Source organism: Sarcophilus harrisii, chromosome 2 (assembly GCF_902635505.1).
Source record: "Sarcophilus harrisii chromosome 2, mSarHar1.11, whole genome shotgun sequence".
NCBI classification, from domain to species: Eukaryota; Metazoa; Chordata; class Mammalia; order Dasyuromorphia; family Dasyuridae; genus Sarcophilus; species Sarcophilus harrisii.
In genome coordinates, this window is record NC_045427.1 from 493,449,762 (window position 1) to 493,593,940 (window position 144,179).

The 144,179-nt window shown below is 36.3% G+C and overlaps 3 protein-coding genes and 2 long non-coding RNA genes across 6 annotated transcripts; 2 read left to right on the plus strand and 3 right to left on the minus strand.

The window, feature by feature from the left end:
• Positions 1-342: 342 nt before the first annotated feature.
• DAD1 (defender against cell death 1) lies at positions 343-31,277 on the minus strand. Its single transcript, XM_031955021.1, has 3 exons — positions 30,868-31,277; positions 14,252-14,420; positions 343-604 (listed from the first exon to the last, which is right to left on the minus strand). Exons 1-2 carry the CDS (start codon positions 31,160-31,162, stop codon positions 14,290-14,292), a joined length of 426 nt encoding a protein of 141 aa, XP_031810881.1. The 5' UTR covers positions 31,163-31,277; the 3' UTR covers positions 343-604; positions 14,252-14,289.
• A 96-nt stretch (positions 31,278-31,373) lies between these two features.
• LOC116421810 lies at positions 31,374-33,226 on the plus strand. Its single transcript, XR_004232345.1, has 2 exons — positions 31,374-31,896; positions 32,738-33,226. It is a non-coding gene; the product is annotated as an uncharacterized LOC116421810 (long non-coding RNA).
• Positions 33,227-40,162: 6,936 nt separating this feature from the next.
• Positions 40,163-55,322, plus strand: ABHD4 (abhydrolase domain containing 4). Of its 2 annotated transcripts, none has more exons than XM_012544943.3 (7): positions 40,163-40,279; positions 44,821-44,909; positions 46,433-46,805; positions 47,314-47,468; positions 51,376-51,487; positions 52,744-52,930; positions 53,815-55,322. In XM_012544943.3, the coding sequence occupies exons 1-7, from the start codon at positions 40,257-40,259 to the stop codon at positions 53,902-53,904; spliced, it is 1,029 nt and encodes a 342-aa protein (XP_012400397.1). In that variant the 5' UTR covers positions 40,163-40,256; the 3' UTR covers positions 53,905-55,322. The 2 variants fall into 2 exon arrangements, with proteins under 2 accessions (XP_012400397.1, XP_031810880.1); XM_031955020.1 differs by lacking the exon at positions 40,163-40,279 and adding an exon at positions 44,420-44,565.
• LOC116421811 lies at positions 47,478-65,910 on the minus strand. Its single transcript, XR_004232346.1, has 3 exons — positions 65,812-65,910; positions 65,501-65,639; positions 47,478-47,666 (listed from the first exon to the last, which is right to left on the minus strand). It is a non-coding gene; the product is annotated as an uncharacterized LOC116421811 (long non-coding RNA).
• Positions 65,911-97,121: 31,211 nt separating this feature from the next.
• On the minus strand, positions 97,122-98,393 carry LOC100929776 (olfactory receptor 6J1-like). Its single transcript, XM_003755856.3, has one exon. The coding sequence runs from the start codon at positions 98,383-98,385 to the stop codon at positions 97,390-97,392; it is 996 nt and encodes a 331-aa protein (XP_003755904.2). The 5' UTR covers positions 98,386-98,393; the 3' UTR covers positions 97,122-97,389.
• Positions 98,394-144,179: the final 45,786 nt, after the last annotated feature.

A 144,179-nucleotide genomic window follows, 5' to 3' on the forward strand; every position in this document is an offset into this window, starting at 1 on the left:
TTGCCCCCTCCCTTGGGTGATGAACACTATAACATTTAGCCAATTCAATGTATGTCACTGCTTTACGATCAGATTTCCTAGGATGCATTTTTCTCATAATATCAAAGACTGCCTGTAGAAATTCTAATTATTAAGGGACTGTCTTCTAAAGATGACAAAATATTTCAGTTTTCCAAAAACACTTAGTACAGTTTTTTACCAATTTCTACTGCATTTAATGAAAACCGGGAAGTTATGGTGGGCTTATTATTTACTGCATGTTGTCATCCATAAACTTTGCTATGAGGATCATCTAAAGCAAAGAATTTCAATACCAGATAAAAATGAAATTAAAACACAAAGTCCATTGGGAAGACTAACAAGAAGCACTTTATTTGGAAGGCAAACAGGTTATTACATTGAGGGGATGGCAGAGGTCATGGTATTAAAATGCTCATTATAAAGTACTTCAGAGGAAGGGTATCAGAGAAGTGTATCTCTGTATTTCCCCCCTCAAATTTCAAAATAAAATGATATTTGCATTAAGTTTGAAGTCTGAAGCATGAAAATCTGCTTGTCCTCAATCTTCTGTCATTTCTATCCGAAGCAACCTTGAAGTGAAAATCTGAAAAACAGTAACAGAATATGTGTAAATAAACACCCAATATCTTTAAAAGTCTTTTAGAGGACACTGATACATTGCTGGTGGAATTGTGAATACATCCAGCCATTCTGGAGAGCAATTTGGAACTATGTTCAAAAAGTTATCAAACTGTGCATACCCTTTGATCCAGCAGTGTTACTACTGGGCTTATATCCCAAAGAGATTTTAAAGAAGGTAAAGAGACCTGTATGTGCAAGAATGTTTGTGGCAGCCCTCTTTGTAGTGGCCAGAAACTGGAAACTGAGTGGATGCCCATCAATTGGAGAATTGCTGAATAAATCATTGTATATGAATATTATGGAATATTATTGTTCTATAAGAAATGACCAGCAGGATGATTTCCGAAAGGCCTGGAGAAACTTACATGAACTGATGCTGAGTGAAATGAACAGGATCAGGAGATCATTATATACTTCAAAAACAATACTATATGATGATCATTGGACGTGGCCCTCTTCAACAATGAGATGAACCAAATCAGTTCCAATAGAGTAATGAATTGAACCAGCTACACCCAGCGAAAGAACTCTGGGAGATGACTATGAACCACTACATAATACAATTCTCAATCCCTCTATTCTTGTCTGCCTGCATTTTTGATTTCCTTCACAGGCTAATTGTACACTATATCAAAGGCCGATTCTTTTTATACAGCAAAATAACGGTATGGACATGTGTATATATATATATATATATATATATATATATATATATATATATATATATATATATATATAGTATTTAACTTTTACTTTAACATATTTAACATGTATTGGTCAACCTGCCATCTTGGGGAGTAGGTGGAGGGAAGAAGGAGAAAAGTTGGAACAAAAGGTTTTGCAATTGTCAATGCTGAAAAATTACCCATGCATATATCTTGTAAATAGAAAGTTATAATAAAAAAAAAAGTCTTTTAGAGGCTATAGATGATCTACCACATGCCCTACTCTAAACTCAAAATCCCCAAAAGACTGAAGACATGCTCTGTCACCTCAAAAATGCACAACTGATGTAATTCAGCTCTGCAAAGTGTTTCCATCAGCGCATGGAAGTGATTTGCAGGAATGGAAGATGGCAAAAAGAATCTACAAAGACATGAATCCCAAACACAAGGAAATCTTATTCACAGCAGGGGAAGCCACTGAATACAAATCAGGAGACAGAGGTTCCACCAGTAACTATGTAACCCTGCCTAATGTGATTTACTTTAAATATATTATCTAATTTGATCCTCACAATAAATAACCCTGTGAGTCACTGAAGCTAAGAGACTAGGTGATTTGATCAGGGTCACAAAGGCTAATAGGTTGTTGGGGTCTCACACATAGTTCAGGCCTCTGCTGTCCTGGGTAAAAAGCTAAAAGAGGGAAGGGAAAAGACCATCTGATCTTATGATGTTAGTGGACCTACAGAGTTAGAGCTTAGAGATAAGATTTTATCATTTTCTTGATTTGTGTGCTTCCTTTCTAGCAAATCACTAATAATGGCTTTTGTTAAAAATACACAAGTGTGGAACACTCCACATTTGATATAAGAGGGGAGATAATCAGGAAAAGGGGAATAGCATGAAGGTATTGTTCATACAACCTTTGTACCAGATGATGTTATCAATATCCTAAATTAAACACAATAATCTCAACAAGCCCCATTCAACTTTTCAAAGTTATGCCCTAGCCAATGCAAACTGAAACCAAATAATGTTTGTTAAATGTAATTTCACCAAGATTAGCCATTTCCCTGTTCCCCAAGAAGTACTAACTAAGAAGACTAGACTGATTGATGAGGGTATTTCAGTCAAAGGAAAAGTCCTCAACAAATTTAGAGAAATAGAATAAAAATGCAGTTTAGAACATATGGTGAGTTTCTCATTCATCAAAATGAAGTTCTATAAAATATTCTACATTCAGTGATAGAAGGAGTTGAGAAATGTCCCTTTCTGAATAACTTGCTTCATTGTGGCCCACAAAGGCAAAACTGACTCGGGGAACAAAGAATCTCCTTGATGACAATTTTATGAGAACTGAATAAAGCTCCTGTTCTTTCCTTTTTTTAGGGATGTTTCCAGGATGTTGCCATGAAAGCAAAAGTGGTGACAATCCTTGAAAAGTTAAAGCAATAAAACTGAATTCAGCTTAATAGCACAAGAGAAGAATGACAAGCTGGGAGCCTGACATACAATTTCCCTCCCCTAATGCTGGGAAATATAAAATAGGAGAGGTATCTCTAGAGGAAAAAAAATCAAGTGATTAGAGCAGCCTTCTAATAAGCTTAGAGCATTCCATGACAATGTATAAGGAATTAATTTCTACATTCATATAACATAAAACTTCACAAACTCATATCTATTTGGAATTTTCTTTTGAATAGTGAGTTCTGGATGGACAGCATTACCAAACAAATTCTCACAAAACCGGATCTCCTTTAAAATCTGTCAAAATGTGAAGGTTTTCACCTGGATTCAATCAATAGAAATAAACTGCAAAAATAAAAGCAAAAGTGGTCATTAAGACCTCTCTGAACCTTAATTTACTCAAATATAAAATGAAGGAGTTGGGTAGCAGGATCTTAGGTTCCTTCCAGTCCTAATTTATGTGTTTCTATAACCTCAGTTTTGCCACTTATAAAAGAGAAAGAAGCTCAACATTTGCCATCTTAGAGCAATAAAATGATTAGTTTTTTCATTAGTCTTTGATGAAAGGAATACTCAAAATTAATATGAAACAGGTGTTTGTCAAAAAGATTCATACATGCATCATGTTACATAACTATGCATTATATATAGAATACTCATTTATTAGGATTCCCTTTGTTGCAAAACTGATCCCTTATTTTTGTCCAGTCTCAATGAGCGTCACTGGATCATGGGAATATAAGTAAAAATGATAAATGAGACTAAATGGCTATTAAAAAGCCCATATCCTTCAAACAATGCGCAAACCAAACATCAAACACAAGGAAAACTTACATGAGAACAAGATTTTTATAGCTAAAGCTAACTAACTTGGAGACCACCTGTCCAATTCCCTTCATTTTGGAGATGAAACAGAGATCCAGAGAGATTAAGTGAATCTGTTTAGTCACCAGTCAATAACTACCAACTAGTCTTTACATTAGATCACACTGCCTCTCATCAGTGGGTTTTCCATTATGTAATTCTTTTCACCCAAAATATTTTGCACTTGACCCCAATGACCCGGAAAACAATCACAAAAAATCACCAACTCTACAGATAGGGAAATGAACACAGGAAGCCTAAGTAGCAATCACAGAAGCACAAAGAAGAAACCTCAAGACCATCTAATTCAATCTTTTCATTTCAAAGATGAAAAAAAGAGGCCAGAGAAGTACGTACACACACACACACACACACGCACACACACACAAAATATATGACAAATTCTTTTCACAAATTTCTAATAGAAAAGCCTTATGTTAAACTATAATCAAGAAGATAAGGTTTTCAGCAGGAAAGAGAAAATGTTTTCCTAGTAATTATTCTAAATTATATCAAGAATATTTAGCAGTGAAGACAAAGAATAACTTAACCTCTTAAAAAGGTAGAAATCACATCAGGGAAAAGAATACTATGGTGTACTCCTAAATGGCAGTCTACAAAATATAGGAAATATTGTAGGGAAAAATGCTGGGCTTGTAATCCAGAAGGTCTGGATTCAAATCCCACCAGTGCTATTTACTAGTTTACCCCTGAGCCTCAATTTCTTCATCATCTAAAAAAAAAGGAATAAAATCTATAGTACCTATTTCTTCACAGCATTGCTATGAAATTCAAATGTGATTAATATAAAGTGCTCTGCCAACTGCATACATTGGGGGAATTATTTGGTACCGTATAGATTAAACATGAATATAAGCTCCTTTAGAGCACAGGTTATTTCATTCTAATACTATATTACCAATGCCCAGTACATAATTAACATTTAATATTTCTTCGTCATTATCATGGGTGGTGGTGGTGGTAAATGGTTATCATCAATGGCAATTTAAGACCAGAACACAAAAGGTGCCCTAGGATCTCATCATTGAAATAAAGGAAAGAGCTACACTCTAAGAGGCTGAACCACTCAGCTTTTCTAAAAGAATCTATGAGCCTTGGATCCAGGAATTTAAATGCCTTTTTTTCCTACTTGGCTATTCTATATACTTTATTTTTGCATTTAAAAACAGTCTAATAATGGATCCATGACACACAAAAAAAGGTTAAATAACTTGCTCTATGGCCTAGATGTGCTATAATTCTACTTCTAATAAAACAAGAAAGCTGAAATGTTATTTTTGTGAGAGAGAGTGAGGAAAACAAATCCTTTCTTGAGCCTTACTCTACACTGCCCACGTGTGGACAAGGCAACTTTGATTTCATTCAAAGCCTCTACTCTAGCATCTCTGCTGCCCTCCTACGACTAGAAGGAAAAATGTTTTGTTGACCAAATAAATGCCTAGGCTTCCTGCCCCACACTTCAGGTTCTTGCACTTCACAGCAATATGAAATGAAAATGCCACTAGATGGCAGTAAAGTATTAAAAAATAGCAGCCCATTTCCACTCACTGATGAAATCCAAAAAAGCTGACAGCAGTGGGTGTTCAGCTCATTCTCTGCAACCAGCCCTTCTCCTGGGCAGTAGTTAAGCACTATAAATTTAAAAATATATTTTAAAAATATGCACTTATACATATGAGAATGTGCAATCATTGAAATCTGGAAGAAGTAAAGAGTAAATTACTGACAAGTTGGTATTGATAACTGTACATTATTTTTATTGTTAAAGTGAACACCAGTTAAAAGGGAAAACATAGACATATATTAGAAGGTTGTTCCTAATAAAATAAAATCATAGAATCCTAATAACACAGACTGAGAATTCTAAGGGACCTTAGAGGTCAAATAATACAACACCTTTATGGACCTTAAAGGTTAGATAATACAATATCCTCAATGAAAAGATGAGGAAACTGAGGTCCAATTAAGTTAAATGCTTTGTCAAGTTGACAAAGTCTTGAACCTACAATCCTAAAGTTTTTTCCACTTCAAGTCCTTTGTAGAAGAAGGGGGGAAAAGAACTAAAACAATTAAGTATCAGAAAATCTAGATTTGAATTCAGGTTCTGCCATCCATTACTACTTATATGAATATGGTAAATAATGAAGATGATGATGATGATGGCTAACATGTGAATGTGACAATTAGGATCAAAAAATATTTCAGTGGGTTAGAATGATGAGACAAATCTAAGAAGATGAAATATAATAGGAATAAGTAACAAGTCATATACTGGGTTCAAAATATTAAGTACCATTAGATTTTGAATTATTATAGTCTTCCCTTGCCTCCTTCCCCCCCACCTCTTTCACAAAGGGCAAAAAGCTTACACCTCGGCTTACTCTATTCTATAAAATTACTTGACTAATTTGTTTACTTAGAATTTCTTTGCCAGCTAAATAAATATCAATCTAATAGTTACTGATTTTTCTATGTCATAAACTTGTGAGATTCTTGAGGGGAAGGATATTTGGCTTTTCTTTCTATCCCTAACATTTAGTACAATACCTAGCATATAGAAGCTACCTAATAAATTTCTGTTCCTTTCACTTGAAGTTACAACAAAGAGGAACAATATTTGGGCATTGGTATACAGAGATAAAAGAATGAATCATAATCTTATTAAACCCTGTATTTACCCAGCTTTCTTCCAGCTGAAAGCTGAATCAAAATGAAAGAAAGAATACTATTGTTTTGCTTTATTAGCAATTTTTAAATAAAACTTTCCAAAATGAAAAAATATATATATCAAGTATCAGATGGAGGAAATCTGCCTAGAAAATATTCTCATAAGATCTTAAGATTTGACTTTCAGGCACAACAGCCAAAAAAGCCAATGTTCTCTTAGGCTATATTAAGAAAGGCAGAGGAGAGTCAGTCCCAACACTGGGTCAGACCATCCTATGTTTAGTTTTAGTTGCCACCTCTTAGGACACCAACAAAAAGAAAACTATCTAGGAAGGTGAAACCTCCCCCTCCTCCAATCCCAAGGTAGCTTATACATTTCCCAAGGTCAAAAACTTCCTTTTGCTTTGGTATCCCCCAGCATCCCTCAGCACCAAGCATTATTAAATATTTACTGAACTAAAATTAATTTGAGACCTCTCTATTTGACGATCAGTTTAAGAACTAGGGATAGTAAACTGAAGAAAAGAACAGGTAGGACATGAAACATGTCTTAAAAAGTATTTGAAAAACTACTATGTTTAAGAAGGACTAGATTTCTTTCTCTGAGCCAGGAGAGCAAATCTAGGGATAACAGAATGCATAGGCAAATTTTGGTCTGATTTAAGAAAGTTGTCCAGAAATGAACAGCTACCCCTCAAAAACTTGTGGATTCTACATCCCTAGAGTTCTGCAAGTGAAAGATGGATTATTATGTGTTAGGAATGTTGTAGAGAGGATTCTTATTCAGGTATAGGTGGGACTAAATGAACTTAGAAAACTTTCCAACTCAAGATTTTTGATTTTTCTAAATGTTTTCTCTTCAGTAAATGGAAATAATATCTATGTTCCTCTTTCCTTCTCTCCTCTCACTACCACATAGTGGGTACATAAATTAAATCAATATAGGTAAGAGGTTTTTTAAAATCCTAAATAACTATAAAAATGTAAACATTGTTATTCTTTCCAATTCTCTCTTTTTAAAATTTTTTTATTTTTTTATTTAATAGCTTTTTATTTACAGGTTATATGCATGGGTAACTTTACAGCATTAACATCCAATTCTCTTTTAACTGAAAAAAAAAAAATGCTTTTTACTATCTACCTCACAGAATCATTAATGTGTGTGTAGTAAATTGTAAAGTTCTATGTAAATATAAACTATTATTATTATTAGAATTACTATTAATTTTTCAATCCCCTTAATGAAAAAGAATCACTGTATTCATAGTACCTAAACCTAGGTACCTATTATACATACCTGTAGTAATTCACAGGGTTGTCACCCACTACTCTCTCTGTGGCTAGCAAACTTCCACCACCCTCCCTCTATCACTTTTTCTTCTATCAGTATTACCCAATCACTAGCTCTTTAGAAATCAACTATACCCAACTCCTACCTCTAGTTATTATTCCCATCTTCCTCCTCAACAATATGCTATCCATATCTCACTCCAATTCTTCTAACCATTTCTACTGTGCCTTTTGAAATACTTTTTTCCTTAATGGGAAAAAAAAAAAACACTCCCTTTCATTCTGGATGTCATTTTCTCATAAGTCTCCCATCTATTTGCTTTGAATCCTGCCTTTCCCAGATGACAATGTATTCTTAGTCATGCTCTCCAGTCCCAAATGTACCTTCATTCATACTTCTTAACACATTATTGATCTTGGAGAGAAAATCAAAATATTTCTTGCTTACCACAATCACATTTCTCCCTTTGCCAATATCACCTAGCAACTTCACTTCCTTTTTATTTCTAGTTGACGCTATAATATTCTCACCAAAAACAGCTCATGGTGGCTATTTTCTATTAATTTCCAGATCATTCTCCCTCTTTTCTAAAAGAGTTCAGCATTCAGCTCCCTATTTTCCTCTTCTACCATCTCTTACCCTTATTTCAAAACAGTTCAATATTCATAATGATGCTCTTCAAACACACTACTCCCCTAATTCCTCAAATTCCTTAATTGCCATGACTACTCCATTCTATCATTAAAATAGGAATGGTAAAAATCTAGATTTCACCATTAGCCAGAAGTATTCTACTTATTTAACCAAATCTTCTAATGTACTTCTGACCATAATCTATCATTTCATCTCATCTTATGCTTCATCTCTCCTAAATCTATTTATTGCTTATAATCCCTCCACATCACAGTGTTTTGACATTGCTTTTCTATCTTCCCAATGCAGAAGTTATACTTCTAAACAATTCAACTCTATATTCCCAAATCCCTTACCCAACTATCCTACCACCACTCCCCTCTGCCAAATCCTAGCCCTAGATTACTCTCACATCTCCATCTTCTACTTCCACCCATATACTATTGAATGAAGCTAGAAAAAGTTTCGCTGTTTCAATAGGGCTCTCCCTACAGCAAGGCAATCTTATTTCTGTAAGAGATTTCCTTTCTCACTCTCTACAGAAACTATTTCCAAACCTCCTCTTCTCTTCATAAGTTATCCACTTCCCCTTTCACCTGAAGACCCCCCCATCTCTTACTTGACTGAGAAACTTGAGGCCAGTCACTCCCTCTTTTCCCTTCATCTTCAAATCCCTTGACATTATCTCCCACTCAATTCTCTTTCAATTTCTAATAATGAGATACCTTTTCTTCGTGCCAAGACCTAGATATGTGTTCTTGATCAGTACCACTCCAATCTTCTCTGGTAGATTGAAACTTTAATCACTCCTTCCCTCTAAATCTTCAACCTTTCCCTGTTTGTTTTGTTTTTCCCTATTACCTTTAATTATACCCAGGGCTCCATCATCCTTACCAAAAATATATCACTAGCCTACTTCCTCATAACTTTCCCTCAAGCTATTGTCTTATATCTCACCTTCTTTTGTTAGCCAAAACTAGAAGCTGGCTATATCCACTGCCTTCACCCTCTCAAATTATTTGTGAATATATTCATTTTTCCACTTTTACCAACCGATTGAAATTGCTCTCTTCAAAGCTATCAATCCTCTGAATCTGATGGTTATTCCTCAGTAATCATCTTTCTTGACCTAGCTATTGCATTGATACTGACTACTTTCTACTCCTGAATATTCTTCTCTCCATTACTCTCTCAAAATGTGCATTTGACAGGTCTAATTGCTCCATTTTGGTCTTCTTTACTGTTTGATCATCCATATAAAGCCCTAACAGTAAATGTTCCCCAAGATTTTTCCCTCCCCCCCATCTTACTTCTCATTTAATGATCCTATCAGCTCCCATGGATTGAACTAAAATGTCTACACATTAACTATACATACAGTTTCATTCTCTCCCATGAATTTTAGGCCCATATTATCAAATTACCTATAGGGCATCTCAAACTAGATGTCCCAGAGGTTTATCAAACTCAACAAAACTAAAAATAAATTCTTTATCTTTCCTTCCAAACTCACCCCCCCCCTTCAAAACTTCCCATTCCTTCCAAAAGTACCATGATTTTTCTAATATCTCAAGTTTATATTTTGACATAAACCTCACCTTATTACCTGCTATATATATAATCATCTGCTATCTCTGCTAAATCCTCTGTTTCTATCTCAACATCTCCTCTCACATCTGATTTTTTTTCTCTATTCATTTTAACTCAGGCTCTCATCACTTCTCACCTAGCCTTCCTGTTTAGACTCCCTACTAAGTCTCTTCCCATACAATCCATCTTTCATACAACTGCCAAAACAATTCTTCTTGAGTCTGTAGTCTGTACCAGATTAGTTCATTCCACTATTTAATAAATTCTAGTTGTTCCATATTACACCAAGATAAAATATAAGCTATTGGCTTTTATAACCCTTCCCAATTTTACCCCAAATTTTTCTTTCTTTCCAGACTCATTATATTATATTCCTCTTTACAAACTCTATAATGCAGCATTCTCTTTATTCCTCACACACAAAATTTTATCTCCCACCTCCACTACTTATGCCTAGGATAAATGCTCCCATACATCCCTCTCTCACAGAAGGGATTCTATTCCCGCCAGGGATGGCTCAGTACTTCTATATGAAGCTCTTGCTGAAACCATCAACTGCAAGTGCTCTTCTTTCCAATCTTATATTAATATAGGCAACATGCTATCTCATTCAAAAGAATATAAACTTCCTAAAGGTAGGGATTGAGCCATTCTTTGCATTTATATCTTCCTCTGTATTTACACACTACCTGGTATATAGTACTAAATGCTTAGAAATAAATTGTTATATGAAATAACAGGAAAAGTACAAGCTTTTAGTATAACTGTTACATAATTCCAATTGTCTTGATTTTTCCCATTCAAATTAGGTTCTGGTTTACCAGATAACCTCAAGTTTGGACAAAGTCAGAATGTCATAGGTATACACGTTTTTTAAGTACTTCTTTCACACAATTACAAAACTTAATTTTTATCTGTGAAAAAAAGTCCAAACTTTTTTTTTCCTATTTACTAGTCTGGTATAAATTACTTACTTGGAAATCATGTGATGGATGTATCTGCACATGAACATGAATTATTGTATTAGAAAGGTAAAAGTAAATGTGGATGAAATGAAAGTAAAGCAGTATAGAATGTGAATTAACAGCCCTTGTGAAAAAATCCCTTTGGTAATTTCTAAAAAGTTTTCTATATTTTACCTACTTATGTAATGATTTTATAGACCAATTAAAGAGTTGATGGACTCTGCCACATCATGGACAAATAATTTTGAAGAAAACTGTTACCCTTGAGAGTTGTTGATTTGGTCTACAGTACTCAGTTCCTGCTGAGTCTGCTTTTTTTATCTCCTATTGTCCTAATTTTGAAATATTAAGTTCTCTGTAGCAGATGCCTCCTCCAATAAAGACAGTCCTAAAAAATAATTTCCCATGAATTTGTATCTCCTTGTGCTTTGAGAATATTTTTGTCATGTTCTCTGCTCTTGTCTTGATCAAACACTGTAACAGCTACAAAAAGAGGTTCTGATTCCAATTATATATCCCAAACACTCTAACAGCTACAAAAAGTAGTTCTGATTCAGATCTGATATCTTCAAATAACACGTACCATTCAACAGAGCTTAAGTCAGGATTCCCAACAACTGTATAAGTTGTTTGCTAGTATAAAGAGATTAATATTATTCTGTCCCTTTTTAAATGTATTCAAAGTGTCTTCCACAGTTGATAATACTCAAGGACATGCTGCCCAGAGTCCAAAACTATGGGTTAAATATAATAAGTGAATAACACAAATTTTCATAGGTTTGGGGAGAGCAATACTAGTTAAAGAGTTCAGAACTGTGCTAGAGAGCAATAAATCTCAAAACAGTCTTAAGGCCACTAGCAGATTAAAAGGGGGGAAAAAGCTTTCCTCAAAATTAGATGGACAAAGTAACAAGTATTTATTAAATACCTACTATGAGTTATACATGTCATTATTTTTATGAGTCCATTAATGTCCTATTTTTGTTAATATAAGTTTATCTATACAAAAAAAATCAAAGTATAAACCACAGCCAGAAACTGGAAACTGAATGGATGCCCATCAATTGGAGAATGGCTAAATAAATTGTGGTATATGAATATTATGGAATATTATTATTAAGTAAGAAATGACCAGCAGGAAGATTTCAGAAAGGCCTGGAGAGACTTACATGAACTGATGCTGAGTAAAATGAGCAGGATCAGAAGATCATTATATACTTCAACAACAATTGATGATCAATTCTGATGGACATGGCCCTCTTCAGCAATGAGATGAACCAAATCAGTTCCAATAGAGCAGTAATGAACCAAACCAGCTACACCCAGCAAAAGAACTCTGGGAGATGACTATGAACCATTACATAGACTTCCCAATCCCTCTATTTTTGTCCACCTGCATTTTTTATTTCCTTCACAGGCTAATAGTACACTATTTCAAACTCCAATTCTTTTTGTACAGCAAAATAACTGTTAGGACATGTACGCTTATATTGTATTTAATTTATACTTTAACATACTTATCATGTATTGATCAACCTGCCATCAGGGGGAGAGGATAGGGGAAAGGAGGGAAAAAATTGGAACAAAAGGTTTGGCAATTGTCAATGCTGTAAAATTACCCATGCATATAACTTGTAAATAAAAAGCTATTTAAAAAAAAAAGAAAGAAAGAAACTGAAAAAAAAAAAGTATAAGCCACAGCATGGCTAATAATATGCATATTAAGACATATTATCTATACTTGCACACAATAGGTACTCAATAAGTTAGCTGACTGAATTAATGATGATTTAGAAAGCTACCAAGGCTGTTGAGCATCTGGAAAACCCTCAGAACAGAAATTCAGCATTAAAATCACCATACTAAATTGAAAGAAATACCATTTTTAAGCTAAATCAAAATGATTAAAAAAAAAAACTTGATACTGTTCATCTATATGAATTCTAAGAATCAAGCTTTATGATTCTAAACTTCACATTAAATAGAACAAAACATTTAATTTTCAATTTAGAGTAGTAAACCAATTTTATTTTTTAGGCAAAGTCAAAAAGGAAAATCTATTAAAGCAGCTATATTTTAAGACAGTTTGGTTTTTAAGACAAAAGTAAGAAAAGCAAAAGAGCCAATCATTCACATAACAAAAAAGTATGTTTCCTTCATGCTTCATGCTTCAATTTCTTAAAATATAATAAATAATTTCAAAGAAAAAAGTTATCTACCTAAAGAATTAATTTAATACTCCATTTTGCTCTCAGTTCATTCATTATAAATATTTCCAGAAGCCTATCTTAAAAACTTATAGACTTAGAAACAAAAAAGTTCTATCTTTCTCGATATTGTCACTTACGAATCACATACTCCAAAGAGTTTTCAGAAAAATTCTTGGTTCACCAATTTACTTCAGATCTGTTTCTTTTCTCCTTTCATTAAATGAATTTCAGCTAAAATACCAGCTTCTACAGTGGCTTAAAAGTTTTAGCATCATTTAAATTTATTAAAAGTAAAACTATTAAAGTTTCAAGCTGCACTAAGACTTTAGGGGCATCCTATATTTTAAGCTATATTAATACATAATATTCTTAACTAAGACAACTACATGCTTGAAGAGGGTATTCTTTTTCCAAAAAATAAAAATTGTAACAACAACAATAATAGCAACTTATATTAAAACTAAGATTATGCAGTTATTCTTTTTCTGGTATGGCCCTATGACAACTTTTAGGAAAGAACAGTATCTACACATATTAAAGAAATTCAATCAGCTTTCTAATATAATTTTGCAAAATATCTTCCTAAACCCCAACTTGGCCCAATGCTTTCCTAATTTCCAGGGTATAAATAGTCTTCATTTTATTTATTTCATGATTTTCCTACTATGAATAAGATTTTAGGTCCGTTTCTGCCAGATAAATAGGTATGGACAAATTATCTGATCCACAGTAAACTAAATGTTTCCTAGCTATAAAATGAAAGGGATTTGGCTAGTGATCTCTAAAGCTTTATGGCTTTAAAAATGTCTCTCTATGATTTGTCAAATACCTCCCATCTAAATTCTAAAGCATTCATAAATATTGTATCACATGGTCACATGCCAAGAACTTACAAGGAATCAGATCAAAATCATAGAAACTTGGGCAATAAACTTAAAGGAACAGGTTTGGATTATATTTGCAGAGAAAATATATATTTTATAGGCAAATAACTTGATTTTTTTAATAGTATAGAAAGCACAGAAAAGAATGGAGGTTAACAGTAGGATCATAGGATTTATAGCTAGAAGTGATTTCTAGTCTATAACGAAGGTAAAGTAAACTTCCTAAAGTTTCACAAATATATCAAAAAAAGATGGGCCCAACAAGGAATTTTATAAACCAGTGATAACATCTGCAGAAAAAGACTTTATCAACTAGTATCAGGACTTGAAAAACCTAACAATATTTACTTACGTTGTTCTTTATTTCTCCTTGTTTCTGTGAAGGGGAATTCAACCAACAAAGTTCATAACAACAAGGTGCAGGATGGTGCTAGCAAAGAGGAAGTCTGCAAAAGCTCGTTCTGGAGAGATGCCCTGGAAATCTCCCTTGTTCTGTGGGTTGATCTGTATCCTTAGACAAACTGTAAAGACAACAAAAATAAGGAATTATTGTCAAAAATACACAAAGACAATTGGACTATAAATAGAGGAATATTAAGAACAGTAGTGTAGAACTCTCATATGTACTAATATAAGTTTCCAATAACTAAAAGATAAGGAAAAGAAAACAACAAAAAAAAAGTTTATGTCAGACAAAACCAAATCACATAAAATTAGATGAGAAACAGTAAAGAAAAAAATTGAAGCAAGTTTCTTTGATCAAGGTATTATTTCCAAGACACATAAGGAACTGAATCAAATATATAAGAATAAGGGCTATTTTCCTGTTGATAAACGGTCAAGATATATAGGCATTCGGGTGCAACTAGGTGGTGCAGTGAATAGAGCACCAGCCCTGAAGTCAGGAGGACGCGAGTTCAAATCTGATCTTGGACACTTAACACTTCCTAGCTGTGTGACCTGGACTAGTCACTTAACCCCAACTGCCTCAGGAGGAAAAAAAAAAAAAAAAAAGCAGATATATAGGTCTTTTTACAGAGAGAAATTTAAGTATCAACAATGATACGAAAAAATGATCCAAATCATTAATATCAGAGAAACGCAAATTAAAACAACTTTTCTGGTTCTACCTCACTCCTCTCAGGTTGTCAAAGAGACAAAAAGAAAATGATCAAATGTTAGCAGGGTTTAGGGTGAAATAGGCATATTAATGAATGGTTAATATAGTTATAAAATGTTCCAATCATTCTGGAAAACAATATGGAACCATGCCCAAAGTCATAAAACAGTGCAAACTTGGGAATACTACTGCTAGGCCCATACCCTAAAGAAATCAAAGAAAGAGGAAATAGCACTTTTAAGTATAAAAATATTTATAGCAGTTTTTCACAGTACAACAAACTGGAAACTAAGGGAGTAGCCAACAAGTAGGGAACAGCTGCACAAATCAAGTTATCTGTATGGCCTGATGCAGAGTGAAGTGAAGAACCAAAATAATTTATACAAGAACAACAATGATGGATGGTGAGAAAAAAAAACCTCAAAAGATTAAGAACTTTGTTCTATAAAATGAGCAATAACAATTTCAGAGAACTGATGATAAAGTAAGCTACCCAAACCTATTGAAAGAAAGGTGATGTACATTAGAGTGCAACCTCAGACATACACATTTTTGGACATTGCCAATGATGGAACCGACTATTTTAAAAATTTGCTACAAGGTTTTTGTTTTCTTTTAAAGGAGTAGGAAGATAAAATAAAATTTTTTTCCCTTGAAAAAAATTAATTAAAATTTTAACTAAAAATTTAATTTAAAAACATTTTTAAGAAGACCATTTAGAGGACCTGTTGAAGGAGGATACACCTTCTAGATGAAGGGGCTAGAACAAAGCAGGATCAATCATGCAGCTCTTCCTGCAAAGGTTTGGAAATAATCTTGAGGCTCTTTGTTATCCTCACTTTTAAAGGGACTATAGATGAGGGATGAGGTATACATTTTCAGAAATGGACAAAGCATTGATTTCTTTTTGCTTAACTGCTTATATTAATTTGTTACAAGGAAGACTTCTAAAGGGGATGGGGTGAGAGAGGGAAAATGCCAGTGAAGGAAAAAGCGACTTTTTAAAAACTACAGTTCGACAGAGACAGTGTAGCTTAATAGACAGACTGCTGGATTTGGTATCAGAAAGGCCTGAGTTAAAGTCCTTAAGACTAGCTGTATAACTGTGGGAAAGCCATTTATCAAGTCATACCTCTGACTAGCTATGTGACCATGAACAAGTTACTTAACCTTGACATGCTTCAGGCAGTTTACTTTCCTTGGAACTCTGATCCTATGATCTAAGTCTCTCACAAAGACAGACAGACAGTCAGAGACACACAGACCAAAACCATCACTTTGATTAAGGGCCATCTATGTACTCTACACTATTGCAATGAAATGTTATTTTGTTGGTTTGTGACATTCCTACCATCACCACCGTAACTCCTTTGGACATCCTGCTGAACCCTTTCAAATTTTCCTGGGCTGTTTCTTGCCCAACAGATACAACTGTTTATCAGAATTCATTCAATAAACAAAGCCAAAAAAAAAAAAAAAAAATGTAACTAGAAAGAATAACAATTAAAAATAATTGCAATAATGTTGCAAAATTACAAAAAATAAGCAAGACCCCCTAAGAAGACAAAATACATTTCACTTAGTTCTATTCAAATGAATCTAATGCTTGGGTAAATAAGGAGAAATGAAAAAGGCATTTTCCTTAATTGCGACTATTTCCTGCAAAGTTTAACCAGTGTTAATCAATTACCAGCAGCAGAAAGTAAATGAGTACACAAACCACCTGAACAGCCAACACTTGAACTACTTGCCAAAGGAAAAGATGGCAGTCAGAGGCAACTGCAGCTTAGAATATTAATTTATTTGTAGTGCTTTCACTACTAAGAATGACAAAAAATAACCATATTGCCTCATAAAATAGCAGGATAAAAGTGAAAGTGAAAACAAATATACAAAAAGACTGGCATGAGATCCAAACAAATCATCACAAGAATATTCAAGGAAGAAACTGGCAAGAAGACAACAAATGGAAAATGAAAAATGAAATCATCAGTATTTCTATAACCATCTATTTTCATTGTCAAAGATGATGGGAACTGCACTACATTTGGATCCTAACACTTCAGTCCCTGATGTGCTATACAAAGAAATTAAAATAATTTTTTAAATATGAATACAGTATGATCGTATGTTATAGAATATGATTGTGCAGTAAAAACAGATGAATATCATTTTTAATTCTTTGTTTAAAGGGATAGCTCTCTGAAGAAGGGAGAAAGGATACGCTTGAAAATAAATGCAATATAAAAACAGCACAATAATAAAAACCATATAAAAACAAAAGATTATCAGTAATTTTTTAAAAATAATTTTAATAATTATTTTTTAATAATTTTATTAAAGGAATTCAGAGAAACAAGGGAAGATTTGTATGAATGTGAATGAAGTAAGCAGAATTGGGAATATATTATATACAATGATTATAGTAAAATAAATGAAAAGGATACTAACTGAAAGTTGAGCCTAGTAATTATAATGACCAACTTTGATCCTAGAGAACAGATTATGAAATGTTCTTCTGTCCTATCAGTAGAATGGGGCCAATAGGACCAATATTACATATATATTATCAGAAACAGCTGCTGTATTGGTAGCCTTTGCTCAACTTTTTCTTTGTTGTAAGGAAGGGTTTTGGGGGGTGGAAGAAGAGCATAAAGGGTTATATTCAAAAATACCTGTGATATAAAATCAGAATTTATCTATTAAAGCTAGGGAAAATAATTAGATCAAATATCAAATACATACTGAAGGTACACAATGTTGAAAATACTGAGTTGATCATTTTTCATAAAGTAACTGAGGGGATTATCAAGGTATTTGTTGTCTCCCCTCACAGATTGTAAGCTCTTTAGGAGCAGCAAGAACTATCTTTTGCCTTTCTTTGTAGGCATTCATAACTGCATATGTACAACTTATATCAAACTGCTTTCATCTTGGGGAGAGAAAAAAATTTGGACCTCAAACTCTTATAAAAAACGAGAGCTGAAAACTATCTTTATATATAATTAGAAAAAATACCACCTATTCAAAATAAACAAATGCTTACTGCCTGAACTGGAAAAAGGAACAATGTTAACAATGAAAGAAGTTAAGATCTGTTGTAAGGCAATAATATATAGTTTGAACAAGAGATGAAAACAATCTGAATTAGAGTAGTGGCAGTATAAGTGAAGAACCTTAAGTGCAAGAGATTATTAGAGGCCAGAGACTTAGCTATTAGCTGAATGTGGTGAGCTGAAGAAGAAATAGGAATCAAGGATGACTTAACTTTAGGTACCCTTGAAAGGCAGTGGTATCAACAATAAAAATTAAGAAGTGGAAGAAGGGGCAGAGAGTATATGTGGGAAGGAATTGTTATGTTCAGTTTTGAGCAGGAACTATTTCATTCTTTGTACTTGTATCCCAGGATCTGGTACTCAGTAGGTCCTTAATAAATACCTACTTGATGATATGTTGAGTTTGAAGTCTTCCAGGGACATCTCAGTGGAGATATGTCCAGGATACATTTGCAAATAAGCTCAAAGGAGAAGTGCTGTTCTCACAAGTGTGGGAATCATTTGCAGAAGACTGAAACTATGGGAATAAAAGAGATTATAAGACAAGTATAGGGGAAAAAAAAAAAAAACAGAAGGCCTTTAACAGGAAAATGATGAACTAGGGAGAACAAAGAGTAGGAGGAGAACCAGGAGAGCTAAGTGTCATAGGAACCACAAAATCCCCACAAACTAGTATGGTAATAATCTGAAATGTTAAAGAAAGATTAAATGTTATAGAAAGATCATGAATAGGAGGGGGAAAAAACAACGGGAGCAGAAATTTAGGCCTTACTCAAGCAATCTGATTAGTTATCTACATCTATTGTTACAGGTAAGGAGACAAAAGGAATTAAAACTATCCCTTCCTTCTTCCTCCCACTCTAGAAGCACAGGCAAACTGTTCAGCATTAAAGTTTCTAGCAAAGGGTTAGGTCAAAAGAAAAAGACAGAGCAGATGCAGCCTGTCATAAGAAAGGCTAGAGCAAAAAAGTCATAGAAACTTTTGAGGTAATGCTCTAGGCCTCTGAAGAATACAAAGACAAAAATGAAAATCTTTTTCAAACTTACATTAATAGTTTAATAATTTTTCAAACATCTGTTTATTGAACAAAGCTGAAAATTCACCTGCAAAGATGATCTATATATACAGTAATTTTTCTTGATCCTTAAAAAAACCAAAAATAAAAACTGTTTTTCTTCCTCAATTTAATGAAAAGGCTGGGTTTGTCATAGTCTACACCAGTTCCTGCTGCACCTTATAGTCTGTTGAGGGAGACAACAAATACCCTGATAATCCCTTAGTTATCTTGTGAAAAATGATTACCTAAAGTATCTTCAAGATTGGGCACCTTCAGTATTTACTTGATATTTGATATAATTACTTTGATGCTATCCAAAGAGTAGGGAAAGTATCAAATGCCATCAGCAATTATGAAAGGCACCAGGATGGATCAGTTCAATGGATCTGTTAATTCAATGAAGAAGGTATTCTCCTTTCACAGTATAGACAGGAATATCCAAGCCTACTCATTTCATGCAACTGTTATCCAAATCATCACATGGTCTCTAGGAAGGACCAACACATCTGGTTCTTCTAATAGCACAAGAGAGCCAGTATGACATTTAGCTGTCCATGTCTTTCCTTACTTTTGCTATGTGACTCAATCACTGCCTCTTTTATTATTGTCTGAAATGATATCTTATTATTTCTTGTACAACACTGATAATACAACTACAACTATATCTCCATTGCCCTTTGGGTCACTCACAATTTTGTTCCTTGGGAAATCATATTTCATGATTCAGTCATATAGAGTGATAAACACGAATGAGTTTTTTGAAGAAAATAATCTATGATTGCTGAAAAGTGTTGTACAATTTCTCAAATGCAATTCAGTCCTCTTTCTTCAATTCTGCACCCAGCTTAACATTCATTAACAATGCTTGTCAGATACATATAAACATACTCTACTGATAAGACTAATTAGAAATGCTATCTATCTAACTACATATCACAATCTCAGCAATATGTCTTTTTTCAACTATTTGATACTCCAAGTGGGAACTGTTACACAAATCATTTGAGTGGCTATGGATCTTATTGAGAAGGACTTCTAATTTTCTTAGGTTCAAAATAATCATCACAATGTCACCTACAAATTGAAGCTGCTGGAGGGCTTCACTATGTAAAAAGAATTTTCTATTTAGATTCTGTGCAGGCTTTCATGACAAGGATAAATAATTTTACTAAATGTATGTATGTTTACAGGTGTGTATATACATAGAAAGATACATATGTACACACACATACATATATACCTTATTTGATATTTAATAAGCAGAGTAGTATTAAATAAATCAAAATTATGCACAAAGCACTGTCCCAGATGCTAAGGATACAAACAGAAAAGACTCCCTACTTTCAAGGAATTCATGGTGGTGGTTATCCTTCATTCTCAAAGAGAACCGAAATGATATCGGTATGTTAGACAGTCAAGTTACAGTATATTTGGCTGTGGCTGATCAGATCAATATGAGTTTGGAGTACTCTGTCACAGGTCAGACACAAGGAGCTCATATTCCAACAGGAAAGACAAAAAGATCTAGAAAGTTTCAATTGCTAATCAGATGAAAACTCGTATGGTTCTTAAGACACAACAGCAAAGCAGAATGCAATAGATCTTTAATGTAATTTCCACCAACAAAATCCTATCTGTTTTTGATGCTGTATCTGACATAATAACTTTCATGGCAAGAACCCTTTTTCTGGGTCTATGGTACCTATAATTGCCATACCTGCAGAAGTGCTCTAGGGATAGGATGGGATAGGAAAAGGACCAGTGATGTAGAACTTCTGAAACTCTTGAGAGCTCTTGAGCTCACTAGCTCAAGTGTTGGTCAGGGTAAAAAAGGTGGGGCTTTTCTCTACAGTAACTGTTTCCCTCATTGATGACTGGAGACTGAGCATTGTTATTCTGAAGGCTTTGGGGTTCAGGCTTCTGAGTTATCTCTAATAAAGGCTGAGGGAAAGGGATGATTGAGGTTTTGTGATGGTTTGACCTACTCCAAAAAATGCTATCTCCAATTTCTCCTCCAATGTCCTGCTATTTCAGTGTAGAGAGCCACAGACTTATATATGGGAAAATTCTGGGTGAGGTATAAAGACCCTTCAGCCCAGAGGGAACCTGCTGATAATGTCTGGTTCGGCTCTCATCTCCCCTTAGGGACGTCTCAGCCTTCCTGAGAAGTTGGGAGGGGGGGGGGTGAGGGGGGAATGGTAGTGACCACCTGTGTTCTACTTGAAGCAGAGATAGGTATAGTAAAAGATGCATTTACATATTAATAGCAGGGTGCTTATAGTTAGCACATGAGTAATCATCCTAGAGTTAGGACATGCTCAGTGTAATTATACTAAGTATTTACTTAGTAATTATGCTAAGGTATTTAGGGCTGAGAGAACTTGAAATAAATGCACTCCATCTTTGACCATCTATGTGGGTCCCTGCCTCATCACTCCTCCACTAAGACCAAGGACTCAGGCTGGTCCCGAGATCCTCCAGAGAGCTAGTCCAGACAGTATATTTTGGTACCCCCGCATGGGGACTCTAGAAACTACATTACACTTCAGCTAATCTGGCTTACTTGTCCACCATTATCTCTGCAATTGCATATATTGAGAATACTTATAATCTCTTACTTTCTGTGTGAGAGAAAACTGAATAGAAGGAAAGCCTTAAATTAAGGCTACACTTTGCTCTACTGACTAAAATACCTTTTTTTTTTTTTTCCAAACAATAATAACAATAAGACTTTATACTCCTTATACCTCTCAGGCAACTAAACTGACTGTGAAGATGTATGTATACTTATATACAATACTTACAAAACACTGCTTGTTCCCTTTCAATATTTTGATCAAGGATGCCTTAGATACATGTGTATTTTCATAAGGATTTTATAGACATGAGAAAGCAGGAATAAATCAGTCAGTACTTGGCCTTTTTTTTGTCCTGCCTTCTTTTTTAGTATTAATAGTGCCTATAATTTTTTTTTCATTCTTTTGTCTTTCTCTAAATATATTTTAAAAATCAATCTTTCACTGCTTTCAAAACTATCACTTCAAATATGGATACACTCTGTGCATCATCAGTAAGGTCTTTTTCAGTTTCATCTTTAAGTGGCATTTTCACCTCAACATAAAGGTACACGTTCCAAAATATCCTTGTAATGAGAAAAAATAACTGTACTACTTAAAAAAGAAAATTTGCCTAAGGCCAAAAGGATTCTCACTGACAACTAGAAAATAGCAACCCACTGACATCTACCCAAAAGTCAGCCAACTATTACAATCATTGTTTCTAGGAAGTCTATTATGATAAAAACCAGTTTTCCATAATCCTTTTAATGACCTACATAAATTTATTACAAAGAGATCAGAACTGGCTAATGATTTAATCAAGGGAAAGCAATTAAAAACACATTGTGAATCAGGTTTTACAAAAGAAAAATTGAGAAAAAAAGTCACAATCTGGCCACCTGACCTAAAAATTATTGGGTCAATACCATTAAGTTCACTGCAGTAAAATTAACCCTGGGCATCAAAAATCTAATTAATGCATCAAAGGAATAGTAGTACTTCATATTACAAGAACCTCAAAGAAATCTTCACTTCAACAACCCATCCAACTCTTCAGATTCAAACAGCTGCTCAATGGTTCTCATACTCAAAACATGAGAAACATGAGAAAAGAATGAGATTACGCCATCAAGTACAATGATATCCAAACTGGTTTGAACATATTCTCCAATTGAATATATTTGCATATGAATTATATACTTACATCACACTATACTAAATACATTATAAAATTTAAGCAAAAAACAAATTTTAAAAGGATGAGTTAAGATGAAAAAAAAATCTGATCCTAGAGTCAGTTATTCTGATTTTTATACAAGAAAACAGAACCCACAAATGAGAAATGCTTGCCACAGCTGCTACTGGTTGAGATGGAATAGGTTATAACTGCTCTGGAGGCCAATGGAGGAGGGAGCAGTGAAGGTGCAGCAACAGGTTAAAGAAAAATCCACTAGGAGTAAGGCAAAATGCAACCTATCCTCCTCTCATGGCCCTGCTTTGTGCTACTGCATGGTCCATGCTTTGAAGGCCACTGGTCCAGAGAAGAGATGGAAGCTATAAAAAAATGGGCTTCAGACTTGTCTTATCATCAGACAAACTTATAACAAAAGTGATAATAAATGTCTGCATCTGCCTTCAAGACCACACAAGAAGGAAAATCTAGAACTCACATATATAAAATGAGGGGAATATATTAGATATCTTCAGAGATCCTCTCTAGTTCTAGATTTATTATTCTATGAAATAAAATGCTTGATTCTGGTTAGCTGGAGAAGACCGTGTAAATGTATAAACCCTACTGAGTGCTAAACTAGGTTATTGTGGAAAAGAAATGGATATTCTCCTCTAAAGATATCAAAGAATAGGATAAATACTCATTTGCTCCAAATCGTTTTTAGCTGCAGGGAAAAGGCAAGACATGCTTGCTGTCTGGAAGTTCTGAGATCTCTTCAAGCTCAAGATCCTAGAACATTGGCATTGACAATATGCTGATTCAAAAAACCGAGTGAATGAACCACACACTAAAGGAATCATCCTATGAAAATTTGACATATTGGGAGTTCAATCAAACTAAGCAGAAAATATTTTAGGTGTCATAAAGGTATTAAAGAAACTATACAAAAACACTAGGATTCGTGGAACTCTGGTACCAATCTTACCTAGATTAAAAGTTGTAGGTTAATTTTCAAAATATCTATGCTTAGAATCAGTTCATACAAAGATGAAAAGTACATGACAGTAATGGAAACACAGACAACTATATGATCCTTTATATCTGACATATCAATACCACATTTTTACCCCACTTAAAAATATCATGAACTTCCAGCAATTATAAAATCAAGGCCAACCCTATATAGCACGGTTCCAATTTCTCTCTTCGATCCTAAATATTCAAATGCTTCACTATATGCCCTCCACTCCAACCAAATGAATTAACTTTATGTTCTCCAAATATATTTTGTACATTTCTGCCTGGGTTCTCTCAATCAAATGCCCACCTCCCTACATATCTGAATCCTGTCTCATTTTTCTACTTCTCCTTTAATGTTCCCAAGCTTTCTAATTTAGGTTCTTTTTACCCTATACTATCTGGCTCAAGGTAAAACTTTATAGCAGTTTATTTTCAAATCTTTATCCTTCTCTGCTCATTTCTCAGAACTCCAATTCTTACTTCCTATTTGTTGGATGATTTACCTAGATGTCTTTCAAACAACTATCTGAAACAGGACACATCTTCCCCGTGCCCCAACTTGTCTTTCAATGTTCTTGTGTTCATGAGATCAATCCTCCTACTCTCCTAGAATTAATCCTTGCCTCTTCCCTGTCTTTCTTTGTCTCATCTAGACAACTGCAAGTATCTAATTGGTCTTTATGCCCTAAATTTTGAGGAAACTTTTCTTTTTAAAACATCTTTTTTTCCAATAGTTCTGATTTTTTCTTTCCTTTTATTCTGAACTTAAAATACCAAATAAAATGAGCATTTCCATATAGATGGCATAAAAGACATCTATATGAAACTTAAAGATTTCTATGGCATTCTGCATGCTTTTTCTTTTAAATATTTAAAAAAAAAAAAAAAAAAGATTTTATTTCCAAAGCTGTATTATTTCTATTAGTCTTTCTGGCCTTTCTACTATTCTTTTTTGTGCATTTTAAAAAAATGTGTCAATTCTCTTTTCTTTTTTTCTATTCTATAACGTCTCTTCTCCATCCCACTTTACCTCTAATTAGAAACAAAGGGGGAAAAGGCCTTGTAACATATGCATAAAATACTAGCCATATTCAAAAACATGTCTTATTCTATATGTTGGGTCCACTACTTTTGTATCAGAAGCAGGTAACATCAAGGGTCCTCTATATTCTTGATTGGTTACTACACTGATTAGAATTCTGAACTTTTTCAAAATTGCTTGTCTTTATATTATTATGTAAATCATTCTTACCCTGCTCACTTCACTCTGTATCAAATCACATAATTCTTCCCAGGTTTTCTCAGAAACTATTCATTTCATTATTTCTTATAACATAACATTTCATTGCACTCGTATACCATATATACTCATATATTTCTTCAATAATTCCCCAATGATGAGCACTCCTTTAGTTCCTAGTTCTCTTCCACTACAAAAAGAGGTACTATAAATATTTTTATACATATAGGTCCTTTTCTTCTTTCTCTAATCTCTTTGTTGTATCATCTAAAGTGATATCATTGGGTTAACAGAAAATGATTTTTTGGGTCTGGTTCCAGATTGCAACTCTGGGCTGAGAGTCTGGAAGCTGCCAATGCCACTGTTGGTATAATTGGTATAATTGTGGATTCATCCAGCTGTTCTGGAAAGCAATCAGACAACTGGTCAGAAAGATGACAGGAAACTCTTTTGCTGGCACTAAGTATGGCTGGAGCTGAATAGCAACTCCCATTGACCATCCATAGTTCTGAGTCACAGTTCCAGAGCCAAAAGGAAAGAGGGGTCCAAGTTCTGGATTGCTAGTACTTGTAGCTGCAAGGGAGCAGGGTCTTCTTGGTATGACCAGAACACAGAACAAGAGAACAATGATCACACCTCTCCCCACATCTCATTACCCACAATTGCAGACCTTGCAGACCCCCACAATTACCTCTGAAAACAACAGAACAAAATAGCCTCAAGTCTGTAACAATTCCTCCCCACTTCAAGGTGAACAGAGCCTAATTTTAACATAAAGTTCAAAGCCAAGAAATAAACAGCAAAAAAAGAACTGGACCATAAAGTTATTATGGCAGCAAAAACTCAGAAGACGAGTAAAAACAGCTACTAACAATGCCCCAAAGGGGAGGAAATGGTAATTGGACACAAGCCCAAAAAGAATTCCTGAAAAAGTTAAAGAAAGAGGTAAGAATAATAGAGGAAAAAGTAGAAAAAGAAAAGAGAGTGATAAAAACATAATCTTTCAGGGAAAAAATGAACATTTAAAGAAACAGAGGACTTTCCAGAGTTCCTGACAAAAAGACCAGAGTCGAATAGCATTAAAAAAGTAAACATGAAAGAATAATGATAAGGGTCTCAATGTAAAATCCTTGAATTCCTATATGGGAAGATGATATGTGTAATTCTTAAGAAATTTATCATTACTAGGGCAGTTAGAAGTATACACAGAACAAAGATGAAAGCCTATTGTGCTGGGGTGATCGCAAAAAAAATAAAGTGAAGGGATGAGAAAAAGAGATGCATTAGGAAAAAAGGAAAAGGAGAGGCAGAATGAGGAAAAATTCCTCACATAAAAGAGGCAGGCAAGAAAGAACTTTTATAGTGCAGGAAAAATATGGGAGTATCAGGCAAAACTTGAACCACATTCATCAAAATTGTTTCAAATAGGTAAGACTATATATACACACTTAATGGGGTATAGAAACTTCTCTTGCCCAACAGAGAAATAGGAGGGAAAAGGGATAATATATATGGACTCAGGAAGTAGGAGGCAGAAATGATAAAAAGAAGGGCAGATTAAGAAAGGTGAGGTCAGAAGCAAAACAGACTTTTAAGGAACAGAGTAAAAAGAGAAGGATAAACAGAAGAAAACAGAATAGAGGGAAATATACAGAAATCCTAATTGTGAATGTGAATGGGATGAATGGGATTTACTTCCATAAAAATGGAAGTAAATAGCAGTTTAGAAACCAAAATCCAATAATGTTGTTTATAAGAAGCACATGAAACAGTAAGACACAGAGTTAACAAAAAGGGCTAGAACAGAAACCAATATGCTTCAATGGAAATAAAAAAGAATCATTATCTCAGACAAATAAAAGCAAAAATAAACCTAATTAAAAGAGATAATCAGGGAAACAACATTGCCAAAATACACCAAAAAAGACAATGAATATCAAAAATTTTTTTACTAAAATAAAGGTCTCATTTCTCAAATATATAGGGCACTGAATTAAAATCATAAAAATAAGATCCATTTCTCAAATGATGGTTAAGAAATATAAAAATCAAAGCTATCTATAATCATATAGAATAAATGCTCCCTAAATCATTATAGATTGCAGAGAAAGTCAAATTAAAACAACTCTGAGGTACCATTTCATATCTATTAGAAATGACAAATGCTAGAGTGAATGAGAGAAGTAAGTATACTAATAAACTATTGGTGGAATTGTGAACTGGTCCAACCATTTTGGAGAACAATTTGGAAATATACTCAAAGAGCTATAAAACCATACATGTTCTTCAACAAACTACTAAGTCAATATCCCAAAAAGATCAAAGAAAAACTAAAAGGAATTACTTGTACAAAAATATTATAACTATTTTTATAATATTTATATTATCTTTTTGTGGTGGCAAAAAACTAGAAACTGAGATGTTCATCAATTGGGGAATGGGTTGAACCCAAGTTGTAGCATATGCTTGTGATGGAGTATTAAAGGTGCTAGATAAAATGATGTGGGGAGAGAGAAGGAATGGTTTCAGGGGGAAAAAAAATAACAAGGTTTATATGAACTGTTGGCATAGTTACATGATGAAATTGAGTGCTTGCCCTGTAATCAAAGAGACTCATTTTTTCGAGTTCAAATCCGGTCTCAAACACTTACCAATTTTGTGAGTTTAACTCAGTTTTCCTCATTTGTAAAATGAGCTGGAGGAAGATTCAGGAAGATGGCAGAGTAGATAGGTAAATTCCACACTCTCCCAATTTCCTACCCACAAAGCATAAATAAATCTGCACCTCAAGGCAAACAGACTGGTGAAAAAACAAGAAGACTAGGGGCAGAACAGGGGTCTTTTTCAGACAAGATTTGAAGAAAGTCTCCAGAAGGCAGTAACCTGTCTGAAGTGCAAACACCTCTGGGTTAGCTCTGCAGAAACATCTAGTGGGGATCCCTCTGGCTATTTGGTTGGGGCCTCACCTTCAGTAGGAACCACAGAGACTTTCACTGATGAAACCTTCACAGTGAACCTTCGCTGATAGGGAACTCTAGGCCCAGCTGTGGTACTGAAAGATGGCCCTAAGTGAGGAGGCAGCACTTGGTGGAGCAGAGGCGAGGCTGGTTGTGGGCACTTTCAGGGGACTGGAGCTCTTAGTTTGGAGTTCCTGGTCAGAGTGAAGAGCTGAAAGGAAACTTGAGGCAGCATCCCACCACTCCACTATTAGAGGTGTTTACACCTTCTCTATATACCAGGTATATTCATATGTATGTCACATGTGTATATGGCACACAATTATCTTATGTACATTAATTATTTGTTATCTCTCCCTTGCTACTTAAAAGCAAGGATTATTTTTGCCTAAAGGTTTGCAGAGGATAAATGCTTAATAAATGCTTACAAACCCATTAACCACTTCTCAGTAACCCAAATAACTCTCTAAGACTATAAATTGCATTGGTGGCATAATTCTACACTGGTAGAAGGAGCTTCTGCCTTGGGCAGAAAGAAGTAAAAATGTATTGTCAAAATCTTTTTTCCCAATGACTCATAGTAGCATGAAAATAATTCTGGATTGTGCAGTTACAACAGCATAACTCAATTCTAGATATATCTAAACTCAAACTTGTGTCTGATCCAAGGGCCAGTCTGGCTAAAATACAAAATACTCATTATCAGAGTGACCAAAGGGCAATAAACACTCATAGAAGTTTTCAAAGATCTTTGGATGCGGATTTCAAAGATCTCCCAAATTGTGAAGAATTGCAACCTGCCATTAGTGGAAGAAGTACTCATAACAAAGAAATTACAGATTCTAGGTCCTGGAATATGTATTACTGGCTTGTATGTTTAAATGCCCCATTATCCCTGAGAGTATAAAATTATCAATTAACATTAAGCACTCACTAGATGCATATATATGTATATGTAATGAGTTATACTTAGGACTAGAGACTAAAGACCACAATAAAAATAGTTCCTACCCTCGAGCAATTTACTTTCTATTAATAATATATAGAGAACCAGCCCTGAAGTCAGGAGGACCAGAGTTTAAACCTGGTTTCAGATACTTGACACTAGCTGTGTGACCTTGGGCAAGTCTGTCTTGCAAGAAAAATAATGTAAATAACAATAATTACATTATCACCATACTGTTATATATTAATGAATCATGGTTAAATTATTAGTATTATATATTAAAATCATTACTAACTATGGCAGTTTCCTTTGGGCCAATTTTCTTAGCTACAGAGTGATAGGGCTGGATTAGATTATCAGTAAAATTCTTTGTCTCTAAGATTTCATATTCTATATTCAAATTTGAAAATAAATCACTCAACTAGAATCAGCTTAGAATGAATTCTGAATTTGCCTCTATAGCATTAGCCAATAAGTGAATGGAATGTCACTTTATGGACCTTCCCAGTTCCTGGAATTATCAGCTAGCTATGAATAGCTGCAGGAAATAATCATGTCAGTAAATCAACGAATGTAAATTGAATTTACTACATATAAATTCTGTGTGGGCTTGTGTGGGTTATATAAAAAAGCAGAAATCAGTTTATCAGAGACAAACAATGCCATAAAAAAAAAAAAAAAAAAAGAGGATGTCCAAGGCTGAGTGTATGAAAGTTAAATACAAGGTTCTAAGGTTTGAAGAAGAGACATTAAAAAGATCACCAGTACTAGGTTTAAAAACTAAGTGAGCAAGTATCTACATACCATACACACAGTTAATTGGAACTCTACTGGTGGGATGGGGCAGTGTTAGGGGAGGAAGTAAAGAAGCATTTAATAAATACCTACTATGTGCCAAGAGCTTTTACAAATAACCCATTTGAGCTTTTCATCATTCTTTGGAGGAAGCTATTATTATTATTCCCATTTGACAGTTGAGGAAACACAGTCCTCTCTGGCTTCTTTATGTCCTAACTTAAAAACCTCACAAATCTTCCCTAACCCTTCTTAAGTCCAATGTGTTCCTTCTGTTAATTATTTATTAGTAATTTAATAATAAAGTTGATTTATTTATTCCGTAGAGTCCCCTGAGTTTATCTTTGTTTGTATCTAGTCTCCCCCATCAGACAGTAACCTCCTTGAGGGCAGGAGCTGTCTTCAGCTTCTTTTTGAATCTCCAGTGTTTAATAAAGTCTCTGGCATATAGTAAGTGCTAATAAATGTTTACTGATTGACTGGTTATCTAGACCAGGGTCAGAGCTAATATCTGAGGCTGAATTTGAGTTTAAGTTGTCCAGACTTCAAGCTCGGCCTTAAAGCAAAACCAAAGACTGGGCCAGGTTCGAACATAAATTGGAGAGAATTTAGTAAATCACTTGGTTGAGAATGAAAGAGTACTTCGAAGAGAGAAACTACCTAAGGGAAGGACTTTACCAAAGCCGTGGGCTTAAGTGGGTCCCCCAAACAAGCAGAAAGAGAAAGGCTTTACAGACTGAACGGGGAGCAAGTTACAAATGGAGGGGGGGTCAGCATCACTGCCTGATACGAAGGACACCGAGTCCAGTTACAAGGCCAAAGCCTCGCTCATTCCGTGCCTCAGTTTACCCAGCAACCCAGAAAGGGGCCCACAGAAGCCAAATTGAGTTCAGACAGTCCATTTTAGAGAAGGGGAACCTGAGGGCCAGAGGCTCAGCAACAGCAGTAAGCTGTGCCCCGCGCGCGTCCCGGGAAGGGGCAAGGAGCGCGTCGGTTACGAGAGCCGCGCAAAGGCCACACGCCCTCTCTGGGGGCCATCTTTACCCGCCAGGATGAAGCTGCCCACACAGGAGATGAAGCCGGAAAGGAAGGAGTTGAAAGGGAAGGTCCCCACGAGGAGACAGTAACCGAACTGCAGAGCTCCGGTCAACAGGATGTAGAGAAGGTAGGCGTCCAGGAGCTTCAGGCGCTGCGGCGTGGTGCTCATGTACTCCTCCAGGAAGCGCGAGATCACCGAAGCCACGGAGGCTGGCATGGCTCCGCCGTCCTGCCCGCGGCCCGCACCGCCCGCTCCGCGACCGGATCCCACCACCATTCGAGCGGTGCTGTGCCCACGCATGCGCACTGCCGACCACCGCCACCGCCACGCCGACACTCCCGAGTCCGCGAGTCTGCGCAACAGCCCAACAGAGCTTCGGCCCGGCCCGAAAAGCGACGCCCGCTCGGCGCAGGCGCAGCAGAGTCCCCCGCCTACCGCCTCTGGGCGGAGCGAGATGCGCAAAGGAGCGCCACCCGCTTAGGGAGACGTGTCCCTACCGTCCTATCTCGGGAAGCCCAGGAGGTGACGCAAGCAGTTGCTCGGGCGAGAGAATAACAGGAAGCGGGGACGAGGAAAAAACGGACCGGGCTGCAGCCCGAGGGTTCCGGCTCTCTTCGTTCCTCCCACCTTTCTCAGCACGTGCCAGAGGGGTAATCTGGAAAAAGATTTCGATGCCGCGTCTTGTAGGGCCGCTTCCCAGTCGGGTTCCTAAGTTGTTACTGACACATTCGCGCGGAGCTGAAGCGAACGTAGCTGGGCTGGCCCTACCACCCCACTGCGCAAGCGCCGGCGGAGCCCCCAGTCAGATTTCTGGGGGAGGGGGTTGAGGAGGAGGAAAAGGGAGGGGGGTTAAGGGAAGAGGAGGAAGGGAAGACGCTGCTGAGGAAAGGAAGGAGAGAAGCCAGTAATAAAAGGAGAAAGCGAAGCGGGAGGGAGGACAATCTTTCCGTTAACTGGCTTTAAAATTGATATCAAATCCAAATCGCAGTGCTTATTCAAGCCTCTGTTTGACAGAGGCTTGCTGTGGGTCTTAGGTAAGTCACTGTCCGTCTCTGGGGACCAGCAGCCGTCTCTGACATGCAGGAGAGTAGGTGGGAGGAGTCCTCAGTTATTCCTGAGCATCCCTGCCAGCTCTAACATCCGATGAATCGATCAATTTCCTTTCATAAGTGGGTGTTTGTAGGGTCTTAGAAATGAATGACTTCGTAGCTCTTTAAAGCTTGCTAAATGATTTACATATTTTTGCTCCTCGTAACCCTTGAGGCAATTTAAATGTGGCGATGTTTCTCATTCATGTGGAGAATCTAGGATTCCTGTCACAACGGATGTTATTGCTCATAGTCATAGCAACATGGACGTTGTTGATAGTAGTGATGATAATAATAAATATCATTGTTATATTAATTTAGCCATAATAATAATAAGCTTACATATATATAACTTTATAGCCTAATATAGCTCCTTGAGGTTTGCAGATTTTTTTTATAAATACCTTATTTTATGCTTTGAACATATTCCTGGGAATTAAGTGCTCTTGTTCCTCGTTTTACAGGTGAAAAAAATTGAGGTAGATAGCAGTTAAGTGACTTGTTGAGGGTCACACTACTTGTAAACTATGTGGATTTGAACTCAGGTGTCCTGCTTCCTGGTCTGGCACCACTTACCCATCTCTAAATAGTAAAATTATTATGCCCATTTTAAAGAAGAAACTGAGGTTCAGAGAGGTTAACTTTAATAGCTTATAGTTACACAGAGTCACAGAGAAGGATTTGAACCCTGATTCCTAATCAGTCGTTGAATCCTCCAAATTTAAATTTCTTTTACACCTAGTTTTATCAATTTGATTTTTTTTTTAATTTTAATTTTTTGTTTCAGTCCTTCTGAAAATGGCAAATATTGAAGAAAAAGTCAACTGCGTCCTCTGGTTGGCTGAACTCAAATCAGCAACAGCTGTAAGAAGAAAATTTGCTTCCCATTATAAGAAAGAGGCTCCCCACAGAAATTTAATTAACAACTGGATGAAAAAATTCAAGGAAACGGGCTCAATTCATGACAAGCCCAGATCTGGGAGACCTCGAGCAAGTGAAGACACTGTGGCTGAAATTGCAACTGAAGTATTTATAGCACAAGATGGTGGTTATGTTGAATTTTAATAAGAAACTTATCAGTATTTTAAAATTTTATATAATTTTTAAGTGTTATTTGTTAGTTTGTAGCATTTATACTTCTGAAGTTATTAAAGCTTAGAACTGCACTAATAGTTTTGGGACAGCTTATATTTATAGTCTGAGGGGCTGGGTTCCAGACATGGTTCTGCTGTTTTGTATATATATAACCTTAGATAAACCATTTAACTTCTCTGGACTTCAGTTTTCTTATTTATAAAATCCAGGGATTGAATTAAAATGATCCCTCAGACTCCTTTCAAATCTAAATTCTGTAATCCAAGTTGATTTTTTTTAATTGCCAGGATCAAGCTTTTCTAATCCCATGGCCTCTATTTCTGTTATTCCTGACCTATTTATTCTATGATATTTCATATCTAGAGCCTATATGTATATAGCCAACATCAAAACTTTAAAAGACAGAACATAAAATTAAGTAGTACCCATTGGCTTATCTGGTCAAATATGGAATAATAGCAGTTCTAAGAGGGTTTGGTGCCCAGCAGCTTCAATCCCTTCCATCTCCTGCCCATATATGGTTATCTTCTGATTTCAGTCAATCCATAAATGCTTTAGTGCTAGGTAAGGGTAGAGGGGGGCATAAATTGCCAGGGTAAACTGTATCTGCTGTCTTACAGCCTAATAGTGATGAGGTGCGAGAATTGAGGGCAAGAGATCCCCTCTGGTCGATTTTGCCGATTCCTTGAGAAAGAAGTTTGTAACAAAAAGGGATTTATTTACACTAAGAAGACAGTTTTCTTAGTGGGCAAAGAATCCCATTAGGATGATTTTGCAGAGATTGTTTTACACTGAGAAGAAAATATCTTCATCAGTGGGCAAAATCCTGTTAAGACTTTTGCAAAATGTCTGGGTATACAGCACTAGATATATTGGGGCTGCTTTGATCTGTGGCCCCCAAATGAGGGCCAGTCACTAGATGAATCCAAGAGACTGATTTTCAACTCAATTCAAAATTGAAAGAGATTACTTATCTTGGTAGTTTCCTTTATGGACAGGAGGGTATGCCCCTCCTAGAGGTCAGGAGAGTTTGAGACCTAGAATCACCCTTCCCCCACAGATTAAAAGAGACACAGTTCACATCCGGGACTTTTCAACCCTTCCCCTAAAAGATCTCAGTTTAAAACTTTCAGTAGAAACCATCCAAACCTTACTACTCTATTCAATCATGTTCAACTCTTCACGACCCAATGGACTATACACTTCACGAGGTTTTCTTGGCAAAGGTACTAGAATGGTTTGCCATTTCAAATCATTTTGCAGATGAAGAAACTGAGGCAAACAGAGTTAAATGACTTGCCTAGAGTTACACAGCTAGTAAGTGTTTAAGGTACTATTTGAACTTTGAAGTTCCTGACTTGACTTGAGCCCAAGTGTTCTGTTTACTGTGCCATCTAGCTATCCCTACATAGGTGATTATTACTTTCAGCTCTATAGCAGGGATTTAAGTTGAAGTTGAAAGTCATGTGACCCAACTGAGTTTATGTGTAGATTAATCGATACTTATTTCTCTGATTCAGCCCCTTTTGAGTAAGAATCATATGTAACAACATATCCTTTGCAATTCTAGTATGGAGAACATTTTTTAATGATGACATGGCATCTAGTATACTTTTGAGTCATATTCAATTAGCTTCCAATAAAAGGTGGGAAAATAGGATTATTCCAAGATTTTCATTTATGAATTAAGAGAATTTGAAAATCTCTATCTTACTGATAGACTATGTATAAGTACAGTCAATTTCCTTGGTAATTTGAACCCTTTTTACCTCCCAGCCTCATTAGGAAGTAAAAGGATAGTTTCAGCTCTAAAAATAAACTTTAGACATATTCCAAGAGGACATTTTTCTGATTTAGAGGCAGATTACTCAAAGTATTGATATTACTATTGGTTCTGTTCAAACTGAACCCTTGTTGATATATCTCTCTCCTGTTTGATCTGCCTTTTATTCCAGTCGTCATTATTTGCTTTTCCATAGAGGGGATTCAAGAGAAAACAAGAAACATGAAAATCAAATCAAAATGACTTGTTGAAAACATTGCAGAATTTTGCAGTCACACCAACACACTGAATCACGGAGTTTTTATGAACTATTTAAGCAACACAGCAAGAAGAAGGCCTGCTGCCTATCTGCAGTTATGTTTGCAAAATCCTGCAGCATTTCTTAGTCTGGTGGACAAATTTAAACTATTCATACAAATAACATTTTAAATGGACATTATCAGAAGCACCTAGTATTTTGGGGAAATTTATGCAAATACTTTTTCATATTTCACTGGATAATCAAGTTACGTGATTGATCCTAACAATAATTATAGGATTTATGCTTAAGCCTTCTGAACCATTGCTTTTCTTTTTTTTAATTAAAGCTTTATTTTCAAAATATACACATGGATAATTTTCAACATTAATCTTTACAAAACCTTGTGTTCTAATTTTTTCCCCTCTCTTCTTCACCCCCTCCCCTATAATCCATTGCTTTTCCACTACCCTGTGCCAGTCTCTTCCGCAACTAAAGAATTAGCCTGTCCCTTTAAATTAAAAGGCAAATTAATTTTATGTTGATGTGGCTGAAAAATTTTATGATCTTAACACTGAGGTCCTCTAAATAGTGTTGGGTGAAAATTATCAAAAAGGTTCCTTTTGTGTAAAATGAATTGGAGAAGGAAACAGCAAACCATTCCAATATCTCTGCCAAGAAAACCCAAATGGAGGTATAAAGAGTAAGAAATGACTAAAACAACAACAACAATATATCAAGAGAGAGTGTTTGGTCTTCCATTCTTTGTGAGACCCAGCTAGCTGATGGATACTAAAAGTCCTTTCCACTTTGGAGTGATTTCAGAAAATCCTTAAAATTCCAGGTTATCCTAAACTCAAGAGATGTCCTAAGGATTCTATTCAGTTTGATTTTTTTGGAATGGGGGAGGGATTATTTATGTATATGGGGTATTGGGAGGCAAAACTCCTACACCTTTATCTTCATTGTTCTAGCTTGAGATTGAGACAAAATGGAACACTCAAAAGTAATTAACATTACACATAGTAGATACTTTTCCCTAATATCAAGATTATACAATGGGATACAGTAGCATTTAGCTTTTCTGGATGCATCCCTGTGCTCCTTCCTCCCATCTTGAAATGCATTTAGTAAGTCTTTTGGATATATTGATTTATGTGGTCTTAAGCATCTACCAATTCTGAGAGGCCTAGACATTTTATGCTGCTTGATTAGGAAAGCTATGCCTGAAAAACTGAGGCCAATTAGACCTTAAGGGCAGCTTTGTTTTCTTTCAGGTAAAACCTTCCCAAGTTGTGAGTTGGAGGAAAGAAACTGCATCAGAGTAATGGTGTTAATAATAGACAAAAAATTCCCTACCACCAATTAACCTTCCATAAAGCTGATCAAGCACAGGCTTAGAGAATGTTTTCCTGCCCTATCCTAAGAAGTAATCTAGAGACCTGAGACCAATTCCAAACCTTTCCCCTACCTCAAAGATTTATGACTGCCAAGGGTTTGGATTAATTAAATGAGAGGTAAGCAAACACTGTCCAAGGTCCCTTCCAGCTCTAGCCCACACACTCAAACATCTCCAGCTCTCCTAATCTCTCCATTTCTCACCAGAATGAATCCCTTATTATTCCTTGCAGCCTGGAAGCTTCACCACATTCAAGGGTATCCTCTCCAAACAGTCTTACTCCCTAGTCCCATTGATTTTTTGGTTAGTCATTCTGATGTGGGTGATGGAGACACCAGGTGATTGCAGGCACTAACAGCTGGGCTTCAGTCATGTGAAGAATTCACAGTGGTCATTCTCTTTGGCAAAAGGTAGATTTATTTAGGGAAGAGGTTACAGACAAAATGAAGGGATACAATAGATACATGGAATGGTAAATATGAAAGGAGAGAGCATATGAAAGAGATTCTTCAGGAACTCACAGTTACCCAAGGTGAGTTGGTGACAGGGGTGAACTCTGAAACTGTCCTTGATTTTTGGGGGGAAGCAATGGGGGTGAACTCTGAAATTGTGTCTCCTTTGATCTGTAAAAGAAGGGAGATTAGGAGTCTCAAGACTCCAAAAATATTTGGGAAAACATGTGTTCCCAGACAAGTGACTTGATTCAATTTGAGATCTTGCTTGGTCAAGCCACCTTCCATTGATCTTTTGCGGGTAGCTGGATCCTCTTTGCAAAATTCCAGGCTCTGGGGAAAAGCCTACAAAATGATTTTATTCAGCTGGAGATCTGGGCCTGTTGAGTGGCTTGAAATTCCAAAATAAATATCTAGGCCTGGGGGCACTGACTCTCTTTTCAACTGGAACCAAGCCTCAGACTGCTAATAAAAAGACAATTTTGAACCCCAAATCTTTGCAGAAGTCCAAAGTAGGATTGTGCTTTGCCAAGGGACCTCTCTAAGAAGAGAGAGAGAACTGAGAACTGAGAAAGTGAGGAAGTCTTCTGAAGTCCTGGATGATCAGGCATCTAATGTGAGGAAAAGAAGATGGGTTTTAAAGGCAGGGAAGCCAAGATAGCAGAGAAAAGGCAGGGACTCATCTGAGTTCTCCTAAATAACCCTCCAAACAACTTCAAATAATGTCTCAAAACAAATTTGGCACAGCTGCCTGCCAGGACTCTTGCCACTGAGGAGTCTGTCTTCCTAGCAAAGCTGGCTTTTCAGTGCCAATAAAAATCCCTTTTGCCATTCAGACTTTTCATGTTTGTGAATTCTTTCACTTTGGACCTGGGTCTCTGATGAGAGTGGATTCTCACATCAATTCTCTAGCACTAGACCCACATCAATGGGGCATGGCCTTAGCTAGCAGGGTAAATCCTGAAAAGGACCTAACCCCAAAAGGGTTAGTTAGAAGTGAGGTTAGGAAGCACATGGGGAGTTAGAGGAGATACCACATGGCATGGAGGAAGGGAAAGACACCATGAGGCAAGCTGACCTAAAGGAGGACAGAGCCATGGGATGGCCCATAAGTACATTTTATAGGGAAAATTTAATCTCAGAGACATGACTGGGATTTCTGACAAGGCATGGCAAGATGAGACTGGAGACTTCTACAGAGGATGGTCTCAGGGTGTTGATATAACTTGGATTTCTGACTAGAGGACCTCCCCAGAGAGTGGGACCATGGAGCTAAACTGATCTCTATCAGTGCCTTCTGCCTGGCTTGCTTCAGAAATCAATTCTTCAGTTTCTCTTGGTCCAGCGGCTCCTCCTGGGACCATCCTACAGCCCTTCAAATTCCCCTGGCCCTTCTATAGGATGTGACCTCCCCCCTCCTGGTAAATCCCCCTTCCTCCTTTTTATTTTTTTTGCTGAGGCAATTAGGGTTAAGTGACTTGCCCAGGGTCACACAGCTAGGAAGTGTCAAAGTGTCTGAGATCAAATTTGAACTCAGGTCCTCCTAAATCCAGGGCTGGTGCTCTATCCACTGCGCCATCTAGCTGCCCCATCCCTTCTTCCTTCTTAAATCTTTCCTCCCTCAGCTTCCATGATGGGGTTCTCTTTTGACTGTACTTGTCTCACTTCTCTTTAGTCTAGGATTCATATTCTGCCTTTTGCTGCCCACTTATAGCTGATTTTATCTTCAGTCCCCTTTTTGCTATTTTTTTTTTTTTTGACTTTGGCAATCTCATTCTCAGAGCTTCATTTGTCACCTCTATGCCAATAATTCCCAAATTCTTTTTTCTTCTTTGTGCTCTGGTCCTCACATCCAACTACCTACTTAAATATCTCTCCTTGAATATTCATTATGCATAAATTAATCCTAGTTTGCTCCCAAACCTGCTTCTCCCAACTTTCCTGTTTCTGATAATAGTGCCAGCACTGTCATAATCCCAGAAGTTGTTACAGTTGTTTGTCCTTTGTTCTCAGGGAGGACCATGATATCAGAAGGATGATCTGACTGGCGAGTGAATTGGATTGAAGTGAGGGAGGTTACAAGGTCACTAGCCTCAGTTTTTCCTCTGGAACCATCAGGATCCAGTGGCCAGATATAGATCAGGAGGACTAGAGATGGCCCTGGATGCAGTGGGAGACCTTGGGAGACCTTGGCCTTTTTAAAATAAGGTCTTCAATAGGTTTCAGTTTGACTGGGGTAACTGCCCATTAAATACTAAAGCTAACCTCAATAGTTAGGCAGTGCAGTGGATACAAGGCCAGGTCTGGGGCCAGGAAAACATCTTCCTGAATTCAAATCTGGCCTCAGACACTTGGGTGATACTGGACAGGTCATTTAACCCTATTTGCTTCATCTGTTTAAAAAAAGAGAGATGGAGAAGAAAATGGCAAACTGCTTCAGTATCTTTTGGCTAAGTGAACCCCAAATGGTTACAAAGTCGGACAAGATTGAAAATGACTGAACAGTAGCAACATCCCATATTCTCAGGAGTCCTTACTTGGAACATAACCCCACTATACCACTAACCTTTTGAGAGCTTTCTATTTAAGAAAAGCCTTTCTTAAATTCCCCAGCTGAAGAGATCTTTCTCCCTTTTTCAGTTATTTTTAAAAAATATTTTGATTGAATCTTCCTTGCCCTTGTCACACTTTGCCTTATATTTGTGTTAATGAATTATTCCTCCACCCCCATCACAACTGTAAAATCTCTGCTGGCAGAAACTTTCATTTTTTTAGTTTTGTAGACTTGTACAAAACTTTGGTATCACTTAATTGAACTGAACTAAAGACTAAAAAGAATATCCGGGTCAAGGAAACGACAGAAGATTAAGATCTTAAGTTGTAGGACACTACAATGGAGATGTAAGGGATATAATAGTATCAGCATAGACAGTTTAGACTTTCTTTAGCCTATCACTTTTGCCGTTCACCACTACCTCCCATCATTTTTCCAGAGCCTCGGCCGCAGGGCCACTCAAAGTGCACACAGCTGGGGACTCTTTGGAGGAGGCAAATCTTCTTAAAGCATTTACCCTAGGAGGGGGACAGCTCATCTGGAAACCCAGCAGATGCCTGCTTAATTCAGCTCCCCACTTATCCACTTCTCTGTTCCCACCTGAACCCCTCCCACTCCATTCATAATCCCCTTTGTCCCACCCACCTTTCTGCTTACCCCATCATTCTCCTAAGCTCTCCCGGCCACTCCCCCAGTTGGTTAGCCAATGCTTTCGATGTCAGCTGGTGCTGCCGTCAGGAAGAGGGACAGGCAGGCTCACTTCTACCCAGCCTGGCTTGTTTACTATGGCTGACGATCTGGAGCAGCAGTGAGTTAATTTCCCTGTCTGTCTCTCTTTCTCTCTCTCTCTGTGGTCGTAAATTTAGGACCCTCTGATGCAGAGGCCTGGTTTTAGACATCCCCTGCCTTTTTTCAGTCTTGCTCCAAGGGGAGGGACGAGGGTTTTTACCTAAGCTAAGAGAAGGCGGATGCAGGGCTAGAAAGGACAGAGGCTTGGCTGAAAGCTGTAATAGCCTGTATATTCTTTCACTTCCTGCTTCCCATCCTATTGTTACTAAGATCCCCTGCTGCTGAGGGGTTTGGAAAATCTTGGAATCATTAGCTGTAGCGCCTGTAGTTTTCTGGAGAATGGATGGCTGTGGAATACTGATTGGGCTGGAGTTGGGAGGAAGAGCTGGGAAGCTTATTTTTCATTTGCCCCAGGAATGCTCTCCAACATGTCTCTGCAGGCCCGTAGTGAAGAGTCCTGGGGAGAAACTTTTTTTTTTCACTTGTATAGATTAGAAAAAGCTTGGGAAGGAATGGAGTATTTTTCTGTGCTTGAAGGAGTCAGAAGCAGAGTAAGGAAATTCATTTATTTGGTTCTTTCCCAAAAGCAAATCTTGGCTTGGGTAATTATCCTCACAAGGTAGCATCTTGAATTTAGAGTTTCAGTAGTTTCATTTCATCTACAATCAAGTTTGGGGTTCTTATTTTGTTGCCTGAACCTTCTTCCCTAAGGCAAAGTAACAACTGCTTTATGAAGAATGACTCAGCAGCTAGCCTTGTCTACCTTACTTGGGAACAGAACCTACCCTTTTTCTGGTGCACGTGTATTTATTGCCTTCTCAGATGTTCTGAATTGGCATTTCCTAAAGAAAAGTGGCCTTCAAAAAAGTGAGGGAAAAAGAATTGCCTTCCTTCAGCTCTTGAGAAGCTCAAAGAGTATAGCTTTCTAAGCTGAAAGCCTCTGTCGTATAGCAGGCTGAAGTCTGAAATCCCCAGTTTGAGACTCAGCTCTGTTACTTATTAGCTTAGCTGGCTTGAATCTCACTTAACACACCTATGAATTGGGGTAATAATAATTATAGTCCTTACTGCATGAGGTTGTTGGGACAATGTCTCAAATGACACAGTCCATGTAAAATGTTATGTAGCCTTATACAAATGTCAACTGGTACAGTTGTATTTTTAAAATTATTTCATCTAATTCCCTAATTTTATAGGTGAAATCTCAGATAGGTGAAGCAGTATGTATACACAATATATTTAACCTCCCATCCCATTCGGGAATCTCCTTTATAAAAATCACTAACAGTTAGCTTTGGCCATTGCTAATGATGTAGAAATCTTTGTCACTTCGGTTATCTCATCAGATCATCCATTTCCCTTTTTTGGGGGGGGGAGGGGGAAGGAAAGAGGGGGGGAGAATGATCTCATTGTTAGAAGTAAAGGCAAGTAGTTAACAAAGTAGAAAAAATACTGGGCCTGGAATTAGGAAGTCCTGAATTCAAATGTGACCTAGACACTAATGTGTAATACTGGGCAAGTGACTAAATCTGTTTGTTTCAGGTTCCTCGACTTTAAAATGAGTAGTACTACACTTACATTTCAGAGTTATTTTGAGGATCAAATGAGATAATATCTGTAAAATGCTTAGCATATACTTCGTGGCACATAGTAGCTGCTTAATAAAATGATCCGCTTTCTAGAGAAATTTTACTTCATAGTTATTTGACGACTTTCTAAACAGTTTTAAGTTTAAGCAATATTTATTGAAATCTGAATATTGTGTTCAAGGCTTTAAGGATCAGAGAATATAAACTACACTCTGGTCTCAAGGATTTCCAGGGTGCAGTTAAAAATCAACCTGTGTTCTAATCACAGATCAATCTTCAGTAGCAAAAATAAAACAGTAATAGCAGTATAGGAGACATGGCATACATAAAACAATACACCATAGCCAGTAAGTGGTACAGCTAGTGAGTGCCATAGGAGAAAAAGATTATTGTGGACAGGAACTAAGTAAAAGTAGCACAGTCCTAGCTTCAAATCCTATATCCAGTGTTTATTACCCATGTAACCCTTAGCGAGTCCTGACTGTTTCCTTATCTGTAAAATGAGGAATAGGTGATCTCTTTTTGCATAGATCCAGTCCTAGATCTATAATTCTAGGATCATCTGTGAAGGATAAATGAAGTACATAGGAGAGGGAAAGTTGAGGAAAGCTCCATGAGTAACAGAAGAAATTTAACACATACAAGATAAACCTAGTAGTCTAATTTTGTTGTAGCATGGGCTGGCTATACAGAGGGTCCTAGTGATAGGGGACAAAGCTGTTGGGGCAAGATCATGAACTCAGTTCTATAAATAAAGAGCCACAGAGGGCATGGGCACAAAGTATTTTAAAGAGATTTGCTCTTTGGCTAACAGATTAGGGTTGTATAGAAGAGATGTCAAGGTTATAATTAAAAAACAAACCATGTTCTAGTCCCAGATCAGTCTCAGGGAGCCAAAAAAAAGCAAGACCTAGTAGTTCTAAAGTTCTGAACCCAGGATTGGGTGCAATCCTGGGCTTCATTGCAATGTAACTTTAGGCAATTTAATCTCTCTGAGCTTTTTTTCATCTGTAAAATGAAGATAATATTTGCATTATGGCCTTGTTTTGAGGTTGTTTTGAGGATCAAGAGAATGCTATAGTATGTTGTAATCACCAGACACACCAAAATCAGCTGGGTCAAAGCATAGCTCTCTTTAAGGTATTATCTCTCAAGATGCTTAAATCTCAAGAAGTAGATAGAAGACCTCACTTATATCTGAACAGACACCTCTTCATTAACATCCCTGACAAGTAGTCATCTAAATTCCACTTGAAGACCCTAAGTGATAGCTTTCAAATAAACTTATTACATTTTTGGAGAATTCACATGATTCAAAGTGTCTTCTACATATTGAGTCAAATCCAACAACCTCTTTACAACAGACTTCTATCGGATTTACTTACACCTCCTGGAAATGAAGGGAGAGGGAATAGAGTTATTGTTTCTTTGATTCAAGGGATTCTCTGGTGAAGAAACCCCTTTCTTTCCAAATACAAGTAGGTACCTTCTCTGCAACCTTATAATCTTAGAGAGTTTCCCAGAGCATTGAGTGGTTGAGTATCTTGTATAGTATCACATAGTAGCATGTTTATCCTTCTATTTTCTCATCAGGTCTTCTTTCAGTTCAATTATCCTTCCTTCTCCCAGAATCTCAGGATGTTAGCGACACCTTTCAAGGTCATCTATTCTAATGCTGTCATTCAAAAATTAAGAAAACTAGGCCGATAGAGGTAAAATGATATATCCTACACTACACAGCAAATTAGGAGAAGCGCTAGGACTAGAGTCCAAGACTCATAGCTGTTAGTCCATGCTTTTTCTCCCACACTTAATAGCTTTATAAGATCTATAATTTTATCATTTGGATGCTCACTCCACTGTTACACACTGTAACCACTCCATAATGCCTTAATAATTTGTGAAAAAAGGAAGATCTTCATTTGATGGTTTCTAGTGATTGAATTTTTTCTATATTTTGATAGGCTGTTTCTCAAACTAAGACAATACAGGGTCATTTATGTTACAGTAAACATCAGAAGATTATCTTAGTGTTACTATCCTGAATCTATAAATCACCTGCTATATTGCCTTAACAGATGGAAGCTAGACCAAATGACCTTTTGCTATCCTTTTTGATGGTAGGATTCTGTGAAAGGTATCGTGGAAGATTTTGATTAGGATAGCCCCACTATAAAGGAGATCCCTTCTAGAGGCTTATATTGAGAAAAAGGAAGTCTCTACCTACCTGGAAATTTTCCCTCTGGGTCAGAGTTTTAGATAAGTATAAGATAACACAGGAGGGAAAAGAAATTACTTTCCTGCACATTAAATGAAAATTAGGTTGATTATTTCACTTGTCTCCATTGCATGAGAAGTAGAGGCTTATTCTCCTCAGTTTTATAATTTGGAAACTGAGACCCAGGGAGTAGTGACTTACTTACATCCAATGAGCCAGAACCAAAAATTGGACCCAAGTTTCCTAACTCCTACCTTCTGCTCCTCTCCATTTGCCCCTGCTTTATTCAGGGTTGAACTACCCCCAGAATGAAATTGAACATCACTAGTAATCTGGGAGGTCATATTTTTAGGAGCAGAAAGGGAGAGAGAAAGCCAGGCCTGCTACTCTGGAAAAGCTGGCAGACCTTATGGTAATTTAGCCTGCTTAGTGAAGGTCATCTTCAAGGATCACAGGGGAAAAAAGTGTCTGGTCGGTTCTTGATCTCTTTGAATATAGGTGAGTGACATTCTCTGCATGTAAATAGGTTATATTAGTGTGTGTGTGTTGTTGCAAGTAGCCACTAACCCAAGAAGAAAAACAGTTTTAACAGTTAAGTAGGAAAGAGTGCTGCTTGCGAAGATTTGACACAAACAAGCCGGGAGATGACATTTGTTGCTTGATAAATGTTGTGTGGCTGTCAACAAAGCTAAGGGAATCTGTGTTCCCCTTCTAATGTAATCACATAATGTCTATGTCTCTCCCCAATCCCAGGCCTCAGGGCTGGCTGAGTAGCTGGCTACCTACCTGGTGTCCAACTTCGATGTCTCAGCTGAAGAATGTGGAAGCCAGGATCCTACAGTGTAAGTAGGCAAGATCATTTTGTCCTGTCTCAGGGATTTTCCCAAAAAGGGTGAGGGGCAGATCCAAAGTCTAAATTCACTGGGCAAGCCAGAGGATAGAGAAAAGAAGCTGAGGAAGGGATTGATTCTAAGGGATCATGGTTCTTCAACTTTCCCCCTCTTATTTTAACCTTTCAGTAAACATATGGGCTGATGAATAGCCTCAAGGGGCACTTCTTCATGCCTTCTCATTTTAATCAATTCTTTTTTTTTTCTTATTTTTGTCTTTCCATAAGATTGTCATCATAAAATATCCATCCAATACACTGGATGTTTTCTTCAATTCCTTTAATGTTACACAGATACCAGTTCATTCCTTTCTTACTACAATAATGGCCCATTTTCTTTTTCTGATCATAAACATCTTTAGTGGTTTGTTTGTTTTTTTAATGCCAGGGCCAAAGTTCCTCTTCCAGACATACACATTCTATCTTAACTCTTCCAACACACTCATTGGCACACACATGACTATTTATCATTTCATTTTTTTAATGCTCTACACTATCATGCAACAGCACTTATCTGGTTGTCACAGCTGTTTTGGACTGCCAAGAACTTGCTCCCATAGCCTGTATCACACAGTAAGAGTTGACCCCATTGGCTACACATAGTCACATAGAATAACTTGTACTCTTTTGGCTCTTTCCCGCGCTTCTGAATCACAATTCCACATTTGCCAAATATCATCTCCCAAGGTATGTCCTTTATTACCCTAAAAAAGTCATATAACTGTCAAATCAGTCAATAATCATGTATTAAGTACCTACTATAAGTTCTGGGAATACAAAAAAGAGTCAAAAAATAGACCCTCACCTCAAGTTCACAGTACAATGTTATAATCCCCTGGCCTCAGCCAGAAGGTCGGGCTGTTCACATTCACCAGCTCCACCATTCCTGCCCATCCTCTGCTCAACTCAATGTGGATTCTTTCTAGATATGCATTTATTTTTTCAAAATAAACACATGGCAAAAATCTACTCCTTTGTTGCTATGCTGTGTTCCAGAATTAGTAAACAAAACCCCCATAGTTGTTAAATAGGCAGGACTCTCAGCCCCCAGGATCCAAGTGAACATGGGCCTAGAAGTCAAGAATTGCACCTCACAACTACCCTGATCTGCCTTAGACTACATTCTAAGCAAGCCATGCAAATTAGCACTGGCCAAAGTGTCAGCCCAAAGAAAACCTAGCAGTCAGTTGCAAGAAAAAAATTGAAATAAAGAGCTTCTTTTATGCTTTCTGGTTACTAGGGCAAACTAAGAAATCATGTTTGGGACGGGGGAATGTTTTAGTTTATATTATGTATAAAAAGTTGGATTTTTCTGTGTAGGGATACAGGGAAGCATAGAAAATAATATCAGGAAGTCAGTGATGTCAAAGATTTGGTATTGAAAATACTTAAGAGTCTATGTTGAAAATATAGCCAATGCTATAACATCATCAATTGAAAGACTATTCATTTTCCATGGACTCCCACTCTCCTTAGGTCTCCAGAATAAGTTCTTGGCCCGTTATGTGTCCCTCCCAAATCATAACAAGATCTGGACCGTTACAGTGAGCCCAGAGTTGGAGGATCGCACGCCCTTGGTGATGGTGCATGGTTTTGGGGGTGGCGTGGGTCTCTGGATCTTAAACATGGATTCACTGAGTACTCGACGTACAGTGCACACCTTCGACCTGCTGGGCTTTGGGAGAAGTTCACGGCCAATATTTCCCCGTGATGCCCAAGGTGCTGAGGATGAGTTTGTGACCTCTATAGAGACCTGGCGAGAGACCATGGGTATCCCCAACATGATTCTCCTAGGACACAGCTTAGGAGGATTCCTCGCCACATCTTACTCTATCAAATATCCTGAAAGGTAAGGGATGAGTCTCTCTCTTTTGCCTCAACAAAGCCCATTCCATTGGCCAGTAACTCAATGAAGATTTATTAAATGCCTATTATGTGCCAGGTGTCAGGAGTACAAAGACAAAAAAGGTTTTACCCTCAGGAAACTTATGTCATATAAGTAGATATAACATGCATACAAAGTAAACATAAAGCTGCTTTGGTTTTGGTTTTGGCAGGGAAGAGGGAAAGCCTTTTGTAGGAGGTGGGATTTGAATTGAGCTGTAGAAGAATCCAGGAATTGAGAGGTGGCCATTAAGGGAGTGGGGTTCATAGATAAGGCTCAGTTTGTACAAAGGCAGAGCCTAGAAATGGAATACAGCAAGTGATCTAGTGGGTCTGTGGAATGATTCACTTCCCAGTCATATTCCCTATCTTGGACCATCAGTCCTTTCTTCCTTCTGAGAAGATTTAAGGATTGTCATGAGCTGTTAATTGTCTGAGCTATTGATCTTTGTTTTTTCTCTATTTTAACACAGAGTCAAGCATCTCATCTTAGTGGACCCCTGGGGTTTCCCCCTCCGACCTACCGACCCCAGTGAAATCCGGGCACCTCCAACCTGGGTTAAGGCTCTCGTCTCTGTCCTGGGACGTTCTAATCCTTTAGCTGTCTTGAGAGTGGCTGGACCCTGGGGTGAGTCCCTCTAAAAAGAAAAAATCTCTTATCTTTCTAAATGCATCCCATTCCATTTTGGAAGCCCTGTGCCTCCTCACAGGAGTTTATTCTCAAAAAGTAAAGGAGTAAACCTCAACATTTAATAGCATCACCTTTTTTCACTGTTGAGCTAAATCTGCTGTCTCTTAACTGAGGTCTGAGGGCCTCTATCTTCACCTACAAGAAACAGAGAAAGCAGAATGAGCTGTGCAGCCAAGGAGAACACTGGATTTCTAATAGGATCATTTCCCAAGGAAGTAACTTCATAGGCCATCTAGTCCAACCCTCTTGTTTCACAAATGAGGAAATAAAAGTCTAGAGAAATTAAATGACTTGCCCCAGATCACACAAGGGTCACAGCAGGGCCAGCATTTGACCCTACAAAAGAAAACGGTTTTTTTCTGCATTCTTAAGCAAGTTGCTGTTCACCTTCCAACAACCCTTCTCCACACTTGGGTATTTTTTCACTTTCAACAGATAAAAAGTAAATTATCCTCCATGTTAATGGATAAACAAATAAATTGTGTCTCCCAGGTTTCTCCAGAGCTAGAGACTAACTAGACCCATTATTTCATGGATTTGGGAAAATCCAGATGAGGAAACTTCCTCTACAAGTGCAGCTTCTCAGCAATGCGGAGTCTTCTTTGAGTTACCTAGAACACAAATTTTAATTGCCAGGCATGGGTTACATGCAGCCTCAAGTAGTTACAAAAACAGTAATATAGATGGTATTACATTTTAAAAACTAAGTCAATATGTAGCCTGCAGGGATCCTTATGTATGGATTAGTGGTCTCTGTTTCTATTTAAGTTTGACAATACTGATTTGGGTCACACAGGCAAGACTGGAACACAGACTTGAGAAAGCAGAATGAGCTGTGCAGCCAAGGAGAACACTGGATTTCTAATAGGATCATTTCCCAAGGAAGTAACTTCATAGGCCATCTAGTCCAACCCTCTTGGTTCACAAATGAGGAAATAAAAGTCTAGAGAAATTAAATGACTTGCCCCAGATCACACAAGGGTCACAGCAGGGCCAGCATTTGACCCTACAAAAGAAAACGGTTTTTTCTGCATTCTTAAGCAAGTTGCTGTTCACCTTCCAACAACCCTTCTCCACAGTTGGGTATTTTTTCACTTTCAACAGATAAAAAGTAAATTATCCTCCATGTTAATGGATAAACAAATAAATTGTGTCTCCCAGGTTTCTCCAGAGCTAGAGACTAACTAGACCCATTATTTCATGGATTTGGGAAAATCCAGAGGAAACTTCCTCTACAAGTGCAGCTTCTCAGCAATGCGGAGTCTTCTTTGAGTTACCTAGAACACAAATTTTAATTGCCAGCCATGGGTTACATGCAGCCTCAAGTAGTTACAAAAACAGTAATATAGATGGTATTACATTTTAAAAACTAAGTCAATATGTAACCTGCAGGGATCCTTATGTATGGATTAGTGGTCTCTGTTTCTATTTAAGTTTGACAATACTGATTTGGGTCACACAGGCAAGACTGGAACACAGACTTAGAGGCTAGCTCTCTATTCGCTAAGCTAAGCTACCTCTAGGAAGAACAAAATAGTTCTGGATCCCATGTCTATATATCTGAAGTGTATAGCTGAGGAAATATCTGAGCTATACAATTTATTAGCAAAATAAGCATAATAAATGGGTCAGTGGATTCCCCAGTCAATCCAAAGACCTTGAGTACAGAGTAAGATAGATTGTTATGTATTAAAACAATTAATCAAATAACACTAATTAAAAGAAAACAACATACAAGAGAGAATACAAAATTAGGACATCTGATTTCTAATTGGAAGAAAGGTTAGAGATTTTCCAAATTGGAAGGAATGAAGCTAATAGGTGCAGTTCTCTGAAATCAGAAAAAGAGTGTCCCACTCCCTCTAAGTGACTGGGTTTCTGATCAACATAACTTAGATCCTTAGTTAAGGGTCTCTGAGCAACTGGTAAGAGGTAATCTAGCCTCTCAGCCAAGCAGGGCCAGGTTCAAACAGGGCAATAAAGTTTTCTTAAATTTTCCATAATTCAATACCATCTTCTCACAAGACAGAAGTTGGACTAGACCCATAATTGAATAAAAAGGGAACTCTGTTAGATCAGGAATTGAGTCATAAGATGGAGTCAGTACAGTTCGTTCAATTTCCACAGAAGCAAGCTCCTTTTCTTCCTTTCTTAGCTTCCCACACTTTGCTAACTCTTCTGTGTTTGGCCAAGGATAAAAATAAACATGAGGGATACTCTAGTGAAGATGGTAGGTGACTGATTTGGAAGATGAGAAGTGAAAGGTCCTTGAGCTGCTTTTGATCACCAATTTTCATTTGAAGAGGGGAGAAGAAACAATAGGATCACAGAATCATAGGAGGGGGAAAAGAGAATGAGAATTTTTTTTTTTATTATAGTAACTTTTTATTGACAGAATCCATGCCTGGGTAATTTTTTTTTTACAACATTATCCCTTGCACTCATTTCTATTCCGATTTTTCCCTCCCACCCTCCACCCCCCCCCCTAGATGGCAAGCAGTCCTATATATGTTGAATATGTCCTAGTATATCCTAGATACAATGTATGTGTGCAGATCCACAGTTTTCTTGTTGCACAGGGAGAATTGGATTCAGAAGGTAGAAGTAACCCGGGAAGAAAAACAAAAATGCAAACAGTTTACATTCATTTCCCAGTGTTTTTTTTTCCTTTGGGTGTAGCTGCTTCGGTCCATCATTGATCAATTGAAACTGAATTAGGTAAGAGAATGAGAATTAAACAGGGCAAGAGGAGAAACTGATAAGAAGTTGACTGTTGGGTCTTATTTGTGCAGTTTGGGCAATCAAGCAATTTTTGTCCTCAGAATACTCTCAGCAAAATCTTGTAAAATAAGTCAGTGGACCTGAGAGGAAATTCCTGGCTTAACTTTTATCCTTCTGGTGGATTGTAAAGAGTTCTGAATTTGATGGTGTCATAGGACCAGGGTTCAAACCTCCCACCTGCAGGACTTTACTAAATAAGACAACAGAACTCTAGGCCAATAGTCCTCAAAGTGTGGTTCAGGACTCCTGGGACTCCCAGAGGCCCTTTTGGTAACATTACCAAGATGTTTTAATTTCTAAAATAATCAGTACAAAGTTCTTTAGGGGCCCTTAATAATTTTTAGAGTACTTATAATGTGTCCTGAGACCAAATGTTCAAGAATTGTTGTTTCTCCAAGTCATTCTCTAAAACCCTAAGTTGTAGAATAATTGAATTTGTAGAGGGAGTTTCCCCATCTAGGATTCCCCTCTATTTCTGAAATTAGGGATCCATTTTTTATCCTTAGAGAAACCAGAGAGATACTGCTGCTTCCTTTATCTATTATCAAGAAGGATACTTACTTTTTTATTTCTTCTAAGTGAAAAGATAACAGGAGTTGGGGAGAGCTGTATGTAATTTGGATGTACCAGATACACCACATGCCTTCCTTGGTTTTCAGTTGTCTTTTTTGTAAAAAGGAGGGAATTGATCTAGATAATCATTCTTAGGACTAACTCTTATTTTGAAAGCCTGTGCTATTTCAGAGATCCCAAGACTCAGCAGGATAGTAAAGTCACCTAGTCCCATGCCTTGCTTCAGACAAATAAAATATTAAGCCAAGTATATGTAAAACAGGCAAGAGTTATATGTGGGGAAAGAAGAGTAATGTGTCATGTAATATTGAGAAATACCTTATTTTCAAGCATGGAATGTTTAGAGACTTAAAAATTTTGAAAAGAAAAATCTCCTGGTAACCTTGAATTTTTTGTGGAATATACTGGCTGCTCTGGTGATCTAGTTATGTGTATTCCATTTCTTTATTTGGCACTGATCAGACTCTTTGCCCCGTCTCCTTTTTCCTAGGGCCTGGCCTAATACAACGATTTCGTCCTGATTTTAAACGAAAATTTGCTGATTTCTTTGATGATGACACAATATCAGAGTATATCTACCACTGTAATGCCCAGAATCCTAGGTGAGTCAACCTTGAGAACAATGAAGGGGGGGACATCTTGTCGACTCTCTCACACATACAACATAGACTCAACTGAATTAGAATAGCCCAATCAATTGAAGAGCAAGAGACTACTCCACAGGAAAAAAAATTAGGGCTTCATACACCCAGATTTCCCCCAAATCCTGCTTCTGATCTCACTCATCAGACCCACTCCTATCAATCCTTTCCCTTACCATGCTCTACCCAGCTGGTTACCCTCCCAAATCCCAATGGAGGAAGGAAAGGATTTTTTTGTTTTGGATGAGGAACTCTCATGAAAGACTACTCCAGCACTACAAAATCCTCCTCTGTCTCCCAAATTGTTATTATTCCACTATACTAAGTCCCTTATCAAGGTTACAAATACTTTCCCTGTTCCCAGGAGAACATGTGATTAAGACAAGAATAGTAACTCACTCCATGTAATAATAACTAGTTCCTGAGAGTATCAGATAGACTGCTCAGAGAGCTCTTGCTTCTGTGACAAAGATAGTAAGTAACTCCATGTAATAACCAGTTCCTGACAATATCAGAATATTTATTGCTTCTTCTCCATTAAAGGGATGGTAAAGCCCTATAAGGGGACTAGGGATAGAACCCACATATATATATAGACTAGGGAGGGTTATTAGCAACTGGACAACCACTAAGCTTTTTTGATACTCTGATGGCCTAGGATCCTATGTCTTGGCAACAGATTCAAGTTAGCTTCCAGAAATCCAACCTCAATTCTTCTCTCCAGAAATCCATATTGGATTTCTGACTCTAAGGAAGACTTATTTAAAGTAACCCAAATTCGTGCCTTCCCAACCTTGCAAACAGCTTCATGAAATGATATACTAGTTAGCCCTTTTGAGAAGACATTCAGGTGGCAAAATAAATTTGATACTTCTCACTTAGTATCAAATTGGGTAAGTGGCTTTTTTTAAATATTAAGATTTCACCTCTCAGTAAGATCTCCCAATATTTTACTGCCAGGAAGTCCATCATTGTGTCCAAATTAATCTCTTATAACAAAGAACCTCAGTAATTTAATTATTTCCACATATTTGAGTGCTCATTATGGGGAAGGAATCATGCCAGGTATCATAAAGGATACAAAGATGTTCTAGGCAGACTTCTCCAGTTCTTGACCTCTAATGACTAATAATCCATAATTAATCCATAATTTTTTGTGCTTGGCAGATGAAGATCGGGGTCTCTAATCTATTTTAAGCCTGTCTTTCTATTGCCAGTGGGGAAACAGCATTCAAGGCCATGATGGAGTCCTTTGGCTGGGCCCGGCGCCCCATGCTAGAGCGAATCCACCTAATTCGGAAAGATGTGCCCATCACCATGATTTATGGAGCTAATACCTGGATAGACACCAGCACTGGAGAGAAAGTAAAACTTAGGAGGCCAGGCTCCTATGTCCGAGATGTGGTAAGTTGGGGTGGAATGGGGAATGACAATGAGAGGTGGAAAAAATACTTTAGCTAAAACTCATAGTGCTTCTATGACTCTAAATGGAGAACATATGAAGTAAAAGAGGAAAATGACTCAGCTGGGGAAAGACAAGAGGATAAGTGGGGGTGGCCTGACATCATTTCTTGGTCCCAGAGTTAAGAGTTTAGTCAATCAGCAAGCTTTTATTGCATGCCAGCTATTAAATACTGGAGGAGACAAAATGCAGCAACTACATACAAGCAAGATATATACAGGGTAAATTATAGGTAGTCAGCAGGGGGAATGCACTGGCGTTAAGAGAGGTTAGCAGCGGTTTGGGGTAGAAGTTGAGGAAGGAAACATGAGCAAAGTGAGGGACTCAAAGGGTCCAAACTATTGAATTGCTAAATACACAGATGTGTCCAGAACAGTACCTGAATAATTCTCAACCAGCACCATATTTGTACCATCTGCCCAAGGCATTTAAATACTTCCCCGCTGTTTCATGTTGTAGTTGTTATCAAAGGTGATGACAATGGTAGGGTGGCTGGCCACTGAAATTCTACCTTTTCTTTCCTCTCCTTTACCTTTCCTATTAATCTGGTATCTTTGAATGGGATGACTCTCACTGTGGGCTCAAGAGTGCCAGCTCTAAGGTTAGAGGGTGAGGGCAAAGGCAGGATAAATATGGGCTTGATAATGGAATTTGGGGAAATATATGATGGCTTGAGGTTCCAGCAGCTCCCACGGGACTGCTCATTTCCTGCAAGCAATGTAATGTGAGGGGTAGTGAATTGAAAGTAGGAAGAATCGTAGAACTTTTTAATCTCTGGGAAGATTTCCTCTATCCTACTCCTGAGTATTTCTCCTTCCTCCTGTAGGAGATTGAGGGTGCCTCACACCATGTCTATGCAGACCAACCACACATCTTCAATTCTGTGGTGGAAGAGATCTGTGAATCTGTGGACTGAACCACCAACCTCAGGAAGGAAGAGCATAGAAACCCAGCCCTCATCTCCCTCTCTGCTTCCCTCTCTCCTTCCCTTCACCAATACCTTGTGTAGGCAGAGTCACATATTCTTCATAAGGGTGGGGCAGGATAATAGGATGGAACAGCCCCTCCTGTCCACATCCTGGAGATGAAAGGCAGTAGTGGCCTGGAGCTTCCCCACCCTAGGGATTTCCATAAAGGATCATAGATCCCATCCCATTCTCTCATGCCAAAGTGTTAAACAATGAATTGATTTTAAGTGTTGCATAAACCTATAGATTTCATGTACTCTCCTCTTCCTACACCTAATGTGCCAAAGGGTAGGGGTCACCTCTCCTCATGTAGAACAGAAAAACTATGACTATCAAACCTTCCCTAGATTTTCCTAGGAAGATTGGGGATTTCCCATGACTATTCCTGGGAATAGGCCCTCCATGGACACATCTCTTATATTTTCCAACCTTTTTAATGTGGGCAGACCCCTGTAGCTTAGACCCAGATAGCTCAGGCCCATTTTCATTGCATTGAACCTATCCTTAGACCTGAAATCCTTATTCCTTTGGGTTTCTTAGAGCTCGAAGAGACCTTAGAGATCATGTTTCACTGTTTTTCTCTAACAGCATGGAGGCCTAAATAAGTGACTTATCTGAGGGTATAAGGTTAGTAAGCTAGGACTAAATTTCAGGTCTCCTCTGTATGACAGTGCATCTCCACATTTTGTATTCTTGGAGAATGAAGCGGGCCCAGCTGCCACATATATCTGGATGTATCTAGTTATTAACTCCGGAGGTGTTGGCCCATTGGTGTCTCAATGTTCCGTTCCCATCTATGATGGGCGGCAGCCCCTCCCCTCCTGGTTCCAGCTCAGCTTGGGGTTGGCATTAAACCATAGACTAAGGCTAGTGTTACGCTGCCCCCTCCTGACTATTCACTGGAAGGCCTCTGAGTCTCCCTCTGTGCCTTGGGCATTGAAGCCCCTCGTGGATTAAGAGTGATCCCTGATGGGGAGATGAAGGCAATGACCTTACCCCCTCCCCCTGTTGCTGGAATCCCCTAGTATTAACAGAGTCTTGCCACCAGCTATCAGCCCCAACCCAAAGCCACTGGCCCTATTAGGGAGCCTCACACCAACTTGTCCTCAGTGCAGAGATTGCTCTCTCAATCTCAGCCTTTTCTCATTGTTGCCAGTTGTATCATGCTATTGGTCTATCAACTTCCCGTGCCTCAGTGGGGCACTGCTAGGTAATGTCAATGAGACTAGCAACCTAATGCAGAGCATCTTCCATCTACCCTCCTTGACTTATTTTTTTAAATCAGTTATTTCAACAGTATTTGTACCAGCCCATTCACCATGGGACCCTTTTCTATATTAATAAAGAAATGAAGAAAATGCTTAAATTGTTGGTAATTAGTATTTTGTCCAGGGCTCTGGGGACAGTATCAAACACAGATTGTTGTTCAGTGACATCTGATTTTTTGTTACCCCATGGACCATAGAACACACACTGCCCATGAAATTGTCTTGGCAAAGACACTGAAGTGGTTTGCCATTTCCTTCTTCAGTAGATTAAGGCAAACAGGGTAAGTGACTTGCCCAGGGTAACACAGATAGTAAGTAACTGGGGTAAATTTGAACTCGGGACTTCCTGATTCCAGGCCCAATGCTCTATCCACTGACCCACTTAGCTCATTAAACAAAAAACAATCAACTAAAATAATGGAATTGAAGAGCTGGATGAAACTCTGTGCCATGATTTTTACAAAGAAAGAAAGAGGAAATGAGCTATGCCATGAGTTCAAATTAAGACTGCATTGGGTGATTATCCTGTTCTTATAGACCCTGACTGCAAACTGAAACACTGTTCTCTGCCAACTCTCACGGCACATTCCCTGGTTATGTAGTCTTGTGATTAAAGTTCTACTCTTCCAAAGACCATTTTGTGGAACCAGAAAGATTTTTGAGGTCTACCAATAGGATCCTAAAGAGAAGAGGGAAATGTTTAATTTCCTCCTCCTAAGGAAACAGGGCCTAAGATTGAGGGCAACTTCAAGTTATGCTAGAGGAGTTCATGGGGAGAAATGGGTCCTGCTGTCTCCAGAGTTATATACCATTTTGGCTCTTGCCACTGCCTTCCCATAGGAGTTACTTGCCACAGGTATTACTTGGGGACAGCTCCCAGAAGAGTCATTTACTTTGTACCGATATCCAAACGTTCAATCCTCAATAAAGTTCATTTTTCTGAATAAAAGCCTGCTCATAGGGGCAGCTAGGTAGTACAGTGGATAGAGTGCCTGATCTGGAGTCAGGACGACTCATCTTCCTGAATTCAAATCTGGCCTTGGACAACTGACTAGCCCTGTGATCCCTGTCTCTGTAAAACGAGCTGAAGAAGGAAATGGCAAACAAACCCTGTATCTTTGCCAAGAAAACCCCAAATGGGGTCATAAAGAGCCAAACACAACTATAACAATGGAACAACAAGAATGAATGACTTGTTGAAAGATTAATGGCCAAAATAGATACTCTGAAGGAGTTCCCAGGGCTAGTCACAGAGTTTAGTAGTTGAACTTGACATCTTTAAAGGTATAGATGAAAGCTGAGTTTTTTGCAGGGGTATCTACCATTATATTCCTGAGGTGGTCCCCAACTATACACTATAGTTGTAAGCTTTATTTTCAACTAAAGGAAAATAAAAGGTTTGACGAATACCTTCTAATTCTTCATCTTAATACAAGAAAGAAGAGGTCCATTAAAAAGACAGAAGAAATAATACAAGAAGGAAACCAGAAAGAAGTATTCTAAGGAGCCCAAGAATAATCAAACTCAGTGTTAGAGAGGTGAAAAATATGACAAAGGACAAAGAGAATTTTCTATAGCACTGTAACTATAAGGTTGAGTTCACTAAAGATGGTCCAGATTTCTAAAGGCTTCACATTCTATGTGCCAGAGAACAGTAAAGGAAATGAAAGATACCAACAAAGGAGATGCTTTCCTGTTATTTACAGCAGGAGGAAGACATATGGATGGGGGACACATAAGTACTCCCAACTTGTTTAATCTATAATTGTGCTTTCTTCCTGGAGTGTAGAATGGACACATGATAAGAGAGCTGACCAATACTTATGATATTTATTTTCTTCTAAATCTTAAGTAGGAAAATGAAGGACTTTAAGACAAGGATGTCTGTCTATCTTATTTTCTGTTTGAAGATCATGACTTTGGAATAGCAAGAAGAAGGAAAGTAGAAAGCTAATTATAGAGTTATTGCCAGGGGCAGCTAGATGGTACAGTGGGTACAGCACTGACCATGGAGTCAAGAAGACCTGAGTTCAAATGGACCCCAGACACTTCACACTTTTTAGTTGTGTGCAAGTCATTTAACCCCAATTTCCTTTCAAAAAAAAAAAAAAAAGACAAAGAGATAAAATTAGTAGTCTCCCCCAAAAACAAAACAGCAACAAAAAAGCAAAACTAAGGTTTGGCTTTCTGGACTATGATTTATTATATTATTGACAAAAACAGTAAACATTCATTAAATATCCACTAGTCTCTATGATAGGTGCTAGAGAACAATCCTTACATTTTCTTGAATTATAACTCTTGACAAAGGAATATAACAAAACCAAAGACTCTGAGAAGAATATGTTTGGCAGCAATGTCACTAACTTGATCAAAACGATTTTAGGGAAGGATTAAAAATGCCCAGATAAAAGCTGTTCATTTGTTTTCAGTCACATCTGACTCCTTATGACCGTACTTGAGTTTTGTTTGTTTGGGGGTTTTTGAATAGTTTGATGGTGGGTTGTTTTTTTGGTAGAAATACTGTAGTGATTTGCTATTTCTTTATCCAGTTCATTTTACAGATGAGGAAATGAGGCAAACAGGGCTAAATGGTTTACCTAGGATCACACAGCTAGTTAAATGTCTGAGGGTGGATTTGAACTATGGAAGATGAGTCTTTCTAACGCCAAGCTCAGTTCTCTATCTGTTGTGCTACCTAGCTTCCCCAAATAAACTATACAAAACTATATGATAACTTGGAGGATAACAAGTACCACTTAATAACTTGTGTTATTACACAAGAAAAAAAGATCAGGAAAAAATACATATGACTGCAGATGTCACTATATCAATGTAAAGAGTATGGGTAATAAAGTGAACTTGAAATTCTAAAATAAATATGTCAATATAATCCCATAGGTATCACTAAGACTTGATAGGAAGACTTATGACTCTAATATAGTCAAAGAAAGAAGTTTAAAGGAAACAAATATAATGGAAGGAATTGAGGATTACCATTATGTTAAATTACACATCTATAGAAGTAGCAGGTCTCTTCCACTACATCCAGGACCACTGGACCCAGATGGCTCTGGTAGAGAAGGTAAAGCAGGTGACCTTACACAGCCCTCCCTCACTTAATCCAACTCATTTGCATGTCATAGCATCAGCTTCCTGATGTCATGATTCTCTTTGAGAATGAAGGACAAATAACAAAAGCAACAATGCATAGAACACTACTTGGAGTCAGGAAGATCTTATTTCAAATCCAGTATTACTAAATGCATGATACTGAGCAAGTCTTTTGTGTTTTGTGTCTCAATTTTCTCATCTGTGAAATGGCAATAATAATAGTGCCCCTTCTCTCAGGGTGTTTTGTAAGAATTGCTTTGCAGAATTGCAAAGTGCTTTGCAAGCCAAGAGTACTATAAACACTAGCTGTTGTTATTAGAATCACCTGATCATTGAAGTATGGTAAAAAGAGAAAAAAACGAAGTGATAAAATTGTAGATATATATACCATAGCATAACATAATATCAAATAAGGTATATATGATATACCTATATCATGCTATAAATGATGCTTTCAGAATATTGATTATAAGATTATCAAAGGGTAATATATAATTATGAGGGATCCTTCAAATGTCCAGAAATCTGCAAAAGTCCCAATTTGCTTGTAATAAATCATCTCTTAAAAGCATGCCTTTCTGACTATTTCATTTCCCATAAATTTGAGCAAGCAGTAAAAGGCATTGTTACTTTTAGATTCAATTTTGTCCTACAGAAACAACTGATGGTGGTATTGACGTAACAACCAACTACATTGGGAGAAAGTGACCAGAGCATCAGAGAGTTTACAAAACTGAAGGAAAGGAATCTGGGCTAGTCAGACATATATACTAGACTTGAGGAAAGCATATTTAAAATGATTTATGGGGAAAAAAACACAATCCCATGACTAGGCACTGCAAAAAAAAAGAAATTCAAAAAGTATAGAAAGCTCCAAGAAATGAAATATAATCAGAAGTAGTTCAGGTGAGAAACAAAAAAAGATCAGAGCCAAAGAAACAGATATGGAAGAAATTTGTCAAGATGTTGGAGTAGGAAGAAGAAATACAGCCTAACTCCCCTGCTAATACACAATTCATTCCCTGATTCTAATGTGACATCCTCTGACCACAAAGGCATAATTATCACTCTAATCTTGTTCCTTAGAAAGGGGAGAACTTCAGGGTCAGTTTGAGGAACAGGACTTCTAATATTGATCTCCAAAGGAGAGAATATCAGGGATAGACTCCAACACAAAGAGGAGGGCTTCAGTTTATCTGCTCTTGATCCAGAAGATGAAAGACCTAGAACCTGAGGAATCTTGTCATTAAACAAAGAAAAAACTTTTTGACAAAAGAAAAAAACATTTCTGTTTAACACACACATTCATACACACACACACACACACACACACACACACACACAAAAATAGGAATAAAAGGACTTTCTTAACAAAGTAAATAGTATATAACTAAATCCAAGAACCACCAATATATGTAATGGGGATAAGCCAAGAGTCCTTTCCAATAAGATCAGGGATAACGTAAAGGTGTTAGATTCTTACAAGGAGCCAAGTCAGTGGAATTGATGAGATAATGATTCTCTAATTTACATGTACTTCGTATTTACTATAATTCCACAAGATTCACACCTTTAAGAGAGCATCTATAAGCAGAAGCTTTCAGGGCCAAAGACAGAAGCTCACTAGAAGCTCAATTGGCGGGAGCTAGAGGTAAAAGCTGGCAGCAGCAAAGGACTATTGGCAGGCCTCTCAGAACCAAGGAAAGAGAGATAGACCTCCAGAAAGCTAACTAGGCCACAGGAAAGGAGACAAAACTTGGAAAGAGACAATAAAGGATTTGGACTTTAACTCCTGGCTGCATTTGAGGTGATTATTGAATCTGAACTGAATTATTGAACTGAAAAGAAACCTGCTCCAAGAGAGCAATACAGAGAAGAATATTACACAAAGGTCCATTGTAATTATTTACATTTAACAGAGTCCTAAAAATGCTCTCTATAGAAATCAGAAAAGAAAAAGAAATAATAGAAACAAGCATAAGTGAAGGAAAAACTAAACCCCCTTTTTATCAGATGATAAGATAATGTATTTAACACTAGAGAGTCAACTAAAAATTAAACAATAGCTTGAACAAAGTTGCATAATATAAAATAAATCCACACAGAGATCATCAGTACTTCTGTATATTGCTGACAAAGCTCACAAGGAAGAAAAAGGAGAATTTCTATTTAAAATAACTATAGAAAGAGAACTTGAGAATCTGCCTCCTCTGGAATTTATAAGAGCTATATGAATACAACCATAAGATACTGCTTATTAAAAATAAAGACAGACCAAAATAATTGAAGTAATAATTGCTTTCAGACAGAGCAAACCAATAAAATAAAAATTATTACCCTAAATTAATTTATGTATTCAGCAAAGATAGGGAAGGGAATAAATATTTATGTAGCACCTATTACGCATTAAGCACTATGCTAAGGACTTCTTACAACAATCTTATATGATCTTCACATACCTAGGGTAGAGATGCTATTATCTCCATTTTACATTTGAAAGAAGTGAAACAAACCAAGATTAAGTGGCTTGCCCAGGGTTGCACAATTAATGAATGTCAGAAGACAAAGAGGAACTCAGGACTTTCTGGCTCTGGACCCAGTGTTGCTTCTATTGAAGTTTCAAAGGATTATTTTATAGAACTAGGAGAAAAAAAAACTAGAAATTTATCTGTACGAACAAAAAGTCAAGAATCTTAGGGAGGGTAATGGGAAGGAAAGTATGTGAGATCAATGTGAGGCCTTCTTGGAGAACTGATCCCTGACATAATTTGGAGCTACAGTTCCAGGAAAAACCCCTTGCTTGTACCCTTGCTTAATCTCATACAAACTATAGTCCCCCTGCTCTTGTACCCTGAAAGTGAAATAAGTCAGGGTCAGCTGCAGCCCAAGATTCTGTTGTCTGCCCTTTGTCTCACTTCATTAGATTATGATAATGGAGAAAACATCCTTTTTCTGCATAAATTGAATAAACTGCTTTCTGCTCTGATTCTGAAAAATGTATCTTTGAATTATTTTGGGTTACTGGTTGCTGTCACATGCCGTTTTCTGGGGGCTCGTCCAGGATTGTACTCTCTCACTGGCAACTCTTGTCACTCCCAAAGGCAGGCATTTGTTAGGGGAACAGCCCCAATAGTCTTTGGACGTGATGGGGAAGATCCCACTGTTGGAAAAGCAGGAGCCCAAAGAGTTGAACTCACCAGAGTAGAAACCAGAAGAAGCTCCAACAGACTAAAAAGAGGAAAAGCCTGGGCAGTGGTAAGAGAAATAGTTACACAAGGTATATGGCATATACCCTGGTGTAAAAGCTGAAAAGAGCCCCCAAAAGGGGCAGTGTCTAGTAAACCGAGCTGAACCAGGGCCCTGGGATCATTAGATCTAGTGATCCAGTGAAAGGGGAAGTGCCCAGTAAATCCCTCAGATGACGAGGGAAGGAGACGACCCCTCTATAATTGGTATTCAGTAATAAATCAAAGCATGAAGCTTAGAAACAAATGAAACTTGAGGTGAGTAAGGTTAATGGGAGGAAGAGGAGGAGCATGTATTAATTACAATTGGAAATTTCTCTCCTTGTACAGGCCTATCAGAAGAATTAGCTAAGAATTCAGGGATTAACTATCCATCCTGTGTAAGGAGATCTGTGCAGAGGTTAATAGTCTTTTATGAAGTGGGATGTAAAAAATTATTAGCCAAATGTGAGGGGTTAGAAAAGGATGTGGAAACCAAATTATTAAAAAGAAAAAAGTGGAATTATGAATAATAGATGGGCACTGTTTTTTTTCACGGTTGTGAAAATTGGATTAGAGAGATAAAACTTGAATTGGAGAATTGAAGTTCACAAGGACATCAAGGAATAGTCAGGGGTGGAGTTTACCTTCTCCTAAAAGAATGTAAGCTCCTTGAGCAGGGACTGGCTATGTAATGAAAGGTGGAGATTCATGTCCTATAACTTCTGTAATATCCAATTAATGAGGATTCAGGGGTGGGAGCCCATAAATCAGGAAGATAGGGGAAGTTCTGAAGATGAGATAGATATAGGAGTTGAAAAATTGTATCAGGATTGGTGTGAGAAGTCCTCAAATGGTCAAAAAGAGGAAGCATTATGTGGGATCAAGGTGAGACCTTCTCAGAGAACTTACCCTTGCCAAAGTTTGGGGCTACAATCCCAGGAAACCCCCCCTTGCCTGTACCCTTTCTTAATCTTGCACAAACTAGCTTTATAATCTATAGTCCCCTTGTTCTTGAACCCTGAGGGTGGAGTAAGTCAGGGATAGCTGGGGCCAAGATGTGATAAAATTTCAGGATATAAAAAAATCTATTCTGTTGCCTGTCCTTTGCTTCACTCCATTAAACTATGCTAATGGAGGTGATGCCCTTTTTCTGCAGAAACTGAATAAACTGCTTTCTGCTATGGATCTGAGAAACATCTATTTGAATTATTTTGGGTTAGTGATCACTGTTCCACCCAAAAGAACCTAGCAGTATTAGATCTCATACAATACTACAAAGGAGAAATTATCAAAACAATTTGGTACTAGCTATTTAATCAATGGAACAGAATAAGTACACAACATAAAAAAGCAGACAAAAAATTTATAATCTAGTATTTGCTAGAACCAAAGACATAAGCCACTTAAGTAAGGACTCAGTCTGACAAAACCTTCTATGAAAACTGAATAGCAATCAAGAAATGTTGTTTAGTTTATACTAGATAGATAGATAGATAGATAGAGATAGAGATAGAGATATACTATATATCAAGGTAAATTCCAAATGAGTATGATCTCAATATAAAAGGTCATATCATAAACAAATTAGAAGGACAAAGAAGAAATCGTCTTTCTGATCCTTAAGCAGGATGATAATTCATGACCAAACGAAGAATAGATCACAAGAATAAAATGAATAATTTTGATTATATAAAAAGGTTTGTACAGACAAAATTAATGTAGTTCTTATAGTATTTCTTTTTGTAGTGGAAAATAAATGGTACCTACGGGGATATATGTATGCATATATATATTGGAATATTATTGTGCTATTAGAAATGAAGAGACCGTTTCAGAGAAACTTGGGAAGATTGATATTAACTGATGCAAAGTAAAATAAGAAAAACCAGCAGAATAATTTATGACATTAATATTGTGTCAAAACAGGTAGTCCTTAAAGAATTAACTTTGATCAATGCAATGATCAAACATTATTCTAGAGGGCTGATAAAAAACGTTGCCCACCTCATGACAAAAAGGTCATAGACTAAAATGCACAATGAAATATACATTTTGTGACATGGCCAATGTAGGCTTTTTTTTTTTTTACTTGACTATGTTCATTATAAGAGTTATATAATTTTTTATTTAGAGGTGAGGATGAATAGAAAAAATGTTTGATCATCAAAAATGAAACTTGGGAAGAGTTATGTGAACTGATGCAAAGTAAAGCAGACTTAAGGGGACAACTTATAAAATAACAACATTGTAAGAGAACAGTAAAGTGACACAGTGGACAGAGCACTAGGCCTGGAGTCAGGAAGATTCTATCTGAATTCAAATGTGGCCTTAGATATTTACTATCTATGTGACTCTGGGCAAGTCATTTAATGCTATTTGCCTCAGTTTCCTCATTTGTAAAATGATTTTTAAAAGGAAATGGCAAACCATTCCAGCATCTTTTTCTTTTTTTCTTTTCTTTTTTTTTCTTTAATTTTTAATAGCTTTTTATTTTCAAGTTATATGCCTGGGTAATTTTACAGCATTAACAATGGCCAAACCTTTTGTTCCAATTTTTCCCCTCTTTCCCCCCACCCCTTCCCCAAGATGGCAGGTTGACCAATACATGTTAAATATGTTAAAGTATAAATTAAAAACAAAATAAGTATATATTCAGCATCTTTTTCAAGAGAACTCCAAAATGCAAAGTTGGACATTTCTGTCTTCCCTATCAGATTGGAGTCTCCTTGAGGTCAGAGACTGTCTTTTGCCTCTTTTTTCCTCAGCACTTAGCACATGATAAATACATAAATGTTTATTGACTATGTTCCATTGTCTTGGGCTCTTTTTACTTGTTGGCCCTCTAAGCTAATTAGATGACCTGTATTAATTAACCTATTGTGCCATTAACCTCCATTCCAATTTCATTTTAACAAAGCCTTTGGTATATCAGGGATGGTGGTAATAGAATTGTGAAGGGTCCTGAAACTGCAGTAAGAGGACCGTAAAATAAATAAATAAATAAAGATTTATAAGGATTATTATGTAGTTTAAGTCATTTTGCTTTGCTCCAGAAAATCCTGGAGCAGAAGTGACAGAAAAGCATCTCTTGAATCTCTCTTTATAGTATTTAGTCCTCTACTAGATTGTATTGGGACACCCCTGGATCTATAATAAGTTTTTATAATAATCGGTTTATTTCTGATTTACTTATCACTCTAGCCTTAGTGCCTGAACTAAGATTTTATACTAGGGATTGGTTCTTCCTTCTCCTGCTCTGTTAGGTGGAAAGATTGGCTCTGCTTGTTATTGACCTAAGTCTTCTAGTTTTCCTTCCAACTTGTAGAGTTATTCTCCTCCTACCCTAGATCTTTAAAGTTCCAATTTCTGGGTCTTAAGGCCTTCTCAGGATAAGTCCCAGGACAGATTAGTAGAGGCCTGGACTGGCCTCGTTCAAACCCTGCCAAACATTGGTCTCTATCAGGGGCTCCCATAGGGACAACTCATAGGGGCTCCCAAAATGCTGACTATTAAATCTTCAGTATGAGCCTTTATTCCCAAGAAATCAGCAGCTACAAATCAGGGCTTGATTTGTGTTGTCAGAACTTAAAAGTGATAGAGAAAATGTTCATGATGCAAATTAATCTTAACAGTGTGCCATGAGCAGCAGAGCGTTGGTGGTGAAACATTTATCACCACACACCTGTGCGATTGGTCTTCATGGTTTTCAAGGTCCTAGCTACTGGGTCCTGACCACGCTGGGACTTTCTACTGGAGCCTTCCATTTTTGTTTCCTTCAATACAGAGTCCTTCAGGCTACATGTGTTTCTGGCTGAACTGAGGTTGCAGGTTTGTTTACCTATCTTTGCCCTGATTTTACTGGACCCCCCTTTCCTACTGCCCATGGACTTCTGGCTGACTTTTTATACAGTTTTAGGATAGCAAAAGTCACTTACTGTAGTTGCTCATTGAATTTCCTGATCATTATTCAGTCTAGATCAATTTTTAGGTTTTTGCTGCAGTAGGTGCAGAGTTGATCTGCCTGCCTCATTCAATTCAGAAGTCCTCTCCTTTCAACTTTAAGATCTTCCAGTTCTGTGATATGGAGACATTTGAATGACAGATTAAACACAAAAGTGGGTTTAGGCATGGAGGGTAGTATAAATATATAATTGGGATAAGGAGCAGGCTAAGGACAAGTATCTTTTAGCTCTTATCTAATCATTTCAACAAGACATCACAGAGAAGAAGCATCTAAAAAAATTACTTTCCCACTTTTCTTAAACTACACATCTCTTGTTTCTTCAAGAACAGTTCTACCTTCCAATCAGGGCCAGGCAGGAGGCTCAATTGCCTCCTGTATCCATAGCTACAAATGAGGTCACAAATAGTTCCTTCTTCTGACTCCTTTCCAGCTATTCTTTCCTGAGACATCTTAGCTTCCTTAACCAAAGTGGGATCAGGAGGGGTTGCCTGGGCACAGGATGGGAATTCTCTACTCCAGAAACCAAAAGTCACAGCAAAGGGCCAGCGGACAAGTCCCAGGCTTGGAAGAGGCAAAAAGGAGAAATGGGGCTGTAAGTGTTGAGGGAGGGGACTTAAGGGAAAGGGTCAAGTAGCACTACCTTGGGATGCACCTGCTAACACTCAGCTCTATCATCCCACCACATTATCCAATAGGGAGATATTGATCATACATGGCACAGTACCACAGCTTACATGTCATTCACACTACAAACATATTCAGTATCAGAGTTAGCCCTGGGTAAATTTGTAAAGCATTACTTTACTATATATTTTTTTCTGATCCTTCTTCTCTTTCATTAGAACCCCAACAGAAGACTGGAGCCCCTAGAAAATCTCACTAAAGAAATCTAGAGGCTGTAAGCCTCTAAAAAATATATTTCTTTTTTGCTGAGGCAATTGGGGTTAAGTGACTAGCCCAGGGTCACACAGCTAGGAAGTGTTAAGTGTCTGAGGTCAGATTTGAACTCAGGTCCTCCTGACTTCAGATTGGTACTCTGTCCACTGTGCCCCCTAAAAAATATATTTCTTAACATTCTTTTTTTTTTTGAGAAGGTGGGGGTTATGTCCTAATCTTTGATTAAATAACTTATCTATATCTTAGATTCTTAAAGTTGGTGGAAAAATTTAATTAGGAGGTTAAGTGATTTGTCCATCACCACACAGTCAATTTGTGTTTTTAGTGTCTTGAATCCACATCTTCAGGCCAGGGGATTCACTATACCATTCTGACTCTCAAAAGTCAATTTAAAATTTTTGAATCCAAAAAACTAAATAAAGCTAAGGCAAGAAACAGCCTGCTATAGTGAAAGAAAACACTGAATTTGGAGCCAGAGGACCTGGTTTCAAATACCAGCTCTCCTGCTGACCTTAAAGTCATTTAACCTCCAGAGTTTCAAATTCATTATTTGCAAAGTGGGAGTGATAATATTCTCCCTACCTACACCAGGTCTTTGTAACAATTACGTGATCCAATATAAGTTTTTGTAGGGTACTGATAAAGTCCAAATTGCTAAAATTAACAACAAAAAACTCAGTAAGATTGTAGTCTCAAAAGTGAAAAATGCTTTCCCTCCCCCAGTCTCTCAAATTAGGTTACATAAACACAAATCCTGCCCAGAATACGGAGACTTGATTTCTCATTAACACAAATGTACAAACATATGCATCTCCATGATACTTTTTTTTTTCCAGTAGGGAAATAAATAGGAAAAAATAGGCTTAGACATCTCCTAATATCTCATTTTCTACAGCTTCTAACCTACTTCTGTTTCTGATGGGACATAATGTATTCTTCCTTGTCTTGCTGAACTAGATTAAAACACAGGGAAAAAAAATTTTATTAATAGCTTTTTATTTACAAGATATATGCATGGGTAATTTTATAGCATTGACAATTGCCAAATACTTCTGTTGCAATTTTTCCCCTCCTTCTCCCCACCCCCTCCCCTAGATGGCAGGATGACCAATACATGTTAAATATGTTAAAGTATAAATTAAATACAAAATAAGAATATATGTCCAAACCATTATTTTGCTGTACAAAAAGGATCAGACTCTGAAATAGTGTACAATTAGCTTGTGAAGAAAATAAAAAATGCAGGCAGACAAAAATATAGGGATTGGGAAAGTATGTAAGGGTTCTTAGTCATCTCCCAGAGTACTTTTGCTGGGTGTAACTGGTTCAGTTCATTACTGCTCCATTGGAACTGATTTGGTTCATCTCATGCTGAAGATGGCCAGGTCCATCAGAATTGATCATCATATAGTATTGTTGTTGAAGTTATATAATGATCTCCTGGTCCTGCTCATTTCACTCAGCTTCAATTCATGTAAGTCTCTCCAGGCCTTTCTGAAATCAACAGGAAAATATTTTTAACAAAATAATATAATATAAATTGTTTAAAAATTTTAAAAAAATTTAAATTAATGAATAAATTATAAAATAAATTTGTTTAAAATAAAATAAATTATAATCTACTTACAAAGATCCTAATGTATGGATTAGTGGTCCATGTTTCTACTTGAGATTGATACCTTGGGCTAAAGCACTACTACTCCTCTGCAGCCAGTTGCCCTTAGTAATTGGCTCTTTATGTTCTCTTCCAGCAAAAAAAAGATTCTCTAACCTCTCAGGAGAATCTGGATCCAACCATGGAGACTTTATTCACTGACACATCACCATCCAGGAATGAGAGCAGGGCCTGGCAGAGTCAGCCAGCTATGGGAATTATGATACCTATACCCCCATACTCCAAACTATGGGAAGCTGGAGATGGGGGTGAGAAGGAGGAGAATCACAGGTACCACCAGATAAAGAATACTCTGGTGTCCTTGATGCTGACGGAATCTGAACTGCTCCCAGAGTAGCAGATACTCCACTCAGGACTTCTTGGATATTGAGGCACTTTGACCACCATGTGAATATAGGGCATTCCTAGCTGTCAGAGTCTGATTCCTTAATATACTCAGCCTTTCCTGGTCACATGAAAAGGCAGGAACCAGAGAAGATGGAATAAAGGGACTGGCGCTTCTCATTTGGCTGTGACTAGAACAGAATCCCAGAGTTGAAAATTGTTTGAGCACCATATCACTAAACTAAAAAAGAACTTCCCTTTTGCATGCACTATTTCACTGCTCCCACCTTAATAAAACAACACCAGAGAGCCCCCACAACTTTCCATCCAGAAAAGAAAAAAAAAGATCTCTTCCCCCACTGATTGGTCAAAGTTCCACCATTAAATTTTAATTTTCTGTTCTTTCAAGCTTTTTGGTCCTAAGAGATTCTTTAAGGTGTGTGTGTGTGTGTGTGTGTGTGTGTACACATACATATGTATGTGTAATATATATAAATGCGTAGTTCTGGTAAGGATAAGTTTTAATTATCTAACACCTTGTCTACTTCAGAACAATCATTGGAAGTAGATAAGGTAACAAGAATGGAAAGGAGAGAAGAGAATTAAAAGAAAAACAAACTTGAAAGGTGTTAAAATTTTGTCCTTGGGTCACTATTTTATAAGAAAAAGAATGAGCTTTATTCACTGGAATCCTAATTAAAAACCTTTCGTCTTCAGGTGAAATGTCAACATAATTTGAAATAAGGTAATTTGTGATTCCAATGTGAAGATATTTGGACTTGTGATAATGAGCACAGTCAACCAAATAATGAAATAAACCTATTAACTAAGTATAGTAACACTTTACATAACGGATACCAACCATTCATTCAGCAATGTCAAATAATGAAAATGTATTAAAAAAAAAGAAACAAACAAAATACAGGTTTCTTCTAGATAATCTAAGTCCGTTGTCAGTTCTTATAATTTATTCATAGAACTGCTCTTATTGACTCTTATTTTGCAAAGAATTCTGATAACATTTAAAAACTGATTTCCCCACTCTCAACAGAATAGCATCAACAATAAATCATAAAGATGACCACTGGGACAAACTTGCTACGTCACCACCAAAAAGCTTAAGCACTCAGGGTAACATCAAAAGAAGTAATAGAAGACTCAAGAACTCAAAAAGCATCCCAGTCTATGACCATTTAATATAGGAGAAAATAGCCCTTCAAGGCATCTCAATAGTTCCTGAGCATGTTATACAATTACAGAACTGTAATGTAATTAGTATGACTTCTACTCATTCATAAGATTATTGAATTATGTTTAACATGTTATGTGGGCTAAAGACTATATAACACAGAGAAAGTTCTTTTCCAAATTGGTGCAACTGTTTAAAAAATGTACTAGTGCTTAGAGAGAAAGTTTCAATTATCTAAGACAATTCACCTATGAAAAATGTCTCAATCCTGATGATACTGGATGAAAGAGATACTGTTGTGCTTAAGAGTAAGTAAGACTTTGAGAAATAGATTTTTAGGAGTTAAAGGATAATGAAGACAACAGCATTGAATCCTATTTACCCATGGAATTATTTTGCTGCATCCATTTGGCATCCTATGCCCCTAAATGTGTATATGTGCCTTAATATCACTATGAATATAATCTTGCCCTTAAAAAAGTTTTCTTCCTGTATCATCTTTATTCCTTCTTCCATCCCTTTAGCTTCAGAGACAGCCAGATGATATAGTGGATAGAGCACCAGCCCTGAAATTAGGAGCACCTGAGTTCAAATGTGACCTCAGATACTTACTCCTTCCTAATTATGTGACCCTGAGCAAGTCATTTAATCCCAATTGCCTTGGGGCAAAAGAGAGAAAGACAAACAAAACTTCAGAGTTAAATATCTTTTCTGAAGGAAATTTAGCAGAAAATAACAAGACAATGCTATCCTATTTATAACAGGGAAATAACATCTTCAGCTATAGAGATAACAGATATCATTTTATAGACCATGTCGACACCTCTATACAGCTCATTCTCCCATACTCCCATAATAGAAAAAAAATGAAAATTCAATTATCAATATTCTTCCCTCAGAACCATTTATCTTGTTGCTTTTTTCATTTAAAAAAAAATACTAATCCTACCTCTGGCCATCCTTCAATGCTGACCAATATTATATACTTGACCTCCTATTGAAGAGCAAAAGTAACATTGTCCTGGTCCATTATAGAAAAATCTACTTATTAACTTGACATCATGGGATTATTCAGCCTGAGGAATAGATAGCCTTGCTTTGGGGAGCAAAGCTGACCTATGCCTTCTTCTGGCAGTCCTCTCCTTTTCTGAAGAAAGAAAATAGGCCCCAAATTCACATGGTCACGAGAAAGGACAACAAGAATCACAGAATTTTAGAGTAATGAAGGATTATAGAAATGGCCGAGTCTGGCCTTTGTTTTACAAAAAAGAGAAAGGAAGCCCATAGTAGTAATATCCTCTGTCTAAGGTCATATATAATAGTCAACAGGAAGCTGGATTCAGAACTCAGATCTTTTTTTTTTTTTTTAATAGCCTTTTATTTACAGGTTATATGCATGGGTAACTTTACAGCATTAACAATTGCCAAACCTCTTGTTCCAATTTTTCACCTCTTACCCCCCCACCCCCTCCCCCAGATGGCAGGATGACCAGTAGATGTTAAATACATTAAAATATAAATTAGATACACAATAAGTATACATGACCAAAACGTTATTTTGCTGTACAAAAAGAATCAGACGCTGAAATATTGTACAATTAGCTTGTGAAGGAAATCCAAAATGCAGCTGGGCAAAAATATAGGAATTCAATGTAATGGTTTTTAGTCATCTTCCAGAGTTCTTTCTCTGGGCGTAGCTGGTTCAGTTCATTACTGCTCCATTGGAAATGATTTGGTTGATCTCATTGCTGAGGATGGCCAGGTCCAATCAGAACTGGTCATCATCTAGTATTGTTGTTGAAGTATATAATGATCTCCTGGTCCTGCTCATTTCACTCAGCATCAGTTCGTGTAAGTCTCTCCAGGCCTTTCTGAAATCATCCTGTTGGTCATTTCTTACAGAACAGTAATATTCCATAATTTTCATATACCACAATTTATTCAGCCATTCTCCAACTGATGGACATCCATTCAGTTTCCAGTTTCTAGCCACTACAAAAAGGGCTGCCACAAACATTCGTGCACATACAGGTCCCTTTCCCTTCTTTATAATCTCTTTGGGATATAAGCCCAGTAGTAACACTGCTGGATCAAAGGGTATGCACAGTTTGATAACTTTTTGAGCATAGTTCCAAACTACTCTCCAGAATGGTTGGATTCGCAGAACTCGGATCTAATGAGTTTTACCTAGTGCGGCATTTTTTTTTTTAATACAATAACAATTATATTGTGAAGATAAACAACTTGAATTTAGGGATGACCAACTATAATTCCATAGGACTCATACTAAAACATGCTACCTACCTCCAGTTAAACAAGTGATAGATTTAAAGTAAATAAATAAATATATATATATACACACATATATATACATATGTATATATTAAAGGTTGCCCATTTTTCTTTATTAAAGCCTTTTATTTTCAAAACATATGTATGCCATACATTTTCAACATTGACCCTTGCAAAACCTTGTGTTCCAAATTTTCTCCTCCCTCCCTCCATCTCCTCCCCTAGATGGCAAGTAATCCAATGTATGTTAAACATGTTAAAATATATGTTAAATCCAATATATGTATACATATTTATATAATTATCTGCAGCTTTTTTTTCCCATGAATTCCACATGAATCCTGTCAAAGGGCCCATGTCCACTTCTACTTCTATATCAGTCTAGAATGGCAAGCTCAGGAACACTATGTTGCTATGTTCTTTATTATGTATGAATCACACTTCTTCAACTTCAACTATCAGCTGTAGAGTATCAGGCATCAGAGGACTGAGACAGTGTTTAATCACTTTACAAAGTCCCATATGCCAAGCATCATGGCCCAGGACTGTTCCTGACAAGACATTTCCAGGCTTATGATGTGAATTTTGTTGGGGCTCCAGAAGTCACTCCTCTCTATAGGAATAGTTCAGGAATTCTAAAATTAAGGGGGGAAAATCCATCTAACCAAATGACTCTAAAACAGCATTTCCAAGAATTCAATCCAATTTAATGGTTCTCTGGAAAGATTGCCAAATAATGGTTCCATACTCTTCACCTCCACTTCCAGTAAGAAGTGTACCAAATCAATTAAATGGAGAACAATTAGAAGAAGGAAAAATTCCTGCAAGATAATCTCCATGGAAAAAATTTTAATGGCAAATCTGCCTTTATCAGATCCACAATCCAACTGACTGATCGCTACAGTAGTCCCTACTGCAGTCTTCAATAATAATTTTGTCTCAAGTCTAAGACTGCACTTTCTTAAAATATAAGATGAAGTTGGTAAAATCTTAGGAAAGCAAGGGAAACTGAAGAAAGAATAGAGGAAACAATTCAAAATTCAATGAAATTGATGTGGGTGATGTAGACACCAGATGATGGCAGGGACCAAAAGCTGGGGGTTTGATCATGTGAAGAATTTGAATGTGACTGATTGGATGAAGTATTTCTCAGTACTGAGTCATATAATCCGGGGGGGGGGGGGGGGGGGGGACTCTGGAGGGGGTCACATGATCTCTAGAGGGATGAACTTTGAACCCTGTGGTATAGGAAGTTAGTGAAGTTGCAAGAAGTGATGTGACCTGTGGAGGCAGCCAACATTGGTGACCACTGGTCAAGGATGGTTACATCTTTTTAGTCTAACCAATGAGAAGGCTCAGGTCTTTTGCTTTTAAGTCCTGGGTAAGCCAGAAGCTGGTCAGGTTCTAGGAGCACATGGCAGAGTTGGGATGGCTCCCAGGTGTGTCTGGGTCCACCCCTGCAGGGATTAAATAAATGCTTTCTCTTTGTACCTGAAGATGTCTCTGATAGTCAATTTGGGAAAGGGGGTCTTGCACGAGTCCCACACAAATTCACAATGGCCATTTTTTTTTTTTTTTTTTTGCAATTTTTTATTTAGAGAAGAAGTTACTAACAAAATGAAAGAATACAGTTAGACACCAAGAATGATAAATATGAAATAGAGTAGGGGAGCCCATGAAAGACAAGTTCCCCAGTGGAACTCAGAATTACCCCATGAGGATGGGGCATGCCATTAACTGGCAGACTAAATCTTGAATGGGACTTAACTTAAAAGAGTTAGTTAACTGTAAGGAGGAGAATTGGGGTTGGGAAGCATAATAGAGTTAGGGGAGATACTGATGAGGGGAGCCCCGAAACTCTCCCTTTCTCTGACTTTGGGGGGAACACTAAGCTCTTCCCAAGAGACTGGCCCCAGGGAATCAAGATAAAGTGGGTTTCATTCTGTTATCTGGGTGAGACTGGTTGAGACCAGGACCACTTCTAACCCTATTGAGCTGGAAATTAGCCCAGAGAATTCTGGCTCATTCCAGATTCCAAGATTTTCTATTCTGATTCCAGGTCAAACTGCTCCCAGCCCCCACCAAGAGCTGCTGCAGCTTCTAGTCAAGGTTTCAGTTATAAAGAGGCAATTAGGGGCTCACTCCTTGCAGAGGACCTAACATGCCATGCCAAGGAACCTCTCTCTCCTCTTGGCATAAGCTGCAACCCTCTGCCCGCTGAAATGATATTCTCCTTCAGCATTACTCTCTCTTTATTTTTATCTCTTCCTCCTATTTCCCTAACAGGACTATGCCCTCTTTACCTTTCTGCTGGGATTTCTCTGCTAGAGGATTTCTCTGTTAGAAAACTTTATATCCCTCTGTTGGGACCTTGCCACCAAGGAATTCAGTCTTTCTAGTAAAGGCTGACTTCCCAATGCCAATAATAAACTTCTTTGCCAGTCTAGCTTTTCAGGTTCATAAATTCTTTTATGAAGGACCTCTGTGCCAACCAAAGGGGTTTCCACATCTCTCTGCTCTGCACCAAATCCTAGGGGAATCGAGGAGACCCTGCATTGAACCTCATCATTTGGGGATACAACCCCAAACCTCTTCACTATGGTGACATAGTGCGAATGGCAAGGTGAGACTGCTTGAGACCTCTACAGAGGGTGGGCCTGGGGTTTGTCATAACTTGGATTTTAGACTGGATGACCTCCCTAAAGGGTGGGACCATGGTGCTAAAGTGATGTCTATCAGTGCCTTCTCCTTGCTTGCCTCAAGGATAAATTCTTTAGTTTCTCTCTGCACACACCATTCACGACCTCATCAAAATATTAGTCAAAAAGACAAATTGGAAAAAAGATGAAATAGTTATTATAAAAAAAATCCAGACACAGAAGACCAAGCAAGCATTATCTGGCTGCCTAAAGAGCACTGAGCTTTTTTTTTTTTTTTTTTTAATATTTCAAGAGATCTTAAAATTTACCAGAAATATAAAAACAAAGGGAAAAGTGCAGGCTGATAAAAATCTACAATTTCTCACCAGAAACTCTACATAGAATAATCCAGAAATATGATTTCCAAATCTAGAGCAAATAGGTTACCAAAAAAAGATATTATATACCATGAAACTATAGTCATAATTGTATAGCATTATTCATTAAATATAGAAAAGAAAATAAATTTCAACATTATCTTTTAATGATTGATTTTTACTTCTCCTGTTTTTTTGATGAAACTGGTCTCCATAGATTCAAGTTCTCTTCTGCAGCTATTTCTGTAATGCAAGCCATAAATTCTGTCCTCAAAATTCTCAGTTCTCTTCTAAATCACTAAGAAACAACATGTTGTGGTTTTGATGTGAACTATTATCTTCCCCTGTCAGGAAGAAGTCCCAATTCTGTTTGTATAGAATAACATGAAGTCAGAATTTATTAATTCATCCATCCTGTCTCCAATCCAGTTACCATCTTTAAAGATATTCACAACAGTCTTTGAGATAGATTACCATACCTTTAGACAGGTTTTAGACCTCTTAAGTCAGGTGCATTCTATCTAGTTCTCTGACCCTCCATTTTGAGTCTGTCATTGGGCCTAAGAAACCCCAAGGCCATGTTTCCCCTATAAAAGATCTATTGAGGAGGAAAATCTTTGTCAAGTTCTTTTCAGACCTAAGCCTACTATGAGGAAGACTCTCTTTCCCTCATAGTGCCTTCCCTGTAATGGTGCCTTTTTCTTTATTCTAGATCACTAACCTGCCAGTCAATAGCTTACTCCCCACCTCATGGAGTATTTACTTTCTCCTGGTTAATTGTGAGTTTCCCTGAGAAATTTGTCATTTTCCTTCCTGATATATGCTCTCCCAACTTTATTTCATATTTGCCACTTCTGATACTTATTTTATCCTTTCATTTTGTCTGTAACCTATTCCCCTAAATAAATCTGCCTTTTGCCAAAGGGAAGAGCTATTGTGAATTTGTCACATGTTTACTTTGAACTAGTATTGTTACCTCAACCACATCAGTTTCATTATCTTGAAGTCCACAAGGTCCTTTGTCTTAACTGAGTATTGAATCATTTTCCTTTGTTTTGCAGTAATTTATTCAGAGATAATCTGAACAAGTTTGTTAGACCTGGAAGCCATATTTCCTTCTGATGTTAATGGTCTTTTCTCTTTTGTTTTATCTGCTTATGCTTAAGATTTTTGAATTCTTTTTTTTCTGAGACTTTAGTTTATTTTTTTAAAATCCCCCTTATTTTTTCCCATTGCTCACTTTTAGATTTTTTTCTAGCCCTCTGGGTACTAGATTTCAATGCATCTCAATTTCTCCCATGCTGAATAATTCACAGTTCACCAGCATATGTCTCCGTCCCAATATTTTTGGGGGATAGACCTAGCCCCAGGTAGAAACTGGACTCTCCCTCAAGCTCAGTGAGGTGCCATATGGCCCCATATACAAAGTGCTCTGTCCTCTCCCATCTAGCTCTCTGTTCAGTAATATAGAGCACTTAACATTGTCAGCACAGCTGTGGCCTGGAGAGATTTCTTATGACTTGGATATGGCTGTCCAAGGCTCTGGGAGGTCTGAAAGGTGGGGGAAAGTCAAGGGGAGTGCTTGAGCTCTATTATAAACCCATACATACACTGTCCTATCCTCCACTCTCCTCCAGAACTGTGTTGCAGCATAGAATGATGCTATGGTACTGACTAATCAAGGCCTCAGCAGATTTCTATAGTTTAGAGCAGAGATTTCTATAACAGTAGAGAAAGGGGATGAGGTCAAAGTGTGGGGTTTTGTCTTGATGCACGCTAATTGGACAGATATCAGGAACATGTCAGGTGTCTGCTATATTATGTCTCAAAAAAAAAAAAAAGGATAAGGGTTTGAACTCAATTTATCCTGAAAGTTTTGAGTATAATCATATAGGGCAAGACTTCTTGTAAAGTCTTGTGACTTCCACTTGTGACTCCTTTTTACTGGAGAAATTTTTACATGGTCCAGGGTATATAAATATATAAAATAGATATATAAATTAAACATTTGCTGATAAATCATAATTTCACAATAATTTCAATTACAAGACACCCCCCTTCCCCCATGAACTCATGAACCATAGTTTAAGAAGCTGGAATATAAGAGGAAAGTGGATTTTTAATAGACTCTATTAATAGACTCTTCCACATCATGGTGATTAGGGGTATGGCTGATGATCTGGAAAATCTGTATAAAATTTTTTGACCCTCCTTTGTAGCAGAGAAGTCTCAATGTTTTCCTTTTTCTTATATGGAGCATTGACACTACCTTATTATAAAATTTGGGTTAAGTATTTGGTCATAGGCTATGTGTTGTCTGTGACTTCTGCAAAATTCCTCCAAACTTCTCTTTTAATTTCTTATATTGACCCCAATATATTGAAATTGTGATGGAGAAAGTCTCAATGTGGAAGGGATAACTGTACTTCTAAGGACTCCTTCTGAGATAATCAGAACTGTGTGATGTCTTTGAAAGAAAATGACTGGACAAAAGAAATTTAAGAAAGGCAAACAAATTTGGAAAACTTTTAAAGAGCTAAATGGTCTCAATTTTATTTCCTGAAACAGAGAGAAAATCCCACCAACTCTTCAGTGAGTTTTTGTACCTCTTCCATTTGATCAATTTTGCTTTTTTAAGGATGATGAGGTTCGGCTCCTCTCCTGGTCAGGGGACCGAATGATGAAGTTCAGTTCAGGGCAAGGAGTTGTGGAAACTCCTTATGGCGGCGCAGGTCCTTTGTGAATGAATTTACGAACCCAAAAAATTAAACTGGCAAAAGAAGTTTATTATTAAAGATCAAGCAGAGAAATCCTCTAGCAGAGAAAGTGAATAAGATCTTGTTAGGGAAATAGGAGAAAGAGATAAAGTAGAAGTAATGCTGAAAGACAATATCATTTCAGTGGGCAGAGGGTTGCAGCTTATGCCAAGGGGAGAGAGAGATGCCAAGGAACCTCTTGGCTCCTTGTTAGGTCCTCTGCAAAAAAACAAGTTTAAAATTGCCATTTTTGTAAGGAGATTCCCTCAATGCTGTCACTATTCCCAGGTCTAGATGAGACTACTTACTGGGAATGGTTTTGAGCCAATTTTCAGCTCAATAGGGGTCCTCAGAAATCTAGATCTCCAGCTAAATGAGATTACTTAAATTTGAGCTAAGTAGGGAGTGGTCCTGGACTCAACTAGTCCCACCAAGATAACAGAATGAAACAACTTTATCTCGATTCCCTGGGGCGGGTCTCTCAGGGGAGACCTTTTCTGAGGGAGTTCCCAAACTTTTCCCCCAAAGTCCGAGAGAAAGAGAGAGAGAGAGAGAGAGAGAGAGAGAGAGAGTAAGATAATTTCGAGGCTCCCCTTGTCAAGGAGACCATCAGTGAATTTTTGTCATTTGGCCAATTTGGTTTTTCTTTTTAAGGTGTTATTTTCTTTAGTATTTTTGGTGCTTCTTTCCCCAAGGCATTAATTCTCTTTTCATAATTTTCTTCACCCTCATTTCTTTTTTCAATTTTTTCTCTATCACTTTTATCCTTTTAAGTCTTTCAAGAATTCTTGTTGGACTTGGGTCCAATTAACATTTTTCCTTCAGGCTTTGTTTGTAGCTGTTTTCATGTTGTTGTTTTTTGAGTTTATGTCTTGGTCTTTCCTGTCACTGTTTTTCCTTTGTTATTTACTCATTTCTTGACTTTGAATTTTATGTAAATGTTGGACTCCGCTTACCAGGAGACAGGAGGGCACTATTTCAAGCTTCATGCTTTTTTGTGCTGTTATTTTCAGAGGTAGTTCTAAAAGTATGCAGGTTTGGGGTGCTTTCAAGGTGGTATGATATGGAGAGAGGTATGGTTAGTGTTCTTTTGGTCTATTCTCTGATTTTTACCCAGAAAGGGGCACTTGCTTGTCTGTAACTTCAAAAGCTAGCACTCCTCTTGGCCCTGGAAATGAGATCAGACTCCTGTTCCCTTAAGAACAATTCCCAGTGTTCACCTCTGCCCTGAAACTGCAAAGCAGAAAACTGTGTATGTACAATAGTTTCCAATTAATATGAGTTGTACTCAGGGTTAGCTGCTGCTGCATGCTGCCACTATTACTGCGGCTCTGTGCAGGGTTGGTGGGGAGGAGAAGGGAGGACAGGTTTCTACTGCAATGTCACAAACTACAATTGCTGACTTCCTAAGTTTTCTTAAACCAGCAAAATGTTCAGCTCTCACCTTTTGTTGCTCTGCTGCTCCCAAATTTTATTTGAAGCATTATTTTAAAGTTGTTTGGAAGGGAATGTTGAGAGAGTTCAGATGGATTGCCTCTACTCCATCATCTTGACTCTGCCCCTTTCTTGTCCTCTCAATAAACCACATTATTAACAAAAATAATTTTAAATTGTTATTCAATAGACGCAGTATGACAAAATATATGGTAAAATACAATAATATTTTTTGTTTATAACACTACAAAGCAAGAGAATAAAGGGACCTGACCTTAATATGATCACATACATCTATCTAAAACCAATAGCTACTATTATTTGTAATAAGTTTCCCAGTATGATTAGAATAAAGCATGAGATAATATTACCACTATTAATTGATAGAGTTCTAGAGAAACTAGCTATAATAATAAAATCAGAAAACATAAGCAAATAAATAATTTTTATTTGAAAAGGATGATTTAATTTTAAAACTCTAAAAGTTCAACAAAATAATTAAATGAAACCATTAAGTGAATCAGTAAAGTAGCAAGATATAAAATAAACCCACAGAAATTATTAGCATTTTTTGTAAATTGCTAAAATAATCCAAAAGGAAAGATAGAAAAATTTGAGTCAAAATAACTAACATGCATAAAATATTCATGTGTTAACCCATTTTGACACATACAGACACATAAATACCCTCAAAAGAAATAGAAAACAAATAATTAGACACATTCCTTGTTGATGGTTGGGCTACACTAATGTAACAAAAATGAATTTATCAATATAGTGCTATAACAATTACCAAGTGACTTTATAAACTAGTAAGATAGTAACAAAAATCATTTAAAGGAACACAGATCAAGAATCTCAGGGGGAAATAATGAAAGTTAATGTAGGAATGAAGGTGGCCAGCAATAATAGATCTATATTTTTAAAAGCAATAATGATCAAAACTATTTGCAGAGGTAGATATTGAAAACTATCTTTGCATGTACTTTGAAAAACAAAAAAGCTATTATAACAAAAAATAAATTAAAAATAAAGAGATTGAGGTCATCAAAAACCAAAGAATTTTGATTACATGAAACTTAAAAGGTTTTGACATAGGCAAAATGAATGAAATCAAAATCTCTATATTTAATATCTTATAGAAACTTGATAATAAAGATAATTCAAAAAATAAATATGATCAAGAGCCATTCAACAATAATTAAGTACTTGGTCAAAGGATATGAACACATATTTTTCAAAAGAAGAAATGTAAATTATAAACAACCATATGAAAAAGTTTTCACTTCATTAGTAACAAGAGAAATGCAACTTAAAAAAACTCTCAGGTTTAACATCATATCTAAAACTGGTAAAATGATAAATGACAGAAATAAGTCCATACTGAAGGAGCTATGGGAAGATAAGCAGACTAGTACAGTATTGATGAAATTATGAATTCATTCAAATGTTCTGGAACACAAGATTCAATCATATAAGAAAAATCACAAAACTCTTCATTCCCTTGGATCCATATATCCCAAAGTTGTTAAAGATAGATCCCATACATTCAAAATAATGGTAGCAGGATTTTTTGTGGCAACAAAAAAAGTGGAAACAGAATAGATGACCATAGATTGGAGAACTGCTGAACAAAACATGATATACAAATAGGGACTACAACTGTGATTTTATTAGTATAGGAAACTCTCAGGCATGTATACATGTAAACATGCATATATATTCACACATGCACATATAAATATTAGTTCTATAAAAAATGTCAAATAAGAGAAATTCATAGAAATATGGAAAAACTTGTGTGAACTGATATGGAACAAAGAAAGCAAATAAAAATAATATATATAAAGACTATAAAATATAAATAAAACAACTAAATAGCAACTGAATTCAGATAAATTACAATGACCAATCTTGGTTCCAAAAAACAGGTGATAAAAAACTGAGGTCCTCTCAGTACAGTGTTGGAGAACTGGAATATATCATATATTCTCAGAAGCAGTCACTGTATCATTCAGTTTTGCCTGAATATTTTACTTTGTTACGAAAGATGTTACAAAGTTGTTGGAGGCAGGGAAATGCTAGGAAGGGAGATACAGAATAGAAAATGATTGTGATATTTTTAAAAAAGGCATCAAATAAAATATAAAAGGAAGAAAAATATTTCAGCAGATAAAGATGGGAAAAGAGAAGCTCTCATCAGGTCCCTTCCTAATTCAGTGTCAAAAATTGTCTTTGTGGCAGGTGGGGAAATCTTACAAGCAGAGTGAAGAAGCAAATCAAAAATAAAAGGAACTGGATCTCTCAATGACTAGGGGAGGCTCATGGTTTAGGACTGGAATTATGCAACCAGGGTCCTTCCTCATGCCCTGTCACTTCAGAGTCTCCAAGTCAAGACAACAGGACTTCCCTTTCTCTGGGGTCTTTTTTTGTTTTAACGTATTTATTTTTAATACATATTGCTTTATGAATCATGTTGGGAGAGAAAAATCATTTTAAAAAAAGGAAAAAACCATGGGAGAGATTAAAAAAAAAAAAACAGAAAAAAGAAGCGAACATAGCATAGGTTGATTTACATTCAGTCTCCTTAGTTCTTTTTATGGATACAAATGGCATTCTCTGTCCAAAGTATATCGGGATTATTTTGGATTATGAGACACTGAAAAGAATCAAATCTTTCATAGTTGATCTCACACAATCTTGCTGTTATTGTGTACACTGTATTCCTGGTTCTTTTTGTTTTGCTCAACATCAGTTTATATAAATCTTTCCAGATCTTTCTAAAATCAGCTGGTTCATCATTTTTTATAGAACAATAATATTCCATTACCTTCATATACTTATTCAGCCATTCCCCAATTGATGGATATTTACTCATTTTCCAATTCTTTGCTACCACAAAAAAAAAAAAAAAAAAAAAAAAAAAAAAAAAAAAAACCTCTACAATAATTTTTGCAGGGGCAGCTAGGTGGTACAGTGGATAAAGCACTAGCTCTGAAATCAGGAGGACCTGAGGTCAAATTTGACCTCAGACACTTAACACTTCCTGACTGTGTGACCCTGGGGAAGTCATGTAAGCCCAATTGCCTTATAACAACAAACATTTTTGCATATATGGGTCCTTCTTCCTTCTTTATGATTTCCTTGGGATACAGACCCAGTAGTGGCAATGCTGGGTTAAAGGGTATGCACAGTTTGAGAGCCCTTTGGGCATAAGATTGCTCTCCAAAATGGTTGGATCATTTCACAATTTAGGGTCCTATTTTTGAACAAGATCTTCCTATCTAATTTAGTCTTTGAAAAGAGGACAGGAACAACTCTAGACAAAATTTTGAAGTGGGAAAAAATTGTTTTTGATATTCTTCCATCTCCCCATTTGTATCCCTCTCTCACTTCTTCTTCTTTTTTTTTGGCTGAGGCAATTGGGATTAATTGACTTGTCCAGGGTCTCAAAGCTAGAAAGTGTTAAGTGTCTGAGGTCAGATCAACTCAGGTTCTCCTGACTTCAGAGCTGGTGCTCTATCCACTGCGCCACCTAGCTGCCCCTCTCTTACTTTTTGATATCCCCACTCCTCTAACTCCATACTTAGGTGCCAAAAGCCCTCATCCTTTCTAGTGGTTTCCTCCATAATATCCAAAAGCCTATATCACCATTTCCTTCATTCTTGCCTTTTCCAAGTTCCCAAACTACTGCTCCTTCTTCCCCATGAAGAGTCTAAATCCCTCAGTAAACTTAAATAATTTACTAAAGGAAGACTACCTCCTCATCCCCATTATCCCCAATAGCAACAACTTTACTTTTTTTTCCTGTACTTTGAAAGGATAGTAGGACAGCTAAGTGGCGCAGTGGATAGAGCACCATCCCTAAAATCAGGAGGACCCGAGTTCAAATTTGGCTTCAGACACTTAACACTTCCTAGCTGTGTGACCCTGTGCAAGTCACTTAACCCCAATTGCCTCAGAAGAGAAGGGATAGTTTTTTAAAATTTTCTAAAATTATGAATAATTATTTTTTCTCTCATGCCCCACTCATTTATTAAAAAGAAAAAACTTGTAACAGATATGCATAAGTCAGCTAAATAAATTCATGTCCAAAATATATATGTCTTATTTTAATGCCATTACAGCCCTGTCTGGAAGAGGGTATTAATGAATCATTAATCCTTTGAAATCATGATTAGTTGTTAAGCTGCTCATAGTCTTTCCAAGTTGTTTGGAAGAAGGAATTTATTAATTCAAAAGAATCCTAATTACTATTTTTAAAAGCACTGAGACATTTCATTGGCAATGAGACACTCCTGGAGTCTTATGGAACAAATAGAATGCTATTATTTGAGTTTCACTGGGTTATCAGAATTGATGAGGTTTTTTCTTGTTTTTCTTTTTCTTTAATATTTTATTTTCCTCAGTTATATATGAAATAACTTAGCATTTGTTTTCAAAACTTTGAATTCCAGATTCTTTCCCTTTCTCCTTCCTTACCCCACCTCATTGTGAAGTCATACAAAACATTTTCATAAGTCATGTTGTAAAAGAAATTTTAAATCCCCCTCAAAAAAACCTCAAGAAAAATAAAATTTTTATAGTATGCTTCAATCTGTATTCAGACAATCAATTCTCTCTCTGGGTGTGGAGAACATTTTCCATAAGTCCTTCAGAGTTGTCTTGAATTATTGTATTGCTGAGAATAGCAAAGTCATTCACAGCTGATCATTTTACAATATTGCTGGTACTTGTACACAGTATATTTCACTTTTCATGAGCGCATGGAAATCTTTTTCTGAGTTTTTTCTGAGGGCATTCTGCGTATCACTTCTTATAACAAAATAGTATGCCATCAAGAATTGGGAGAAGATTTTTTTGAGACTTCAAGCCAATTTGTTCTGTGTTTTACCTCTTTCCTTCCTTCTCCTTTCTTCAGCTTAGCCCAGAAATGTTTGACCTGTTCTTTTATTTTCCTTGGATTGGGCTATGACTACTTGACAATAAAGTTATCTCCAAATTCAGCCTTGCTTTTTGTGGGAGCAACTAGCCATGGAGTATAAATATTAGCAGCTACCCAGAACTATCAGCATAACTGCCTCCTCCCTAAACCACTAAAATAAACTCTGTTTACCTATGCTAATCTTTAGTATTTTTTGCTCTTGGAATATTGTCTAGTCACAATTTCTTTAAAAAATTACTGAAAGTGGTTGACAGGTCATCCAAATTGGCTTGCTGAGAAGGTAGGCCTGAAGAGGTTGAGGAAAAAGAGTTCCACAGATACATCAAATGTAATAGTTCTGATGTCATAAGAGTGAAGCGCGAATTGAGTACTTAGTCACTTGCCTCTTACCTATCACTTAGGAAATGCTAGTGCTAATTAATTCCAGTAGACTTGGGATGGAAAATGCCATCCATATCCAGAAGGAAACTATGAAGGTTGAATGTGGATTGAAGAATACTTCAATTTTCACCTTTTTTATTGTCATTTGCTTTTACTTCCTTCTGTTTTTTTTTTTTCCCTTACGTTTTATTTTTCTTTAACAGCATGACTATGGAAATATGTTTAAAATAATTGTGTCTGTATAACCTATATCAGATTGCTTGCTGTCTTGGAGAGGAGAGAGGGAAGAAGAAAAATATGGAAATCAAAATCTTACAAAAATGAATGTTGACAACTCTCTTTATATGTAATTGGAAAAATAAAGTACTATTGAAATGTAAAATAAAAAAACACAAAATTAAAAAACCCTGAAGTGCAAATCGTACTATTCTGCATAAATAAAAATAAGTTAAAAATGCACAAAGGTGTGGCTGCATAAAATCCCAACCAGCCTGAGAGATTACTTATCTCATTTTCCTCCACCTTTGGTACCAGGAGTATCCTTGTCCATTGTGAATCTCTGGTATAAATTGGGGTGCCTTATATTGGAAACTGACAAGAAATACTTCAAAGAGGCAATGGGAAGTCAAGAAATTGGGACAGAAATGATCTTATGATGAAGAGAGCCATCTACAATCAGAGAGAGTGCTGTGGCAACTGAGTGGGGATCACAACATAGCATTTTCACTCTTTTTGTTGTTGTTTGCTTGCATTTTGTTTTCTTTCTTGTTTTTTTTTCTTTTTGATCTGATTTTTCTTGTGCAGCAAGATTATTGTATAAATATGTATACATATGTTGGATTTAACATATATTTTAAGATGCTTAATATATTGGATTATTTACCATCTAGGGGAGGGGATGGGGAGAAGGAGGGGAAAATTTGGAACACAAGGTTTTGCAGGGGTCAATGTTGAAAAATTATCCATGCATATTTTTTTAAATTTATTAAAGCTTTTTATCCTTCAAAACATATATGTGGACAATTCTTCAACATTAGCCCTTGCAAAAAACCTTGTGTTCCAATTTCCCCCTTTCCCCTCACCTTCCCCAAGATGGCAAGTAGTTCAAAATATATTAAACATGGTAGAAATATATGTAAAATCCAATAAATGCATACATATTTATACAATTATTGTTCAGCACAAGAAAAATCAAATCAAACCAGTAAAAAAAAAAAAAAGAAAGAAAAAGAGAAGCAAAATAAAATTCAAGCAAACAACAACAAAAGAGTGAGAATGCTATGTTGTGAACCACATTCAGTTCCTGCTGTCCTCTCCCTGGGTGTAGATGGCTTTTTTCATCACTGAACAATTGGAATTGGTTTGAATCATCTCATTGTGAAAGAGAGCCATGTCCATCAGAATTCAACATCATATAGTCTTGTTGCCATGTACAATGATCTTCTGGTTCTGCTCATTTCACTTACTTCATGGAAGTCTCTCCAGGCCTCTCTGAAATCATCCTGCTGGTTTTCTGTAAATTGTGGCACCATCAAACCTAATCTAAAAGACTGGAGATCAATAGGAACATATACTAAACACAAAGGGTAACTGGTTCAAGAACCCTACAATCATTACAACTGTGATAATGTATAATCTACTTCTTTCTGGAGAATATCTGAACCCTGTAAGAAGTAAACAGACAGATTAATCCCAAAAGAGAATTAGTTTTCAGAAACTCCCAAATCGCCTTTTCCCCTAATTCCAAAAAAAATAATAAATTCGCTCTACCAAACACTGGGATGAAAGTGAAAAGATGTAGACCTTAGAAGGGCTGAACACATTATGGTGGCCCTTCAACCTAGAGGAGAATGAATGATAAATGGCAAATGAAAGATGAATAAAATCTTGATCTATTATTTCCCAAACTGATTGAATCTACCATTCTATACAATTTAAGCCGTTTCTTCTCTGTCTTTTGTCTTTCTTTGTCTTTGTCTTCTCTGTCTCTGTTTCTGTTTCCCTCTCTCTTTCTCTGTCTCTGTGGTTAAGGAGAAGTTGTCAAAGGATAGTTATCAAAAGAACTGCAAACTATTAACAACCATGTGAAAGAATGTTCCATATTGTTAATAATACAAACTCATATTAAAACCTATAGCTTCTTCTTATACTCAGAAATTGTCAAAGATAGGAATAGTCAACATTGGGAGTGTTATGAAAAGACAAGCATATTAATGCATTGTTGGCAAAAGTGTGAATTGATAAACCACACTGAAAAGTAATTTGGAATAATTAAAATAAAATTATGAAAATATCTATTCCTTTTGAAAATATCTTTCCCTTTAAAATAGCTATTCCCTATATGTATGCTAAGCATATATCAAAAGTGTTCTAAAGCTAGCTCACACCAGCTTGTAAGCATTTGCCTCTTAGAAATTGATAAATGCTATTAATAAAGTTTTGATTTATTATTTTATTGATGATTTAGACTTAAGAAAATGATGGAGAAAATGTTAATAATGCAAATTAAACTTTAAAATGCTATGCATGCTTTTTTTTCCCTGAACAGCTGCTTGTTAAATATCTATCAGAACGCTCCTATATATACCCCAAGAATGCCAATGACAAAAGAAAGTCTCTATATACTCTTTTGTGTGTGTTTTATTTAATATTTTCCCTAGTTACATTCAAAACAAAAATTGTTTTGCATTTGTTTTTAAAATTTTTGAATTGTAGGTTCTCTCCCTTATCCTCACCCACAATTAAGAAACCACTTGTGAAGTTACACAAAACATTTCCATAAAAGTCAACTTGTGGGGGGAAAAAAACCATAGATCTTGCACTCTAATGAAAATAAAAATCCTCAAGAAAAATTAAGTTTCAAGAAATAGAGACAAATATGGAGACAGAAAATGTTTCAATCTGTATTCAAACACAATCAGCTCCTTCTCTGAGTATGGATAGGATTTTTCATCATAAATCCTTCAGAGTAGTTGTGGATTGTATTACTGAGAATAGCAAAGTTATTCACAGCTAGTCATCCCAGAACATTGCTCTACTTTGTATACAGTATATTTCACTTTGCTTGAGTTCATGGAGCATTTTCCAGTAATATTCCATCACAAACTCACACCATGGTTTATTGAGCCATTCCCCAATTGATGGGCATCCCCTCAATTTCCAATTTTTTTTATCCTGAGAAGAAAGTTTCTATGAATATTTTTTGTCTATATGGGTAATATTCCCTTTTTCTGGATCTCTTGGTATTCATGCCAAGTAGTGGTAGTATTAGATCAAAGGATATGCATGAATTGTAGTTCTTTGGGCACAGATCATATCTTTTGATCATTTATCAGTTGGGGCATGGCTCTTATTTTTTATAAATTTGATTCAGTTCCCTCTATGTTTGAGAAATGAGGCCTTATCAGAGAAAATTGCTTTGAAATTCTTTTTATAATATTTCCCCCCATTTATTCTCTTTCTCCTTTCACCCAGTGTCCCCTCAAAAGTGTTTTGGTACTGACCACTCCCTCTCCCAATATGCCATCTCTTTTATCACCCTCTCCCCCATTTCCATATTCCATTCCCCTCCTATTTTCCTGCAGAGTAAGATAGATATCTATCTTAAGTATGTATGCTATTTCCTCTTTGAACCAGTTCTTTTGAGAGTAAGGTTCACTCATTCACCCTCTTAATTCCCCTCTTCCCCTCCACTGTAAAAGCTTTTTCTTGCCTCTCTTTTATGGCAGATAATTTGCATCGTTCCACTTCTCCCTTTCCCTTCCTCCCAGTACATTCCTCTCTCTCACCCCTTAATTTCATCATTTTTTTAAAAGATACTATCCCTTCATATTTAACTCACACCTGTGTTCTTTGTCTATATATACTCCTTTTGAATGCCATAATAATGAGAACATTCTAATGTGTTACAAGCATCATCCTCCCATCTAGGAATATAAATAGATAAACTTTATTACGTTCCTTTTGATGATCACTTTCCTGATTACTTCCTTATGTTTCTCCAGAATCTTGGTATTTGAAAATCAGATTTTTCATTGAGTTTTTCTATTTTCATCACAAATACTTGAAAATCCTCCTCTATTTCACTGTATAACCACCTTTTCCTCTGAAGAATTATACTCAGAACTGTTTGGTTCTGTACACATATATTGTATCTAGGATATACTGTGACATATTTTACACATATAGGATTGCCTGCCATCTGGAGAAGGGGGTGGAGGGAGGGAGGGGAAAAATCGGAACAGAAGTGAGTGCAAGGGATAATGTTGTAAAAAATTACCCTGGCATGGGTTCTGTCAATAAAAAGTTATAATTATTAAAAAAAAAAAAAAAAAAGAATTATACTCAGTTTTACTGTTAGGTGATTCGTGGTTGTAATCCCAGTTCCATTGCTGTCCAAAACACCATATTCCAAACTCTCCAGTCCTTTAATGTAGAAGCTGCTAAATCTTCTGTTATTCTGACTGTGGCTCTACTACTTGAATTGTTTTTTTTTTTTTTTTGGATGCTTGCAATATTTTCTCTTTGACCTTGAAGGTTGGGAATTTGGCTGTAATATTCCAGGGAATTTTCATTTTGGGATCTCTTTCAGGAGGTGAAAGGTGGAATCTTTAAATTTTTATTTTGTCCTCTAATTCTAGAATATCAGGACAATTTTCCTTGATAATTTCTTGAAAGATGATCAGGTTCTTTTTTTGATCATGTCTTTCAGGTAAACCAATAATTTTTAAATTATCTCTCCTGGATCTATTTTCCAAATCAATTATTTTTCCAATGAGATATTTCACATTTTTTCCTATTTTTGTGGGGGGGTTTTTTTGGTTTTGCTTTATTGTATCTTGATTTTTCATAAAGTCATTAGCTTCCATTTGCTCAATTCTATTTTTTAAGAAATTATTTTCCTCAGTGAGCTTTTGTACCACCTTTCCTAACTGATCAATTTTGCTTTTTAAGGCATTCTCCTCATTAGCCTTTTGCATTTCCTTTTGTACCACTCTCAATTCTTTCCCTAATTTTTTCTCTCTCTTTCTTGAGTTTCAAAATCCCTTTTGAGTCTTTCCATGGCCTGGGCCTAATTATTATTTTTCTTGGAGGTTTTAGATGTAGTAGGAATTTTGATTTTGTCATTATCTTTTAAGTGTGTGTCTTGATCTTCCTTGTCAACATAACTTTCAATGGTCAAAAACTTTTTTTGTTTTCTGCTCATTTCCCTAGCCTATTATTTGGCTTTTAACTCTTTGTTTAACTAGGGCTCTATTTCTAGGGTGGAGGGGTCAGTCCCAAACTTCAGGAGTATTGTGCAACTGTTTCCAGATATCCTTCTAGGAACCTGACCACAAGCCCTCTTTTCTGCCCTGGAGTTGTTAGGAATGTCCCTGCCCCACTGTAGTATCTAGTGTGCTAAACCAACAGAGTTTTGCTTTCCTGATGTTCAGTTCCAGGTTCGGGCTGGGATTACACTGGTGCTACTTGTGCTGGGACTGCAGGCTGGACCCCCATCCTAGTGTCACAGACTTTTGCTACTGACCTAAGTTGCCTTTGGCTGGAAAGTGTTCTACTCCATCTTTTGGGTGTTCTTATACTCTAAAATTTGTTTAGAGTAGATCTTTAAAGGATTTGGAGTGGTTTGGGAGAGAGGTTGGGTACCTTTTCTCTGCCATCTTGACTCCACCTCTACTCTTTAAAATTTACAATTTTTTTTTTTTTGTGATTGTATAGAACTTTAAACAAAACAGATTCTCATTAAAAAGGGATTTGCTTAGCAATTGTGGCACATGAATATAATAGAATATTAGTATTATAAAAGTAAGATTTGGATGAATATAGAGAAGCATGGAAAGACATGAGAACTGATACAAGATACATTAAGCAGAGTCCGGAAAACAATAAACACAATGACTACAACAATGGAAATAGAAATAACAGTAGCCATAAAATAATCAAAGCTGAAGAAAGAACAAGTTTGGCCCCAAAAGAAGAGATATGAGATGACATTTTTCCTTTCCTCTTCTCCTTTGCAGAAGCTGGATATCCAAAGGAGTAGAACATTGACCATTAGATTTTTTTGTTATTGAATGGTTTTGCTGATTTTTTCCTCTTCCTCTTATTAAAAAATCTGTTATAAAGTATTGCTGTCTGGGAGGGAATAGGGGGATATTCTTGGCATCATTTCACATCTGGTGCAATAAATCTCTCAGATCCTCAGGGTTCAGAAAAACAATCTCTTTAATAAAAACATTCAACAACCCCCAGGTAAAAGGCAATCCACAAAACAGTAAAAAAAAAAAAAAAACAACCCAGGAAAGTAAAAGCCAGAGGCAAGAAATTAAAAACAATCAGCAAAGAAGTTCCCTGGGATATCAGATCTTCTGCCCAAAATTCTAAAACTTTTTATACATTCTCCTCATCCAAAGGACCCACAGCTATGTTACAAATCAATTCACCTGGGCAAAATTAAGCTATGCCAGGTCTGTGCTTGATAGGATATAGGGATTAATTTAAGCTTCCCCTATGGGAAAGTGGGGAATGGAGAAAGGTGAAGTTAAAACAGAAAACATCAATAAAAATCTATTTTTTAAAAAATGTTTTTACAAAATTCAGTAATCCTTTAAATCAGAGGTTCTAATAGATTAAGATAGGCAAGATGAAAGAAATATCTTCAAAAGGTCATTCTATATGGGATCAATAGGGCTTCCTAGAACAGGTTCACCACCTCATGCCATCCTGGGTTATTTATTACACACAACTTATAGAACTCAAAAGGCCATTTATAACTTTTCATTTGAGAACTCATAAATTTTTTAAAATTTTATTGTAGCTTTTTATTTACAAAACATATGCATGGGTAATTTTTCAACATTGACCCTTGCAAAACTTTCTGTTTCAAAATTTCCCCTCTTCCCCCCCCCCAGATGACAGGTAGTTCAATACATGTTAAATATGTTAAAATATATATTAAATCCAATATATGTATACATATTTGTATAGTTTTCTTGCTGCACAAGAAAAATTGGTTCAAGAAGGAAAAAAAAACCTGAGAAAGAAAACAAAAATGCAAGCAAACAACAAAGAGTGAAAATGTTATGTTGTGGTCCACGCTCAGGAGAACCCATAAGTTCTTAAACACCATTTGGAGTTCAGTGATGAAATTTTCACAGCAATTGAGTAGCCATTCCACAGTACTTACTCTCAAATACATAGGGGATGGACTGGCTAAGTAAATTAACTGGACTAAGTAAATAGTTGAGAAAGCCATTTTTGTGTAACTTGAATCAAAAAGCTGGTACCATCTTTAAAGACTTCTTGACTCATTCAATTTAGGAGAGAGCACCAGCTTTCCTTGGTCATCAAGCAAACTTGTCCTGGTTGTTTCTTTCTCTTCTTGTTAGAAATTCACCAAATGGGTTTGCAAATTGTAGCAATAAAGAAAACTGCCTGGCATGAGCCAAAACAAGTGAGATTAAGAAATTCCATTATGTTTCTGGTTGCAAGGTCTCTTTGTGGCCTTTGGAGCAGACCTTAGGAATGGTAACATTTATTTGTAACCTGGTGGAGGGAAACAGTCTTCCCAGTTAAGAGCATCCTATATCTAAGGACTAAGCAGAAAGACATATATTGAAAAGTCATAATGCAAAGAGGTGTTACCAAGGATATGATCCAAGACAGTACAGATCAAAACCAGGGAGTTATTGAGTGAGGGAACAGACAAAAGTGCAGTCCATAGCTGAAAAGATCAGACAACAAGGAAGCAGTAGGATAGTACTGAGCAATTACGGGTATTCTGAATTTGCCTACATTGCATTTGGACAATGGGATATTTGATATGTACAGAAAAAAATTTAGGATGGAAGATGGAGTATATAGTACTTTCTTATAAAAAAGTCAGGAACCCTAAATCCCAGAATGAATTAATATTGTTGATGAATGCTAAAGGCAAAACCAAACAATCTATGGTGGAGATAAAGGAAGTTCAAAGAAGGAATAGGACCATAGGATCATTGGGATGGTCTTAACAATGAAAGTGAAAAGGGTGAATATTCAATATTTTTATTTTACTCTCATTTTCTCATTGATTCTGTGATTCTTCCAAAAAGAGTACCATTTGGATTTGGGTAGAATGAGAGAGATTGAGAGACACAGAGAGACAGACATAGAGAGACAGACACACAGACCGAGAAAGATAGGCACAGACAGACAGACACAGACAGAGACAGTTAGAAAGACACAGAGAGAAGACAAGAAGAAGAAGAAAAAGAAGAAGAAGAAGAAGAAGAAGAAGAAGAAGAAGAAGAAGAAGAAGAAGAAGAAGAAGAAGAAGAAGAAGAAGAAGAAAAGAGGAGGAGAAGAAGGAGGAAGAAGAGGAGAAAGAGAAGGAGGTTGAAGATGGTATTTTAAAAATCAGCAAGTCTGGTTCAGGTTAGGGAAAATCGTCAGTCTTTATTCTCAGTGAAGAAGGATGGAGGGGAAGAGAATAGGTGATAGCAATGTGTGCAGCTGAGTCAAAAAGCTCTAGATCAGCACCACCAAACCACACCAGGAGAAAAAGAACCGGCCCAATCTCTCCCAGCTTCTCTTCCTGTTCCTTTCTCGCCCACCCACCAAAATCGTCATTTCTTACAACACATCAGGACTTGACAGAGAGTGGAGGGACCATTTTTTATCAATCATGTATAAATAAGTATAGTCCAATTACTATTTGCCTCAATACTTGGGACCTCAGTGCATCAACTCCAAACCTCACCCATTACTCCCCTTTATTTTAGAACACAGGTGGTCTCCATCCCTGATTCCTCAGGGAGGTCAGAGCCCCAAAGGGCGGATCACAGCCTCTAACTTCTCAGGAAAGGCGGTGAAAGCACTAAAGGAGATGATCACGCCCCCCTGACATCTCAGGAAGGAGATGAAAAGCACCAAAGGGAAGTGGGGGTTTAGCAAGGTTTCTGGCTGAAGGGTTTTAAAACCCATCACATGGGAGGTATTACAAAGCACATAGCAAAATGCAGAGGCTATTAGGGATGACTCTCCCACAGTCAGTGCAGGCTCATGTGGTGTAACAAATAATTGTACTAAGGCGGCATACAAACAATTAAATCAAATTGTTGGAAAATCCCAAAAAGTCCTGAAAATTTGGTAAACAAAGTCACAAACCTTCTTACCCCAAGAATGTCCAAAACCAATCTTTTCCATTGCTTCAATGTCAGAATCAATATCCATTTTAAATCCCAAAATCTTTTTATGTGTTAGGGAATCCAATGATTCCACAATTTTAAGTCCTGTAAAGTTTTATCATTTCTCAGAATCCAATGATTAGAGTTTTAAGTCCTTGTCTCAGAAATAATATTCCAGGGATTTTCAATCTATTTTAGAGAATCCAAGATTCCTAAGTTTTCAAACCTATGTCTCGAAATCCAAATTCCTGGGGTTTCAAATCCTACAACAATCTTATCATTCTAAGAAAATATTCCTATTTTTAAATCTATTCTCAGAGAATCCAAATTCCTGAGGGTTTTCTCCCAAACAATCTTTTCTCAGAAATCCAATGATTCCTGAGGGTTTTCAAATCCAATCTTTGTTCCATAGTCAAAACCCATCTACGCTCTTTCAATGGTGAGCACAATCAGCAACAGAATTTATTTCTTGGGTTGTCTCCTTTGTTTCAAGGGTCTGCTCCGTCTCTCTGGCTCGTTGGCACCCATCTGATTCCTTCTCCACCTGAGATACAAAAACCCTCTCCCCAAAGCATTAGCCATCGGTCCTTTCCATTTACCACTTTCTGGGTCTCCCACATCACCTGGCGATTATCTAAAAGATAGTGGGCTCGCACTGGACATGACCTTGGTGGGTTATAAAACCTGTCTGCTGGACCCAGTGCATCTTTTCAAAAATCAAAAGTTAAAGTATAAAGGGCTAGATTTAGGTTCTCAGTTACCTGTGGCTCCCCCTTTCTTTTTTTTGGAGGAGCATCTTAATATCTTTTCTCCTCTCCACAATTGCCTGTCCTTGAGGATTGAAAGGTATCCCATCATGTGTAAAATCTTATACTGTCACAAAACTGTCAAAATGTTTAAATAAACACACCATTATCTTTTATTGCTTGTGGACAATAATGCAAATCTTGTATGAAATTATAACAAGGCTGTCTCTTTTTGCTGGTATTGCAAAGGAATCCCGAAAAGGTGTCTACCACAACGTGGATGAAAGCAGACGACCAAAAGTTTATAATGGGTCACATCCATTTTGCCAGATTTCATTGGGTCTCAAACCACAGGGGTTCTTCCCTGGGCAGTGTGGGCGTGGAAAGGGCAAAACGTAAAGGCTTTTACTATCTCTAGCTTCCTCTCTTGTTATTCAAATTTAAATAAAGCTAAAAACCTTGATATTTAGAATGAGATCCTGGGCCTTGAACAAAGGGATTGACCAACATAGTTAGAAGGCTATCTGCCTTTGAATTCCTAAATATGGACCTGAAAGTCCACTATAGAGTGGACATTAATATATAGATCTTACCTGGATGTTTCTACTTGCTCTTAAGTTTCTTAAAACTGAAAATAAGGCCAAAATTTTATTTGGGCTGTGGATTCTTTGTACCACACCTACTGAATAGGCCGAATCAGATATTATATTTTGTTCCTGGATAATAAGTAAACTAGAATGATAAGTAATTTTCTTAGTGGACTAAAAGGAACCCACTACCTCTTTATAGTTAAACATGGAGTACACACACAAATATTATTTTGGATGTCCGTGAAAATATTGGTCCTTTGGGGAACTTTAGAAACTTTTTCTTCAAGAATCCATCCCAATTATGTAATAGTTAGTTATCTTTTTGGAAAATCCATGTAAAAATTTGGACCATGGGTAATAAAATTTGCCATTGGGATGGTCTCCAAACACACATTAATTTGTGTATTGGTATAAAAATTTATTTTGTCAGGTCTTTCCCAGATAAGCTGCTCGAAGTGGCCTTTTAAAATTCTAGCCACAAGCACTAGGTGTGTAAAACTTTGTTCTGGTTGTGCTGGGAAGGTTCACCCACTCTATCCCCTGTCTCCTTGATGAAGGACCTTTTTTTTTTTGTTTGTTTTTTTTTTTTTTTTTTCAGGTTGGGAAAATCGTCAGTCTTTATTTCAGTGAAGAAGGATCAGGTGGAAAGAATCAGCGAAACAAGGTACTAGTCAAGAAAAGCTAGACCCGAACCACACGACCAGCACCAGGAGAAAAAGTCCAGGCCCAATCTTCCCAGCTTTTCTTCCTGTTCCCTCTCTGCCTCCACCCACCAAAATCTCATTTCCTTCAACACATCAGGATTCACAGAAGTGGTAGGGAATTCTTTATCCAATCATGTATATTAATAGAGTATAGTCCAATTACTATTTAGTCTCATGTACTTGGGACCTCAGTGCATCAACTCAAACCTCAGCCCATTACAAAGGAGAAGATGATGGAGAGGGAGACAGAGACAGAGATAGAGAGACAGAGACAGAAACAGAGAGAGAAGTAATGAATAAGCAGAGCCCAAAGTGAAGCAAACAGAGCCAAGAAACAGTAAGAATGAGCTTGGCCAAGGCTGGGAATTCTGCCATAACAATTTTTCAACATTTTCCAAAATTGGGGATTGAAAAATCCTGTAGAGATGGAAACATCTACAGAGAGTTGCTTATTAAGGATTTTGTTTAAAGCTCCGGGGTACATTTTCAGTGAGCAAAACTCTATGGATCTAGAAATCCAGAATCTCCCCCCTTGAAGAAATAACAGAAGAGGATTCCATAGTATGGAACAGAGTGGATCAACTTTAAAACATGTTACCAGTTCTTGAGAAACTTGCAATTTAGTTAGGGGAAGTATGAGAAAGGAACATGAAATTTTTTTTGAATGTCTACCATCAATACAAAAGTGTATTAAGGTAAACAATGTATCATGCGTGGGTTAAGCTGTTGGATTCTAATAATAGCTAGAGATAATGATCGCTCATGTTTAGGAAACTTGTGAGTGCCTTGTCAATAGGGATTTTTTCCCCATTCATTTTATTCATATTCCCAGCATCTAGTACAATGCCTGGAACATATTAAAAGCTTAATAAATGCTCGCTTATTGATGGGATGTTTTGTGTCTTGGAAAGTGCTGCTTTCAAAACAACCCAATGAGATTGTTATTATGTCATCATCCCCACTTAAAGAAATAAGAAAGCTAAGCCTCAAAGTGATGTCTCTAAGTTTCAGAACCTGAACTTATCCTTGGGACTTCTGTCTACTATGCTACATCCAACAAATATACCAACTCAGTCGGATGTATGAGAAGCTCAAATAATAAAGCTGTTACCTGCAAATAAGGTCTGCATGTATATTTTTGCTTACTTTTCTTTGTTTTAAAAGGCTCAATGAGAGAAGAGCAGCTATTGGGAAGTTAATGGGAGGTTATGTTACAGCAAAAGAAGATTTGAAGAAAAAGGATCTGGATTCAAATTCCACCTTTGACATTTAACTTTCTGTGACCTTTGTCAAGTCTTAGTTTCCTTGTCTTAAAAAGGAAAGAGTTCAGGTCAGTTGGCTGCTGTAGTACCTTCCAATTCTAGAGCCACAATTCCTATGACAGACATTTTTAAAACACCTTTAAAATGTTTTAAAAGATACATACATACATACATACATATATTTGTTGTTGTCATTGTTGTTCAATAGGAAGGATGGTACATTTTTTTAAAAATGTTGTTCCCTGACTGGAAGGCCAGCCTAAGTAAGCATTGCCTCTGAGAGAGGAGCAGATCAGAATGTGACACAGATGACACAACCCTCCAAGCATCTCCATAGGAGCCATTGGAGGGCACAAACTGAGCACCTGCTCTTGTCAAGAGTCGTGTCTCCCAGTCCTAGACTTCTAAGTGCCTTAGATTCATTTTCAGGGATCAGAAAATGGTCATTATTAAGGTAGAAAGAAAGAGATCACAAATCTCTGTCAGTGACCTTTGTGGGGCAGCAGTTTTAGGAGTGACCTCCTTCTTTTGACTGTTGAAGCTCTGATACCAACCCAGACTTCCCTGAGTATCCCACACACAGTATCATTGCGCAGGGTATAGATGAAGGGGTTGAGAAAAGGGGCCACCACACTGCTCAATACTGAAGGTATCTTGTTGATCTCCAGAGTTTCTTTTTGGGAGGGAGTCACATAGATAAAGACTGTGATTCCACCAGCTATCACAACAACTGTCAAATGAGAAGCACAGGTGTTAAAGGCTTTCTTCCTTCCACTGGCTGATGGGATGCGTAAGATGGTCATAATGATGTAACTATAGGAGTATCCAATGAGAATTAAGGAGATGAGGATGACTGTGGATGACAGCAGAAAATCCATCAGTTCAATGGATGTCGTATCTGTACAGGCCAAGGCCAATAAAGGCCCACTGTCACAGAAAAAGTGGTTAATGGTGTTGGAACCACAGAAGGGTAGCCTGGAGATGAGTATGGTGGGAAAAAGAACAGACAAGAAACCACCCACCCATGAGAAAAGAACCAGCCCAATGCACACAGAAGGACTCATGATGGTACTATACCTCAGTGGGTTACAGATGGCAGCATACCGGTCATAGGACATGGATGTTAGCAGAAGAAACTCCACTGTCCCCAGGAAGAAGTAGAAATAGCACTGGGTGATACACCCAGCAAAGGAGATGGTCTTATCCCCAGTGGCCAAATTGGAGAGAACCCTTGGAGAAATGACTGAGGTAAAGAGAATGTCTAAGATGGAGAGATTACAGAGGAAGAAATACATGGGTGTGTAGAGGCGTGAGTAAGATACAACAATACAGATGATGAGGATGTTCCCCAAAAGTGTCATCAGGTATGTGGGCAAAAGGAGCACAAAGAACAGTAGTTCCACCTCTCTGCTGATGGGAAAACCGAGCAGAATGAACTCAGTCACTGCGGTGGTCTGATTCTTCATGGCCAAGGTCATCCTGGATCTCTTCCTCCTGGGGAAACAATAGGAAAGAATTCAATGAGATAGATCAGAATGGGTGAAGTTGACAACTGGGTCACTATGTCATTAGGAAAGAAAAGGAAACTTATGGGAAGAGGTTAATATTTTGGTCGTCTCAGCACCAGGATTTAACAACCTAAGAAATTATACTAGAATTTTTTAGGGTTTAAGCTAGAGATATGATCAGGATATATGACCCAAACCATATATAACCCAAACCATTGTTCTTCCTGACTCACTGCTTGGGATCCAAGAACATGAAAAGTGAGATACTTGGCAGAATTGGGATTGATGAGGTTCAGCACAGGACAGAGAGTTGTGGGAACCCCCTTCTGGTAGGTACAGATCCTTCATAAATGAATTTACATACCTGAAAAGTTAGGCTGGCAAAAGAAGTTTTTATTGGCACTGGGGAAGTCAGCTTTTGCAGGATGACTTCCTTAGGGGCAAGATCCTAACAGAGAAGTAAAGGTCTAGTAGAGAAATCCTCTAGCAGAGAAAGAGAAAGTTTCTAGCAGAGAAATGCTTACAGAGAGGTAAAGAGAGGTAAGGTCCTGTTAGAGAAATGTGTGAGAGTGACAAAGAGAGGTTAACGCTGAAAAGAGAATGTCTTTTCAACAGAGTCCATAGCAGGCAGTTATGCAAGGGAGGTACCTTTGCCTGGCATGATTCCTGCTTTTGCCTTCTCTGCAAGGAATTGAGCTGAAGGAAGCTTGTAATGTGGGGGCTGAGAGAAGTTTGAGTTGAAATCAGAATAGAGAATCTTCAAATTGAATGAGTGTCCCTGGACTAATCTCTAACTCAATAGAGGTCGATATCTAGATCTCCAGCTCGGGTTAAGTAGGAGTGGTCCTGGACTCAACTACTCCCATTCAGGTAACAGAATGAAACCAGTTTATCTTGATTCCCTGGGGCGGGTCTTTCAGGGAAGAGCTTCTCTGAGGGATTTTTTCAAACATTCCCCACAAAATCAGAGAGAGAGAGAGAGAGAGAGAGAGAGAGAGAGAGAGAGTGAGTGAGTGTTTCAGGCTCCCCTCATCAGGATCATTAAATTTTCCTGTTCCATATTGAGTGTCCTCAATATATTCACAGGGAACAAAGGATGATGGATCTTCCTGATATTATAAAGTAGTCCTTGTCTAGCTAGAAGGAGTGTAATTAAAATGTGCACAACTACGTTTTCAAGTATAGATGGGGCAGGGGGAAGGAAAGGAGTGGGGGGAAAAAAGCTTTTAGAGCAAGGGAAAATAGGAAAATGAAACAAGTTTAAAGGAGAGTAAAAGCACCTTTCTTGAAGATTTCTGAGATACATGCTAAGAAAGTTTAGACTAGGGATGGTCTATGAGGAAAAAAACAAAATAGTTTGGGATTTGAAAGCAGATTTTATCTAGAAATAAGGAATTGGTGAGGACCAATAGAAAAACGACTTGGGTTCCTTTTTATCAAGAAGAGTTCTAGTTTTGACTAAATATAATAAACGAATTAGGAAAAACAGGAAAGGCTGTTAAGAGTATATATATATATATATATATATATATATATATATATATATAATTAAAATTATTGAGTAGCATGGTTGTACCTATAATAACTTTAATATAGATAGTCAACCTTGAGGTCTCCCACCATTGTGCCCTGGTAGTTTTTGTCCTCTCACCACTGTGCCTATGCTACATACCACAGAGGACATTGGATTGGGGGAGTGGGGGAGACTACTACAGGAAAGTTAAAGGGAAAAGCAATAGTACCAGGAATATGAAAAGGTTCAATTTGGGTTGGGTAAGTGGGAAATTGACCAGTAGGACTATGGAACCATTTCTTGGAGTTTTTTGTTACATGGTTTAAAAGAAAAAAGCTGAGATAGAATGAAAACAGTCTCTAACAGATTAATTGCTTCAACAGAGTAAAATTCTGGAATATTAGAATTTTGGAGTGATAAGGGAGGACTCCAAAACTCTGTTTGAAAACTCCTTCAAGGAGAAAGTCTCCTTGAATCCTGGCCACTGTAAAAGACCCCACCTGAGGGAAATAGGACAAAGAGCTTCATTCTGTTATCTAACTGGGGCTAGTTGAGTCTGGAGCTGGAGATTCCAACCCTATTGAATTGGAGATTAGTCCAGAAACACTCATTCAATTCCAAAATTTTCTATTCTGATTCTAGCTCAGGCTACACCCAGCCCCCATCAAGAGTTGCTAGCCTAAGCTTCTATTATAAAATGAGTGAATTTGGGGCTCAGTCCTTGCAGAGGACCTAACATGCCCTGCCAAGGAACCTCTTTCTCCCTGGCATAGCAGCAAACCTCTGCCCACTGAAATGATATTCTCTTTCAGCATTACCCTCTCTTTATCTGTCTCATCTATTTCCCTAACAAGACTTCATACCTCTCTGTCAGGAGTTCTCTGCTAGAAACTTTACTTCTTTGTTGGGACCTTGCCACCAAGGGATTCAGTCTTTCTAGTAAAGGCTGACTTCCCAATGCCTATAATAAACTTCTTTTACCAATCTAGCTTTTTGGATTCATAAATTCCTTTACGAAGGACTTCGCTGCCAGAAGGGGTTCCCACAGCTCCCTGCCCTGCACCAAATCCTAGGGAACCTAGGGGAACCAAACCTCTTCATTTGATTCCCTGAACCCCGAACCTGCCACTAACCTTATCATTTAACTCCCTGACCACCAAGAACCCTAATCTCATCAGGAACACTGTTGCTTAAAAGATGTAGATTTTTTAAAAAGAATTACTATTTTATGATAGTAAATTGAGGGAATTCACTGCTCTGGAATTATACAAGCTAAAAACAAAAAAGTATCAAAGTTTTAAATATGTTCATAAATAATACTTAACTCTGATGGGTCCTCAACATTACTATTTCTGGAAAACTGCTAACACTGTGACTATAAAGTTAACAATCAATTCCCCCCTTGGATTACCCTCCCAAACTCTTTACCCTTGGTTACTTCCTAGAAGCTCTATAGAAATTATAGAAATTTACCATCACAACTAATCTTTTACAGAAAATTATGTAAATTGTGTCCCCCTTAACTTTTGGGGAGCCCTGAAACTGTGTCCCTTTAATCTGTTGGGGAAGGGTGATTTAGGGTCTCAAGCTCTCCTCTGGAGGGGCCACACCCTTCCCAAAATAAGTAATCTCTTTTCAATTGGAAATCTTGGCCTGGGGCATAGTCAACACTGAGTGGCTCAAACTCCCAGTTAAGTAATTTCATTCAATTTTGAATTGAATTGAAGCCCCAAGCCTCAGAAAGCTAATAAAAGGCGACTCTGAACCCCAATTTTTTGCAGATGTCCTAATAGGATCTTGCCCACTGCTGAAGATATTTTCTTCTCACTGTAACCCACCTTTTCTATATTCCTAACAGAACCTTGCCCACTAAGAAGTATGTCTTCCTAGCAAGCTGTCTTCTCAGTGTAAAAAAAAAAAATCCCATTCTTTGCCACAAATCTCTTGCCTGTATTCACTGAGGTTTGTTCCCAAAGTCTGCCACCTGCCAAGGGGATCCCATTGCTGTTAGGGGATCTCTTACTCTCAATACTTGCATCTCATCATTATCACTTTAAACCACATCTCCTCAAAAAAAAAGTAATTTTGTTACACATTTATAGGGATAATGCTTGAGAAATATAAACTGTCTCTTCCCAGATCAATTCCCACCATTGGATTCATACTGTAGAACTTTATTGTTTGGCTCTTGCTATCTTTCTTTTAAAATGTGTGCACCCTTCTTCTAAGAAGATGATGTCTTTTTATCTTTAGACTATGTGATGGAGACAGAAAGTAGTAAGCCAATTTTATAAATTATTGGGAATACTCAATTTTCTAGTCTCTTTTTTTATTCTTCTGGTATAAAATCCCAAAATCTAAATCTAAATCTTAAGATTTAGAACTGAATATAACACCATTGTTGTCATTTACTCTAAATATGGGTATGTCAGAAGACATAGCTACAAATTCTGTTTCTGCTACTTACTCCTTTAAAAAAAACAAAAACAAAAAACTTTGGACAAGTCATTTGCATTCTTTGAGCTGTAAAATGAAAAATTTGGTCTGGATCAGCAATTCTCAGAGTATGATCCAAAGATTCCTGGGGGTTCTCAGGATAAAAACTATTTGCAAAATAAGAAGTTGTTTGCCTATTAAAATCCTCCTCCTTTCCAACTAGCTATCTGTGAGGCTGAATTTTCTTCATGTAATTCAAACAAAATAGCAAAAGATTGAACGCAAAAGCAATTATGAGAATTTTATTCTATTGCAACATATATTTTTAAAAATTCACAAAAAATTGTAAAAAAATGGCATTCTTAATATTTTTGTTTTTGAAAATATTGGCTTTTTGTGAAATATTTATTTTAACATGTCATGACATGTTATTGTTGCTATTTTAAAATGAATTAATAAACATTTTAAAAAGTTGTCAATTTTAATGTCTAATATGATAAATATTGAAAGAAATAATCCATTTAAACAAAAGTGCTTTGGAATCCTCAGAAATTTTCAAGAATATAAGAGACCTTGAGATCAAAGAATTTGAGAATTACTAAACTAGATTATTTTTAAGATTGTATCCAATTGATTTCAGAAAGGCCTGGAGAAACTTACATGAACTGATGCTGAGTGAAATGAGCAGGACTATACTTCAACAACAAAATTATATGATGATCAATTCTGATGGACGTCTGATGGAGATGATGCCATCTCCAGCAATGAAATGAACCAAATCAGCTCCAATAGAGCAGTAATGAATTGAACCAGCTACACCCAGCGAAAGAACTCTGGCAGATGACTATGAACCACTACATAGAATTCCCAATCCCTATATTTTTGTCCACCTGCATTTTTGATTTCCTTCACAGGCTAATAGTATACTATTTCAAAGTCTGATTTTTTTTGTACAGAAAAATAACTGTTAGGACATGTATGCTTATATTGTATTTAATTTATACTTTAACATATTTAACATGTATTGGTCAACCTGCCATGGGGGGAGAGGATGGGGGGAAGGAGGGGAAAAGTTGGAACAAAAGATTTGGCAATTGTCAAAATTACCCATGCATATAACTTGTAAATAAAAAGCTATTAAAAAAAAAAAAAAAAAGATTGTATCCAATCTTAAAACCTATAATCATATGATTCAAAAGATAAAAAGGAATTACCTAACAGTCATGAAGTTCACATCATGGTACCTGGCACATAGGGATAGGGAAGAGAACTAGACCTAAGATTTCACTACTGTAGAGGAGTCCTGAAGTAGGAAACTCTACTAATGCAGACTGATACCTCCTCAGCAATTTAGGGCAAAAGAGAGTTGCTGAGTGTAGTAGAGTGGTTAGATCACTTGCCTGAGGTCATTTAGCCAATATTTGTTTAGAGGGTGTGAACCCAGGCTTTCTTTGCTCTTAAATCAGCTCTTGATCCAGATTAGATCATGGTGATGTGACTTCCGCATCAGGAAGAAGCCCAAATGACTATTATTAGATCTAATCAATTCCCAGACTATCCTGCTTATATAGTGATTGAAAGGATCTCTTAATCAAGCTCCTTTGTCTATATATCCTTCAGCCTTTAAACAATCTTTGAAATATTGATTAGCATATCTTTAGACAGATCTGGGACCTAATCTTCCAGGTACATTCCATCTGGCTCTTTGATATACTCTCTAAATTCTCTTCTGGAAAAAATCCCAAAGCTGTATTTCCCCTATAAATGATCTATAAAAAAAGACTTGAAACCTAGACTCTGATTTGAAGGCTGATGCAGTACTGACTGGGCTATCCAAGTTCATAATAGGCACATCATGAGTTCTTTAAACTTGCGTGTTGATTGACTGGGGTATCTAGGTGATAGAATACCCTACCTGCAGTCAGGAAAACTATTACTTAGTTCAAATTCAGTCTCGGCTACTTACTAGCTGTGTGATCCTGAGCAAGTCATTTAATCCTGTTTGCCTCACTTTCTTCATCTGTAAAATGATCTGGAGAAGAAAATTGGATGTGACTGAAATGACTCAACACCACCCTTCTACTTCCCCATTAACTCTTCCTCTAACCATAGCATCCCATTCACCAGACTGTTTCAGAGTCTGACAAGCCATAACACCAAGCATACTCCTAAAATATAGGAAAGGAATTCCATTTACACCAATAAGCATAAGCCATCTTGCCCACTAAATCGTAGGAAGTCTTTCTTTTCCTTTACTGTGATTAAGCTTGTTCCCCACCAGCAACATTCTATCCTGGACTCAATGTGATTACAAACAAATTTATCTGAGACTTCATATCCTATTATTGAGAAACTTCCTTGTGATCCAGGTTAATAAGGACCCTATGAGTCACAGGATTGAAAGCTCTCCACCTATTTCTTACATTCTCCTCTAGAAAAACCAAATTTGAAGCAGCAAAATACTTATATTACCCTGAGAAAGGAAATGTCACCACTTGGGATAATGTGCCTCTTGGAGCAATTGGCTAGAGCTGCTGCTACTTTCTTTGTGCTTTGAGATCTCAGAGTTCTGGGGCATCCAGTGCTTCAGGAAGCTTCTTTACTGAAACTTCCCCTGCTCAGACTTGTTGGGTTTTAGGCTTAGACACATTCAGGCCTAAGAAGACCATCAAAGACAAGTCACAAAGCAGCTATGGGCTTGAATTGGCTTATGGGAAATGGCAGTATCATCATCAGGGCACTCCAGACATATAGACTACTGTAATTCAGACAAGGCACCTCTAGGACCCAATCAGTATGGATTTCTCAAAGGGCACAATTTACAAACATGTCCCTGAGCACAAAATCTTACTTCAATGCTCCTGAGGATTACTTAGGTTCCATAAATAGATTCAAAGAAATTCATAAATTTGGATGATGAAATGAAATTTATATTTTTTATTTTTACTAAACTCCAATTAAAATTAGTATTTCTTTCAATTACAAATGTAAATAATAAACATTATTCTGAGAAGGGGTCTATAAGGATTTTTCAGACCACTAAAGTGGTCCATGACATACAGAAAAGGTAAAGAACTCTTGAAATAATCAGTCATTTTATTATTATTTTTTACAAATCTGTCATTTATTTCCATCTTTTCTCTTCTCACTGAATGTCTAGGTTACAGATAAAATCTCCTAACTTGTCTTCCTACCTTCTTCAGTCTATTTTGTACTTCCTTTACAAGATTATTCTTCCTAAAATCTCACTTTAAATATATATTGTAAAATCCAGGCTAGCCCCCTGGAGGCCTCAGAATCAGCCAGAGTTAGGATAAGCAAAAGTCCTTGGTCTTTAGGGGGAAACGTGAAGCAGATGAACAAAACTGCCAGGAGTTTTGCCAATGATCCTTCCTTGGTTCTAGAGTCCAGAATCTCCGAATCTCCACACTTTTTTCCTCCTTGTCCTGAGGCCAAATGAAGTTCTCTCACCTCTCTCACTCCATCCCCTAATCCTTATGTACAATTCTCTTAACCCCAAATATTGAGCTAGCATCGATTGTGAGAAGAGAAATTCCAAACATATGCTAATAGAGTTATTGTCCAATAGGTAATTAGCCTTAAGTGCTGGGCTGTCTGATTCAAGCACATCTTTTAAGAGTTTCAGTTCTTTACAATATACATATCTTTATATGTGTGTGTATACTCCTGTTAAAACAAAACCAAACCTGTAAGAACTAGTCATTATTAGTAGAATAAAATCCAGATTTATTAGTCTATGATTCACTGCTCTCTACAACCTTGATCTAGCCTTGTTTTCTTTGTAACAAAGGTCTTAAAGGTCAAAAGAATTTTGGAGATCAAAGGATCTCCCCCTCATTTTACAGATCAAATAACTGAGGCTAAGGGCTCAAGTGACTTACCAAAATTCTATGGGTAATGTCAGAGTCAAAATTTTCAGGGTGTCATAGGTCCTAGATATTAATCTAGTCCAACCACCTCATTTTACAGATGAGGAAACAGATCCAAGATAAAGCACTAACAAGGCCATCCAAGGAGTAAGTAGCAGAGGTCTTCTAAATCCAAAATTAGAGATCTTTTCACTATGCTATGTTATTTCTTAACTTTCCATTCCAGTCAAATTTGTCTGTTTATTGTCTTTCTAATCTTCCTTGTTACCTTTATGCTGCCATATTTTTGCTCACTCCCATTCCTCCCCTGGAAACTCTTCATTCATTGCATGCCCAGTGGCCACAGCCCAATAAAAGTGCCTTGACAGATACCAATGGACTAAACCTGTAAATGATGGGCCTAAATTCATGGGAGAGTAGGGGGATGTCTGTCCCAAGCATATTCCCCAGCAGAATGGGCAGACGAGGACAATTTGTTCCAACAGCCATGAAGATGACCAAAGCAAGTGCTGGGGAACACTTAGACTTTCCACTGCATCCCAGATCAAGAGCCAACTTTGATGATTATCCTGCCATTGAACTTCGATTACTCTGGAAGAGAGAGTAAGGCTGACAACTTTGCACAATTCTGCCTCACTTAAATCCAATTTACACACGTCAAAACATCGCCCGTGATGAAATTGGTTCCTTTTCATGAAGGTCAAACCACAAATCCTTTCTTCTTGAAAAAAAAAATCTTACAGTCAAAAGCCCAGTTCAGACCTTATCTCCTCAATGAGACCCTTTCTGATTGACCAATTCCCTGCCCTGAACCTCAGTATTATCATATGTAAAATGAAGGCTTGAACTAGATAATCTCTAAAATCAGAAAAAAAGGTGGAGGTGGGGGAGATGGAGCATTGCAGAGTATGGAGGTCAATGAGGGAGAGATGATCTATTAGAGAGCAGACAAAAGACTTCCCTGACCTATGTCTGCTATCCTGGGGCTGCATTAGACAGATGAATCAACTGTGAGGTTGGTGGCTGATTGTACCAGTACTTCTGCCAATATTTAGGGAAGTCACACAATTGGAAGAATGCTGTGTATATTGAATCAGGCAAGTCTATGAATAGAGTATGTGGTAGCGATTAGAACACTAAGTTTCAAATTCCACCTCTGACACTTAAGAAACTATATGACTATGGGAAAGTCACACTGTCTCTGAGCTTTAAGTTCCTCTTCTGTAAAATGGAGATAGTATCTGCTTCACGGGGTTGTTGGGGAGTTCAAATAAAATAGTGTATATAAAGCACTGTGAAAGTCTTATAATAGCTCTATGTAAATTTATTATTATCACAAAATAAGCTATGTACATGTGGGCAGAAAGATTAATTGAGGCTAAGGAAAATGGTACTAACAAATATTTAAGGTATCTGAATCTCTGTCCCCTTCTTATGATCAGAGGGCTCAGGAGTTTCTCTGTTGTACTAGGGTTGAGTACCATGCTGCTCCAGAGGGTATCATGATATGCACCAACATTGTAGGAGCCAGTAGTGATAAAGATGCATTTAAAATCCAATCTAGAGCCATGAAACTAGATCTAGATATCCAACACCAAGAACCATTCCCCAGTGGATAAGCAGTCAAAAGATCAGTTTCCAAAAGGAGAATAACAAACTATAAATGGCCACATGAAAATATATGTTTTAATTCATTTTATTACAAGAAATGCCAAGTAAAACAACACAGGTTTTATATCTCACCATGAAAGTCAGAAAAATGGGAATAGTCAATTTTGGAAGGGCTATAGAAAGATAGACACAATGATACACTCACTGGTAGTGAAACTGTGAAGTAGTACAAACAGTCTGGATTTGTTTGCAATATGAAAAAAGTGATTCAGCTGTCTGTATCCCTTACTACATGGTACACAATATAAGGAAGTAAAATACAGAAACAAAGGTCCATTATATGCCAAAATATTCATAACAACACTCTTTGTGGTAACAAATAACTGGAAACAATGTGGTGACCTTTGGGAAATAATTGAGACACTATGGTAAATTAATGTTATGTAACTGTGTGATAGGAAATGATCTGTGAACAATTAAGAGAATTTTCATGAAGTGATTAAGAACGAAATAAGTAGAACTAAGAGAATAATGTATAGAATGACTATAACAATGAAGATGAAAAAAATCACTAAAAAGGAAGTTAAATTCTGAGTAATGAGGGAAAAATTCCCCAATGATGGTCTAGCGAAGAAATAATAAAGAATAATTCCTACTTCATAGGAGGGAGGTAGGGAACTAGTAGGACAGAATATTGTACACACTGTCAAACATTGTGTCTATTAGATGTTTTTACTTAATTGTTTTTCTTTGTCTGAAGAGACTAGGGCAGGAAATAACTATGAGATCAAGAAAAAAGGCATCAAAACAGTATTTTTAAAATGAAAACTAAATTTAGACCAGGTAAATTTACTTACTAAAATAAGGATGCCCAGAGGTAGACGTCAAGAGATATTAGAAGGAAGTCTCTTCTGGCTCTGATATTCTATAGTTCTGATTCTATTCTAACCCACACCAGTTTCTCTCTCTCTCTCTCTTTTTTAATTATTTAGACTTACATTCAATATCATACAACTTAGTGAGTGTTTAGTTGTGAACTAAGTATATTTGTTTTATTGTCTCAACTAAACTGTAAAGTTCTTGGGGTTCAGATTTTGTCTTATATTTCTTTCATAATTCCATTGTACCTAGTAAAGTGCTGGGCCTATTATAAATGCTTAGTATTTGCGAAGAGTTTTAGTTCTACTTGAAAACACAAACACTTAAAAACAATTGCCAAAACTGTGCCTGTATGCTAATATTCTGGGTGGGATATGAAGGTCCAACTCAGAAAGTCAGCATACTTTCAGTTAAAAAAAATGAATGAAGCAGTTAGATGGTACCATAGATGCTATACTTCAAATTAGGAAGACCCAAGTTCAAATCATTTCTTAGATATTTACTAGTTGTATGATTCTATTCATTTCACCTCTGTAAATCTAAGTTTCCTCATCTGTAAAATGGAGATAATAATATCACACTTACTTTCAGGATAGCTATCAAATTAGATAATATATGACATAATATATGGTATCATAATATATTCATCAAGGACTAGTATTATGAAGGCAATAGGAATTGCTATATTTAGGCCAGAATACCTGGAAAAGCAAATTATTTTTAGGTGTTGGCCAAGGAAGCATGTGGTATAAAGAAGCATGTAGCTTATATAGTTATCTATATAGTTATAGTTCAACAGAAATTTCTTCACCCAAATGACAAAATCAAGAAATTCATAAATTCAGGTTATGAATCATTGTTTTCAATTGGAGGAATTTTTGTCCTTTATTGTGTATACTACTTTAATAGTATAAAACAACTGGGTCACTTCCTAATAGGTATTAGGGCTTCTTCCAAGTTTAATCAAGGCTTACTGTTTTGAGGTACAATTGGCTCCTAATGAGGTCACTGGCTGTCAGATATTTTTTAAAAAGCCATAAACTTCAGATCAGAAAAGTAAAGATAAGCATAATCAATAGAATTCAAACAGAAAGCTCATTTACTCCAGAAAATAGGAATTTATTAAAATGCTCACATTTGGCAAAACTAGCTTTTTCTTCTTGCTCTTTATTCCCCCAAATGCTCTTATATCTCATACCATAAATTTCCATTAAAATATCCATTGATCAGTATGCTTCTGGGCGGGCATATGCTTCTCTGGTCAAACTGTGCCATTCTTTTGCTATTTTACTTAAGTAATGGTAGTAGAGAGATGAGATGGGATCTTAGAAAAGTGAGACTCTCTTCTTTTTCCCCATTTCTACAATTAACATTGCAAGAAATCTTGGCTCAACTGGGATAAACATAGTCCATGACTATAACAGTACAGTCTGAGTTGGGACACAAGGTTACCAAGCCATATTCCTCCTGTAATCAAGTTTGATAAACTTTATCAAAAGCAGAATCCTAGTCACATCTAATCATAGAGAAAAGTTTCAGTTCCAGAACTGGAATAAGAGCCAGGGGGTATATGTGAAATGCTTGGGGCCTTGTTATCACAGTGTTAAAAGGACTCCCAGGAGACTCCTCTCTTCCAACTGAAAAGGATATGGATCACTAAGTAACAAGTATGGTCTGGTCTCCCCCTCTCTATGGGAGGCTTACTATATCTTCCCCTCAAGGTTCTAGGAGTACTTTGAGGATTTGTCTTTTATCTAATGCTATCAGTTAAGGTCCCCACCAATTGTATTCCCCCTACTGTAGTCAGAAAGTAACTAGCATCTCAGTGACAATTATTTAACATCACATAGCTTTTACATAGGGTAGCAAAAGTACCAACATTTCTCCCTGGCATCCTATAGATTCATTCTGTCTTATACTGTCTTGGTCTTTTGAGAAAGTAGGTTCAGACTTAGTGTAGTTTTTTAAATAGAATTAGTTTCACCAGTTTTAGCTCTAGATTGGACATCATTATAAGTTGAATCCTTGTCTGAGTTACCACTGGACTGGTTTCTGCCACAGGTCACTCTTTGTGCCCCATAACATTGATGTTGGGCTGGCTGGAAAACCTGACCTGACAGTCAGACTCCCGGATTTAAAGACTCTCAGAACCCCAGGATTTTATTCTCTAGACCTTCCAAATTCACAAGGTTGAAAACTTCAGATTAGTCTACCAAAAACAAAAGAAAAAATGGTAAAGTGGTATAACAGATAGAGCACTGGACTGAGAATAAAGAAAACCTGAGTTCAAATCTAGTTTCAAGCACTCATTAACTATATGAACATGGGCTTAATTTTAATTTATGTTTGCACCTGTTTCCCCACTTATAAAATGAGAATAATAATAGCACCTGTCTTCCAAGATCGCTGAGCTTTGCAAACCTGAAAGTGCTAGGTACATTGCAATTGTTCTTGTTTTACTTTAATCCAGTAGTGTTTTAGCTCTGGAAACTAGAGCATACCCACTAAATGGCTGAAGATTAAGAAAAGACAAAAGGGCCAGTTTCAGAGAAACTGAGAAGACTTGTATCATCTTTATGTAGATAATTGTTAGAACTATTTATCCAATTCGAACCTCTCTCCTGCTCTCCTGTCTCACATTCCTAACTACATACTGAACATCTTAAACTGAATGATTGGTACAGATCACAAAGTCAGCATATCCAAATCTGAACTTGTTATCTCTTCTACCTCACTCCCAAACCATTCCCTCTTCCAAACTTCCCGATTTCATCAAGAATACTCCCAGTCCATTGATGCATTGTTGGTGGAGTTGTGAACGAATCCAACCATTCTGGAGAGTAGTTTGGAACTATGCTCAAAAAGTTATCAAACTGTGCATACCCTTTGATCCAGCAGTGTTACTACTGGGCTTATATCCCAAAGAGATTATAAAGAAGGGAAAGGGCCCTGTATGTGCTCAAATGTTTGTGGCAGCCCTGTTTGTAGTGGCTAGAAACTGGAAACTGAATGGATGCCCATCAGTTGGAGAATGGCTGAATAAATTGTGGTATATGAATATTATGGAATATTATTGTTCTGTAAGAAATGACCAACAGGATGATTTCAGAAAGGCCTGGAGAGACTTACACGAACTGATGCTGAGTGAAATGAGCAGGACCAGGAGATCATTATATACTTCAACAACAATACTATATGATGACCAGTTCTGATGGACCTGGCCATCCTCAGCAAGGAGATCAACCAAATCCTTTCCAATGGAGCAGTAATGAACTGAACCAGCTACACCCAGAGAAAGAACTCTGGGTGATGACTAAAAACCATTACATTGAGCTCCCAATCCCTATATTTATGCCCACCTGCATTTTTGATTTCCTTCACGAGCTAATTGTACAATATTTCAGAGTCTGATTCTTTTTGTACAGCAAAATAACAGTTTGGTCATGTATACTTATTGTGTATCTAATTTATATTTTAATATATTTAACATCTACTGGTCATCCTGCCATCTGGGGGAGAGGGTGGGGGGTAAGAGGTGAAAAATTGAAACAAGAGGTTTGGCAATTGTTAATGCTGTAAAGTTACCCATGCATCCAACCTGTAAATAAAAGGCTATTAAATAAAAATAAATAATAAATAAATAAATAAAAAGAATACTCCCAGTAACTCTGGCTCCCATTCTTGGGGTCATCTTACATTTCTCCTTCTCACTCATCCCACATACTCCATCTGTTTCCAAGTCCTGACAATTCTGCCTTCATAAAAATCTCTCATATAATAATCCCTCATTATCCCATGCTGGACTTTTGTAATAGACTTTTGGTTTGTCATCTAAACTCATCTCTCCCCACTAAATTCCATTTGATACTCAGCTGCCAAAGTAATCTTAAGGAACAAAAGTATTAGGGGAAGTCCTGAAACTTGCATACGGTTAATTCAGGTTTGATGTGAATATTACAAGTCACTCACAAGTCATTGACAGTTAATCAAAGAAGGCTTGCTTTGCCCTAACATAACAAATGGGGCAGCTAGATAACACAGGGAATGGAATACTGGGTCTAAAGTCAGTACAAGTTATCTCTTTGAGTTCAGATCTGGACTTGGACATTTACTAGCTGTATGGTCCTAGGCAAGTCACTTAATCCTGTTTGGCTCAGTATATATATATATTTTTTTTTTAATCTGTAAAATGAGTTAGAGAAGGAAATGGCAAACCACCCCAGTATCTCTGCCTAGAAAATCCCAGATGGGATCACAAAGTATCAAACACAACTGAAATAACTGAACTTTGGTTCATAGCAAATACATGTAGCAATGATACAATGGCCCTTAGTTTCTGTTGATATAGCTCCTCCCATCTCCATATAGAATCATGTTTGTTCAGCAGGGTAGGGCATGGTAACTTTTTTATTTATTTTTTATTAATTAAAGCTTTTTATTTTCAAAACATAGATAATTTTCAATATTCATCTTGCAAAATCTTGTGTTCCAAATTTTTTCCCTCCCTTTCCCAACTTCCTCCCCTAGATGGCAAATAATCCAGTATATGTTAAACATGTGCACTTCTTCTATATATAATTCTACACTTATCATGCTGCAAAAGAAAAATCAGATCAAAAAGGGAAAAAAATGAGAAAGAAAAAAAAGCAAGCAAACAACAACAAAAAAGTGAAAATACTATGTTGTGATTCATACTCAGTTTCCACAGTCTTCTCTCTGGGTGCAGATGGCTCCCTTCATCACAAGACCATTGGAACTGGCCTGAATCATATGGCGAGTGTTATGGTCCTCAGATGTCTACCAAATTGGCTGAGCCCCAGCTCTGTTCCATACAAGTGGGACTCTTTATATCCTTATGTGAGCAGGAAGATATGTCAAGGGAGGTAGCAATCAACTGGATCCTGGGGACATCTTTGTTGCCTTTTAGGGAAAAGTAATTCTTATCATGGAAAACTAGGTAGAGGGACAGCTGAGCCTATCACAGCAGGTCTCTCCATGTCATTCTCCTGTTCAATAAATTCCAGTTGTGCTCCATTACCTCCAGAATCAAATTTAAAATTCTATTTGGCTTTTAAAGCTTTTCATAATCTAATGTTTTCCTACTTAAGTCTTCTTATAAAAGCAATATGCTACATTTATTATGTACTTATAAATAAATGCACACTGTAAAGAACAGATATATGTGATTTCATATATAGTCTTTTATTATATTCTAATTTGTATATGGAAATATACTTTCTTGAATGATTATTAAATTCAAATTTTAAAAATTCAAACAAAAATATAATAAAATTATATCATGCTTAAAGGTATTATTAATAATTAAATATATATAACTGGAGGTATAGCAACTAAATTAATAAAAGAAAGATGGACAGCAGACATTTATTAAGAATTTTCTATTATGGGGTGAACATTGAAGCTTGATCTCATCAATTTTGCCAGAAGAAATAAATTATTCAGTTGGTCATGGAAGTTTTTTTTAATCCTATAAAGAAGTAGCAGGAGAAAGATGAAAAGAAAAGAGAGGGACAGGATAGAAGGAAGGACAGAAATACTAGGGGGAAAATAAGAGAAAGGGAGTAAGGAGTGATAGAAAATAAAGTAGTGGGTGGAGTGATAGGAGATAAGGTAGTGGCTGGGGTGGGTAAAAACACAACAAAGAACAGGATGAAAGAGAACAAAAGTATATACAGAGGAGAAAATGGATGGAGGGAAATACAGAGCTGGTAATCATAAGTGTGAATGTGAATAGGATGAACTCTCCCATAAAATGGAAACAAATAGCAGAGTAGATTAAAAAATAAAAGTCCTACAATATGTTGTTTACAAGAACCACATTTGACACAGAGACACATACAGAGTAAAGATAAAAGACTGAAACAGAATTTATTACACTTCAGCTAAAGTAAAAAAAAAAAAAAAGCAGGAGTAGCAATTCTAATCTCAGATAAAGTAAAAGTAAAAAGAGATATTATTAAAAGAGATAAGAAAGGAAAGTACATCTTGATAAAGGGTACCATAAATGATGAAGTAATAAGGATACTAAATGTGTATGTACCAAGTGTTAGAGTAGGCAAATTCTTAGAGAAGATTTTAAGCCATTTACAGGAAGAAATAGACAACAAAATTATTCTAGTGAAGAATCTCAACTTTTACCTCTCAGAGTCAGAGAAATCTAACAACAAAATAAATAAGAAAAAAGTAGGATCTTAGAAAACTTAAATATGATAGATCTCTGGAGAAAATTAAATAGGTACAGTACATGGCACCTACACAAAAATTGACCTTGTCGTTGCCATTACTGGTCTGTATCCCAAAGAAATCATAAAGAGGGAAAAGAACCACATGTGCAAAAATGTTTGTAGCAGCTCTTTTTGTGGTGGCAAAAAATTGAAAAGTTGTGTAGATGCCCATCAATTGGGAAATGAATGGTTGAACAAATTGTGGTATATAAAGGTAATGGAATATTTTTGTTCTATAAAAAAATGATGAACAAACTTATTTTAGAAAGTCCTGGAAATATTTACATGAACTGATGCTGAGTGAAACAAGCAGAACCAGGAATACTTTGTACCCAGCAAGAATGTGCGATGATCAACCATGAAAGATTTGGTTCTTTTCAGTGGTTCAGTAATTAAAAGCAATCACAATAGACTTTGGACAGAGAATGCCAACTGTATCCATAAAAAAAACTAAGGAGACTGAATGTACATCAACACATTCTATGTTCACTTCCTTTTTTTTTTTTTAATCTCTCCCATGGCTTTTTCCTTTTGTTCTGATTTTTCCTTCCCAATATGATTTATAAAACAATGTGTATTAAAAATAAATAAATTAACTAGAAAAAAATAATTTTCTATATATCAGGGACTACGTACATAAACACAAGCAAAAGAAAAACAGTCTTTGACCTCAGAAAGTTTATATTCCAGTAGAAGACGATAATACAGAAAAAGTAGCTGAAAAGCAAGGAAGTAAGGAGGAAGGTAACGAAATGGGAGAAAGAAGAGGAATGATGGAAGGATGTTCTTGGGTGAGGCTGCAGCTGAGGTACAGTAGGAAAATCCAGAATGTCAGAAGCAGAGTAAAAAAGGGAATGAAGATTGATCCGTCTGATCCCAGAGGTAAATTGAGCTACAGAAAAGATTAGATGGTTAATTGTAAGAGGAGATTCCATTTCCTTAGTAATGGAGTAGTATACATTTTTAACAAAATAAACAAGAAGAGTTATGGATTTCAATATATCATGAAGGAAACTGAATTTGATACCTGGAGGAGGAAAAATGACTGAAAAAAGTAGAGAATTTACATTTATTAGATGGAATATTCACAAAAATGAAAATATTCTAAAGTATAAAGATAAATTATTTCTAAGATGTAGATAACTTCAGAATTCTAAGCACATTTATGGAATAGAATACAAGAATGATAATCAGCAAGGAAAACAGATCAAAAGACAATAAGTCTATAGGAAAAGAGCAGTAAAATTGGAATAAGAGAATCTGGGCAAAATTCTGTTCTGCATTTTACTTTTCCTATGACCACCACTTCTAGGGCCTTTGTTTCCTATAAAATTTTGAACTTGAACTAGATGATCTCCAATGTCTCTTCTATTCATGAATAAATGATTCTTAAAAAAAAAAAACAAAGTCATTTCTCTCTAATTTGAAAAGCAAATTACAGAAATAGTAACAGATTGTAGTAAATATAACTATACAACAAAGTAACTCTTTTCAAATGCAGTCAAAATAATACTCAGGAATAAATCTCTGAAAACTTAAACTAACATGAGAAAAAAAGAAAAATTTACATTTTTAGTGAAAAATTTAGAAAACTGATAACTATATCAAAAACAAGCAAAAAATCATTACAGTTAAAGAGAAATGAATAGATTCAAGAGAAAGAACAAGTGAATTGATTTTTAAAAAGTATTTTTTAAATACAACAAATTTTATTTTTAAAATGAGCAAATTTAATAAAAAAAAGAGGCAAGAGAAAAATCAAATGACTAAAATCCAAAGTGAAAGGATGACAATAAATGTTAAATATTTTAATGAGAAAAAACTATCCAAGACTATTATTAGATAAATTGCTTTCAACAATAGAGGGCCAACATTCTAAATAATTATTTCTTCTAGACAAATATGATTCTTCCTCCAAGCTGGGCAAAAAGAAAATAATAAAGGAACTATAGCTACTAGAATTAATAAGCAAGAGTAGAAAAAATAAACATAATATTAGCCAATATATTCCACATGTCTAAAAATAATCAGTATTAGCTTCTTGCTTTAACAGTTCAATAGCTCAGTAATTCTGTGATCTCACTGGTATGGAGATTCCCGCCAAGGGTGTAGAACATAATGTACATACCCTCTCATTCTAAGTGATTCTTGTTTATGGACTCTCAAAAATCTTCTCTATGGTGTCTCTATTCAATATTCTAGGAGTCTTCCTATAGATTTCTTGATATTACATGAATAGTGATGAAGAGCAAAAACTGCCTTTGGTTATTCCTTCCTCTAATTACATGACTAACCTGGCTGAGCAGTCTCAGGACCTGAGGACTCATTCTCCCTTTTTCTTAGAGCCTCTTCCCAATTGTGGAAAGGAAGTTATAAGAAAATGTTGAAGCCAATATCTAGAGAGATTGCTAATTTTTAGTGTGATTATTTTTGTTGTTGTTGTTTAATCTTTTTAATTTTTGTCTGACTGTTTCGGACCCCATTTGGAGTTTTTGTAGCAAAGATACTGAAGTGATTTGCCATTTCCTTATCCAACTCATTTTACAGAAGAGAAAACTGAGGCAAACAAAGTTAAGTGACTTGCCCAAGATTCCCAGATAGTATCTGGGTCATTTTTTTTTTTTTTAATTTAATAGCCTTTTATTTACAGGATATATACATGGGTAACTTTACAGCATTAACAATTGCCAAACCTCTTGTTCCAATTTTTCACCTCTTACCCCCACCCTCCCTAAATGGCAGGATGACCAGTAGATGTTAAATATATTAAAATATAACTTAGATACATAATAAGTATACATGACCAAAACATTATTTTGCTGTACAAAAAGAATCAGACTCTGAATTATTGTACAATTAGCTTGTGAAGGAAATCAAAAATGCAGGTGTGCATAAATATAGGGATTAGAATTCAATGTAATGGTTTTAGTCATCTCCCAGAGTTCTTTTCTGGTATAGCTGGTTCAGTTCATTACTGCTCCATTAGAAATGATTTGGTTGATCTTGTTGCTGAGGATGGCCTGATCCATCAGAACTGGTCATCATCTAGTATTGTTGTTGAAGTATATAATGATCTCCTGGTCCTGCTCATTTCACTCAGCATCAGTTCGTGTAAGTCTCTCAGGCCTTTCTGAAATCATCCTGTTGGTCATTTCTTACAGAACAGTAATATTCCATAATTTTCATATACCACAATTTATTCAGCCATTCTCAACTGATGGACATCCATTCAGTTTCAGTTTCTAGCCACTACAAAAGGGCTGCCACAAACATTCGTGCACATACAGGTCCCTTTCCCTTCTTTATAATCTCTTTGGGATATAATCCCAGTAGTAACACTGCTGGATCAAAGGGTATGCACAGTTTGATAACTTTTTGAGCATAGTTCCAAACTACTCTCCAAAATGGTTGGATTCGTTCACAACTCCACCAACAATGAATCAATGTCCCAGTTTTCCCACATCCCCTCCAACAATCATCATTATTTTTCCTGTCATCTTAGCCAATCTGACAGGTGTGTAGTGGTATCTTAGAGTTGTCTTAATTTGCATTTCTCTGATTAATAATGACTTGGAGCATCTTTTCATATGACTAGAAATAGTTTCAATTTCTTCATCTGAGAATTGTCTGTTCATATCCTTTGACCATTTTCAATTGGAGAATGGCTTGATTTTTATAAATTAGAGTTAATTCTCTATATATTTTGGAAATGAGGCCTTTATCAGAACCTTTGACTGTAAAAATATTTTCCCAGTTTATTGCTTCCCTTCTAATCTTGTCTGCATTAGTTTTGTTTGTGCAAAAACTTTTCAGTTTGGTATAATCAAAATTTTCTATTTTGTGATCAGTAATGATCTCTAGTTCTGCTTTGGTCATAAAGACCTTCCCCTTCCACAGGTCTGAGATGTAAACTATCCTATGTTCCTCTAATTTATTAATGATTTCATTCTTTATGCCTAGGTCATGAACCCATTTTGACCTTATCTTGGTGTACGGCGTTAAGTATGGATCAATGCCTAGTTTCTGCCATATTAGTTTCCAATTTTCTCTGGGTCATTTTTGAACTCAAGTCTTCCTGACTCTGGGATTGGCACTCTATCCATGTGCCACTAGTGGTGCTTCTGAGCATTTACATCTCAGAAATTACCAAAGGTTATAAATCAGCTCTTCATTAATTGTTTTGTTAATTGTCTAAACTTCAATGATGGAGAAAACAATAATAAAGCAGACCTAAAGTTGTGTCCTACCTTTGATTCTCCCTACCCCCCACAAAACCAGTTGTTAAATTTATCAGCATACTTTTAGATGGATATGAGTGAGACCAGATTGCCTTTTACAAGCCATAAGGCATCTCTTTTATGTTAACAGATTCCTTGGGAAATTCTCTTTTTGAGATTTTTAAAAATCTTTTTTTAAAATATTCTATAACTAAGTGACTTGGGAAAACTCTTATAATTATAATTAATGCAGATTAAAGGAGATTTGGAATACCAAATTCCCTTGCAAAGAAAAAGCAAGCTCACAACAGTAAAATAAGCCAATTTATTTAGGGGAGATCCTTGTAAAATGAAGAGTAATTATGGGAAATGATGGAGATAGGAGAGATCCTCTTGACTTCAAATGGAATTGGGAGCACTGAGGGAGCCTAGGAGGGACAGGGTTACCTTCTCCCAAAACAGTAAAGTCTGATTAGTTTCTGTAGAGTTCTTAGCTAGATCTAGCAAGACCAAGAACTGTGGGAAAGGAGTTTGTAGCCTAGATAGGGGACTGGCATTGATTAATTGGGTTAATAGGAAAAGGGAAAGGATTTACTCTGACCGAGAGACTCAGAGCTTTTTAAACTTCCCTGGGTCTTCTTCATTTAGTGTTTTAGAGAGGCTCCTAGATGTCTTATCCCTTTCCAGTTTGGTCAGGGATTCTTCTAATTCACTTTATTTACATAAGAGGAAGAATACAAAGAAATATAGAAATAATACATTTTAACAAAATCATTAGAAAAAGAAACAAAAAAAGTACTCATTATCAAACTATGAAGCACTTAAATTCTAAGCTGTCTTATCTCACTATAGTTCTCTAAGCTTAGCAATATTCATTTTTGTTATTTGTTTTGTTGTTTAGTTATTTTTCAGTACTGTCCCATTCTTCTTGACCCCATTTGGGGTTTTCTTGGCAAAGATACAGCAGTGATTTGCCATTTCTTTCTCCATCTCATTTTACAATTGATGAAATTGAGGCAAACAGGGTTAAGTGACTTGCCCAGGATCACACAGCCAGTAAGTGTCTGAGGCCAGATTCGAACTCAGGAAAAGGAATCTGCCTAACTTCAGATCCAGCACTATACCACCTACCTGCATTAAATACATACTATGTGCCAGGCACTATTCCAGGAGCTGGCACACACACACACACACACACACACACACAATGAAACTGTCCCTGCCCTTGGGTAACTTAGAGGAAACAACATGCACATTAACAACAAAAAAAAATACAAAAAAAAAAGTATATGCAAAATAATTGATGTATGGGAGGTATTATGATAGGTTTCTTACAGACAAGCTATGCTGATGATGATATGACAAGCTGATAAGGACCAGGGAAGAGGTTTTCTTTCTTTCTTTCTTTCCTTTTTTTTGGCAGAGGCAATTGGTATTAAGTGACTGCCCAGGGTCACACAGCTAATACTTATTAGCTATTACTTATTAATACTTATTATAATACTTATTAATGATAAGTATTAAGTGTTTGCAGCTGAATTTGAACTCAGTTCCTGCTGTCTTCAGGGCCAGCACTCTATCTACTGCGCCATCTAGCTGCTTCCAAAAGAGGGTTTTTTTTTTTAAATTAAATAAAAGACATAATCCCTACCCTCAAGGAGTCTGTCATCCAGTTAGGAGTTAACTGTTCTAACACTCTTTGTACAAAATTTGAGGGTATAAACTCTCACTGACTGTCTCTGTAAGTAGACATTACATTTTTTTTTTAAAGAATAAATTTTATTGATATCTTTTAGTTTTTTACACTATAATTTCCTCCAAAATCTGTGTTTCTTCCCTTTCCAAAGAGTCATTCCAATGAAAGAGGGTTTAAAAAATTACCACAATTGATCAATATGCTGAAAAAGTCCAAAAACATATACAACATGCAATATCAATGGACTTGCCACATCCATAAAGGTGTAGATTAGGAGAATTCTCTCATGTCTTTTCTTTAGAGAAATTTTTGATTTTTATAGTTTTGCTATGTTGACTTTGTGTGTATGAGTATGTGAACATTCCACCTACACTGTTGTAGTTATGGGTACTGTTTCTTGGCTCTGCCTATTTCATTCTACATCAGTTCATATTGCTCTTTACATGCTTCTCTGTATTCGTCATATGTAGCACACTAATATTCCATTATACTAATGTATTGCAATTTGTTTACAAGTTGAGCTATTACAGAATCTAAGGAGTCTATAAGGCAGAAGTGAGGAGGGAGCAATCATTCCAGGCTGAGGGGCAGCCTGTACAGTCATGAAGCCTGAACAAGAAAGAGCAAGTAACATAATTTAGCTGGAACTTATGAGAACTTGAAGAATAATATGTCATAAATCTGGAAAGGTTAATTGGAGACAGATTGTAAAGAGCTTTAAAAGTCATTTCAGACGAATTTATAACTTTGTCCTAGAGTCAAGAGAAAGCCATTAATGTTTTTTGAGCAAAAATGGATCTATTCTTTAGAAATATCAATTTGGAAGTTATGTGTAATATGGACTGGAAAAAGGGGAGAGAGACCCAAGCTAAACCAATGAGGAGATTGTTGCAGTAGTTCAGGTGTCAGGTGATTAAGTCTGAACTAGGATGTTGGCTGAGTAAATTTAGAGAAGGGAGTGGATTTGAGATATATTGGGGATGATGTGATTTAGGACAACTCCAATAGTCTTGTGATAGAGCCATTCGAATTTAGAGAGAGCACTATGGGACTGAATGTGGATCACAACATAGTATTTTCATCTTTTGTTGTTGCTTACTTGCTTGTTTTCTTTCTTATTTTTCCCTTTTGATCTGATATTTCTTGCTCTAACATGATAAAGGTGGAAATATGTTTAGAAGAATTACACATGTTTAACTTATCTTGGATTACCTGCTGTCTAGGTGAGGAGGGGAGAGAAGAAAGAGGGAGAAAAATTTGGAACACAAGATTTTGCAAGGATGAATGTTGAAAACTATCTTTGCATGTGTTTTGAAAAATAAAAAGTTATTATTTCAGCGAAAGAGGAGAGAGAGACACAGAGAGAGAGAAAGAAGAGAGATAGAAGAAGAGAGAGAGAAAGAGAGAGAGAGAGAGAGAGAGATAAGAGATTGTGGAAATAGGATAAACAAGATTTGGAAGTTTATTGAATATGAGGAAGAATGATGAGTTGAGATTGACCCCAAGATTATGAACCTGAATGGAAGGATGGTAGTATTTGAAAAAGAAATGGGGAAGAGAGGAAAGTTTATTGGGAAAGATAAGGATTTTTGTTTTATGAGCTAACTTTAGAACCTAACCCTCAAGGAACCATATTTTTTAAAACCTTCTTTTTAGTCTTTAGAAATACTGAGAATATTTTTCTCTAAATTTTTCAATACTCCTAGAAAAACTCCTTTAGAAAAGTTTATTCAGGACAAAAGGGAAAGAAAGCATCTTCTTTAAGTTAACAGACTGAGATAAATTTAAGTAAACAAATTTAGATTTTTTTACTATTTACAAGAGCAAGCTAAGTGGCATAGTGGATAGAATGCTGGACTTGGATTTAGGAAAGGTCATCTTTATGAGTTCAAGTTCTCCCTTAGACACTAACTGTATGACCCTGGCCAAGATACTTAACCCTGTTTGTCTCAGTTCCTCATTTGTAAAATGAGCTGGAGAAGGAAATGGTAAATCATGTTTGTGTCTCTGCCAGAAAAATCCCAAATGGAATCACAAAGCATCAGATAAAACTGAAAATGACTGTATAACAACTATTAATGACAAAGCTTCCTTGCTTACCTGAAGTCATTAGTAGCATCTACCCTTCTCCACCAAGAAAAGAGTAAAATATTAGTGGAGAATTAAAAGGAGTGGTCCAAGAGGAATGAAATAGTGACTTGATTGTTCTTTTCTAAAATGTTAACTCTGATTGTATTTTAAGATATATTTTCCTTGTTCAATATTCCTACAAATGTTTCCTGAAAACGTCTTAGAACAAAGAGTTGTGCCAGAGGATAAGGAAGACTACCACATTTGGATGTGTGTGTGTCTGTGTGTCTGATTGTCTGTCTCTCTCTTCTCTCTATCTCTGACTCTGACTTTTTGTCTCTCTCTGACTCTGACTTTTTGTCTCTCTCTGTCTCTGTCTCTATTTCTGTTTTATTGTCTCTGTCTGTCTCTATCTCTGTCTCTCTGTCTCTGTCTCTGTCTCTCTCTGTCTCTCTCTTTCTCTCTCTTTCTCTCTCTTTCTCTCTCTCCTTCTCTCTCCAAGCTAAAAATTGTTTGGGTAGATTAATGTTATAAATTAAATAAAATTGTTTTTTGTAGACCAATGCTTAAAACTGTATAATATACTAATGGTCTCAACATCTTTTCTTTGACATCCCTGTATAAAAATAGCATTGATCTCCAACATGATATAAATCTGGAAGGGTGTATGTGTAGTGTTTTGAGAAAATATCAACATAAATACTGAATTCCCCAAATATGCTCACAGGAATTAGGATGGAGAGGATGATGGTGAATCAGATATTTTACTCCTTGAGAAGGAAGAAAGAGTGACTTAGGAAAGTGAATTATTCTGAAGATAATGGCAATGAGAATGTAGCCATTGGAAGTACTATGGGAAGAAAGGCAGAACTATGCATTATTGATAGGGCAGTGAAGTAGTATAATCATTCCGCAAAGCAGTTTGAAACTAGATCCAAGAAATCACTAAACTGTGCATACCCTTGACTCGTGATAACACCACTAATTTTATACACCAAAGAGTTCCAAGGAACTCTTGTACAAAAACATTAATAACAGCACTTTTGTGAAATATTTTACTATAGGAAATGATAAAAGGAGTGGATTCAGAGAAACATGGGAATATTTATATAAATTTTTGCAGAGTAAAGAGAGCAAGGCAATGAAAACAATTTATATGTTTACAATATGGAGAGCAAAAAAGAACCACAGTGACTTTACATCATCTTAATAAATTAACAATGTAGAAATTCCCTAACCAACTGGTCACCTAAGATCACAAAATCCCTAATCCTTATGTAAAGTCATAGTAAAGTAGATATTCTCAATCACTATTGTTGTAACTACTTCTTGTTCTTGGATAAGAGACCTTGAAATTTTATCTAAAAACAATTTCTTTCACAATTGTAAATGTATTTGGTCTGGACACCTTTGTCTCCTCCACTTGTGGTATAAATGCTGCCAGTTGCATTCCAACCAAATACACCCCTTTTCTCGCTTGGATGAACCCCATGTTCTCTACCCTTCCCTCTTTTATGAAATATTTTACTTTTTTGTCCTAAATTGTCACAGAATGCTGTTGATTATGTGTTCTGTGAAGGTCTGAGAGGTTACAAAACCAAATCTGAAAGGTTACAAAACCTAGATAGCTGAAGCTGCTGTCAGCAAGATATCATTCTTCCTCAGCTTGCTAGAAATCTCTTTGTTTTAAGTTAAGCCTCATATCTTTGATCTACAGTCATCTTATCTTCTGATACCTATGCCTCTCTCAAGAGATCAAAAGAATTTTGGGTCTAAAAGACTGTAGTGGAAAACAACTGTAGAAAACTCAAGATCTAAGATCAATGCATTAACTAATGATTCCAGAACACTGATTTTCCCATCTCTTGGCAGAGCTGCAGAATGAGACATAGATATAATGTGAGACAAGCCAATTGTGAATCTGGGAAGTGGAAGAGCTAGTGATAGCAATACTAATTTTTTTTAAAGGAAGTACAGAATATGACCCTTTCAGACTTAGGCAATTTTATTGCCTGAAAGGGGGAAAGACAGAGACACATGTAAGATTTGCATGCCAAAAAAACAAATAACAAAAAGACAATCCTGAAAAAGCAGCTCACAGGAACAAGACAAAGACAGACCTCAGTGGTTTGTTTCCTAACTGTTTATGTTCTTCCTACAAGTATGTCTCGTACTATGGTACTTTAAGATTTTGTCCACTATTTCTATAGACATTGTGAGCCTTGATGAAAGGATGAACCTAAGGTTTATTATAGAAAGAATTCTATAAAATAATTATTCTTGCTTTGGCTTTTGAATAAATATCTTTATGAAGAGTTGACTTAGCTGGTTGATTTATTCATGGGAAACATAACACTTGGACTTAGGAACCACAGTAGCAGAAGTATATCCCAAAGAATAACCCTTAGAACTTGCAAAGTAAGTCAGAAGAGTCAGTGAGTGAAGACAGAAGTAGAAAGAGTGTAGGGTGGCACTTATCCTACAGAAAAAAGGAAGGAAAAGAGTGTCAATGAATTGCTTAAAAATACAAAGGAGAGCACAGCAGGAAATTTAGAGAAGTGCATAGACAAGTAGGACAGTGTTATATTGGACATGGAGTCAGGGCATGAACTCATTTTCCTAAGTTCAAATGTGGACTTAGACACTTCCTACCTGTGTGACCCTAAGCAAGTCACTCAACCCTGTTTGTCTTAGTTTCCTTACCTGTAAAATGGACCTGGAGTTGAAAATGGCAAACTACTCCAGTATCTTTGCCCAAAAAACCAAAGTGGGGTCACAGAGAGTCAGACAGATATCACCCTACTTTTGACTTAACTGAACAACCAACAAAGTTGGAAATATTTGAGAATCAGGAAAGAGGCATGAAGTGGGGAGAAGGAGTTAAAGAAACAAATTAAGGTGTGTATATATATTTGTGTGTGTGTGTGTGTGTGTGTGTGTGTGTGTGTGTATGTATAAATGTAAAATAAAAATTCATGGTTTCATTTGAAGTCTTCTTTTTTGTTATTCTTTGTATAGGAAAATATTCCTGCTTATCCATCATAATAATAAAAAGGAAAAAAATTTAAACAAAAAGGAATCTAGCTACTCTTTACTTAGTGTAGAAAAATTTGGAAATTTATTAGAAGAAACTCACAGGGTTCCTGACTGATTGACAATGAGTCAGAGGTAGATAGTGACTTAGTGTCAGATTTTCATTCTCTGTAGTGTCCTGGGTTAAAAGATCTTGTTGTTCTATATTCTTTCCTTAATCTTAGGGAAATGCTCTCAAAAATTAGGTTACAATACTTATGACCAATTGAGTTTTTTAAGGTTATTCTCCCATCAGATTTAATGGAGATAAAATACAGGTTTGTGACCATATTCATACTGGCTCATCCCATTGGCACAGCCTTACTTGCCCATGCTCCCACTTCTAGCTACCCAGCCACTTTCATTAACTTTCAAAGATACAAAAATTCATTTCTCATAAATTACTCAGATGCATCTGTGATCTTGTCAGTGTGATGATTGTCTCCAGTAATACAAACCAAAGTTGGCATTGTCTATCCTAGAAAATGCTTCTCTATGTTTGCTTATTAATTCACCACTGAACATCTATCCAATATGTAAGAGTTTCCCCTCACTTGTTCTTGACACAACTTTCCAAGACTTTAAGATAAAGAGAAGGCTTTAGCCTGAATTAATAAAGGGAGTTTATTTATCTGAGATTACATTATAGCACTGAAATTATAGGTCCAATCTTCTTTATCCTTTTCCAACAACCAAAAGTATTAAATGATACCACTAATACATCAGTTAGCCCTCATCTTCACCATGTGATCATTCACATACCTCTTTTATGACATCTTTTACATTTCAGGGATGTTAGCACAGTGCTTAAGAAATAATATGATAATAAATGTAGCATACATACAGAATATAGAATATCAATAAGTTTTTTATTCATTCATAATTTCTTGTTTGTAATATGTTGTAGCCTAGTTATACCCACCATGTGTCTCATATTTCCCTGAGAATGTTTTTTATTTTCAGTTCTTAGGAGACTGTAGTATTTGTAGCCATACAAAAATATTGATAAAATATTGGAATTTTTAAAAATGAATGTCTTGATTGGAAAAATGACTAAACAAATTGTGGTACAGGCCTATAACTATGCTGTAAAAAACAATATGATAAATACAAAGAGGTAGAAAAAGATTTATATGAAATAGCAGTAAGCAGAAACAGGAAAACTTATATGTATAATGACTACAACAATGTAAATGAAAAGAACTATAGCAACCAAAAAAAGAATCAAAACTGAAAGCTGTGAACTAAAAAAAACCAACTTTAGTCTCAAAGAAAAGATATGAAAAGACATCTCCTTCCCTTCTTGGCAGAAGTAGGGGATCATGGATTTGAAATACTGTATATAATGCCAGATTTTCCTGATATATTTGTTTAAATGAACATTTTATTGTTTTTCTTAATTCTTTATTATAAAAAATGGCTATCTTAGGAAGTATAGGAGAGATAATAGAAATAAAAGTGATACAAAACCAAAAGATATCAAAAATTCTTTACAAAGATTGGCTTTTGTTTTAAGGAGAAATTAAGATCACCAATTTCTTATTTTCAAAACTAGGCCTAATTCATTGCTTATTTGCAATGTTTATCTGAGATATACATGTGTGTGCATGTATACATGTATATATATATATATGTGTGTGTGTAACAATATCATAATCTGAACAATAAACATTTCTTTATCTACATTCTTTTCCTGTGTTGATAATTAAGTCCTTTTGAATGTTTACGGATCTTATCAAGGAGGCTCTGCAATGTTCCCTTGGCAGTGCTCAGAATTGGGACAAAAATATAAGGGAAAAAAAAAGCATCAATATTTTGTATCAGAATTTACATGGAGAGAGAGAGAGAGAGAGAGAGAGAGAGAGAGAGAGAGAGAGAGAGAGATATGAAAAGAACACTACATTTGGAAGCAAAGGGCCTGGGTTCAGAGGGTTCTGAACACTATATATATGTATCCTTGAACAAATGGCTTAATGCTCTATATCTGTGACCTTGAACAAATGTCCCTGGGCTTCATTTTCTTTACCTGTAAAATGAGGGGGATTGAAGTAGGTAATTTCTAAAGTCCCTTTTAGCTTTAAGTTGCTTGATACACTGATACAATGAATAATATATTTCATACTCCAAGGAAAAATTTATATTAAATTAAAATATGCAGGAGTTATTCAGCATACAACTGATAATCTCTTTTATATTTCTAAATCAAGAAGAAATGTTAATAAGTGCCCACTCAAGAGAATACCTTTAAAATACTCTCTCTCAGAATTCAGTCATATTCTATGCAGTCTTGAGAGTTGAGAGAAGACTTTAATGAAGAATACAGTGATCTGTTCTCTATTCTTTCTCCATTTCCCTCCATTTGTTCCTTTTTTTTCCTCAGAGCACAAAAGTTGCTTGATGCTTTGCTGACCTTTGAAATTGTGAGAAACACAAAAAGTAAACAAATCCCAATTCTCTCATTTTCATTTCTTTTTTCTTTTTTGAACTATGGAGGGGGAAGGATAACAAAGGTTCTTTATTACTTTAGAGCAATTGCATATTCCTGGGTCCCCAGGCTCCCTGAAGAGATCTAAAAGGCCTGCTCTTGCGGGACATCTGCATATAGCAGGTGCCTCACAGTAACTCAGATTTTCCCAGTTGACAGAGCCAAGTTGTTTAAACTTTAATCAAAAATAACTGTGTTTCTTTGCTCTTACAAAGGAAACTTTTTAGGAACAAAGTTAGAGGCACTAACAGTCGAGGGACTGGAGCAGAGTTTGCTACCTTGAAATAACGAATCTCTAGGGATGCCCAGCTCTATCAATACATATAGGAAACATGTCCCTAGATGTCTCAGTATTTGGGGGCTGTGTGTATTAACAATTCTATGAAAATAAAGCAGCTCCTCAAATGTTGTAGTCCTGGCATTTACTCTACTGAGAGACAAAAGTGTTCTGGAGTTTATCTCAAAGTTGTTTACATCCATATTGTCCACAGGAGTCTATTAGCCAATATCCTTTCAGGTACTACTTGGAATGAGCTAAATTAATTTCTATTTAACAAACAGCATTTGAAAAAAGGATGATTTGTACTAAATACATCTTGTTTGCCATGATCCATTTATACCAAGAAGTTCCCTCCATTCCTCAGTAGAACCCAAAGGCAGTTGGTCTGAATCCTGGCTAGACTAAAGACAGAATTCTAGACTAAAGATTACAGTCAGATGACCCCCAACTTATATAAATATAAGAAGTGGTTCAGATATAATCTCTGTATTGATCTAAAAGTGTAGTGAGCATATATGAGTCAGTAGTAGGGCATACAGATACAGGAACTTTGTTAAGAGAGCTGGGCCATTGAATACCACTGCTAGATCTATATCCCAAAAACATTCCCCCCCAAAATAGAAAGGGTTCTAATTCTTTTTGTGATGGCTAAGGATTGGAAATTGAAGGAATGCTTATCAATTGGAAAACTGAGCAAGATCTGATATGATATGATTGTGATATGACATTATTGTGCTGTAAGAAATGACAAGAAGGATGGTTTCAGAAAAATCTGGACAGACTAACATGAATAGATGCAAAGATAAGTAAGCAGAACTAGAAGAATGCTATATACAGTAACAGCAATATTGTATGATGAAAAACTGTGAATGACCCAGCTATTCTCAGCAACAAAATGATCTAAAATAATCCCAAAAGATTAATGATGAAGCATATGATCTCTGCCTCCAGAGAAAGAACTGATATTAATTGAATTATTAATATTAATTTTATACAAAATGATTAATGTGGAAATGCTTTACATGATTGCACATGTATAACTATATTTGATTGCTTACCATCTCAGGGAAGGGGGAGGAGGAGAAAAGGATAGAATTTAGAACTCAAAACTTTTTTTTAAAAAAAGTTAAAAACCTGTTTTAACATGCAATTGGAGAAAAAAAATGAAATATTATATATGTTTTTAAAGAGAGAGAGAGATGTGTCAGTGGAAAGTGCTATCAATGTAATTAAAAACATAGAGGCTTGGTAATATATGTAAAACAAAGATGATATGGCCTGACTATGCAACACCCACAAACATTATCTTTCCTGTAACCAGAAGTGAAAATCAGTTATTGCCTCCAAATCCCATCTCTGTGATCTGAGCAGGTCAGTTAATCAATGTCTCAATTTTTTCATTGGTTAAAAAAAGACACAAGACTATAATGATGATCCAACAAAATTATTATGTGTAAGACACTTTGCAAACCACAAAACACTTTATAAATATGAAACTTTCTTTTATCATTATCATGATCATTAACCTTATTCTTCTGGTCTTTTTCAATGAAGTTCAGATGTAAACTGTCTTAGGAAAAGTTGCTACCTTACTATTGTTCTTTTCTTTTTAAAGTTCTGTGGACTGTTACACAGGTAAATAAAATATCTTCTTGTTGTATTTAAATGTAAGTATTAGGAGGCCCATTCATTCCCAACAGATGTGCAGAAAGCATCCTTGACACTTCAGTGTCAAGTTGCCGACAAGATAAGACTGACAAGAATTTCTACCTTATTCAATTCCCACATGATTTTCATATCTTTTGCTAGGTCTACATATTTTAAACCTTTGAGATTACAAGTATTTGGTATGGTCATATGTTTAAAATATCGTTTGAAAGTTTTTACAGATTAACGTCAAATGGAATTGAACTCACTTTGAGCCTAAGTAGCTCTAAATTGGTTTTAAGAAGACTACTACAGTCTGCCAAATATATGCTAATATAACAATGTGTACTTGAAGAAACATCTTGTACCTTTTGTTATTTTTCTAATAGGTATTTCTTTGCTCCAGTTAATAATCTGTGGCACATTTTTGCTTTTACTGCGCTTACTTTGTTAGCTACAGCTAATTATCTCTACCACATAGTATTTCTACATTTTAAAATCAAGTGTTTCTTACCTGACTTTGATTTTCTGTATTCTGATGTATATCTATATCTTGCCCATGTAGATAGTTCAGAGTAAGCTTTTCCTTTTATTTATTTTGTTTTTCTATTTAAAAAGAACCTTCTTTGAAAAATTGAGTTGTTACTTAGAGATTTCTCTGTGTGTCTCCCTCATATTATAAATAAAAAAAAAATCTAATGACATGTGATATTTTTTTGCCATATCTGAGCCACATGAACAACTTCAGGCTCTGATGATGTTCTAGGTCGATTACACTCTGATTTATTTCTCAAATATGATAATTATTATCATCACTTTGGTTATCATTATCTTGTTCTCATCATTTTTTATGGTACTCAAATAGAAATAATTAGAGGACAAGTCATTATCCTGCTATTTATATGTTATATTTAATGTTCTATGGGACATTGTCCAGGTGGATCAAGTGACTGCTTTTTTATAATGAATTAAAAAATTAGGCCTACCTTCTCTCTGAAAACATCTTGGGGGCAACTCCAGGAGCAGACAAGACAAGAGAATGATATATACTTTATCCTTTCTTACTCTGTCTTAATTTCTTCTATTGGATCTTATATTTTAAAAACTTTTCATTCCATGCCATTTGCTGATTATGAATATTTAGTAAGGTGACTCAAAAATATTTATTGTTAATTTTTTGTGGGTTAGTGTCATATCTAGGAAGTTGTATAATCAATTTTATCTTTAATAATGCTCCAGTTTTAGTACAGCTTACTGAGTTCTTAGAAATACCTTTGAGATTCATTTTTTTTAATATGCAAATTTATCATGTTTTAATTTATAAAGTGAACCCTTAGCTGCCAAATCTGAACTTTCTAAATAATTGCTAGTTGACAAAATGTGTCACCTATAGTATGTTCTCCACTCTTTCACTGCATAATTTTCATTGATCAGCAAGGCTCAGCTCCTTAGGGATAAATTTTTTTATAACTGTAAGTGACAATGACTTGATTTTTATTATTTATTATTTGTCATTTTTATTATGCTTGTTTTATTTTACATATTATTTTATTAAGATATTATGTTAATATATCTATATAAAAGCTATTATTGTAAATTATACATTTATTATTTATTATCACAATTATCTTATTATTGTTATAGATGGTCCAAGGACGTCAAGTTCCTTCTATCATTCTTGGATTTTTAGTGTTCTGCGTACCATTGTTGTTGTTTGATTGTTTTTAAGTCATGTACTCTTTATGACTTCATTTGAGGTTTTCTTGGCAAAGATACTGGGGTGATTTTTTGTTTCCTTCAGCTCATTTTACAGATGAAGCAACTGAAATAAATGGGATTAAGTGACTTGCCCAGAATCACATAGCTAATAAATATCTAAGACTAAATTTGAACTCATGAAGAGGCCCAGCATTCTGTCCACTACCCCACCTAGTTGACCATGTACTATCATACAGGTGGATAAAATGATTGATCTTTATAATTAAATAAGAATATTGGGATAAAAGCTCATCTTCCATGAACTCACTAAAAATATTTTTTGGATACTTCAGTAGCAGATAAAATATGAGTTGATATGCTTCTTATCCCATTGCCACAGTTTTAATCTCTTTAGTTAGTTCTCTATATGTTGAAGGCTTTTATTTCATTTAGTCTGGAATTTAGGAGGGATCAATATAGCAATAGCTATTAAAAATATTGTCTTTAACTTTTATGGATCTAAGTTTTATCTAAACAGTTGTAAGCAATAGTTCCATTTTTAATAATGGTACAATTATTTTCTGAATTCTCAAAGATATTTCACATTTATGATACAGAGATTTATCATCTATTTCTTTTTTAAAAATAGAGATTTTGATGGATGATTCCAGCTACTTTACTGGATCTTTTTTATGCATCTAATAGATGCTAAATTTTTGCAGCCTAAAATTATATGGTTCCTGTTTCTTATCACTTCAATGCACAATCTGAATTGATCGATAAGTCTAGTTTCCTTAAGAATAACTTTTCTCTCATTTCTAATGGCAATGACTGACCTGAGGCAACCTGAGTTGACTCAGTAGATAGAAGACTAGACCTGGTAACAGGAAAACCTAAAATCTGGCCTCATTTATTTACTAACAATATGATGCCAAGTGAGTAATTTAACCTCTGAGAAGGAAAGGGCAAATTCCTTCAGTATCTTTGCCAAGGAAACCCCATGGAATGATACTTGGAGTCATGAAAAGAGACAGACACAACTGAATTATTGAACAGAACAATAGCGAGTTTAAATTCTCTCTTTGGAAGATTACACATTTTGTATTACTTATCATTGAATAATATCAAATATAATTGAATGAATGAAATTATATCATTGGGTTTGTAGAATAAGGAAGAGAACAATTTAACTATTATGTAAATATCAAATCTTAACATTCTCCCTGTATGTAACTTGGTTTTAAATTTTTGAAGTCCTTGATTAAACCATGAGTGCAGAACTGAATCAAAGGCTATATATGATAATCCTTAAAAATTGTATAAATGATATATATGTGTGTGTGTACTATATGATATACAACACAAAGCACATATATGATATAGCATACATAACATTAGCATATATGTGCCATTACATACAACATATGTTATATTATTTTTAATGATTAGCATAAAGTCTTTAACTCAGTTCTATAGTTATGGTTATGTATATAAACATATACATATATGTATTTTATACTGTCATATTTGTAAGCATACATATATAATTCTAGAAAGCACTCTTTCCTAGGCTCTTTTCTAGAGTACTTCTAAATTGCAAGTCTAGAAAAGAGTGTCTGGAAAGAAATGCTTTCTAAAAATTGAGCCTCTAGAAAAAAACACTTGCTAGACTGCCCCATCTCTTTGTTAGATTCCTAGGAGATACTGTGTGTTGCTGACCAAGGTGCTGATCCAAACAGTGATATCACCAGAGACCAAATGATTGGTGTTTTGGGATCCCTAGCTGGTCTTCAAAGGCTTTATAACAGGACATTCAGTATCTTTGTCATATATACCACCCAACCTGGCATTCTCTTCCCTGGCCATTGTGGGGAGCCGGCACTAATCTACAGCCACATAAGGCCACATTCCTAACCTTGAATAGGAATCTCCTAATCACATCATACCAAAGACTTCCTGAATAGGAATCTCCTAATCACATCCCAGCACTGCCCTAACTTTGAATAGGCAGATATCTAGGCATCCCTAATCACATTATAGAGCTTCCTACCACCAGAAACATCTGAGCAGCTCATCCTTGGGCGGGATACCAACCCTTTGTCTAGGACCCCCCCCCCCCATCCTGTACTATGTTTATACAACCCTGCCTTCTTTCCTACTGCTATATATATATATCTGTACTATTGCACCCATTAAAATGAGGCTTGATCAGATGGATTTGTCTTGCCTCCATTTTGCGCGTCCCCTCTCTCTTGCCCTTATCTCTTTTCTTCCAGGATCCACACACTCTGCCTCGCGGGCCATTGTGTCCCAACCTTCTTCCAATATATGGACAATGAATTGGACTTGGTAGAGATTACTGTTTGTTGTTGTTACTAATTTTCTGAGAATCACCAAGAATGGGACTACCTTAGAGAAAAATTCAGTATTTTCAGTGATCCATAAGATAACCTGAACCTGATATACTTTGGGGGGTTGGAAGGTGCAACAGAAAATTAGCATGGAAAGCAGCAATGGCCTAGTAACACCTGGAAATACTACATGGTAGCATTCCTTCAATTTTTGGCATCTATTCAAACAGTTCAAAACAGTATATGGTGACTACTTTTGTAGTCACTTTTGTAAAGTTGCTGATTGAATGAGTCAACACCAAGGGAACTTGTCTGACCTATTTTTGTCTATCAGTAAGAATCTGATATCTGATTTTAATATATTTAACATCTACTGGTCATCCTGCCATCTGGGAGAGGGGGTGGGGGGTAAGAGGTGAAAAATTGGAACAAGAGGTTTGGCAATTGTTAATGCTGTAAAGTTACCCATGCATATAACCTGTAAATAAAAGGCTATTAAATTTAAAAAAAAAAAAAAAAAAGAATGAGATCTGGATTGAATCAGATTTACCCAGCGAAAGCACTCTGGGAGATGACTATGAACCACTACATAGAATTCCCAATCCCTCTATTTTTGTCCGCCTGAATTTTTGATTTCCTTCACAGGCTAATTGTACACTATTTCAAAGTCCAATTCTTTTTGTACAACAAAATAACTGTTTGGACATGTATACTACTGTTGTATTCAATTTATGCTTTAACACATTTAACATGTATTGGTCAACCTGCCATCTGGGGGAGAGAATGGGGGGGGGGGAAGGAGGGGAAAAATTGGAACAAAAAGTTTGGCAATTGTCAGTGCTGTAAAATTACCCATGCATATAACTTGTAAATAAAAAGCTATTAAAAAAAAAGAAGAAGAAGAATGAGATCTGGGCAAAAGCTAGGTACAGGCCTGAGGGCTTGTACACAAAGCAGGAGGCAACAAGTAGACCTTTTCTACCCATGAGAAGAGTCTTATACAAATGGGCTTGAGCACTGAATTACATACACACACATACATATAAATATGTGTGTGTGTGTTTCATTTCAGTTATCTGTTCTTGCTTCCATCTTCTGTAAGTAGCCTTTTAAAAATATTTCTTAGTTGATCAATAAATTTTCTGGGTATTCACATAGGTCCTCCTAGGTTTGTTAGGTTTGTTAGTCATCAGAATAAACCCCCAAATCTCAAATATTTTTGAAATAACTTTATTAGATTATTTAGCAAAAAGAGAGGTGGAAAGAAGGTGTGTATAATTCCTTCCACAAGTCTTTGGAGGTTATAGTATATATAGAATCCAGACAAGGACATTTGCCTAATTGGCCTCCTATAGGCAATAGTTAGTCTCCAGGAGGATAGATTAAAATATGTATCAGCAAGTAAGGTAATTTGGGAAATACAAAATATAAGCTTTGAGTGTAACAAAAACAAACACTGGGTGGGACCTAAGCATTCCTTTTAATCATTTAGCTTCCCTGGAGTATCTCTGGGGTCAGCCTGACCTCTACAGTAGTCTTTTAAGTTACATAATTTTCTAGCCATATAAAATTAGTTCAGCAATATTGATAAATAAGGTTTTCTAAAAAATATAATAAAATAATACCCTACAGGTTCTTAACCTTTTGTGTGTGTGTCATAGACTTCTTTGGTAATCTGGACCCCTTTTCAGAATAATGATTTTAAATGCAAAAATTATACTAGATTATTAAGGAAACCAATTATAATGAAATAGTTATCAAAAAAATTTAAGCAACTTCATAGATTTCAAGTTAAGAAGTCCTACTTTAAGCAAAACTTTCCTTTCTTCCTCTTAAGAATAATCCATCAACAAGCATTCATTTAGCACTTACTATGTACCATGAACTACCTGGAGTATTAAGGATATAAAGAATGCAAAAACATTATCTGACTTAAAGGAGCTTTCATTTTAATGAGGAAAATGGCATATTGAAATAAAAAACAAATAAGATAAATGCAAAATAGTTGAAAGGTAAACTTAGAGGGGATAAAACCAGCAGTTGAGGGAAGGTGGGGAGGAACAAACCAAGAAAGATCTCATAGTGAATTTAATGCTTGAAATGAATCTTAAAGTAAGCCAAAGAAAATAAAGATTAGAAGTTAGGAGGAACAGGCATAGGGAACAGCTAGTACAAAAGCATGAAGAAGAAAGATGGGTTATTGTATGTAGGAAACCACAAGTAGGTCATGTGATTGGATTGGATCATTCTACTTTGTTATTAGGATGACCCAATTCAACCACACTCTACTAAATTTAAGTAGAATGTCTAATTTTTAAAAAATATATATACTTTATTTAAGCATTCCTTTTAAAAAATTAAATTCTCAGTTCTCTCTTTCTTCTCCTACTCATTGAGAAGGCAAGCAAAAAAAAAAGTAGGTATGATGAGAAAGCAAACAATATGGTATCAATTTTACATGTGAATACATGCAAAATATATTTCCACATTAATTATGTTGCAAAACAAAAAAGCAAGAAAATTAAAGTCAGTGAAAAAATATTTCAATCTGCAGATTCATCAGTTCTGGAGGGGGGAGCACTTTTCATCAGGGGATCTTCAGAACTGTTTTGGATCATAATATTAATCAGAGTAGCTAAGTCTTTTACAGTTGATCATCATTACAATGCTGCTGTGTCTGTGTACAATATTCTGGCTCTGTTAACTTCCCTTTGCATCAGTTTATATAAGTCTTCCCAGGTTTTTCTGAATCCATTCGTCTCATCATTTCTTATAGCACAATAGTTCTCCATCACAATCATATATCAAAACTTGTTCAGTCATTCCCCAATTGAAAGGCATCCCTTCAATTTCCAATTCTTTGCCACAATAAAAAGAGCTTCTATAAATGTTTTTTCCCTGAGACAATTAGGGTTAAGTGACTTGTCCAGGATCACATAGCTAAGAAGTGTTAAGTATCTGAGGTCACATTTGAGAGTTGTTTTTTTTTTTAATTTTATTTATTTTTATTTAATAGCCTTTTATTTACAGGTTATATGCATGGGTAACTTTACAGCATTAACAATTGCCAAACCTCTTGTTCCAATTTTTCACCTCTTACCCTCCACCCCCTCCCTCAGGTGGTAGGATGACCAGTAGATGTTAAATATATTAAAATATAAATTAGATACACAATAAATATACATGACCAAACCGTTATTTTGCTGTACAAAAAGAATCAGACTCTGAAATATTGTACAATTAGCTTGTGAAGGAAATCAAAAATGCAGGTGGGCATAAATATAGGGATTGGGAATTCAATGTAATGGTTTTTAGTCATCACCCAGAGTTCTTTCTCTGGGAGTAGCTGGTTCAGTTCATTACTGCTCCATTGGAAATGATTTGGTTGATCTCGTTGCTGAGGATGGCCAGGTCCATCAGAACTGGTCATCATATAGTATTGTTGTTGAAGTATAAAATGATCTCCTGGTCCTGCTCATTTCACTCAGCATCAGTTCGTGTAAGTCTCTCCAGGCCTTTCTGAGGTCACATTTGAACTCAGGTCCTCTTGATTTCAGGGCTGGTGTATAAATGTTTGTACACAAAAGTCCTTTTCCTTTTTCTTGGATTTCTTTAAAATGTGAGTCTAGCAATGGTATTGCTGGATCAAAGGCTATGCACAGTTTCATATAGGATGTATAATTCTCAAATGATTTTTTAAAATTATTATAGCTTTTTATTTACAAGATATATGCACGGGTAATTTTTCAGCATTGACAATTGTCAAATGATTTTTAACTAGGATTTTGAACACTTTATTCATGCTGAGGAAATAAAATTTAAATCAATCAAAAAATTTTAAACCAATTGTTAAATTTTTGATGAAAACATTGATAGCTCAGAAATCAAGCAATACTTAACCAAAATTAACTGCAAAGGACATATGAAGGAACAAGTTATTTGAAATCAGAGAAAGAACTGAAAGTTGAAGTGTTAATAGAATGATTTTGTGTGTGTGTAATGGTAGCCATCTTTAGGATGGGCATAGGGGAGGGGAAGAACTTACATGATAAATATTTTATTTAAAGAAATGACAAGTTGCACATAATAAATTTGCAGTTTCATGTTCAATTATCTTTTATTTTAAAAAACTATTTTTTATTCCATAAACTAAAATATATCAATAATTTTAAAAGAATTTAACCAATATTAAGAATCAGAGATTGTTTTATTATTTTGTTGATTTCTAGACTTAAGAAAGCAATATATAAAATATGAATAATACAGATCAAACTTAACAATGTATGAATGCATTTTTTTCAGAGAGCCAGTTGCTAAGCAAATAGCAGCACAACATTATATGTATACATGTATAGTATATGTGTGTTTGTGTATGTGTATAGAACTAGACCCCAATTAATACAAATAATGAATCCCATGAAGTAGTCACATGTACCCAAATTCACATTACATGTTTCCTTCCATTGGATTGGAAGCAATGGCCATATTTTATGTAATTGTAATTTCAAAGAGCATGATCTTTTTCATGAAAAGTACTAACTATACTTACTCCTTCTTCAACACCTAAAGTTGAGATTTTGAATTCAAGTGTAAGGCTTGACAATTATTCTATTAAATTTTTTTCTTTTTTTTTTCTTAGATTCATCTCAATGATCTAGCCTGTCAAAATGTTTATGGTTCTAGCTTCAGTTATAGAGAGTGTGTTAGTTATCTCTCCTAATTTTGCATCATCTACAAATTGATTATGCTTCACCTTAGTACAGGAACTATACTCTCTCTTTACCAGAGATTAAATTCAAGAATCACCCCCTCTTCTCCCAGAAGTCTAGATCTGAAAAGATTAATATTAAGGGACATTATGGCATAGGGGATATAGCACTGGACACGAAGTCAGAGAAACCTGAATTCACAGGAGAGCTATAGATATGATGACCACTTTAATATAAAAAGAAAATAATAGTGAATGACTTCAGAATTCTCATCAATGCATTGTAAAATGGTGACTATAGAAGATTAACACTAAAGTGGTCACTTGCTTCTTTGCATAGAGGTGGTGGAGTGTAAGCACAGAATGAGCCATACAATATATTGATTTGTTTTGCTTGACTATAATGATTTTTGTTACAAAAGAGGATTTTATTTGGTGGTATAAAACCATTAGGAACTTATAATATAAAAAAGAGTATCAATAAAACTTAAAAAAAAAAACCATTTTTTTCTAAAAGAAAATTAGGATTTAGATTCTGACTTTGAGGCTTAGTAGGTCTGTAACAAAGAGCAAGTCACTTAATTCCTCTGAACTTGTTTGTTCATCTAAAAAAAAGATATAGTAATAACCCAGCTAATAGGGTAACTGTGAGGATCCAATGAAATATGTAAATATAGAGAAAACTCTAAAGCTCTGGATGAATGTCTGTTGATAACACTGGTGAATGCCTCTCCTACGTCACTATTTCAGGCAGATCCCAGCCATGCTTCATTTTCCCCCTTCTCCAACTTTTTGTTACTTTGCCACCCCAGAACAGATGCAAGGTTCTGTAGCTCTGAAAGGAACTCCCTGTGATCTTGATGGTCTACCTGATAAATGAGGATCTCATCTAGCTTAATATATTGAATATGCCTCAGTCATATTGGCTTTACTCCTGGAGAATTATCCAAAGGTATGAATGGACTGAAATATAGTCTTGGGCTACATTAATCAATCAGTTAACCAACAAACATTTATTAAGTGCCTACTATTTCTCAAGCTCTGTGCTAAACAATTGGAATATAAAGAAAGTCCAAAAAGCAAACAATTTTTACTCAACAAATTGATTAATCAATAGTCAACCAGTAAACATTTATTAAGAGTCTGATAGTACCTGGGCAGCCAGATGGTGTGGTGACAGAATGCCAATCCTAAAGTCAGGAAGACTCATCTTTCTAAAGTTCAAATCTAGCCTCAGACACTTCCTTGCTGTGTAACCCTGGGCAAGTCACCTAATCCTATTTCCCTCAGCTTCTTCATCTATAAAATGAGCTAAAGAAGAAAATGGCAAGCTACTTCAGTATCTTTGTCAAGAAATGGGACCACAAGGAGGAGTCTGTACAATAACAACTTGTTCCAAGTACTGTAAGTACCACTCTCAAGGACTCATGCTAACTGGAGAAATAACATCTATGCACAAAGATAAAGACAATATAAATTGAGAATAGTCAGAGGGAAGGCACTAAGATTAAAGAGGATCAGGAAAGGGTTCATGCAGAAGCACATTGGCTGAAACTTGAAGGAAACCAGGGAGAAGCGCAGTGTCAGGAATTAGGTGATACAACCTCTAGGCCCTGTCTTGGTTAGACTACATCTGGAGGGTTATGTGCAGTTTGGAGTGTCCCAAGTTAGGAAGGGATACGCCAGAGAACATTCTGGAAAAGGCAATCAGTATGATAAAACGGTCTTTTGTCTAAATCACATTAGGACCACTTTAAAAAAACTTGAAGACTCAAAGAGAACAAGATAGCCCTTCAGATATCAGGAACAGGAATTAGATTTATTCTGTTTGGTCTTAAAAAATAGAACCCAGAGCAGTAGGGAGAAGTGTCAAGAAGGCAAATTGAGACAATGTCAGAAGCAAATTCCTAAAAGTTGAACAAGCTGCCTGGGAGGTAGGGGGTTGCCCATCACTGGAGGTCTTCTGATAGAAAGTGTGTGACCACATATTGGGTATATTATAGAGGGAATTAAGAGGGAAAAGGGAATAGGACTAGAAGTCACTTTCCACTTTAAAATTCTGTGGTTTGGTGATCATAAATCATGGAGTCCATAATTTTACAGGTGAAAAGAATACACTCACAGAAATGGAAGTCACTTTCCTAAAATGTTATGAACAACGATAAGAAGAGCTAGGATTGGTGGAAGGAGGGTGATCATTCCTACTCTCCTTCAACTATCAGAGTCTGGATACTTTCTCTTTGAACGAGAAGAAATGCCCTCAAGAACAAGGGCAATGTATTAAATAACTAAATTATTGGATCATGAAATCATTTTCAATTCCCATAGTCTGAGTGTAGGAATCTAGGAAATTGCTTGTGACTCAATTGCAAACTTGTCCTACTTTAGGAAAAGCAGGTAAGTTTTGGTAAAAAAAAAAAAAATTAAAATTGTATAAGATTTTTGGGACATCCTGTATAATATACCAAACTTATAAAATAAATCCATTTGGGAGTTATTGGTCACATTAAGATAGTTATACAGATATGTTACCTGGAAAGGGAGAAAAGGTGAAATTCTCATATTATAATACTTTGCTCAGAAACAGTACAGGTCTAACTTTCCTCATACACTGAGCTCCAGTGGCCACACTACCCAAAAACGCTACATAATCTTGTTTGCCCATCTTCTTCCTCCAAATCTCTGAAATCATTATTAAATGCAATACCTATACAATTAAACTTTCTCAAAACTAATGTTATGTTTTGACCAAAACAAGAAGAGAAAACTTTTAGTCCCAATGTTGGAAAAAATAACAGTCAAGAGGTTTGGGATGAAATTGGGTCCTTGTTATCATTAAGTTATAATGAATCTCAGGAGAGTCCAGTCCTACCAATCAAGAATGAGGAACAGAATCCTGGGAAGGTCAACATTTGACTTGTATACTTCAATGTTTCCATGGAAACAAAGTAGCATCCCAAATACTACAGAACTGGTACTTGCTCCACAGAGAGACTGCCTATTTCATAAATATCTCATACACATTTCCCACCCTTTGTGCACAATGCATCCCTACATGTACAAGAGTCATTTATCAACAAGCTCCCAGGAGTCCACCTGGGGATAAACTAAATAAGCTTCCATCAGCCAAAGTCAACCTGTGATCCAGGAGGAAAGAAAGAAGGATTTGTTGTCAGAATGAATATGTTTACTCTTCCTGTCTATTTCTACACCAAGTTTCTTCTCTGGAAGCACAAGAAGGCATTTAGAGAAAGAAATTAGGGGATGATGCGATGATGGGTCTGACTGACAGGAGAGATCCAGAGACTGTATTTTCTTTGTTATAAATTTACTTATGGGATTGATTTTAGTTAACTAGTCACATATGAACCTGAAGATAGAGTTGCTAGAAAACAAGTCTTTGAGAGATAGAAAAAATGACACAATTTGATTTTGTTTATATTCTATGTATCATATATTAGCTCCTGAAGTTGGCAATGAGAATCGGATGTCCCCTCCAACTCTGAATACAGTGCTTACTACTAGCAGTACTAGTAGACCCCAAAAGTGATCTGAACATTTGTCCAGTGACAGGTAGTTTAAACTCAATGCCCATTTTAAGGTGAATAGGGAACAACATAGAGGTTGCCTGGTGACCTTAGAAAATCTGTCTTGTAGATTGGAGTCTAATAAGCCATACAGCCTAATCTATAAGTCAAGAAAATTTGAGTTCAAATCCTACCTCATATACTTACTCTCTGTATGATCCTGAGCAAGTCTCTTAACTTCTGTCTGTCTCACTTTTCCCATTTGTCAAAAAAAAGGATATTTATGCATTCCCCTTACCAGAGTTGTTATAAGGGTAAAATATAATAATCATAATTTGATTTTGCAAATTTTAAAACAGTACATAAATGTTAACTATCTGTTGTTGTTACAGTGGAAACTCTAGCAAATTTGTTGATCATCAAGGGAATTTGTATGAATTGCTCTGCCAAAACTGTTCAACCCTATCTATGTTACAGTCACAATTAATTAACCCAAAGATTAAAATCCCTGAGTATCCTTACACAGAGAAGGAAAACAATAGCCCCTCCCACAGATACCCAGAATGAAATGTGCCTTAAGGTATGACAGGGCAAGACCACCCAGGGAGGGCATCTCAGGACTCCACTGAAGAACCTCCACTGAACAATCCACTCTCACTCAGTTCTACATAGAGCCAAAGCTGCATTTTTAGATTGAGAGAAGAGAAGGGTTCTCTTTTTCATCAACAGCCCATTGACATCTAGAACCCACTGTACCTGCTGGACACTCTCATCTTGTCAGTCAGAGTCCTGGAAAAAGGGAAGAATACCAAGGATTCCAGGCATGGTGACACCCTCACAGTCAGGTGAGTTCTCAAAAAGCTGTTTATTCATGATTTCTCAGCGAGATGAGAAGAACTAATCAGTTTATTAATTGGCATTCAGCATATCTGCTGAACCATGGTGCCATCATATCATCATTGTGGTGAATGAAAATGAAAAAGCATTTCTTGAACCCTCGTACTCTCAGATTGTTCTCTTAAGTGCTCTTTCCCCAGAACTCTAGGATGAAGACTTGCATTTGGTCTATGTTTCTCTATGAACCTAAGGTCTGTTTCTAGCCATAATTAAATCCAACCCAGATTCTCATCATCTGTGTATACTTTTGTCTCCTTTGAAATGTCTCCTAGAGTATGTAATCTTTTAAAATTAATCTGACCACATCTCTAGCTTATTCTAATGACACTAAATTTTACTCCTATTGGAAATCTAGAAATCCTTCTGACTAGGTTAACCTCAACCTCAAACTTGATGATTAAAGATGTCAGATCTACTATCTGATCTACCATTACTTTTTAAATCATTGACAAATATCATTTCTAGAATAGTGAAATGACATTTAACCATATTTTCTCTGAAAGAGACATTGAAAAAATTATTTTATTATTATTCCCCTGAAA

Bases quoted from the DNA above. Each gene is read 5' to 3' on its own strand.
- DAD1 (XM_031955021.1), bottom strand. From the start codon at position 31,162: ATGCGTGGGCACAGCACCGCTCGAATGGTGGTGGGATCCGGTCGCGGA. The intron at 14,421-30,867 runs GTAAAGATGGCC...TTGTCTTTACAG, and splicing joins GGGCAGCTTCATCCTGGCGG to TTTGTCTAAGGATACAGATC.
- ABHD4 (XM_012544943.3), top strand. From the start codon at position 40,257: ATGGCTGACGATCTGGAGCAGCA. The intron at 46,806-47,313 runs GTAAGGGATGAG...ATTTTAACACAG, and splicing joins TCTATCAAATATCCTGAAAG to AGTCAAGCATCTCATCTTAG. The intron at 52,931-53,814 runs GTAAGTTGGGGT...TTCCTCCTGTAG, and splicing joins GCTCCTATGTCCGAGATGTG to GAGATTGAGGGTGCCTCACA.
- LOC100929776 (XM_003755856.3), bottom strand. From the start codon at position 98,385: ATGACCTTGGCCATGAAGAATCAGACCACCGCAGTGACTGAGTTCATT.